The sequence below is a fragment of the Muntiacus reevesi genome, chromosome 19 (genome assembly GCF_963930625.1).
Source record: "Muntiacus reevesi chromosome 19, mMunRee1.1, whole genome shotgun sequence".
Taxonomy (NCBI): Eukaryota; Metazoa; Chordata; class Mammalia; order Artiodactyla; family Cervidae; genus Muntiacus; species Muntiacus reevesi.
In genome coordinates this window covers 39,895,895-40,040,073 of record NC_089267.1, presented here as the reverse complement: position 1 = coordinate 40,040,073, position 144,179 = coordinate 39,895,895, and the positions used below count along the sequence as shown (strand labels likewise).

At 44.1% G+C, this 144,179-nt stretch overlaps 1 protein-coding gene across 4 annotated transcripts; it reads right to left on the bottom strand.

The window, feature by feature from the left end:
- Positions 1-29,914: 29,914 nt before the first annotated feature.
- On the bottom strand, positions 29,915-137,955 carry SCML4 (Scm polycomb group protein like 4). Of its 4 annotated transcripts, XM_065911520.1 has the most exons (8): positions 137,847-137,955; positions 98,152-98,366; positions 80,912-81,041; positions 77,745-77,945; positions 72,584-72,778; positions 50,874-51,164; positions 44,107-44,252; positions 29,915-41,601 (listed from the first exon to the last, which is right to left on the bottom strand). In XM_065911520.1, exons 2-8 carry the CDS (start codon positions 98,305-98,307, stop codon positions 41,476-41,478), a joined length of 1,245 nt encoding a protein of 414 aa, XP_065767592.1. In that variant the 5' UTR covers positions 98,308-98,366; positions 137,847-137,955; the 3' UTR covers positions 29,915-41,475. The 4 variants fall into 4 exon arrangements, 2 of the variants coding, with proteins under 2 accessions (XP_065767592.1, XP_065767591.1); XR_010659933.1 differs by lacking the exons at positions 77,745-77,945; positions 80,912-81,041; positions 98,152-98,366; positions 137,847-137,955 and having other exon boundaries at positions 29,915-36,732; positions 37,343-41,601; positions 72,584-72,702; XR_010659932.1 differs by lacking the exons at positions 77,745-77,945; positions 80,912-81,041; positions 98,152-98,366; positions 137,847-137,955 and having other exon boundaries at positions 29,915-36,726; positions 37,343-41,601; positions 72,584-72,702.
- Positions 137,956-144,179: the final 6,224 nt, after the last annotated feature.

Here is a 144,179-nt window from a genome sequence, read left to right as displayed (position 1 = left end):
CCTCCACACCCTCTATGTCTGTGAACCCCCTACCCCATTTCCTGCTCCCCTCCAGGACATCTGAGCAGCAGTGAGGGGCCACTACCTGCCCAGTGGCAGGGACAAGGCTGGCTCAGGGAGCCTCAGCTGTTTGGGGAGAGAAAGGAAAAACTGCTCCTCATTTCTCCTCTCCTACTTCTCTTGCCAACACTTCACTCATGTTTCATTTAAATGTCCCATGTAAGATAATTTCTGGTATTGGAAGTAGTTGAAAAAATTTTTTTGTTTAGGAAAGGCTGGTGTTGGAGTGAATGAGCTCTGGAAGGCGTGCCTTTTGACCTTGACCAAGAAAGGGAAGGTCAGTGCAGAAGCATATTTAGCCACAAGCTTTGGACCATGGGGTATTCTTTTCCCTTTCTTTCTAGGTTTATTTAAGCAAAAGGGAAAGATGATCACAACATAGAAAAATGAAAACAATTATAGGCAGAGAAAGCAGAGTTTCATAAAGCAACAGCACCCAGGAGGGCTCCTCTGGATCACGTCCTCCCAGCACCAGAGCCCCCAGCCCACACCAAGACCTCCCTTCCCGGGCTCGGCCGTGCACCTCACAGTATCCCCTTCACGTTCGGTAGCTGGATTAGGGCTCAGGACCAGAGGCCAGGAATGCAATAAGATACTTTTCTACGTATTGATCCTTTAAAAAAAGAGTTTGTTTTCATGAAACTTTAATTCACTTTTTTTTTTTTTTTTTTTAGCTTTTTAGCCTAACTGCTACACATTTTATCCCTGTTCTTTGTGAAATGCTAATCCAGCCCAGGGTTTTCATTTTCCGGGTGTAACTTTTCAGAAATTGTATATCTGCATAGCAACCCAGCAAGGGCTGCCTATGTCACGGTATCATGTGTCAGAAAGATGAAAAGGACTCCAAACCCCAGCTCTCCACACACTTGGCCCTCCGATCCCAGGGCAGAGAGCTTCTTGGCCTTAATATAAATGGCAGGAGAGTCATTTCGGGGCCAGAGAGGTGCAAACTTTTATCTTGTTGATGACAGAAAACGACACATGACCTCAGCTCAGCTCAGCGGGGACGAGCAAACCCGAAACAAAGGCCGTATTTTTCTCTGCTCTGTCCCGGCTGTCAGCTTCCAAGTGCAACCTGAGCCTGGATTCCGAACCCAGTGTCCAGATTAGAGATTGTTGACTCAGATTTAGTGGTGAAACGTGAGCCCAACTCTGTTGATGGCAGGCCTTGAAGGAGCAAGTTTAGTTAAGCCAAGAGAGATTGTATGTCAGACGAGAGCCTGGCTTCTCTTTATCACAAACTTCCTGATCTGCCTCTGTTTTAATAGTTTCCACCACCACCACCAAAAGAGAGACAGCAAGAGAGAGACAGAAACAAAGGTGGAGAGAGCCAGAGACAGGGAGAGGGGAAGACAGAAGGAAGCTTTGCCCTCAGTTCATCTCAGTGTCATAAATCAGGAAATTAACAAGTGTGTAACTGGCCTTTGCCACAGTCAAAGACAATAAGCTTTTTGTGTTTCTTACCGGTGGTGAGCACTTAACATAATCAATGGAGAGCTCCACTCAGAAAGGATGAAAAATGGGGGCTTGATCTTGCCACTTAAAGGATATTTCCCGATACGCAGGCACATGGCTTTTATGAGGCTCAAACATGGCTTAGAAACTCGCCTCTCTGGTCTGAAGGCAGGTCATTAAGAGAAATCATTACATCGCTTTCCCTCTCTCTGTCTCTCCGTTTTTTATTTTGGCACCTTCCCGGCTTTTCCTTGGCTTCTGATTTCATCCCTCTTTTAGATTCTCTGTGCCTTCAGTAATTTATGTGCAAGATATTTTTCCCAACCTCCAAATGTTTTTCCATTTGGCAAACCATGTCCCGATGCTTCCACACAATGAAACTGTAGAGTTCATTTACACTAGAAAACACAAGCTTGGTTAATGGAAAAGCCGAGCAAGCCGACGTCGGTGACCCCGGGTGCGGGGCCGATCCACAGACAATCTTCCAGGCCACCCCTGGGGACATGTGGGGGTGGGTGTCGAGGAGCAGTGTCTTTCCTCGCCTGCCACAGATGCTTGGCTTCGACCCTTCTTGTCTCCGAAGAGGAAAGAATTCCTTCCAAGCCCCTTTCTCGTATAGTTTTTGGAAGCTTCGGGGCACCATATGGAGAATCATTTCGTGATTCTCCTGATGGCTTTTACGTGAGCAGCTATAAATTGGATGGTTTCCTTCAGGTCTGCTATCCCTATGGTACCTGCTAAGGACTGTAGGGAGTAATCACTGAAGATGCTAGTCCTGTGTGTTCTCCATGGGAGAGGAAACCCAGGCCTCCTCCTGGCTGGGCAGGAGTTAAGGAGCCCGGGGAGCGGGTGGGTGGGGTGGGGCAGGCCATGCAAGCCTTTCCAATTGGTCACGAGGGTGCTTGGCACCAATGACTTTTTCATTCCACAGTCAAGGGTTTAGGATAAAGGCGGAAGTTGAGGCCCCGCCCCCCACAGGGTTTATGTCCAGTCACAGGGCACATCTAGACAACATTTTGGCTTCTGAAAGATGAGTTTTATTCATTAACTGACACTATTTCTTCCTTAACAGTTGCAATGATGTAGATAGACTAGACTCCCTGCATTTTACCTTTTAAAAGTGGATTTCCCTCAACCCAATACTCTGTTAATTTAATAAGCCAATCAAAGGCAAATTGTTGTTCTAATAAGGATACAATTGAAAGTGAATCTTTTTAGGGTGTTTATTTTGCTTGGATAGCATTTCCTTAACTAATTTCTCTGGCCCTCTGGATCACTGCCAGGAGGGCAGAGGGTGGCTAATATCTTCTAGGGAAACACAAATGAATGAGGTACCAAGCCTTTAAATGATTTCCCAAGCACTTCTGCTTAAAAAAAAGAAGTTAAATATAAAAATCATAATACTGAAGATTGGTTGGCTCTAGGAACTCATTCCCCTGGATGTATTTTTAGACTTTTGTTTATCTTTCTTGATTGATAAAGTAATTATCAAAATGCGTTAGAAAATAATAGCCAACTGGTGAGAAAAGGAACAGTTGGAGGAAGCAAAGCAATGGAGGAAAAGCCTGCACAGACTCAACTCCAGGCTTTCCAGCGAAATTCCATGAAAATTCATCTTCTCTTTTGCCTTTCCTGTCCCTGGGGGTTGATCATGGCTCTGGCTGGATAAAGCCTCTCCATCACTCGGTAGCTAAAGAACTCCTCCAGAACGGCTGCTCTCATCCTCCCTCCCCTGGTCCCTTCTCTCCTCCTCACCTTTTCTCCATCCCTCTTCGCTCTGAAGTCTGCCACAGGCCAACCAGAAACCCAGCAGATGTTTGTGTTTTATGAGCCAAATGGGAGCCTGAAGGATCAACCAAATACCAGCCCCAGTGAAAGATGGAACCAAGCCATCTGACATCAGAAACACAGAATGCCCACCCAGGCTGGGCTTCCAGGGAGCAGAAGGAGGGCTCGATAATGAGCTGGCACACCCTACATACTGGCCCATTGCTCTGCCTTCTGAAGGGCACACAGCCCTTTCGTGGGGGCCTGGGGAGGTTGGGCAAGACCTTCCACGAGTTCCCCTCCCTGGATGGCAGTCCTGGCGCACAGCAGCTTCCCCTCTCGCCAGAGCACCATGTGGCGCCCTGACTGTGACTCCTGGCCCAGGCACGGACTGCACGTCAAGGACCACCACCATCAGAGGCTTGCAAGTGCCATGCGGCTCAGCAGACAGCCCTGCCTTCACACCACTGTAGGACCACAGAGTGGGCAGAGGGTGGGGGGACAGATGGAAGATCTAAGCTTCTGTTTCGGCTCCACCATTCATGCTGCTGTTGGCTGTGCTGGTTTTCTATCATCTCTGAGGCTTGGTTTCTCCATTCGTGATATGGAAATCATAATAGTCACTCTTGGGGTCACTTCCAGGATGAAATGATCCAATGTGTGCGAGCTCTGGGCCCATTCCTTCACTTTCCCTGCTCTGCCCTGCATGGGAGGGAATCAGACTCACTGAGTTCAGCCAATGGGAATGTGGGAGAAAGGTGTCCCCCCAACCCCTCACCCCAGCCCCCCTGCTTCAGGCAGCTTGTCGAGGAGCAACTTCCTCTCTGCCGAGTCTCCAGTCCCCTCTGGGAAGCCCTGAGTATGGCAGGTCCCTTAGTGGCTCCTCCCTTTGTTCCTCTGTCTTGGGGTGGTCTCACCACCCCCTGCCTAACTGCCCAGCTTGCCATCCCCTTCCTCGAGTTCCCTCGCATGGGAACGTAAGCGCTGAGGTGCTCTGTTTCCCTGGTTGGATCTTAGCTGATAGAGTGTGTGAACGTGCAAATGAATCTCACACCTAGAGGAAACACCTGAAGATCTCAGCGCACGAAGATCAAGGCGGCAGGACCACTAACCTGGCTCTTCTCCCCCTAAAGCTTCAGATCCTGGGCTTTAACCTTGAGGTCAGGGTCTTCCTGCACCAGCGGTCGATCAGAAGCAATTTCCAGAGGGGTTCTTCAACTTGGGCTTTTATAAAGACAGAAAAATGGGATAAGATCTACATATTTTTTAAAACTCATACATTAGTTTAGAAATACACCGTAATGAAAATATCCAGTGGACTTCCGGTCTGCTTTCCACGTACTCTCTGCTAAGGCAAATACAGGCGATGTTGCCTGGTGTGTCTAGACTCTTTTACGGTCGCTGACCTCCCGAGTCTCCAGCTATTCCTGTTCCACACTTGGGAGCATTTTCTGCTTTCCCAGCCTTGGTCTCAGGGCAGTGAGTGAGCGTCCCGTACCACCAAGGAGGGGGCGTGTGTGTCCATCAGCGCCCTGCTGGGTCTCTCCTGGTGCTGTTTCTCTCCATCTGCCTTCTGTCTTCTGGTTCTTCTGTGCTGCGGGGATGGGAAGGTTGTGCTCCACCCCTCTTGGCAGGAAGTGTAACTTCCTCATTGAGGTCAAATTGAAAATGGATTTCCCCACCAGGCAGAGAGAAGGAGGCCCAGCTTCCCTTTCGTGTGATTAATCAGTGGCCCTCCCCTGCCGGTGGCCGGGGGCTCAGGACAGTCTTGCTTAACCATTTCCTGCCCAGCATCGTGACGTCTCCAAAGGCACCGTGGGCGCTCTGAAGTGCTGGTTATTGGATCACTGTGGTCCGTGGGCATCTTTCCTCGGGTCCTGGGCTACTGGTGCCACATGGGGAGCAGGACCATTAGGCCAACAGTGCCTTTGCCCGAGGAGTATACTTAAGACATTTTTCTCACTCCCATCTCCATGCGCAGATTTATGCTGTTTCATCTCAAACTGACAGGCCTAGAAAGACATTCTTTATGGGTATGTCTGTCTCCTCCCCTTCGACTGGATTTCATGTCATTCCTATTGAAAGTATACTAACCAAACCACACAGGGGCATTTTAAAGACACCTGTGACCTCACAGATGACATTGTATACTCAAGCGTAAACGGGGGTCTCCCTAGTTTTGTACTGCCCAGCCTCTCCGGATGCAAGTTAGACTCACGTGGTTTCTCACACAACCATAAAGTCACAGCACTTTAGATCTGGAATGGACTTGACTGTTCATACTGTTCAATGCACCTGTTTTTGCACCTGAGGGAACTGAGATGTGGACATAGGTTGCGTGACTTGGCCAGTGGCAGGTGGCCAGTGAGGGGCAGTGTCAAGGTGAGAACATGGGTCTTCAGGGACCTCACTCTAGTGCTCCTTCCAGTGACCACTACGGTGATTAAAACCAACAAAGCTTTTTGTTGCCTCGATGCATGTGAGTTGTGTTCCACTGACGTGACACTCAGAGAAGATTAAGTGTGCCCTGGTAAGGGTTTAACCCTGGGCTCCATGGAAAATACACATGTGCATATACATAAATACACAAGCGCTTTATAAATTTTTGCTGACATGAAACAAGTGTAGCACACAATTTACACATAATATAATATAACCCTCTTTGTTATCAATTCCCTACTGCCAGTTAATTCTCACAGGATGTTTTTGTTGATCTTGGCTGAATTCTTGTACCTGTACCTGGCTGCAATTGCTGAAGAAGTGTTCAATGGTATTTTCTTGTACATTAGCCAACAAGACAAAAGTAAAGCCACAAAGACACCCAGTTGAAACTTTGCTTATTCTTCAATGACAGCAATGATATTTTCCTAAATCAGCTAGTAGTCTTCAAATATGGGGAGGATATTCTTCAAGTTTTTGTGCAATTTGCAATATCACAGCCATAGATAGGACATGCTTTTGAGTTTAATCCTCAATATAATATTAATATTTTCCAACAGCTTCCTAAGTTTAGACAATCAGCAAACAATAAATCAAGCCCTCGGATCTAGCATATGCTGATTTCTGTGGCATGAATATTTTCACTATGATCAGTTTCAAGCTACCAGTGTGATATCACTGAACTCGGAGTTGGCAAGACCTGTGCAGAGGCTCCACGCTATGCAATATTTCCACTATTCAGATACAATAGGTGTAGAGAACCCCAAGAGCAGAGAGAATAGAATAATATAAAGTGGAAAATAATTGGGAAGTGGTATGTTTTGAGCATTGATTACTTTTAAACATCTTATTGAATTGTAATATGTGTGATTTAAATTTTAACAATGTCTGTATTTAGCAACTGACTCATAAAATTCCTGAAAATTAAGAATCAGCTCCTGTGAGCCCATAGGAGCAGCCTCCAGCACAGCACTGGCAGGATATGGGTGGGAAGGAGATTTCTTCCTCCTCAGGGCTTGCAAAAGGGCACCAGGCTGAGGAGACCAGACACTGGCCGTCTGGGTAAGAAGGCCTGGACGGAACTCATGTGAGGCAGAGGGCAGACTGATCATGGTAGATCAGATCCTATGTGGCAGGTGAATAAAGATGGGGTTGAGTTTTTATACATCTTTCTACAAGTTACAGGAAGTGAAGTTTTAAATATTAGACATTGCTGTTTCATCACCAAGTCGTGTCCAGCTCTTGGCGACCCCAGGGACTGCAGCACTGTCCTTATCAAGGGAATTGAAAAGGAAATTGATAGTCAAGGAAAGTGAATGGAAAAGGCGGGCAGGAGAAAGAGAAATAAGGAGGAAAAGGACTAGGGTTTTTAAACATCCTTTATGGAGAAAGTAATGTGCTGACCCAAACCCTAGGCCAGCTTTTGCGAGGCTCCCACGGCCCTCCCACGTGTGTGCCTTGTTGGACCAGGGCCTGCCGCCCGGGGCAGTTCCTTTCCTGAGGACCTGACCTCTTACTGCTTTGGAAGGGGAGGATGAGATTACCAGAGCTTTGGATCCATTTTTGGATCAAATGAAAACGTCAGGCTAATCCTGAGCGTCTCCCTCTCGGCTTACAGATGCCGCCTCACCCTAGGGGTGGGGCATCAGAGATCTAACAGCCCCCTCCGTCCTAGGACAGGGCAGAAGGTCACATGCTGCTCACGAAGCCTTCAGCGCCCCTCCCGGCCTCCGTCAGCAGCACCTTGTCTGCCCCGGGTGACCCACTCTTTCCAGACAACCCCAGAGTCACCTCAAAGCCCTCAGGGGCGATGTCCTAGACTGTCACCACCCTCCCCTCCTCCCTCCACAGCATCTGTTATCATTTGTTGTACCTTCTGTTCACTAGTCTCTGTTCCCAACGGGACTGTGGGCTTTTTGAGGGAAAGGATCTGCTCTGGTCGGCGTTCGGTGCATATAGATCTCAATAAACCGTAGATCCCACATCAGCTTGTTTCCTGCTTCTCAAACACTGGTACATAAGAATTACCTGAAGAATGGATTAAAATGCAGACCGCACCCCCTCCCCACCCAGACCCCAGAGCAGTCATTTTGAAATCTGGGTCTTTAACAAGACCACGTGACTCTCATGCACATATGTTCACAAACCACATTTTAAGAAATACAGGTTTGCTCAATCTTTTCATTTCATAGGTGGGGAAACAGAGGGCTAGAGAGGAAATGATCTGCTTCGGACTCTAAGCTACCAAGTGTAATGGGACGTCATGGTGCTTTGAGATGGAACCGTCTTAAGTTCTTATTAAGCAAATCACAGTCCCACGGATGGTTACGGGTGGGAATATTAAAAACAAACAAGCCCTGGACTGAAATCACTGCACACCGCATCTTAAAAGAGCAAGAGCATCTCAGATTCAGATATAATGCCTCCACTAGAAGGATGTACAAACAGGTATCAAAAAGCACCCCTTCTCCAGACCTTGTCAGTGTCTCCTGAGAATATGAGTTGTGGAGCAAGGCCCCCGATGCTTTCTGCCTCTACACTTGCTCAGTGGCTCTTAGCAGGGCCGTCTGTCACAAGCTCTATTTCCAGCAGTGTCCTCTGCCCGCCTTCTGATGCTCAGGTCTGCGGCAGCAGACCCGGCGTTCAGGTGTCCGGTTCAGGCCTATTTTTACGAGCAAATCCTTGTTTCATCTGTCAGTTGTTTGGCGAGTGCCCCGCGTGCTGGTTACCGCCCTGGGCAGCAGGTGCCACCTAGAGGGCCCTGTGGCAGCCACCGTGCCCACCGTCAGGAGCTGGGCAGCCCCGGGGCCTGAGGAAGCGCTGCAGCCACCCACCGAGGGTTCCACCAGCTCCCTAGCAGAGGAGGGGCTTGCCGGGAGCCCGGGAAGGACAGAAAGAGATCCGGCCGGCCCTACCCTAGTCCAGCTTCCTTCCTTGATGGGATTCCGAGGGGAAGTGGGTGGGCGCTCTGCTTCTCGGCCACAAGGTGGCAGCAGTGGGCTGGCCAGGTGCCTGCTCTGCGCGGCTCCAGGAGGAACGCCCAGCACGCGGAGGTGTCGCCGGCTGCCCTTTAAAATTCCCCGTTTTGAGAAACGGCCTTTCTTTTTAGCACGAGCACTGTGTTGAAGTTACCAAAGCCCCTCCCTCAGTCTTGCCAATGGACCAACCACAGGCCTCTCCTGCGGGGTCTCTTGACCAAACCACAGTTTAAAGAGGCGGAGACAGTTGGGAGTTGCGGGTTGCGGGGCGGTGCGGGGAATGTCCAGAAAGCCGTGATGCACGAAGTGTGGAGACAGAAGAGTAACGACAGTTTTTAAATTTATTTTTAATCTAGCCGTGAGTTCTGGCCTGTGTGCTTGCTAGCTGTGAATCTGAAGCCTAGGTTTGCTTCCCCATCTGCAAAATGCCACATTCCTTTTTCAAATGGCAGTAGTCGCAGGGTGGTTCTGTGGATCAAAGGAGACAAAATGGTTTGCAAACTGTGATGTCCCATATACACAGGGGTGTCGTTGTTGCGGTTGGTCTTTTGAGCTGAGCCATGTCACAGCGCTTTCTTGGGAGGCACAGACACGGGCGGGGCAAGGGGCCAGCTCCTCTCCCGGAGGGTCCCTGCAGTTCCTGCATGAGCTGCAGGCTGTCAACTCCTGATCTGGCCTGATAGTCATCTTGCAGCGAGATTCTTTCTGAATGCCTTTCTGTGGCAGGTTTCCAAGCAGAGCGCTGGCAGTGGCTGCTCCCTCTTCCTCCAGTGAGCATGCTTTTCCATACTGGAAGACGATGAAATGCACATTTCAGAATGTAAGTTTTTCCTGTAGGACACTCTCCCCAATGATGGAGTGATGGAGAAAAATATTAGATGAAGTCAGGGGATAACTGAGTAACATTCTGATTTATAAACTCATGGAATGAAATGAAGGCATTTTTTCCACTGGTGGGGTTATTTATTATGTCCTACTTGGCCAGAGCCAAGGGTTGAAGAGGCTTTGGTTCCTGAGCAATAGAAATAGCAGGAACCAATTTTCTCTGTTCCTCCTCTTTCAAAAACACAGAACTCAGCCAACGTTGAAACACACCCAGTCGTAGGTTTGACTGGATACTCCTCTGTTCATCACCCTACTGGGGTGAATGGGGACTGAGACCCAGACCCCATCACCCTGGGATGGTGGCAAAGAAGAGATGAGACTATCGTCAGTGGTCATTGCTCTGTGGAGTTTTTCCTGTGACCTGTCCCTCGGTGGAAATGAACTACTCTGGAAATATCCTATGAAAAACTCTGATGCTCTATGTTAATTTGTAGGATAGTGGCATCTTTACGATATAACATTTTTCCTTCTATGAACATGGTGCGTCTTTCCATTCATTTCATTTCTTCTTTATATCTTTCAGCATAAAATTTTCTTTCTTAATAAAGATATTGTACATCGTATGGTAGATTTATTCCTAAGTAAATTATAGCTTTTATTGCTATCTTTAAGAATAACTACATCTTCTAAAAACCTGTTTATTGCTTTGCAAGAACAACTGATTGACATCAGAGAAGATGGAAATCTATAGCCAAATTTTAACAAAAGTCTTTCCATAATTGGTGAATGAAATTTAGTTAAAAAACAGCCAGTAAAGGAAATTATTACGGATTTATGTTTCTTCATGAGACATATTCCTTAGTTTCAAAAACCACTACAACAAAATACTGGAGAAAATGAATTATTTAAATGATTGTTGGACTGTAAAGAAATCTGAGCGCCAAAGAATTGATGCATTTGAACTATGGTGTTGGAGAAGACTCTTGAGAGTCCCTTGGACTGCAAGGAGGTCCAACCAGTCCATCCTAAAGGAAATCAATCCTGAATATTCATTGGAAGGACTGATGTTGAAGCTGAATTACTCCAATACTCCAATCCTTTGGTCACCTGATGTGAAGAACTGACTCATTTGAAAAGACCCTGATGCTGGGAAAGACTGAAGGCAGGAGGAGAAGCGGATGACAGAGGATGAGATGGTTGGATGGCATCACTGACTCAATGGACATGAGTTTGAGTAAACTCCGGGAGTTGGTGATAGACAGGGAGGCCTGGCGTGCTGCAGTCCATGGGGTCACAAAGAGCTGTACATGACTGAACGACTGAACTGAACGGAACTAAATTATTGTATCACACATTTTTTTGAGTTTCAGATAATAGTGAAGCATATTCAAATTTTAAAATAGTTTCAATGAGAACAAGAAGACTTTTATCCCATTAATAATAAAAATAAAAATAAAACCATGTTTATTTCATCATAAACTCAGCCTCTTCAGGTTATAATGGTATAGACTTTATGCTATGCTCAACAGATATTGACACAGTATTTTGTCTACAATTTTAAAAGAAATAAGTATACATATAGTAAAAAAAAAAAGAATACATCTTCTAATTATCTGTGTGTGTGTAACAGTTGATTAAATCCTTATTAGTTCTAACAATTTGCCTGTCGCTTTGAATTTTCTGTGTAAACAATCATATCAAATAATACCAGTTTTAGTTTTTCCTTTTTAATCCTAAATATGCTTTATTTCTTTCTGTTTTATTCCAGTGCTGATTAGCATTCTGAGGTCATTCTACCACTCTTCCTGACTTGAAAGGAATTTCTTTTTTGCATAAATATTTTATTTCAGAACAATTTTAGCTTGCAAAGAAGTTGCCAAGATAGGACCCAGAGTTCTTGTATACCCTCGCCCAGTTCCTCCACTGTTAGCATCTTACATACCCACGGTACCCATGTCAAAACTAAGAAACCAAAACTGGCACATCGATTTGAACCAAATTCCAGATTTTATTCAGATTTCAGGAGTTCTTCCATTAGTGTTCTTTCTCTGTCCCAGAATCCGAGGCAGGAAGCCACACTACGTTTGATTCCTATGTCTTTTTATTTTCCTCTGGTCTATGATAGTTTCCCACTTGTCTTTCTTTTTCATGACCCTGACAGTTTTGCATACTTGGGTGTTTTGTAGTGTATTCCTTCATTTTTTTTTTCTTTATGATATATAATTTGGCTTTAAAGTTGAGTGATTTGTCTAAGGTCAAAGAACAAGGTTTTCTGAAAACATCTTACTTTTTTCTGATGATAAAAAATTAATACTGAGAGAGAAGGTGGCAGAGGAGCAGGTGGACATGGAGTACATCTCTCTCCATGGATACATCAGGAATACACCTTCAGACACAGAAGTGCGTGCAGAACACCTACGTATCTCAGCCGAGAGCGGACAGGAGCACCTAACCAGTGGGAAAGAATATATAGTACCATGCAAAACTCGGTAGGACGAAGGATCTAGGAGGAAAAACAGGAGTGTTAGGACTGGAACTGTCCTCAGTGGCGGGGTTGGGGGGTGGGGGTGGGAACTGAAGCAGGGGTCCCATCCCCGCATCGGGGCAATTGTCTGAGTCAGAGGAGAAACATTAAGGCCAAGAGTGAAACAGCTGATCTGTGGTAGCCTAAATGGAATGAGCATGAGACAGTCCTTGCCGCAGCCATACATACCCCAGACGGGAACGCTGGTCCTCTGGAAGGCGCAGTGACTGGGAGCTGGAGTTTGGGGATTGTGGAGCAATCCCAGGGTGAGGGCTGCTGTTGACTGCGGAGAGACGATCGAGGGGATGTTAGGAAGGAGACTGTGGGGGGAAATGCCTGTGGAGGAAAGCCAGGGAGCTATGGAAGCAAGGTGATACTGCTGAGTCACGCATAAAGGGGTGGAGCCATCACCATAGCCTCTCTCCCCGCACATGCCAGCATCATCGGCAGCTCAACAGTAGAGAGGCTGGCGCATCAAGTGCCTCACACTGAACTACAGAGAGGACCCCCGCCGGGGGCCCCTCTATGTGCCTGACACATCGAACAACAGAGAAAGACCCCAGGCAAGGGAGCCCTCTAAGTGCCTGAACGGGCAGAGCTACGGAGGAAGACTGGCCAAAGAGGCCTTCTGATCGCCAGCTACAAGAGGCTTGAAAAAAGACTCTGATCGGGCCACAACTCCTGCGGCAGAGGCAGTCCGTGTCCCTGCACACTTGGCGCCGCCAGGGTCCCCGCAAGCCAAGCAGCAGCTCCACCTTCATGCTCAACCCTCACTGGGGCAGAGCTGCCAGAGGCAAAAGAAGTCTTATGCACGTCTATGCACGCAGGGTTGCTTTGGTCGTGTCCCACTCTATGCAACCTTGTAGACTGTGGCCTGCCAGGCTTCTCTGTCAGAGAGGGGGTTCTCCAGGCAGGAATACTGGAGCTTATTGGCCAACACTGGTTGCCATCCCCTTCTAGAGCACTGTATTTCCTGCTGCCCGAGCCGCCAGCTCTCCTGAGTACCTGGTGCTGCCAGAGCCCCTGCGACCCAAGCAGCTGCAACACCTCCACACCTGGCAAACCCAAGCCCTCCAGGGCAGCCTCAGGAGCAAACCTGCGGGGCGACCCACTTGTAGAGGTGGAAGTAAAACCACAATTGAAACCTGGGGCAGTGTGGCTAAGGAAGAAGACCCAAACCCCTTCCCACCAGCTGTAGAAGCTGCAGATTAAAGCCACACAATCAGCTAGGCAGACTCCATGTCTATGGGATATATAAAATGTCATTGAGAGCGCCCACAGAAGAAAACGCACTAGTTCTGATGGCTGTGGACAGGAGCAGGACCAGATTAGAATCTGAGCTGCCCAGATCTCTCACTGTGACTCCCAGTGAGGGAAAGGACTCTGACAGCAGTGACTTAAGAAAAACATTTATTATTCTTATTTTTTGACTTGCTCTGTAGAATCTTTTGGATTTTTTTCTTTTTTATCTCCCCACCCCCCGCTTTGTTGTAGTTGTCGATTTAATTGGCACTATGAAATCCAATAAGAGTTGACTCACTGGAAAAGACCCTGATGCTGGGAGGGATTGGTGGCAGGAGGAGAAGGAGACGACAGAGGATGAGATGGCTGGATGGCATCACCGACTCGATGGACATGAGTCTGAGTAAACTCTGGGAGTTGGTGATGGACAGGGAGGCCTGGTGTGCTGCGATTCATGGGGTCGCAAAGAGTCGGACACGACTGAATAACCGAACTGAACTCAGTTAAGCTTTTGAGCTCTTTTTTTCCTCAGTCACATGTTTTATTGCTGTTATAAACTTCTCCCTCTATGTTGGACTTTTGCAGTTCTGTGGAGGTACCCCCCCCCGTTTTTTTTTTTAATCTTTTCTGTTTTTTTAATTTTAATTTTTAATTTTTTAAATTATTATTTTTTTCTACATTTATTCCTTTGTTTGCTTTTCCTAGTGTTCTTTTCCCCTTGCAGTTAATCTCTAACATATATAAATCTTCATCTACCTCTATTTAACTTTGCATATCTATTCTTTCTTTTTCTCTCCCTCCTTTCCTCTCAACATATTTGTTAGTTTTATTTTCATTGCTTTACTCCCCAATTGGCACCTTGCTTTATTTTTGTTTTCCAGTTTGTGCTTTAGTTAGTTTTGTTCCGATAGATATAATTTTTGGTTTCCTTTGTTCACAGGGTCAATCTAGTGTACTTTATTTTTGTTGGGCTGTTTTGATTTTGCTTATGGTTGTATATGTGTATATTCAATCACACCTTTTATTGTTGTTATAAACCTCTGCCTCTACGTTCTTTTGCAGTTCTGTGGAGTTTTCCTCCCCCACCTTTTTTCTTCTTCCATTTTTTTTCCTTTCTCTTTTATATAATCTTAATTTTTTTAAACCTATTATGTTTTTCTACATTTATTCCTTTGTTTGCCTTTCCTACTGTTCTTTTCCCCTTGCAATTAATCTTTAATGTAAATAAATCTTCTTCATCCACCTCTATTTAACCTTGCATATCTATTCTTCCTTTCTTTCCTTTCCTTTTCTTTCAACATATTTGCTAGTTTTGTCTTCATTGCTTTATTTCCCATTTGGCACCTTGCTTTAGTTTTGTTCTCCAGTTTGTGCTTTAGTTTTGCTCTTAACTGGTAAATATAATTTTTTATTTCCTTTGTTTGCCAGGTCAATTTACTGTACTTTATTTTTGTTGGACTGTTTGACTTTGCTCATGGGTGTATATGTATACATGTATATTCCATTATTTTAATTATTATTTGCCTAATTTTGTAACTGCCATTTGTCTGGGGTTCATCTTTGGTTTCTTGGTTTTTGATATTTGTTTAAATTTCACTTAATGCCATAACAAACCACTTGTGAAATTTTCGTTCCTGACCAGAGATCAAGCCCTGAGTCTTTGGAGTGGGAGCACTGACCCCAAGACCCTAGACTACCAGAGAACTAACCCTGCTGCTGCTGCTGCTGCTAAGTCGCTTCAGTCGTGTCCGACTCTGTGCGACCCCATAGACGGCAGCCCACCAGGCTCTGCCGTCCCTGGTATTCTCCAGGCAAGAACTGGAGTGGGTGAACTAACCCTAGGGAGTATCAAATAGTGAGAACTCCCACAAACGAAACCACTTGAATATAAGACCCAGCATCACCCAACCACCAGTAGCACCCTGTGCAAGACACCTCATCTAAACAACAAACAAAACAAAAATACAAACCCAATCATCAATAGACAGGATTACCACCTCACTCAACCTACCCATCAGAGGAAAAACAAACAAACAAACAAACAAACAAAAACTCAGCACAAATCTCACCCTATATGAAGCTTTCACAAACCACTGGACCAATCTTGCTGCTGCTGCTAAGTCACTTCAGTTGTGTCTGACTCTGTGCGACCCCATAGACGGCAGCCCACCAGGCTCCCCCGTCCCTGGGATTCTCCAGGCAAGAACACTGGAGTGGGTTGCCATTGCCTTCTCCAATGCACGAAAGTGAAAAGTGAAACTGAAGTCGCTCAGTCGTGTCCGACTCTTAGTGACCCCGTGGAGTACAACCCAGCAGGCTCCTCCGTCCATGGGATTTTCCAGGCAAGAGCACTGGAGTGGGGTGCCACTGCCGTCTCCAGGACCAATCTTAAGAGGGCAGAAACCAAAAGGAAGAAAGAATTCAACCTTCTTCAAGTAAAGAATTCAACTTTCCTTGAAGCCTGGGAAAAGGAGACCTCAAACACAATAGGTCAAAAAAAAAAAAAAAAAAAAGGAGTGAAAAGGCAGAGAAATACTACACAAATGAAGGAACAAGCTAGAAACACAGAAGTCCAAATAAATGAAGAGGAAATAGGCAAACTACCTGAAAAGAATTCAAAATAATGATAGTAAAGATGATCAAACACCTTGAAAACAAAATGGAGAAAATGCAAGAATCGATTAATAAAGGCCTAGAAGAATTAAAGAATAAACATACAAAGACAAACAACACAGTTACTAAAATTGAAAATACCCTAAAAGGAATCAATAGCAGAATATCTGAAGCATAAAAATGAATCAGTGAGTTGGAAGATAAAATGGTGGAAATAACTTCTGAAGAGCAGAATAAAGTAAAAAGAAGGAGAAGAACTGAGGATAGGCTCAGAGACCTCGGCAACAATATCAAAGGCACCAACATTTGAATTATAGGGGTCCCAGAAGAAGAATAGAAAAAGAAAGAGTATGAGAAAATTTTTGAAGAGATTATAGTTGAAAATTTCTCCAACATGGAAAAGGAAATAGTCAACCAAGTCCAAGCGGCACAAGGAGGCCTATACAGGATAAACCCAAGGAGAAACAAGCCAAGACACATACTAATCAAACTAGCAAAGACTAAACACAAAGAAACAATATTGAAAGCAACGAGGGAGAAGCAACAAGTAGCATACAAGGGAAACCCCATACACTTAACAGCTGGTCTTTCAGCAGAAACTCTGCAGACCAGAAGGGAATGGTAGGATGTATTTAAAGTACTGAAAGGGAAAATCTGCAACCAAGATTACTGTACCTGGCAAGGATCTCATTCAAAATTGATGGAGAAATAAAAAGCTTTTCAGACAAGTAAAAGTTAAGAGAATTCAGTACCACCAAACCAGCTTTACAACAAATGTTAAAGGGACTCATGTATTCAAGAAATACAAAAGAAGAAAAAAGATCTATAAAATCAACCTTAAATAACGAAGAAAATGGTAATAGGAACATATATATATATATATAAATAATTATTTTAAATGTAAATGGATTAAATGCTCCAACAAAAAGACACAGACTGGCTGAATGAATACAAAAACAAGACCCATATAAATGCTGTCTACAAAAAATCCCCATGGGGTCACAAATAATCGGATATAATTGAGTGATTGATCTAAAGATGCATATAGACTGACTTCAGACCTAAAGACACATATAGACTGAAAGTGAGAGGATGGAAAAATATATTCCATGCAAATGGGAAGCAAAAGAAAGCTGGAGTAGCAATCTCAAATCAGACAAAATAGACCTTAAAATAAAGATTATAAGAGATAAGGAAGGACACTACATAATGATCAAGGGATGAATCCAAGAGGAAGATATCACAATCATAAACATCTATGCACCCAATATAGGATCACCTCAATACATAAGACAAACACTAACATACAGAAAAGGGGAAATTGACATTAACACAATAAGAGTAGGAGATTTTAACACCCCACTCACACCAATGGACAGACCATCAAAACAGAAAATTAATAAGGAAACACAAGGCTGAAATGATACATTAGATGAGATGGATCTCACTGATATCTTCAGGACATTCCATCCAAATGCAGAAGAATACACCTTCTTCTCAAGTGCACATGGAATATTCTCCAGGATAGACCACATCTTGGGTCACAAATCAAACCTCAGTAAACTTAAGAAAATTGAAATTGTATCAAGCATCTTCTTCTGACCACAATGCTATGAGACTAGATATCAATTACAAGAAAAAAAATGTGAGAAACACAAACACATGGAGATGAAACAACACATTTCTAAATAACCAACAGATTGCTGAAGAAATCAAAAGGAAAATCAAAAAACTTCTAGAAACAAATGACAATGAAAACACAACAACTCAAAACCTATGGGATGCAGCAAAAGCAGTTCTAAGAGGGAAGTTTTTAGCAATACAATCCTACATCAAATAACAAGAAAAACATCGAATAGACAACCTAACTTTACACCTAAAACAACTGGAGAAAGAAGAACAAAAACCCCCCAAAATTAGGAGAAGGAACAAAATTATAAAAACCCAAGCAGAAATAAATGAAAGAAACAATAGTAAAGATTAATAAAACTAAAAGCTGTTTCTTTGAGAAGATAAACAAAATTGACAAACCTTTAGCCAGATTCATCAAGAAAAAAAGAGAGAAGAATCAAATCAACAAAATTAGAAATGAAAAAGGAGAGGTTACAACAGACAATGCAGATTTATAAAGGATTATAAGACACTATTATGAATAACTATATGGCAATAAAATAGATAACCTGGAAGAAATGGACAGATTCTCAGAAAAGTTCAATCTTCCAAGACTGAACCAGGAAAAAATAGAAATTATGAACAACCCAATTACAAGTGCTAAAATTGAAACTGTGATCAAAACTCTCCCCCAAAACAAAAGCTCAGGACCAGATGGCTTCACAGAAGTCTATCAAACATTTAGAGAAGAGCTAATACCTATCCTTCTAAAACTCTTTCAAAAAATTGCAGAGGAAGGAACACTTCCAAACTCATTCTGTGAGGCCACCATCACCCTGATACCAAAACCAGACAAAGACAACACAAAAAAAGAAAACTACAGGCCAATATCACTGATGAACATAGATGCAAAAATCCTCAACAAAATTTTAGCAAACAGAATTCAACAACATATCAAAAAGCTCATACACCATGATTAAGTTGGGTTTATTCCAGGGATGCAAGTATTCTTCAATATACGCAAATCAATCAATGTGATACACCACACTAACAAATTGAAAGATAAAAACCATATGATAATCTCAATAGATGCAGAAAAAGCCTTTGACAAAATTCAGCACCCATTTATGATTAAAACTCTTCAAAAGTGGGCAAAGAAGGAACCTATCTCAACACAGTAAAGGCCATATATGATAAGCCTACAGCAAACATTATTCTCAATGGTGAAAAGCTGAAAGCATTCCCCCTAAGATCAGGAACAAGATAAGGGTGACCACTTTCACCACTATTATTCAGCATAGTTCTGGAAGTCCTAGCTACAGCAATCAGAGAAAAAAAAGAAATAAAAGGAATCAAGATCAGAAAAGAAAAATAAAGCTCTCACTGTTAGTAGATGACATGATACTGTACATAGAAAACCCTAAAGACAGTATCAGAAAATTGCTAGAGTTAATCAGTGAATTTAACAAAGTTTCAGAATACAAGATCAATACACAGAAATCACTTGCATTTCAATATACTAACAAAGAAAAATCAGAAAGAAAAATTAAGGAATCAATTCCATTTACCATTGCAACAAAAAGAATTAACTATCTAGAAATAAACCTACCTAAGGAGACAAAAGAACTGTACACAGAAAATTTTGAGACACTAATGAAAGAAATAAAAGATGACATTGAACAGATGGAGAGATATTCCATGTTCCTGGGTAGGAAGAATCAATATTGTAAAAATGACTGTACTACCAAATCTACAGATTCAATCTGATCCCTATCAAATTACCAATGGCATTTTTCACAGAACTAGAACAAAAAAAATTCACAATTCACATGGAAACACAAAAGACCCAAAATAGCCAAAGCAGTCTTGAGAAAGAAGAAAGGAGATGGAGGAATCAACCTTCCTGACTTCAGATTATACTACAAAGCTACAGTCATCAAAAGAGTATGGTACTGGCACAAAATCAGAAATATAGACCAATGGAACAAGATAGAAAGCCCCAAAATAAACCCATGCACCTATGGGTACCTTATTTTTGATAAAGAAGGCAAGAAAATACAATGGGGCAAAGACAGCCTCTTCAGGAAATGGTGCTGGGGAAGCTGGACGGCTACATGTAAAAGAATGAAATTAGAACACTTCCTAACACCATACACAAAGATTAACTCAAAATGGATTAAAGACCTAAATGTAAGACCACAAACTATAAAACTCTTAGAGGAAAACATAGGCAGAACACTCGATGACAGAGTAATGAAAATAAAAACAAAAGTAAACAAGGGGGACCTGATTAAACTTAAAAGCTTTTGCACAGCAAAGGAGACTATAAGCAAGGTGAAAAGACAACCCTCAGAATGGGGGGAAATAATAGCAAATGAGACAATTGACAAAGGATTAATTTCCAAAATACACAAGCAGCTCATACAACTCAATACCAGAAAAACAAACAACCCTGTCAAAAAGTGGGGAAAAGACCTAAACAGACATTTCTCCAAAGAAGACATACAGATGGCTAACAAATACATGAAAAGATGCTCAACATTGCTCATTATTAGAGAAATGCAAATGAGAACTACAATGAGATATCACCTCACACTAGTGAGAATGGCCATCATTGAAAAGTCTACAAACAATAAATGCTGGAGAGGGTGTGGAGAAAAGGGAATACTCTTTCACTGGTAGTGGGAATGTAAATTGATACAGCCACTATGGAAGACAGTATGGAGATTCCTTAAAAAGCTAAGAATAAAACCACTATATGACCCAGCAATCCCACTCCTACGCACATACCCTGAGGAAACCAAAATTTAAAAAGACACATGTACCCCAATGTTCACTGCAGCACTATTTACAATAGCTAGGACATGGAAGCAACCTAGATGTCCATCGACAGATGAATGGATAAAGAAGATGTGGTAGATAAACACAATGGAATATTACTCAGTCATAAAAAGGAACACATTTGAGTCAGTTCTAAATGAGGTGGATGAACCCAGAACCTATTATATAAAGTAAGTCAGAAAGAGAAAGATAAATATTGTATTCTAATGCATATATACAGAATCTAGAAAAATTGTACTGAAGAATTTATTTGCAGGGCAGCAGTGGAGAAACAGACATAGAGAATAGACTAATGGACATGGGGAGAGGGGAGGAGAGGGTGAGATATATGGAAAGAGTAACATGGAAACTTACATTACCATATGTAAAATAGATAGCCAATGGGAATTTGCTCTATGGCTCAGGAAATTCAAACAGGGATCTGTGTCAACCTAGAGGGGTGGGATGGGGAGGGAGACGGGAGGGAAGTTCAAAAGGGAGGGGATATATGTACACCTATGGCTGGTTCATGTTGAGGTTTGACAGAAAACAACGAAATTCTGTAAAGCAATTATCCTTCAATAAAAAAATTAATTAATTAAAAAATAAAAACAATACTAAAAGTGCAATGAAAATTAAGGAAATAAAGATAGCAGAGACATCAGCTTGCCAACAAAGGTCCATGTAGTCAGATCTATGGTTTTTTCAGTTGTCATGTATGGATGTGAGAGTTGGACCATAAAGAAGGCTGAGCACCGAAGAATTAATGCTTTTGAACTGAGGTGTTGGAGAAGACTCTTGAGAAGTCCCTTGGACAGCAAGGAGATCAAACCAGTCAATCTTAAAGGAAATCAACCTTGAATATTCATCGGAAGGACTGATGTTGAAGCTGAAGCTCCAATACTTTGGCCACCTGATGCAAAGAGCTGACTGGTTAGAAAAGACCCTGATGCTGGGAAAGATTGAAGGCAGGAGGAGAAGGGGATGACAGAGGATGAGATGGTTGGATGGCATCACTGACTCAATGAACATGAGTATGAGCAAACTCCAGAAAATAGTGAAGGTCAGGGAAGCCTGGCATGCTGTAGTCCATGGGGTCACAAAGAGTCAGACATGACTTAGCAACTGAACAATAACAACAAAAGATAATCTAAAATTTCATCACCCCAGAGGAAAGCTCACTTTATATTTTGGTGTGTATCTCCAGATTTAGTTCTAGCAAAGAGCAAGTTTAGAAGTTGAACCCAGACCAGAATTAAGGTCTCTCCGTCCCTTTGAAGAATAATTTGCTTTTATTTATTGACATATTTCAAATCACAGTAAGTATAGACAATAGTACAAAAGTCCAGGAAGCCAAGGCCCACATGTAACACAAGTTTGCATATTTACTTCAGATACCTTTTGTTTTAGTAAACACGATGTGGCTGAGATTTGATACCCATCCCCACCCCCAATCCTTTCCTCTCTCCTGGAGATAACCACTTTCCTGAGGTTGAGGCTCTTTCCCATGTGTGTTTTTCTATTTTTCTATGTGTATTTACATACTTAAACAATAAGGTATCATTTTTGTATTTTTTAAGACTGACACAAATTATATCAATACCCTTCGACTTTCTTTTTTTGCATCCACCGTTGTATTTCTTGCTTTATTCACATTGACACCTCTGTATTATTTTAGTTACTGTATAGCATCCCGTTGAATAAATAGATCAGAGTTCGTTTATCCATTCTCTTGTTGATAGGCCTTTAGGTTGGTTCTAACGTTTGGCTATTTCAAACAATGTTGCTGTGAAATATTTGGCCTCCTTGTGAACACCCATGAGAACTTCTAGAAGTGGAATTTTGTTGTTGTAGTATAGGCACGTGTTCAACTTTGTTAGATGTCACCACATTGCTGTCTAAGATGAGATTCAGGTGTGAGTCCTCCAGGTCTGCACCTTCTCCTTGGATTCGGGCTGGAGTTGCAGTGGCTCTAACCACAGCTTGTGCTGTCCCATCTTGGAGCTGGGTGGCTCCTGTGTCTCCACCACTGCCCTCGGCCCAGGGCGACTTGAAGGCATGAGGTGACCATGCTTGCCGTGCAGTCCTTGTAAAGAGGGTCGGAATTACCACTTCCCTGCCTTATCCACATCCATTGCCATGTGCCTGTCCTGTCCCTCCCGTCCAGAGGCCGGTCTCCCCTTCCCTGAAGCCCTTGTGACTTCTTTGACTAATAAAATGTGTAGGAAGGACTTGTGTGACTTCTGAGCCTCAGCCCCAAGAGACCTTGCAGCCTTGTCCCCGCTCGTTAGAGCTCGATCCTGCCAGGTTGGGAAGCCCAGGCCGCCCCCTTGAGGGTGAATGACCGTGTACAGAGAGAGGCCCTGCCATCAGCAAGCCGCTAGATGACAGAGTGTAGCGTGCTAGACCATTCAGCCCCAGGAGAGCCCCAGCTGAGCCCAGGTGAGCCACCGGATGCCTGTGGTTATGGAGCAAGCCCTGGCAAGACCGATAGAGAAAACATTCCACTGCACCGGCCCAGGATGCTTACCTGTAGTACTGTGATCACATGAAAGCGCTGTTGTTTTAACTTAGGCTGGTGTGTTCCGCGGCAGTACACAGCTGCCACAGTGCCCTCCCACGTGCCAGCCGCCCAATTCCTGCCTCTAACCTGCCGAGATGTGCAAGGCCAGGAGACCCACTGGTGCCTGTACAGACACACCCAGAAACGGCAACTGGCAGGCCAGGACCAATGGAAGATGGGAGCTGGAGGTAAGTCCATCTCCCTCCTTCCCCTCGGGGGGACTGTCTGAGGGTGGGTTGGGTCACGTGGCCTCTCCACAGACATGCTGCAGGACTGAACAGCTGCTTTCTCGTGAAGCCGCGAGCAACTTGGTGACTCGCCTCCTTGTATTTGCCTTCCCTCTTCCCGCTTCTCTTATCTTCAGTTCTGCGTCCCCCATGTCTCAGGAAAGTCTTAGCATTTAACCTTGGCTCTATTTTCTAGGGATTCTGGGCAGAGACAATTCCCAGTGTGGCCCTAGAGAGCAGATTCTCAGGATGAATTTGGGAGCTGAATCACCTCCTGGTCTGAAAGTGCTGGGCCCCCGTTGCTTGTGGGAACAACCCTGACGTGCCCTGACGTGCAGTGGCCACGCTGATACTTTCACAGCTCTGCAGGGAGGTGCGAGTCAAGGTACCAGGATATGTCAGTAGTTTCCAAACCACTGCGTGCTATAATAATGTGGGGGAGATTTCAAACCCATGCTTGGGCCCCACCACTTATTAAATTAAACTGTCTCTAGGTGGAAGCCAGGCATTGAGAATTTTTGAAATTTATCAGGTGATTCTTGTATGCACCAAAATTTGGGAACCCTTAGACTATGCATGGGCTTCCCAGGTGGCGCTAGTGGTAAAGAACCTGCCTGTCCAAGGAGGTAGACATGGTTTGATTCCTGGGTCAGGAAGATCCCCTGGGCATGGCAACCCACTCCAGTACTCTTGCCTGGAGAACCCCATGGACAGAGGAGCCTGGCAGACTGCAGTCCATAGAGTCACACAGAGTCAGACATGACTAAAGGACTCAACACATGGTCTATGCATGGAGCATGGCTCTCAGCTGTTGAAATGGGATAATTACAATGGTAAGGATTGAAGTAGGTGCTGGCTGCTTTTGATGGCATTTCAACACTTGACTTAAAAAAATGTTTGGGATGCTTTACTGCCAACTTAGAGCACGCTGGCAAAGCCAGGGGCCTCTATGGCCACCCGTAACTCTCACCTCCTGCATCCATGGTGCAAACCGTGCTGAAAATCAGCCCTGAGATCTGATCATGGTAGAGGCAGAGTTGCGAAGGACACTGAGTGGATAACCTGATGTTCCCTGCAGCTCATCCATGGCTCTAAAAGTGACAGAGTGGGACCCTGAGATTTGGGATGGAGACAGTGACTGGAAGCACCTGGGAATCTTCAGCCCCCCAGTTTTCCTTAGTTCTCCAGGTCAGCAGAAGCAGGCCCCTCTCACCGAACAGAGGGGTTCCCTTTGCCTGGAGACAACATAAAGTCTTCCCCTGAAGCCTCACAAGTTGGTCCATGGACTCTTCGAGATCTCCCCCCTCCCCCTGACCTCATTCCAGGCCCTGGCTGCCTCCGGGTGGATTGCCAGGGGCAGGTCTCGGCAGAGCTAAGTGAGGACACACAGCCCTGCTTCAGGAGGGCATGTTCACACACCGCGTCGTCTGGGACCTGGTGAACATCTGCTGGCAGAGCAGTGAGCGCGCATGTGACTGTGAGTCTGCAGAGGCGGGACTGATGAGAGCCGACTGTAGCCGGACGAGGAGGACTGCGGCTGGGCAAGGAGGACTCAGTCGACACGGATCACTCAGCAGTGCCTCGGGATCCAGGGTGCTGGCGGGGACGTGAATCCTGAGTTTGCTTGAAAGTTACACACCACGAGGGTCTACAGTAAAGGATGGAGCACATCGGCTGGGAGTGCTGTGTGAATGTGGAAGCGTTGTTGAATGTATTTTGAGTGTGTGAGTGTGAGCACATGTGCTTCTACTGAGAGGAGGCTTTATCCCTGCCTTCCTCCAGGTGGGCCAGGTGACAAAAACCAAAATTCCCCTCCATTCTTGTGCTTGGCATTTTGACAGCTTTTGAGAGGTTTATATTAATAGTCTCTGAGAGAAGGGAAAAGGTCCCCCTAGACTGAGGACTGGGGTCTGTGAGCTGGTTCTTGCCTAGGACAGAGGTATAATCACCAGACGCGGTGACCTGGCCTTGATCCTCATGGAGAATAAAGGCCTCCCAGAGGACAGAGCACCTCGGGGCGTGCTCACCTGGCCCTCTAGGTGCCCACAGAGCAGGAGCGGGGGTTGAGGAATCAGCCATGTGTTCATGTGAAGCACGCAGGGCCAAGCTCGACTCTGAGGAGGAACCGAGGGCTGCCCGTACCTGGCCTGCTGCAGTCAGAGCCCCGCAGCCGCCCTCCCAGGCCCCGAGCTTGCTAAGGCCCTGCCTGGGAGGTTGCTGCAGGCTTGGGTTGCATGCTGGAAACTGGCCTCTTGGAGGGGCCGCCGCCCAGCTGCATAATCAAACCTTAGGAGCCCAAATGAGACATCACAGCTTAGAATTACATCCAGAGCCTCCATCAGCTTCTCAAGTCATAAATCAAAGTCGGTTCTCCGAGAACCACGGGCCATGGGTCCCTCTGGGCACCTCACAACAGAGCGATTTCGGCGGCAGTCAGGATGTGAACAATGGGTGGGAAGCCAGGCGACAACCCACAGGGCTCAAATCCTCCCTGTCCGGGGAGAAAGGGGGTCTGTGTCTGCAGAAGGGGAGGGGGAGAAGCCCAGAGCACTTGGTCCTGGCCTTTCCCAAAGCCCAGCCGCCTCTCCAGCTCTGTGCAGATGGAGGCCCAGGGGGACTCTCAGAGATTTTACTGGACGCCTCTCTAGAGTGTCTAATTTTAATGAAGAAATCTTTCATCTGCCATCCTGTTTCCAGGAGACAAGTTTGGAAGGAATTTTCACAAGTCACTGAGGCCCTTGGAAGAGAGTTTGCGGGTGGAAAATGTAAAGCAGTGAGACTTGCACAGGGATGGTCTTGCTGGGGTGGGGGCAGAGGAGGCAGAGAAGGAAACAACGCAGAAAAAAATGCTCCAAGAGCCAAGAGGAGGAAGAATGCAGAGGTGCAACCAAAAGGTGAAAGTGTTGGACTGGAGATGTGTAAAGAGTCATTCAGCCAGAAAACACAAAGTCCTTCCCGGGGGAAATCATATGCAGCTCCAAGAAATGCTGGGGACCAGAGGATGCGTGGGAAGGGGTGGGTGAACAGAGAAAGGGTGGGAGGGAACGTCATCCACAATGGAAGGAGGCAGAGAGCCTCCATGTGTAAACATAACACCACAAGCACACACACACCACGCCCCAGAAAAATTCTCAAATTCATCCCCTCTAGAGCTTTTTGAGTCAAAAGGGAAAAAAACCAACCAAACAAAATAGCTGAACTGGAAAGTGGAGGGTATAGCAGGTTGGCTGGGTTGCATCTGTGAGTGTCGGGGAGGAGCTGAGACACAGCCATGCACCTCTGGAGATGAGGCTGAAAGGTCTCCACTGCCTGTTCCGGCAGCAGCTCCCCCCCTGCATTTTGCATGGAGGAAACGGCTCCCCTTGCCTCCATCTCTCCATCCCATAGTGCCTCCCACCAGCTGCAGGACACGCTCACCCACCTCCCTATCCACACGGGACATGACGCCATCTTGGTAGGAGGTCAAAGCAGACGCCAACATGTTTAGCACCACCTGGTCCTTCCCCAGGCCCATGGGGAAAGGGATGGGTGAGCCTGTGTGAATGTGCGCAGAGGAAATTTGGCAGATGAGGCTCTGGGATTTAAACACCAGCAAGAGCCAAGGGTGGGGAGGTGTGAGGAGACAGGGAGACAGAGCCCAGAGCCCTGGAAGTGAGAGCTGAGGGGGGTTAGCGGAGGTGGTTTCGTTGAGGCAAAGTGGCTCTCCTGGATCGCTAAATCACTGGTAAGTCTCCTTCAAGGCTGATGAGCACTGGGACCCGGAATTGGCATTGACTTAGCAAGGCTTTTACAAGCCTGTGAATTTACTCTCAGTGGACACGAGAGTGTTTCCTTCATCTGGTGGTGAACAAAGGAGCTGCTTCCTACCTCTTTCTGATTTACACTCCACACCAGCACCAAACAATGGGTGAGGAGGGAAGTGGCAGGCTAGCACGACTATAAAATATTTGGATGAAAGCATCAGTCTGATTTGCACACAAATAGCATTTTCAATGTGCTTCTGTTTACCTCATTTCTGCTAACGAGATACTACTTGTAGATGCAAAATTTCAAGGATGTTATCTTCAGCCTGGAGAGAAAGAAACTGTAATTTGCAGCTTTTGCTAAGTGATAACCTTATTAAGTAATGGGATTCGCTGATTAACTGCTGCTAACAAAACATCCTTGCCAAAACTGTTAGTCTGAAACCGGCAACAGAGCTGCTGTCAGATCCACTTCTTCTTCACCTCCCAATCCCGGGGGATTTTACAGAAACATTTAAATAGCCCTTGCCTCTCAATAGATTTTTTTTTATTGCTTCCACTAATAGGTTAACAATAAGTTACCAGCTACTCCTAGATGGATTTTTGAATCAACCTTGGTGAAGAGTTCAAGGAGAAAAGCAATTTTCCTTAAAAAATGATTTTTTTTAATGAAAGGGGTAATTGGAAGATGTGCAAGTTCATTGAGCACTAAAATGAATGGACGTTCTTGGCTGCCAGAAGGCAAGCTGTGTCTGCACTCAGCGTGCTGGTACTTTACCTTCCTACAGTGGAGCAGTCTCTCTCTCACTATGTGAATCACAGTGATTCACACAGTGTATAGGAAATTCTCTTTTCTGGTAACTTGTCTGAGAAAAATCAACTCCATTCTGTTCTTAAAGAATAACTTTCCCTCGTCCATCCTTAAGGAGAGACCCTGACGTAGGTGGTCATCTTGGTCCCAGCTAATTAAACTCCTCTCTTCTCTACAGGGCCCCACGGGTTTCCCACCAGCTCAGGACTCTCAAGATCTTGACAGGAGAATCCAGGCACACATGGCCTTTCTATGACCAAGCCGCAGGCTCAGAGCGGCTGGAGTGGTCAGGGTGAGGGTGGGAACGTGGGCCTTGGCTAGTCTAACACCCTTGGGGTCTAGAAAGTTGAAGTCATTTCCCCAACATCCGCAGCTGGTCAGTGGGAAAGTCAAAACTAAAACCCAGGCTGGGGTGGCTTCTGGTCCAATCTACTGATGAAATAAAATCCATCTTTTATGGCAAGACAAAGATTTAAATAAAAATTTTCTCTGCTTGCTTGGGTCTCCTCCTTCTCCTTTAGGTATGTTTGTGCATCTGCATTACCCAGACCTCCTTAGGGGATGACATTCCTCCTTCATTTCGTAAAGGGCTGTGATGACCCACTGCCTGCTTTGTATGTGCAGCTCTGGATTGTGTAATCTGTCAGAATGTCATTGGATGCATAACCTTTTGTCTCAAAAACTTACTGCTTTGACTTCTAATGGACAGACCCGGTCTTCAGAGCTTCCTGGATTATAATACTCAGGTTGGCTTGGATAAAAATTTTCCATTTCTTCCTTAGATTGACTGCTGATTAATTTTTTTCCTTGATAATGTCTTTTGGCCCTTAAAAAACAGAGAATGAGGCAGGGGGCGTGCATGCACGTAGACGCATTCAGGGGTTTACACGCTGACACGCCAGCTTCAGAACTGACCATGGACACCTGCTACACTGATCCTGCCCTACAGTGATGTCTGCACGCCATGTAGCTGCTAAAATCCCAGGCAAGACGCGTCCCTCCATTGTGAAGTTCCCTCCTTCCTTCCCAGGTCTGCACGTGTTCAGCTGGTCAAGTCTATGTTCAGATTTGACAGAAAAGCGTATAGCATTTATTTCAGGATTTCTTCTCCACATAGACAGCTTATAATTAGGATACTACAGTTGGTACAAAATAAGAAAAAAACTAGTCATGGAAGGTGGGTTTTCAGAACTTTCGTTTAACAATTGGGGAAGAGCAGGCTCAGGGAAGCGATCCTTAGGACCTGGGTGCCTGGGTTTTCTTGGGGTTGCTCAGGGGCTCATGGACATGTGAGAAAGGCCACCTAACTTGGTCCTGGACTGGAGGAGAGAGGGGAGAGATGAGTTTGAAAATGGTTGTGTTCGAGGCAGGGCAAATAGTAAGGTTAATATTTTCAGAGGCTATTAAGTTTTAAGCAAACCCATGGCAGATAGTGAGAGGCTTTGGAGGTTTGCACCCCAACCCTTCCCAAGAGCTGTCCCCAAACCTTTCTTGCTGGCTTTATCCAGCCCAGAGAACATGAGAGGATCCCCCATCCTGGATTGTTTTATTGAGAACCATGTTGCCCTTGTCAAGGATTATTGCAAAGCGCCAGGGATGGGTGGAGGCCTCTGGGTGGGGACCTGGCCACTCAGGGTGAGAGCTTGATCAAAAACCAGGAGGAACCATGATCCCCAAACAGCTACAACCAATGGGAGTAAACAGCCTGGAACAAGGATTCCAGATTCAAAGGACGCTGTTTGAGGAGCTGTCCAACCATGGCAATTTTAATCTTCCCGACTGTCACAGGCGGCAGCCCTCTTGTCCCGGATTACTGACCTGGAAGAAGATCCTGGTCTAAGATGACCCCTGGGGGACCCTCACTTTGAGGCTCTGACCAGACCGAGTTTTCCTTCCCTGTCCAGGGGCTGCCCCTTTGTAGCCATGAGCTGGAATTGGAAGGCCGGGGAGATATGACGTGTACTCAGCAGAGACCCCCAGGCTCCTATAACAAGTCCCTCTGCGAGGTTGTGGGGCTGGGCCACAGGCAGCTGGTGGGAGTGGCTTCCCAGACAGCTGTGAATCAGGCCTTTGGGGTCTTGGCTGTCAACAGCCTTCATCTGAAAGACTTCCTTGTTATCCACTTACAGGAACTAGTCCTAATGTAATAACAGTGAACATTAAAAAGTTGATCAGATAAAATATACAGAGGCTCATAGAAATTCCATTCTTTATTAAAAATACAGAAATATTTTTACAGCATGAACAGAAAATACTGCATTGTCTTGGAATCTTAGGATTTAGAAATTTTATTGAACCATCCCAGGTCAATGATACACTGTGCTAGAAAAAAAAAAATACTGCATCAAAAATGGGGGAAAAAGCACCTGAAAATATTAAAATCATTAAGGCCAGTAGTGTTCATGTAATGAAACTGTATGTATCTATCGTGTACCTACAGTGACCATTTAAGGGAATACATTAAAAACAGACCTCTAAATAATGAAAGAATTGTCAAAAGCAAAAAGTTACAGATAACCAAAAGGTTTTGAAAATTTTAAGGAACATTTTGACATGGTGTCCTACATATTTGTAGGACATATTTGTCTATTTGTTAATAGTCCATTTGCACTGTACACTGTAAGAAATAAGCACATCAACTCACTCCTGAATGTGGTTCATTGGAGCCTGCATATTACAAGTAAGAGAAAAACTATAAATATGTGCGGTAAAAAACCAGGTATGTTCATACACAGATAATGCATCTGTATGGACAATATGTGATGAAATTAAACTAGAGGATAAATAACTTTAATAAGCTCTACACTTTGAGGCACATGAGGAATAAAATTCATGTTCTTTCTAAGTTATGGACACAGCATCTTTTCTCCCCACATGTTTTTGTACCTTAGTGTAATGCTTATTGCATTTAACCCAGTTATCTTATGTTTGCATGCTTTGCAAACTGAATTGCAGAACCAAATTGCCTATTACAATTTCCCATTATGTGACACAATTACATAGGAACACTTTGAGGTGAGAGGATTGTCCCAGTGTCAGGAAACACTGATTGCATCATGCTTGCAAAGAGCAAAAATTAAGGAGCCACTCTTTCCCCAGGTGATAGAGTCTACTACTCTCTCTAATGTAAATACTGTTCCCCATTACAATGAGTTCTGTTCACTGATTTCTGGTCTGCAAATTTAGATCCATTAATATTTTAAAAATAAAAAAGCCAGATCTTAAGACAACACCATTTCCTAATCGAAGCTCTGCATTCCTTGCACACTTCTAAATAAAGCAGGGAGTTGAAGTAATGTTCCAGAATTAACTTCTGACCATAAGAAGTAAAAGCACAGTGGATTTTCAAGTAATTAGAGAGTATCTGCATCACACACACCAGGCCCTTTTTGCACACATGCCTTGGCACAAACAAATGCTGCAAAAACTTCCATCATCCAGCAAATGCTGGATGAACTTTGCCTCAAAGTTTCAAACTCAATCACAAGCACTCACGTGACTATCCATGTAAATGTACCCTTTCACAATCTAATTAGAAGGGAGGAGAGACCATCTAGATAGAGAAAAGGGATGGAGTCAATCCTGTTTCTCTCTTACTGAGACGAGGGGATGGCCTATTTGCACCTTCATTAAAAACAGAACTTCACCAGAGAAAGTGAGCAGCTGCAGTCAGTCTCCCAGGTGGAGAGAGCAGAGGGCCCCCCGTGTTGGCATATTGAGGTCCAAACATAGAATAAGGAGATGGAAATGTGAAATTAACTAAGGCTGAGTTGAAAGAAAGAATCTGAATATAAACCCCTCAACTTACCAAACAAAAGGTACAACACTGCAATCATCATCATTCAATCTCGAGAGCTTAGTGCACATAGATTTCCACTTACTCAGAATTCCTCATTATTTACCTAGAGCCTTGTCAGATAATCACAACCTAGCATAGTAGTAAAACACAAAACTTTTAGCCTCACGATGTTCTGTGATGTTACAACAGACCTTAATAAAAAGTTCTCACTGTCAATGTGGAGAAAAATTTGCAACAGAATACAATTATGATGAAATGATTTTAATTCATCTGTTTATTTAGTTTTCATGTGTATAGAATAAAAAGTCAACTAATCTATAGATGTACTTTTAGTATAAAATCTTTGTATTACGAAAAATTATTTTATGTATATACAGGAGAGAAATAATCTAATCAACTGGTAACTATAAAATGAAAATATATACTATATAAGACAACTGCTATTTTAAAAGATCTGGAGGATGAGATAAAAAGAGCTCATTTCTTTAAAATCCTCATGTGATCCAAGATATAGCTGGAAGATGACAGCAAATTAAGTACTGTGACTTAGTAAACAGTGGAGAATGAAAGAAATCAAAGTTCTCCAAACTCTTTCACATTTGAGCACAGACACTTTTGGTTCCTGTGGGAGGGAAACAAGCTTGATTTCTAGAAAGACCCTGAGCGGGTGTGACAGTGCTAGATAAAGGCCAGGGACAGAGCATCCTTGTTCCAGAATTTTGCTGCCTTTCTCCCTCCTTGAATCCACATTTTCCTTTGGGAAATATGTCGTCATCTTCCCCTACCGAGACATAAGCCCCTTAACACTGCAAACATCTCAGCAGACTTGTAAATGCCTAAAAACAACCCTTACCTTAGAAGTGCTTCTGATGTAGGTCATTGTGCCTCACCTCTGATCCTGGCTGCCCTTCTTATTTGAACGGAGACCCTGGCCTGGCTTTGGTTGCTGGGAGCTGCAGTCAGTGCTCACTGGGTCTGGACAAAGCTACATGTTCTATGAGGAAGGGTAGGATGGCCTGAATTGCTCCTGGAGGACAGAGTGACTCCATGCAGGCTACAGGAGCCAGCACAGCTGGGAGAAACAACTCATGCTTCTCAAGAGGTGTGTGTGTCCCATCGACTCCAGGTCACTTGGCTCTTGACCTTCGGGGCTGAATGAGCAGGGACACCTGATGGTGGGCACTAGGGCCAATGCTGGAAGAAGGCTGAGGAGGCCTATGAGGGAGATGTCAGGGTGAATCACAGAATGAAGCCATTAATAGGGACAGGACTCTTTTTCCCAAACTCAAGGACAGATTGAGAGGCCAGGACCTGGAGGTGGAGATTGGGCCGGAAGCACCACAGAGCCGAGGAATGTTGTAGGTGGCTGGTGATGGGGTGGTGGGAGGCAGGCAAGGGTCAGGATGGCCCAGTTAGGTGGGGAAGAGGCTACTTGTTAATTCTTTATTTCCCTCTCCATCTCCTCTTTTTCCCCCAAGGCACTGGAGCTGATGGAATGGAAACACAGAGGCAGGAAGAAAGTAAGAAATGGAAAGTAAAAATAATGAGAAAGGATAGCACAGTGATACTTCAGTGGCTTTCAGGATGAGCCATAGGACTGATGCTGAGGCTGAAACTCCAATACGCTGGCCATTTGATAGGAAGAACTGACTCATTGGAAAAGACCCTGATGCTGGGAAAGATTGAAGGCGGGAGGAGAAGGGGAGGACAGAGGATGATGGTTGGATGGCATCAATGCCTTGATGGACATGAGTTTGAGCAAGCTCTGGGAGTTGGTGATGGACAGGGAAGCCTGGCGTGCTGCAGTCCATGGGGTCACAAAGAATCAGACATGACTGAGTGACTGAACAACCAGAAGGGGCCAGTGAGAGAGAGAATGGGAAAACATCCAGACGAGGTCAGACAGGAGGAGAGGCAGAAGCTGGAAATCGTAAAACAGACCATGGAGGAGCCCACAGCCCCACTGACCTTTGTTGGAAGTAATAGCTGTAAATGCCTTTGAAGGACATCTGGATCCCACTTCTTTTCCAGATGAGGAGATGGGGTATGAGGCAGCTCGGAGGGCTGGCTTCGCACTGCACCGTAATCTGCCTCCAGAGTGGTGAGAACCACTGGAAGAAGGCTCTCCCCTAAAGGTGAGCTGTCCAGGTGTCCCCCAAGGCTTCTTCCTCCAAGTTCCCCTGCTATTTGGGGTTGTAGGACACTCACAATATCCTGAGCTTACGATGCCTAGAGATACAGGGGCGAACAACAAACGAGCTTGACAATGAACATGTTGAATGTTCATCCAGGTGATGTTGCCCGCCAAAGCAGTCTCTGCAGTACAGCTCCTTATACTGATATATTCAAGTTAACAATGAGTTGTGTCTGTTATTGTTCAGACCATCTGCATCCAGTAAGGAAACATGAGGAAAAGACAAACTGATGAGTATAGAGACACACTTTTTGACATCTCAAGTGGATCGGCTGCGCTGCTGTGCAGACATGACCCCAATGCCTTTGACTCCAAAAAGAAAAAAGAATCCACCCTCCAGTGATGACAATGGGCTTTTCACTTTGAAAAGAATGTGTTCTAGCTTCTAAAGATGACCCCAAAAGAGATGAACTAGAAATATTCTAAGCAATGACAACATCCGTGGGACAGATGCTCAGGCTTTTGAGCTGATTTCTTTGAAAGTGAAACACTTCAAAATTTGGTGTAGTTGTGGGAAAAAAAGTCAGTCACGTGGTTCTATAATCAATGCTCCTGTGTAACTATGTGGGAGAGAAAAAAGAAGCCCCTGATCTCTCCAAATCGGGTCTCAAGGGGTGAAGACCGGTGAAGAGTGAAAAGGGCAGGAGAAGATGGTCTCCTACCCACCTCCTGTAGGGTGCGCCTTCCCAACCGGGCCACCATCAAGGGACGACAGAGTGGCTTGTGGGGGGCTTGCCAGCTCTGCTGACCTGCCCTCTCCACGGTGAGCAAGGCACTGGGAGCGCAGGGCTCAGGGGACATGCCCTCGGACTCCCGGGGACCCTGACTGTCCCTGGGTGACTAACCGGCCCACGGAAACCCAACTCAGAGCTGAGAGCCATCGTGGACTGAGAAGGAAAAGATGTCATAATAGTAAAGGTGGAAAGGATCTATTGTTATTCTCTGATAGGCCAGTGAGAATGTGAGATCCTAAGGTGAAAAGAGGAGTGAGGAGTCCACAGCTGGGGGGTTGACCTCCCTGAGCGTTTGGGGAACTAGAGGAAACGAAAGGCCTCAGCTCTTCTTTTGGCCTCCTCCCTTCAGCACTTTTCCTTTCAGTAAAGACATGGTGTCCAAAAAGGAAATCAGTGACTTTTTGAATAAAATATGGAAACTAGTCAAGCACTCCTTCTTTCAGCGATGAATGTTAACGAGGTACCTTTTATACGGCAGGTGCCACGAGGCAAGGTGCTGGATGGTAGCTACTTTTTTCAAATACCAAGTTTTAAATATTTTCAGAGAATCTGTTCCATTATTCAGAATTTTATCTAAGCAAACTACATAAACTACATGTTACTTTGGGATCTGATTTCTAAAACGTTGCTAGATAGTTCTCGTGAATAAGAATGCTCTAGAAAGCAAAAGCTCCCTTTTGCAATCTCTCCTCATACCTTCCCCAATCCCCACCTCTTATCACACTAACTCACAAATACACAGTCGTCAGGGCATGCACACACAAGCACGAAATCCACTTGGGCTTCGCGTCATAAACTCCATCACTCTTGCTTAAGTTCACATCAGACCATGTTTACTTTTCTGTCATCAATTATAACTTGTTTTTGTCTAAACTAAAGCTTCCTTAGTTTATTATATCGCCAGCGAGTACAGTTAAGAGATAGGACCTCCACGTCTTTTCCAGTTGAGGAACATGGACTTACAGATTTTTTTCATGCAATCTTTTATAACTCACATGCTTATATGACCACAGCCAGATTTACAACTACACTAAAGATTCTCCCAGGACACCCTTTTCTGTGTGTGTGAGGCCACAAGAATTTCGATAGTTTTTCCTGACAGGCCTGATGAATCTGATGGCCATGACCTATCTGAGTCCCCCATTTATACACAGTGTCTACTCTTCTACGCTAATGTAGTGGGGCTGGGGCCTACTTGCCAATGTTAATTTGTATTATAGGTGTGGTTACTGCACCGACAAGCTCTGTTGAAAAGAGAAAGATTGCAGAGTTGGCTTCGTCTCAAACGTCTGTGTCTGATTCACAGACATCTGTGTCTCCCTGAGAAATAACGTTTTCACAACCAGAGCCGTCCAACAGAGAAATAAGCCACTTCCTATGGGACTCAACTCCCCCTAATGGGAAGTGGTCAGGCAGAGCCGTTTCTCAGGGGTGTAGGGAAGGCATTCCAGCACTGGAGGGGGAGGTGGGGCCCACCTGAGGTTTGAGGATGCTACATTTGTGGTGGAGGTAGCCTCCGGTCACATATGCTTACTGTAAAACGACACCCAGCAAGGGTCTGCTGTTTCATAGCAAGCAAGGCTCACTTCATGGTGGAGAAGCAAGGCTTTGGTTATGTTCCAAAATAGAATCCAATAGGAGGTGTTTGTGTTGGCCTTTACAACAAAAATCTGATATGAGGAAACAGCACAAAGGCTCAGGTCCCGCGGTGGAGCTACAGAGCGGAGAACGGTGGGCTGGCAGCCTGGGGAAAGTCTGAGTGGTGCGTCTAGACCCTTCGGAGGGAAGATGCCCACACTGTCTGCTGTCATCACTTCATCCTCTTCTGAGCAGCTCTTTGCTCTTGGACACATCTCCACCCCTCCTGGGCCTCGTCTGCTGATGGAAGCCCGGTGGGGAAGGCGCAGCCCGCACGAGGTGGCCAGAAGACCACCTTCCACTGCCTTTCTCACTCTTTACTCTGTGTTCACTCCGGGCACCGTGCACTGACATGGAGGAAGGTGTCACTCTTTAGCTCTGCTTGCTGTGTTTCCTCCAGAGGAGATCAAGCTCATGGTTGAGAGGGAGGAGAATCCCAGGCTCTCTAGGTGGGACTTGGAGAGCACCGTTCTGCAGCCCTCTTCAGGAGCAGGGAGTGAAGGAAAAGCACATCCTCCTCTAAAAAAAAATGCCTTGCCCAGAACTGCTTCTAAGTGAGGGGAATTTCCTGCAGCCTGGGAGAGCCGGAGTGAGTGTTCTTCTCAAGTTCAGCGATTCGGTGAAGTCCGTGTGTGATAATACCGCCGTAACCACCGAGGAATTCACCACAGGAAGTGTCCCAGCTGTTGCTTATTAGCATTAGAACAAATTACACAAAGCAAATTGTTAGCAGACATGTTTCCATAATATTTAACTGGTGGCAATAAATAAGAACGATTCTCTTTCAAGTAAACGCTAGATTTCCAAAAGATTCCAGCTTCCAATTGCCCGTGAAGGAATCGTCTTCGATTAGGATAAAGGCTGGAGGGAAGGGCACCCTGGAAGCGGGGGCTCCCAGCCCTCTTCCCGGGCCAGGGTGGCGGGGAGTCACGTGAGAGGAGCCACTGGGGTGATGTCACGAGCTGGGAGCGGGACTCTCTGTGCCGCTAGATGGCTGACCATCTGCGGGGCTCAGCAGCCGTTTTCTCAGCGCAGAGTCTTCTCCTGCCACTGGGGCTGTGGCCAGCGGCAAGACTACAGCAGGAGTGTGTTAATTCTTGGAGTGTGTTAGTAACTACAGATAAACCTCGCCCACAGACAGGCGTTCATCCCTCTCCTTAACCAAAAAGCATCTCCCCCTTCCCCTTCCTCTGTCTTGTTATCTGAGGTGTAAGGGGGGAAAATGAGTGTCTCCTCCTCCTCTAAGCCCATCAGAGAAGAGCTGAAAAAGCACCGGTCAGAGCAAACATCCCAACTCACCTTCTCACATGGATGGAAACCTGTCTGGTTCTTTAGAGAGAAAACAAAGTGTCTCCATCTTTCCAGACCTTCTGACAATGACTAAATTTGAGTCCCTGGGTCACTTCTGGGCATTTCCAATCATCTTCAGAGCTATAATAAAATTCTCCTTAAAACCATCTCAGAAAGTAATAAAAAAAAATAATTTTAATTAAAAAAGAGAAGTATTCCATATTCCATACAGCACATAAATACAAAAATAGGTAATTGTAGCTGAAGGAGTTGGGCCTGTTAGAGGAGGTGTTCTCCGCTTTCTAAGACAGCCACTTTTGACTTCCTCTCCTGCGGCTTCCTCCTCACATACACCAACCTCAGCTGGGTCTTCCTTCCCAGTGTATTTTACTATCCTCTTTGTTTCTCTTGAGGAGTGTCCCATTCCTTTCTCCTGCTGTAAAGGGAAACAGCAGACAGCCCTGCTGACGGGAAAGGACGGGAGTGCGTGGACCCGTGGCGGGCACCGCACCAGGCGCTCGGGATGCCCACTGCCCGCCTAGTGGGCCCCCTGGCGAGGCCTGTCCTCTCAAGTCACGGGGAGCAGAGCCTGGCTGGCTGGGCGGGCCCAGACAGTGCCTGACAGCGGGCAGGTCTAGAACCCCAGCACCGGCCCCCAGCTGCCTCCAGGCTGCACCCTGCTGCCTGGAGTGGCTCCTACCTCAGTGCTACGAAACTGGGGAGGCATTAGAAACAAAGCAAATGCAAGAGCTGATCCACTCCCAGCCACTTTCAAAGGCTCTTCCCACTGCGCTGCCAGGAAGTACGCATGTGCCTGCGTGCGCGCACACGCGTACACACAAGACACACACACACACACACACACACGCACGAAATGCACATCTTTCACCTAAAATCTTCACAAAAGGAATAATGTGCTTTGTAAAATATTTTAAATGCCTTAGGCAATAAAATTGTCTAAGATTTTTTTTTAAGTGTTTAACAGACAAGTATAATTGGAAATGTTTTGAACATGAACGCACACGCCCGCGCGCACACACATTCTAATTTGAAATTATGCAAAACTCTATCATTATTCACCACAACCTGAAGCGAAGCGACTGCCATGGAATAACAAGTACCACATCTGTACAAGTGCAAGGCCTCCCCCCAAATAAGCTCCCATTCAGATTAGAGTGATACACATGGCCTGACTCCGTAAGGTCCATGTAGAGGAGATGGCCCGGCATGTTTTACATTTGCTAAGCTATTTATCTGCCTGGTTTGACAAGATTTTTGAAAAGGGTGAAAATTAATTATAATTGCAGGATTGGCGACAATAATTTGGCCGGCTAATTGCATTTCAGTGTAAAAACAGGCAAGGAAGAATTTCCTCCCTGGGTTATTCTCTGATGTGGCAGCATTCATTTTAAGAGTAATGAGATTTTTAAAAAGTCAAACCTTAAATATCATGGCTGCAGCAATCTGTCCTGTTTAAAGTTTAAAGCAAAATAAGACAGCACCTCTGTGAGAGCAGATCCACATGAACATGGACCCAGTTTTCTCCTCAAGATGGGAAAATCTCTCTCCGCTGAAAACTCCTCCAAGTATCTCCTCGATATTGTCTGAGGATGATTTTCACTTGGCGGCACCAATGTTGGTATTTTTGTGCCACGGGAAGCACTAGCAAGAATGGTAGAAAGTTTTGAAAGTCTCTGTATGAGGTACAGGGCTTCCTAGGTGACTCAGTAGTAAAGAACCCACCTGCCAATGCAGGAGATGCGGGTTCGATACCTGGGTTGGGAAGATCCCCTGGAGAAGGAAACGATAACCTATTCCAGTATTCTTGCCTGGGAATTCCCATGAACAGAGGAGCCTGGCAGGCTACAGTCCATGGAGTCATAAAAGAGCTGGACATGACTTAGCGACTAAACAACAACAGCGTACGGGGTATACGTTGATGGAAGAGGCACCGCAAGTCTCAGAGGGCTTGGAGTGAGGAACATGGGTTGTTGTGGAATTTTTCTGGATCTCACTGCTTTCATACTGGCTGTTCTGAATATATACACTCCTCATGGTTTTCTGAGGGAGACTATTTAATTCCAGACCAGCTGTGAGCACTTCACAATGAGCAAACTTAGAGGAACAGAGTCAATTTATTGCTTCAAAATCTTGAAGACACTGTCCCAAGGCCTGATTCAGGATAGTCTAGTCAGCGGCCGGAACTGACAGACATTCAGCTCTTCCGTAGCCCGATAACTCAAGCTCAGTTTCGTGGGCGGTTTTAGGACATTCTCCTCTGTGCTTTACATTCTCCTTTGTCCCTTCTCTGTCGCACTTTAAGTCAGCCACTGTTTGTCTAAAAAGGATTCTGCTCTGATGTGCTTTCTCAAATATCACTCATTAAAATGGGTCTAAGAGCATGCATGGGAGGTTTCTTAGGGATTTTATCCATGTGATTTTTCAGACAAGAATACTGCAGTGGGTTGCCATTTCCTTCTCTAGAGGATCTTCCGACCCAGGGATCGAACCTGCATCTCCTGCATTGGCAGGTGGGTTCTCTACCACTGAGCCACCAGGGAAGTCCTAATAGAGGGGTGAGAGGCTGCACTCACCTCCTGCTCTGCTCACCAGTGAGACACCTGTCCAGGCTGCATCCTGAGGGTGGTGTGCCCTTTCTGACCTGCATTGGGCCAAGCGAGGTCTGGAGTTATCGTTGATCCTCCCCCTCCCAGGGAACACAAAGTCTAGGATTCATCTCCTCACGTCCAACAATATGGATTTTCTTTCTTTCTTTCTTTTTTTTTACAGAAGAGGATATGCCCATGGCAAAGGCGAATTCATTTTGAAGATATGTTCCCTATTCAGTGAGAAAGGAAGGAAAAAGGAGACAGGAAAAGAAAGGAAAAGATAAGAAGAATGGAGGTGCGGCTGCCCTTCTGCCTAGTAAATTGTGGATTCATTGCCCTTCCCTGGACACAGCTGCAAAGGGGTAGAAATCAATTTTTTTCTATTATTCCAGAGTGAGAAAGGAAAACCGATTTGTAAATTGAATTAAACCCAATAATAGCATGTCTGTGTACATGCTATTATTATTAAAATTAGCCACAGATACAGCTATATAATCCCACAGTGTAACTAGAAATCAACACCTTCCGATTTCAAAGCTTAGTTGAGGCATCTTTTTTTCTTTTTGAAAGAAACGCTGTGGCTAAATGTCACTAAGAGTCTCTGGCGCGCCAATACATCGACACCTCAGTAAGGACTCTGGAAGGGAAGGGACTCCAAAGCCCCATCTGGGAAGAACGTGCTTCCAAATTTTTGCCTTTGCTGCTTGTGCATCTCAGGCAGTCGACAATGACTGGTTATGAACAAGAACCTTCTAGAAGACGGTTTCTTCCCACATTGCAATCTGTGGTGCTGACGGTGGAATAAATTCTCTGTGTCTGTGTAGGCTAGATCTTGTTCCCAGAAACCCTAATTCATCCACTGGGTACTGAGTATCAGGCTGCTGCAGTGAGGGTCCTGAAATTACATTGGCAGTCTGCCCCCTAGTGGGGCAACACAGTACTTCAGATAACTAGGGATAGAAAAGATTCTTTTTCTTCTTCTCTTTCAGAGAGCAAAAGAATTCAAGTTTTCCGGATAGTGCAAGGTGAGGCATTTATCCTCAGAAGACAGCTTCCAGAGCTGAATCAAGCAAGGTTCACAATGATAGGTCTCCAGGTCAGAGTTAAAGACGGGGGGCTGCTGTGGTGGGCATCACCACAGACCCTGCAGAGACAAAGGTTCTTCCCACATGCTTGGAAATCTCCAAGGTCCTCCTTGGGTGATCGTCTTCGGTTCCCCAAACTCTCATTATAAAAACAGGACCTACCCTAAGAGGAACCAACCAACTAGGAATGTTAAAAATAATGGGCATTTTTTTTTTTTTTTGGTAATTTTTTGGCAAATCATTAAAACAGAGGAACCTTTCAAAAGGACCATGTTGAATTTTTTAAAAGGTCAAGACCTACAAGTTTTATTAAAAAAAAAAAAAAAAAGACCAAGTCTTTGTGACAGTTCTTTTTCAGAAGGGAGTCCTTGTGATGGTGGTGATATTGGTAAGGCAGATGGTCAGGAGATTCTGCTGTCTGGACTTTGCTTGTATCTTTTAAACACCTTCAGAATTTGTCTTTCTTCAGTTTATCAATATGGTAGCAGAGTTTCAGCGCAGGCCCCAGCTTCAGGCCCAAGTATTTCATGATCATGTCACTCTTCAGCAACAAGAGGGCATTGCCATCAATCTCCTGGTGGAACAGGATGAGAAAAGAGAAAACCCAGGAGGTGGTCAAAGTAATCAAATAGTGGCCACGGTTAAGAGTATGGTCAGGAAATAAGGTAAGGGAATGTGGATTTACTTAGATGTATATTCTCCTAGTCCCATGGCAGTATCTTGAAAAAATAAATGAAAGCCCACAAATGCTATGTGCTCTTCAACCCACATTCTCCCTGGGGTCATCTGATACACTGGATCTTTCATATTACTGCTCTCTCCTGATAGAAGGAATCTAACCTAATCCCAGCCATATTCCCAATATCATGCATATGTTTACCACTTCGTCCAATCTAGGGCTGTAGAAGCAAGAAAGCTTCAGTGGACTGAATGTGTCCTCCCCACCTGCTCCCCAAATCCATATGTTGAAATCCTAACCCTCAAGCGATGGTATTTTGGAGGTGTGAGTTTGAGAAGTACATAGGCCATGAGGGTGGAGCCTTCCTGAATGGGATTAGTGTCCTCGTGAAATGAGAAAACAGCAGTCCAAAACCTGAAAGGGGGCTCTCACTGAAAGCCGACCGTCATGGTGACCCGACCTCGGACTTCCAGCCTCCAGAACTGAGAAATGAATGGCCATTGTTCATAAGCCACTCAGTCTATGGTGCGTTGTTACAGCAGCCTGGACTGACTAAGACAAAGTATCATCTCATGAGACCCTGAAGCTAGTGGTTCCCTTCCCATTCCAGGTGCTGGTATAAGGGCCTGACTTCCAATCATCATCCTAATCGTTGGTTTCTTTTCTTGGTAAGCCCACCAGCTTTCAGCTGGTTATCAAATTGCTAATGACAATCTAAAAGGGATTTCAGGTGCTTTTTGACCCTGTCAATAATCCTAGGTGGCACACAACTAAAGAATGCACCTGCTTCATCCACAGGCTGAGCACAAACACATTCTAAGTGGAAGCCAATCCTTTGAGGTCCTGAAATCGCTCCCATTCATCTCTGAAAATGGTAACCCATCCAGATTGCATGCTGAATTCACAAACTTGGTACGGCTGGGCTTCCTCCTTCATCTATAGTGTTACTTTCAGAACACTAGAGAGAAAGGGTGGAGATTTTAGGTGCTCAGCTGGGAAGAAGAGGCACAGCGCAGGACTCACATAACTTCAAGTGTTATCAGCCCTTCCGTTCCTCTAACCAACCAGCCATTCAGCCAGAGAAGCTCCTACTCTGTGTCACTCACACCACATGTCCTTGGTAGCATGGCAAAGCTCATCTGTGAACCCTCCCAGGGGCCTCACTGCCTAATGTTCTCTCTTTACCCACTGCCTAGACTTCTGCTGACTCCTGTCATTGCTGGAAGGGAACCAGAGTCCTCTCTCAGAACTGTCTAAACATCATCCCTCTGTGGTCCTTGCTCTCAACGCCCCACTGTTAGCTGAGGTCAAATATATCCCTAATAAAATATGAGTGTTGGGTTAGATGACGATCCTCTCCAGGTCTGAGTGTATGATTTTTGTGATCTTCATTTCAAATAAAAGAGAAGGAGAGAAAAAAAAAATGGTAAGGCTGGTAGAATGCTCCCTCTCCTTCACATGAGAGGTCTACGTCCTAGTCCCTGGAAGCTGTGAATATGATAGGTTAACTGGCAAAGGGTAATTAAGGCTGCAGATGGAATTAAGCTACTTAGCCAGCTACATTTAAAATAGGAAGAATGTCCTGGATTATCAGGGAGGGAGGGAGACAATGCAATCACACGGTCCTCAGAAGTGGAGGAAGAAATCAGAAGAAAGACCCAAAGAGCCGGCAGCTTGAGAAGGACTTAGCTTGGTGTTGTTGGCTCCAAGGATGAGGACGGGGAGGTAGGAGCCAAGAATGAAGGTGGATCTTGATGCTGAAAAGGCAAGGAAATGAATTCTCCCTAAAGCTTCCAGAAAGATGTCAGCCCCACCAACACCATGGTCTTCTCTCAGAGAGACCCCTGTCAGACTTCTGACCCACTGAATTGTAAGATTATAAATTTCTGTGGTTTTAAGTTACTACATTTGTGGTAACTGGTTACAGCAACAATTGTAACCATGACACAGTAGGCTTGGCAGATAAAATACTAATTATTACCACTGAAAAAAATTTACCATCTTTATATATTTTAGAATCTCCGATACAAATACCTGCTAACCAAAGGCCACCTTTAAGCCAGGCATTGTGCTATACGCTTTATGTGCGTTTTTTCATTTAATCCTCAAAGCAGCTTAAGAATAGGCACTGTTAGTTTGCTGGCACGTTGTAGGTGTGTTACCAATGTTTGCTGAATGCACAGACAAATAGACGGGCGAGAAAACAGGGCTCCTGACAAAGGCCAAGTGAGGGCACAGATGGGACAAACGTGCCTTCAGAGTAAGCCTAAGTGGCTGTTCTGCTCTGAGAAACCTGTGGTCCCCTCTGGCCTCCCTCGAGTGGCACCCCCAGGGTGTAGTGCAGACGCTCCCCACCCCACAGCTCCCCGACCCCACCCCCAAGGCCCCCACGGTGCATACATGCTTCCGGAAGAGCTCCACATGGGGCCCCAGGGCCTGCGGGTCTGCGTCCTTCAGGAACCAGACCACATCCTCCACAGACCAGCTGGAAGGGTTCCTGCTCCTCGGCTGCCGGGCATCCTGCCTGTCCGGAGGAAGGTTTGAGGCTGGAGGGGAGAGCACAGAGAGAGAGGCCGTGAGACCGCGGCCTTTGGGCTCGATGCCTACCTGCTGCCGCCTGCCCCCATGCCTGGCCCTTGAGTCCAAGGTGGCCTGAGTGATCTCCTGTGACAGAGTGAGGCCCCCAGAGGCAGCCCCCACCCCCACAACTATACAGAGGAGAGCACTAGAAGAGGGATCTCCTCCAGCAGTGGAAAGGCTGACCCATGTTAGACTTCAAAGACCCCTCCTGATCACTTCTGTCTCCATGGGCCCCGAGCCTCCTGTGACCCAGGCCTTGGTGGCCAGAGAATGCTCCCTATGATAGGCTTCTGGAGTGCTGTGATGCCAAAGTGACATCAGGTCCTTTGTGACTTCACTGGCATCACCCTGAGATGACATGGTAGGATGGAGGGCGCATTTTGGTGCTTGTCCTGGGTCTCTACTGCCATGGTCTTGGAAGCCCTGTCTGTGAGAGATCCATACCCTGCGCCCACACTGAGCACCTCCCCAGCCCTCAGTTCTGCCAAAGCGCTCACTCTAACCTCTCCCCTAGGCGGGGTTCCTGGATAACAGGAGCCTGGTCCTGTGCCTGGTCCATGCTGGTCAGGGACATGAGTTGCATTGTGGCATAAATGCTTTTCCCCCAGGGCAGATTAAAAGGTGCAGGATCAGTGAAGGAGGAAGAGAATAGGGAGTCAGTATTTAGGCAATATTTGGGGGTGGTGGTTTTTTTTTTTTGGCATGTCCCAAACTAATCCATCCTCTTTCCCTAGAAGCAGCATCTCCTCTTCATGCTTCTGAAACCTCAGTGATCTCTCTTGTCCTTTATTTGCTCCTCAAATTTAATTATTCTGAAGCTCTTAAAAGGATGCCTCTCACAAGGATCTCCTCTCTTCCATCCCTGCTGATTATAGCACAAGATTCATCCAGCCTGGCATTTCACATGATGTACTCTGCATGTAAGTTAAATAAGCAGGGTGACAATAAACAGCCTTGATGTAGTCGTTTCCCAATTTTGAACCAGTTTGTTGTTACATGTCCGGTTTTAACTGCTACTTCTTGACCTGCATACAGGTTTCTCAGGAGGCAGGTAAGGTGGTCTGATATTCCCGTCTTTTTAAGAATTCTCCACAGTTTGCTGTGATCCACACAGTCAAAGGCTTTAGTTTAATCAATGAAGCAGATGTTTTTCTGAAATTCTCTTGCTTTTTCTATGATCCAATGGATGTTGGCAATTTGATCTCTGCCTTTTTGAAATCCAGCTTGTACATCAGGAAATTCTTGGTTCATGTACTGTTGAAGCCTAGCTTGAAGGATATGGAGCACAAGCTTGCTAGCATGTGAGATGAGTGCAAAATTGTGCAGTAGTTTGAACATTTTTGGCATTGCCCTTCTTTGAGATTGGAAAGAAAACTGACCTTTCCCAGTCCTGTGGCCACTGTTGAGTTTTCCAAATTTGCTGGCATATTGAGTCCAGCACTTTAACAGCATCATCTTTTAGGATTTGAAATAACTCAGCTAGAATTCCATCAACTCCACTAGCTTTGTTTGTAATAATGCTTTCTAAAGCCCACTTGACTTCGCATTCCAGGATGTCTGGCTCTAGATGAGTGATGACACCATTGTGGTTGTCTGGGTCATGAAGATCTTTTTTGTATAGTTCTTCTGTGTATTCTTGCCACCTCTTCTTAAGGTGTTTATCCTCTCTCCTTTCCAAAGAAGTTCTGCTAGCCATCAAAGCCCAGGTAGACCCCTTCACAGGCAGCGTTTCCGTGTCTTGCCATCTGGATGTCACCTTCCTCTACTTTTAACCCCCAAATCTTTGTTTGTTCTTCTCTTAAAGATGCTCTCCACATTCTGCTTAGTATTACCATTATGCATGTGCTTGCCTGTAACCTCCAGTTATCTTTTAATTCTTAAGGATGATCTTTTTCATCTTACCCCTAGTCATCCACAGACATCTAATGAGCATCTCTTCTGTACCAGGTCTTACCATTATGCATGTGCTTGCCTGTAACCTCCAGTTACCTTTTAAATTCTTGAGGATGATCTTTTCATCTTCCCCCTAGTCATCCATAGACACCTAATGAGCATCTCTTCTGTACCAGGTCCTAGGCTAAGCGTTTGGTGAAAAATGTAATCCTCTCATAGTGTGCATGCATGCTAAGTCACTTTAGTCGTGTCCAACTCTTTGCAACCCCAGGGATGGTAGCCAGCCAAACTCCTCCGTCCACAGGATTCTCCAGAATACTAGAGTGGGTTGCCATGCCCTCCTCCAGAGGATCTTCTCAACCCAGGGATCAAATCCATGTCTCTTACGTCTCCTGCATTGGCAGTCAGGTTCTTTACCACTAGCGCCACCTGGGAAGCCCAGAATCCTCTCATTACAGGGTTTATAATCGTTGACTCCTCCATGGCTCCAAGCAAATATATTTGTAATAATGGGTTCAATGAATACACTTCAATACACTTCACAAAAACAGCATTAGTAATTTACACAAAAGCTTTGTGTGTGTAATCCTTAATCTTATTTTCAGACTCTGAACAATGAAGCAGCTTCCCTACAGAGTAATTCTAAGTTCGTAGTTGAGAAGACTTCTTTTCCATTTATGTTCTTTAATCTCAGGGTGCAGCAGTTTTCTGCTGTCTCTTTTTTCCTCCTCTTTTCAATGTGCTTGAGAAGGGCACAGCTATGCATTGGTGCTGAGAAAAGTACATTATCACATTTCCGTGTCTATCCTCAATACAATGGTTTGGTTGAGAATTGGATTTTCTTTGAGATTTTCCCTGCCTTTTCCTTGTTAGACCTGAAAGGGTCCCCTTAGGTGATCTGGCATAAGGTGGGGGGTGCATTTTGCCAGGAAACTGTTAATGCACCCCAGGGCTATCTGAATGCGGATGCATGCTTATTAGAGATGATTTCATTGCATTTAAGGACATCTGCACTCAACAAGGGGAGGAGGAACCACGGAAATCGCATTTGCCTTTGGAGCCTGCCCCATCGGAGTGTCGGCAGTAATCAGGGTGATAATAGATGCTCTGATTACAAAGGCGGGAAGCCTTCAGTGCCAAGAATGATTTTTAGAGTGATCAGAGCAGAGGTCAAATCTAATTTCCCATGTTTGACAGGAAGGGAAAACACCAGACCGACTCACAACACCATCCATGGGAGCCTAAGGTCCTCTGAGCACGGCCAGGGAAAGGCTCTCTCCGTGAGCCACAGTCATGGGGTTGAGCAAGGGGTTTGGCTTGTCTTTAGGGTGAGGCTCTCCAGGCAATGAGTGTGGAGGGAAAGTGGCTCTGCTCCTGGCACCTGGTCCTAGCTGTGGGCATTTTCATGTTTCCTCTCTGAGGGGCCTTAGAGTCACGCAAGACAGAGAGTAACAGGAAACTGTCATACCTAGAGACCAGCTCGGGATCCAAAGCGAACTAGCTCTAGGAGGGAGAGGGGGAGCTTTCCAGCCTCTGCCATGCTCACACAAAGATAATAACCACACAGTCCCTCCAGCTGCTGTCAGGCTGTCAGGAAGACACATGGGTCTAGGCTGACACAGCCAGGCTAGGCAGATGTGACTGCACAGTGGTCAGACATGATGGATGCGAAAAAATTCTTGTTCCTAAAAGAACAGAGTGTGCAAAGCACTCACCGATTGCCTTTGTGAAAGGGGGGCATTCTCCAGTTGGAGAACTTGGTGCGCGGTCGGGTCTGTCCCCTGGGTGCTGCTGGAGACATGTGTGAGTGAAACCCAGCTGTGAATGGATGTAGGATGAAGATGGTGGTGGCTCTTTCTAATGCTGAATTCACACCTACCAGGAATGGAATGACTATGAATCCATCTAAAGTAATCCCGGACACCTTCACAGCCCAGTCCGCCTGTGGCTGCCTGTGTGACGCTCTGTCTCACAGGCCCACAAGCACACGCATAATTTCCTTTTGCTCACTCTTAATCCAGAGGACACTTTTTAGCTCATGACAGAGTCCAATGAAAGAAGAGAAGGATCAATGAGCCAGGAGTCAGAGGCCCCTCCACCCACCACTGTGCGAGTGTCTCTGTGCTTCTCTGCTGGGAAATGAGTTGGGAAGGATCGCCAAGGTCCCTTCAAACCACAGCCTGTCCTGGGCAACATGAAGGCCCTACCTTCTCGCACCTCTGAAGCCTTATCAGCATGTCTGTGTGCAAAGCGCAGTGAATGAGAGTCAGTGGCCAGGTTTCCAACCCTTTCCTGGACCTGATCATCTTATTCTTTGTGGGCTTCAGGTTCTCTATCCTGTTTCCCGAGAGTATGGTAAGAATCATGTGATTCTGTGGCTGGAGCCTGACGACAAGCATCCTGAAGGGAAGCCCATCGGCTTCCAAAAGGGGCCCCTCGGTTTTGTTTATTAACCGTCTGTCTCTCTGCAATTGGAGTCCATCTGAGAGCAGGGCCCATGTCTGTCTTGCTCACAGCTCCACCTTCAGAACTTAGACAAGCATATTGTGCCCCATGAGTGCGTGCTGGCCAGGATTGACCAAAATCCCTGAGTCTTAGTTGCCTCCACAGTCAAATACCTACCACACTGTGAGGATTAAATGGGATAATGTGAAGCATTAAGCAGGAAGAATTAATCAAAGGTAGCTGCTAGTCTTATTGTTATATGTCATTCCATAGTAGCCAGTAGATTCATATTCCTGAGTTCTGTGGCCACCATCTCAAGTCCCTGTTCAGAAATGTCTGATTTCCAGAGTAAAGGAAGCCCAATATGCTTGATTTGAACCCCAAATTTCCCAGCATGAATTCTGTCCGTGTCCCTGCACAAACTCTTCTCATCCCTCGGGATGAATAAGCCCTACTATACCTTCATTCACTTTACCCCCTGCCCCACATAGAGTGCTGTTCCCATTCTTCTTTTTCTGGCTGAATCATTCTCTATGCACCACCCAAGGCCATACCCTATAGATCAAACTTGAACCCATGGAAAGCAAGTAAATGGTAAGGTAAGAACAATGTTGAAGTCACTTCAATTCTGAAGCTTAGACGCACTTGCAGTTGGGAATTCTACAGCATCTCCTGTTATCCAAAACCTCTTTATATTACTAGTTCTTAGTGATTATATCTTGGATGAGAGACAGAGGTGAGCTCTCAGATTTTCACCTGAGTATCAGCAAAAAACAGGAAAATATGTCCTGTGAATACATCCCTTGAGTCCATGGGCAGAGACAATATATCAAGACAGTAGTAGTCCAGGGTAAGTATTCACGTGAGGGAAAGGACTGAGAAGTCTGTCACATCATTGATACCTACCTTCTCACACAGTCTCATACCAGTTTCTGATTTCTGCAGGTTTAAACTATTAAGGTTAGTACCATGGAGGAAAATCCATTTCTAGGTCCCTTCCAGTTTTATGACTTGGGTCAAACCCTCCTAAAGAAATATGATTTCTTAATACTGACTGCTTTCACTTGGAATGCAATTTCAGAGCAATACCAAGCACTGCTTTGGGCAGAGGGAAAACTTAATAGCCCTCCAGAGGGTCTGTGGCGGCACCCGAGCTGGCTGCTAGGTGACAAATGGGTAAGGAGGCCAGGAGTTTCTCTCCTATTTTAATCTACTGCCATTCAGTTTAGCATGGTTTACCTCTATGGTTTCCACATGTGTTTAGCTGCACAAGCGCTATCAAGCTACACAAATGAAGAACCCCACTTCGCAAATGTGAAGAGGCCCTGGTTAAAGAGGGTGGTGTTGGAGTCCTGTCTGCTCCCATCCCCTCCAGCCTTCCGCTAGAACCTCAGAGGGACCCACTGAAGCCCACTGAGCATGTGAAAATCCCAGCTTTGGAGCCAGCTGAAGTCAAATCCTGGCTCAATGCTTGTCTGACCTTCTGTTGATCTTCACATGCTTTATCTGTAAATCGAATCTAATAATGCCTACAATAATAATATACACCTGATATAATAATAGGGCTTCCCTGGTGGCTCATTTATAGCTCATAAAAGTCATAAATAATGTGTGGAGAGTGTCTGGCCCATAGTAGGTGCTCAATGCATAGCTATTTAGGCTATGCCTCAGACAGGCCGCTTTCCTGGGGCTGCAGAGGATTCGAATTGGAGTGAAAGACCTCATGAAGCTGAGAGCTTGGCTCCTGCTATGAGATGGAAGGGAGGAAGTACGAGAGAAGAGGAGGCAAAGCGCCACAGGAGGAAACAGGCAGCAGGAAGGAGCGTTTCTAATCATCAGTGGCCGAAAACTGTTAGTTACCGACTCAACCCACCTGCTAGACACACGGGGCACGGAGGCCACAGGGGACAGCAGAGCCACAGAACGGACGATCCTGGGTCCCTGAATTGTGATACACACACCAACTAGAAACACTTCCATTGTAGCTGAGCCACGGTACGTTTTGGATTCTACTTATTCCTACATTTTAGCCTACTCTCATACACCATTGTCTTTGCTTGGGGTCAAAGGTTGAAGTCAGCTGCCTTCAAGAACAACAAAAATCCACAAAGGGGTTTGCGGAAACGTCTAATTTCCCTGTGTTCCCACATTCAAACAGCCAGAGTCCTCCGTCTCTCTGTACCCGGTGGTCTCAGGGCAAGGGCAGAGGAGGTCAGGTCATGGGGAAGCCAGCCCATGCGTTACATTACCACATCTGTTTCCTTCAAGAGAGGTCCCGTTCCTCTTGGGGCTGGAGCCGGGAGGCCGCAGCCCAGGTGCCGAGGGGCCTCCGGAGGACATGGGGCTGGCGCGGGGACCGCCGACTGTGGTGGCTGAGCCGCCCCCAAGGTGGCCGTCTCCAGAGTTCTGCCGCTTGCAGTACAGCGAAGAGGAGGTGGGCAGAGAGCTCCTGTGGCTGAAGGTGGGGGAGGAGGGGTCCAGGCCGTAGCGGTTCATGCTCACAGGGTTCACCAGGCACTCCTCGGTGCTGCCTGCTTTTGCTGGGCAAGAAGGCAGAGCAGAGAAGCAGAGGTTAGAGAGCAGTCAAGAGGCCACCGGGCTCTGGGTCTTGGAGACTCTTTCCCCAGCAGCACAGGTGCCACGGTGTGTGGGGACGACAGAGGAGAAGGAATGGACCCCGAGGCATACACCCCAGTAGCTCAGCTCTCAGCAGAATGACACCTGCTCACCAACAAAGCAGACTTTAGCAGGGATTAGGACATGCGACCCTTCATGTCCCAAGGAAAATGGGATCATCTTGGTTATTGATGACGTGTAAATAAAATGCAAACAAAAGTCTCTCTCCCTCTACGGCTCTGCTCCTCCAGGAATCTCTGCCAGCTTGTTGGAATCTCCCAGCTCCCTCTTCTCTCACCCATAACCACTGCCTTCCTCACCTGGCTCAAGATTCCTGGGAGAGATCAAGCCAGAGTCACGGTGTCCCAGAGTCAGGAGAAACAACTTTGGCTTGCGTTCTGGTACAGCTGTGACGGTGCTTCCTCCCCACACCTTCAGTCCCAGTACCCATGATGGCACTAATCTCCCACCAAGGTGAACAAACTAGGGACATAAATGATAATCTGGATGGCCCCATGGTCCTCCCCAAACCCTGCAGATAAGAGAGAAAGAGCCCGTCTAAAGTACAGAGAGAGTAGAGGGCCTGAAGAGCCTGCCAACCTCCTCCTCAGCTCCCTCACCCAAGTAGATAAGGACTTTTTACACTTTTAAAGCTCATTCTTACAGCCTGTTGAACTCTATCTGTGAGCTATTTAAATGGTTTGGGTGTTTTATTTTGTGTGGAAACATAAGACCTAGAGGAATTACAGGGATAGAAAGAGGAAGAAAATATTCTAGCAATTCCTTTTCTTCTTGACCCTAGACAAGATCATATCTGTAACCCCATCAATAACCATCCAAATACTACACATGATAAAAACAGATATGGACATCCCCAAAGTGACTAGAATAAGAAAAACCAATGGATCCCCCAAGGTTGGCAATAAGTAAGCACATCTGGGGCCACAAGATTCAGATGTCTTCTTCAGTAAACCAGTATGGATTACTCCCACAATATAGGTATTAAAAGATAAATACTTGATTTAATTAGGACAACTAGCAGATCTTCTCACATATGGGGATGCATATGGAGCTTGCCTAGAAATAAAAACCACTGCATATGGAATACAGCTAAAGCAGTGCAGTGCCTAGAGCAAATTTATATCTGTTTATATTTATAAAGAAAAATCTTAAATTAATAACCTAATCTTCCTCAATAAAATACTGGGGTAGAAGAGGACAAACCAAATCTAAAGCAAGCACAAGGAAGAAAATAATAAAGACTGAAGCAGAAATTAATTAAATAGAGGACAGTAAAATAGAGACAATCAATGAAACCAAAGCCTGGCTCTTTGAAAAGATCAACAAAATTCACAAACTTTTTTAGCTAGATTGGCCGAGAAAAAAAAAAAAAGAAGACTCAAATTACTAGATTCAGAAATGAAAGAGAAGACATTAACACCAATCTCAAAGAAATAAAATGGATTATTAAAAAATATTACAAACAATTATTGCCAATAAACTAGGTAAATTAGAAGAAATGGACAAACGGACAGAAAGAGACAATCTGAATTGACCTAAAGCAAGTAAAGAGATCAAATAGTAATCAAAAAACAAAGAAATCCCAGACTTAAATGGCTTAAAAAATTAATTCTACAAAGCATTTAAAGAAAAATTAAAACCAGTTCTTCACAAAGTCTTCCAAAAAATAAAAATGGAGTGCTATGGGCTGATTTGTGTCCCCCTCAAATGTTCATATTTTGAAGCTCTAGTGCTCCTGGGCAACTATACTTGGAGAGAGGGGCCAAAGTGAGATAACTGAGGTTAATTAAGGTTTTAAGGGTAGGACGTCAACCCAATAGGACTGATTAAAAAGAAAGTACTGATAAGAGGAAGAGACATGAGTGTGTCTTCCTCTTCATATACATGCACAAAGAGGCAATGTGAGGACACAGAGAAAGTGGCTGCCCACTAGCCAGGAAGAGTGGTATCACTAGAAACTAACCCTGATGACACCTGGAACTCAGAATTCTAACATCCAGAACCATGAGAAAATAAAGTTAAAGCTACCGAGTATGAGGTTTCTATTATGGAAGCCGGGCAGACTAATACAAGGAGGGAATATTTCCCAACTCATTCTATGAGAACACCAATACCCTGATACCAAAACTAGACAAAGACATCACAGGAAAACTAGAGATCAATGCCTTATTAATATGGATACAAAAATTCTCAACAATATACTAGCAAAACAAATCCATGACATACAGAATAACTTATACATCATGATCAAGTAGGATTTGTTTCAGGGATGCAGGGTTGGTTTAACATCTGAAAATCAATTAATGTAATACAAGACATCTTCCATTACTGTAATACATGGTGATGTCCATTAATGTAATATGCAACACCGCTAGAATGAAAACCAAAGATCATACAATTATCTCAATAGATGCAGGAAAAGCATTTGATAAAATCCAACATTTTTTCATGACAAAAACACTCAACACACTAGGAATGAAAGGGAACTTCCTCCAACTGAAAAAAGGGCAGTCCACAAAAAACCCTACACTTAACATTATAGTTAATGGTGAGAGACGGGACACTTTTTCTCAAAATCAGGAACAACACAAAGATGTCTCTATTCTTGCTACTTCTATTAAACACTGAGTTAGAGGTTCCAGCCAGGGCAAATAGGTAAGGAAAAGAAAAGGCATCTAATTTGGGAAGGAAAAATTAAAACTACCTTTTATGTAGAAAATTCTAAGGAATCCAATAAAACACCATTGAAATTAAGAGACAAATTCAGCAAAGTTACAGGATACAAAATATGTAAACATCAATTGTACTTTAAACTATGGTTTTTCCAGTAGTCATGTACAGATGTGAGAGATGAACCATAAAGAAAGCTGAGTGCTGAAGAATTGGTGCTTTTGAATTGTGGTGCTGGAGAAGACTCTTGAGAGTCCCTTTTACTGCAAGGAGATCCAACTAGTCAATCCTAAAGGAAATCAACCCTAGATATTCATTGAAAGGACTGATGCTGAAATTCCACTACTTTGGCCACCAGATGCGAAGAGCTGACTCATTAGAAAAGACCCTGATGCTGAGAAAGATTGAAGGCAAAAGGAGTAGTGGGGTGGCAGAGGATGAGATGGTTAGACAGCATCACTGACACAATGGACATGAATTTGAGGAAACTCCAGAAGATAGTGGAGGGCAGAAGAGCCTGGCATGCTGCAGTCCATGGGATTGCAGAGTCAGACACAACAGCACACACACACACACACACACACACACACACACACACAGAAAACTGGGACGCTCACACACTGCTGGTGGGAATGTAAAATGGTACGACCGCTTTGGAAACATCCTGGCTCTTTCTCAAATGGTTAAAAATAAGTTCACCATATGACCCAGCACTTCTACTCCTAGGTATATATATTTCCAAGAGAAATGAAATTTCCACACAAAAACTTATCCATCAATGTTCACAGAAGCACTATTCATAAGAGCCACATGTGGAAACAACCCAAATAACTATCAGCTGATGAACAGATAAACAAAGCATGGCATATCCTTACAGCAGAATATTATTCAGGCATAAAAGGGATGAAGTACTGATCCATGCTACAGTGTGAATGAAGCTTGAAATATTATGCTAAAAAAGAAACCGAGCCACAGAAGATCACATATTAAATGACTTCATTTGTATGAAATGTCCAGGATGGGCAAATCTATAGAAACAAAAAAGTAGATTAGTGGTTGCTTAGGACCTGGGGATTGCAGGCGCGGAGGGAAGTGGGGGCGCTGGGGGTCCTAGCTAAGGGGTGTGCTGTGTTTGAGGTGTGGAAAATGTTCTGCAACTGAGGTGAGAGCTGCACAAATCTGTGACTATACTAAAGCTGTTGAATTTAAATGGGTGAATTGTATGATATATGAATGATACCTCAATAAAGCTATTTTTAAAAACGTATTGCAGAGGCCTCAGTGTTTGGCTGTGAACACATTCTTGAGAGTGCTATGCAGTCAAGTCTGACACTGCTTGAGCCACTAGCACACAGGGACGTGAGAAGCAAAGGGTAGGCATGCGTGCCCTGTGCTCATGTTTTGTGGCTAATGCAGTGCTGCAAGAGGTCTGCAGGAACCTGGAACTCCGCACCTCTGCCTGGTTGGTCTCCATTTCATCATCCCTGCTGGTCAGAAGACATCAGCAGGAAGGAGCTGGCTATGAAGCTATGTACTAGGCTGCTTCTTGAATGGAGTGCTGAAGAAGAAGATAAACATTTTTGAGAATCTACTAATATGGCCAGCACATTCCTAGCCAGTCAGCAGCAAGGCTGCCATTCCATTCCCTTTATCAGAAAATATTCCTAGTCTGGGATACTAATCCTTTCTGTGTCCCCAGTGGCAGATGCTTTGATGTATGTGAGGAAGCTACTCATAGTGTCTGGCATGGTGCTTGGCATACAGAAGGTGCTCAATAAATATTTATTAAGTAGACATTTGGGCACTAAGGCTGCTATTACAGAGAAGATGCATTAAAATTCAGATTATAAAGAACTAAATATGAATTCTTCATGCAGATGTGTGACAAACAATGAAAAACTCTAAAACATTTATTCTGTTTGTTAAATATTTCAAATCCAAATTAAATATGCCTATGGAAGTCTAACAATCTACAGTAGTGAATGCAGATAATTCACCAATCTGTACTATGGCTGAAAAATACAGATGCAGATGGAATATTGTTCTCCTATGACAACGTGTGGAGATGCAGAACAAGGGAATGTGCACTGTATTGGTTTAAAAACTGCTGACAACCACGGGTGAGATCAAAGGTAATAAAAGTCAGCTTCTGGGCTATGATCCAAATGAAGTCATCATAAAGTAAAACTGCCTTGAGAGAGCGTCAAACAATAGCCCTCTACCTGCAAAGGCTGTGCCAGTGACTCCGAAGGCGGTCGGGTGGACAGTCGTGGAGACGGATCACTAAGCCTCAGACACGGTCCTGCACAGCCTGCAGCTCCCGGGAAGCCCGGGAGAGAGCAGCACGGTCAGGCGCACACACCAGGGTGCAATGCAGAATTGAAGAGATGCATCTGCTCCAGCCCAATTAAAACAGCCTTTCCTCACCTTTACAGATAGGGGTGCTGACACTTGCATCACACCGGAGGGTAGAAATAACGGATCCAGTGAAGGCCACCTTTCAACCACAGGACTGAAAAGGACCCCACTGAACACCTTGCCCAACATTTCCTCAAGTGTTAAAACGCGTCCCACTGGCCCACCAGGGGCTGATTCTTGGCGGTACTTAGGTGTATTTGTTTCCTAAGGCTGCAGAAATTACCACAAATCTGGTCACTTCAAACAACACAAATCTATTCTCTCCTAGTTCTGGAGGCTACAAGTCTGAAATCAAGGTGTTTGCAGGGTCATGCTCTCCGAAGGCTCTAGAAAAAGATCCTTTTTTGCCTCTACCTGCTCCTGGTGACAGCCAACGATCCATGGTGTTCCCTGGCTGCAGACACAGCACTCCAACCTTTGCCTCTCTTGTCACAAGGCATTGTCCCTCTGTGTCTGAATCTGTGTCCAAATTTCTTATAAGGACACCAGTCATTGGATTGGCACCCATCATCCAGTGTGACCGCATCACAATTGGATTACTGCAAAGACCCTATTTCCAAAGAAAGTCCCTTTCACAAGTATCTGCAGTTAGGACTTGAACATGTTTCTTTTTGGAAGACGCAAAAACTGGTGAACGTTATCTTTCTATGGTCATGTATTTTACTGTACAGAAATAAAGTATAATTAACCCATCAAACTATGTTTCCACTGATAAGGTATCACTGCTTGAGATGACTAAAAGCTAAAGTTAAAAGAAATGAATCCATTTAAAGGGATATCTTGAGTAAATACCTCTACAGATTTCCTCAAACAAAGCAAAAATTACAAAGGTGGTAAATTAACGGAGGAACGCCGTGAGCTCACTCCAAATTCTCTCTTCAGGCAGGGGTGGTGTTTGAACAGGAAAACAAAGTAAATAGCTGAGCCTCTCATTTAAAAGCTTGCCAAAGAGATTTTACAGTCTCCTAACAGTTAGGTCATTATGCCACAAACTTCAGTGCCTAAAACTTTTTCCTTATATCTAACCCCAGTTCCTATTGCTTCAGTTAAAAAGATGACTGCTGGATACATACAGTTTATACTCTTAAAACCATTAAGCCATCCAACAGACAGGGAAGATGAATTACAGGTAAGCAGAACTTCTAGTAGTTTAAGAATTTAATGAAGTGTGGCTCATGAATTGTTTGTTACAAAATGACTATTTGAAAAAGAAGGACCAAACCTATCCTTGGAGACAGAACTACACTTTTCAAGCAGTTTTGCGGGTGACTGGTGAGTGAACACCAGATGGGGCCAGCAGACCTGGGATTGTCTGGCGAGAGTACCTTATGAAGATCCAGTTCCCGCACACAGACTCATGGCAAACCAGAGGGCTGACAGATTAAGACATTCCAGGTCCTTTTCTCCCAGATGAGATGAGAGAGAAAATTCCTTCTCATCTGAAATGATTTGTCTTGTCACCCTGGCAGCTCTCATTAAACAGGAGGCAACAACCCAGCCTCTAGCTAAAGCTGTTTCATCGCTGTGGACACCCGCACAGTAGGGTGAACAAGAGGCACTTAATGTACTTCTCTTCTATAAGCCCTGCCTCTATCCAGGACACCAAGGATGCCACTTGTAAATCATGAAGTCTTTCCTCCCGAAAAAGGACTGATCTGCTTTTGTACGATCACAAGAGTGTGCTTAACCAGAAAGGCACGGGCACAAATGGCTCTCACAGAAGCCTGCCACATCTTCAGGATTTGGTGTCTCGGGAACTTTCAAAAGAGACTGGTGTGCCTTTTTCGCCGTGGCTAATCTGTGGACTACGGTTTCTCCCAGCTGCTGCATAAAAAGTCTGCCTGTTAGGCTGAAGAATCCGCTGCACGCTCCATGTGTGCTCAATCGCTCAGTGGTGTCTGACTATTTGCGACTCCATAGACCCATAGACTGTAGCCCTGAGACCAAACTAGGGTGGGGGTAATGAAGATAAGAAAGATTTCTGCTTTATTGACTATGCCAAAGCCTTTGACCGTGTCAATCACAACAAACTGGAAAATTCCTAAAGAGATGGGAATACCAGACCACCTTACCTGACTCCTGAGAAAACTGTATGCAGGACAAGAACCAATAGTTAGAACCGGACATGGAATAACAGACTGGTTCCAAATCAGGGAAAGAGTACATCAGGGACCCTGGTGTACTAAATAAGCTTTTTAACTTATATGCAGAGTACATCATGCAAAACGCCAGGCTGGATGAAGCACAAACTTGAATCAAGATTGCTGGGAGAAATATCAATAACCTCAGATACGCAGATGACACCACACTTATGGCAGAAAGCAAAGAACTGAAGAGTCTCTTGATGAAAGTGAAAGAGGAGAGTAAAAAAGTTGGCTTAAAGCTCAACATTCAGAAAACTAAGATCATGGCATCCGGTCCCATCACTTCAGGGCGAATAGATGGGGAAACAGTGGAAACAGTGACAGACTTTATTTTTTTTGGACTCCAAAATCACTGCAGATGGTGACTGCAGCCATGAAAGTAAAAGACGCTTAATCCTTGGAAGGAAAGTTATGACCAACCTAGATAACATATTGAAAAGCAGAAACATTATTTTGCCAACAAAGGTCTGTCTAGTCAAAGCTAAAATTTTTCCAGTAGTCATATATGGATGTGAGAGTTGGACTATAAAGAAAGATGAGTGCCAAAGAATTGATGCTTTTGAACTGTGATGTTGGAGAAGACTCTTGAGAGTCCCTTGGGCTGCAAGGAGATCCAACCAGTCCATCCTAAAGGAAATCAGCCCTGAATATTCATTGGATGGACTGAAGCTGAAGCTGGAACTCCAATACTTTGGCCACCTGATGAGAAGTGACTCAGTGAAAAAGACTCTGATGCTGGGAAAGATTGAAGGCAGGAGGTGATGGGGATGACAGAAGATAAGATGGTTGAACAGCATCACCAACTTGATGGACACGAGTTTGAGCAAGCTCCGGGAGTTGGTAATGGACAGGGAAGCCTGGTGAGCTGCAGTCCATGGGGTCGCAAAGAGTCGGACAGGCCTGAGCGACTGAACTGAACTGAGACTGTAGCCTGCCAGGCTACTCTGTGCATGGAATTCTCCAGGGAAGAATACTGGAGTGGGTTGCCATTTCCTCCTCCAGGGGATTTTCCCGACCTAGGGATTAAACCCATGTCTGCTGCATTGGCAGGCGGATTCTTTACCACTGAGTCACCTTAGAAGCCCAAAGAATATTCCAGAAGAGTTCAAACCTACTCAGCCTCAAAGGATACCCCTTTGCTCCTGAATCTGCACCAGGTCTAAGCCTCCTCATTCAGGGAACACAGTTCTAGGGTCTGAGGAGTGTAGACTCCTCCCTCTGCCTGCACCCCTGGCAGAGGCTGGGGCTGGGTTGGGGGGCGGGGAATGCCCCTGCATCCTCAGCTTCCCAAACACCCAGCACAGCCCAGCCTGCTGAATTTCCAGGTCAACTGAGTGCCTGGAATGTGGAGAACCTCTGAGGAGAAGCAAGAAGAGGCAGAGGGACAGGAGGGAGAAAGCCAAGAGCCAGGAGAGAAAGTCCAAGAGCAGCAGTAGTGGCCAGGGAGTTCTTTTGGGGGGTGCTGGCCCATTTTCATGTAGGACACAAGACCCAACTGCTCACAGTTAAGTGAGTTTGGACTATTTAATTTATTTAAAGAATTTTAATGGCACCTTACTTGGATTCTCTAACCACACAAAGCCATGAAAAGTGGCGACACCACGATCTGCAAAATTATTTTCAAATAGTATCTCTACATGCAATAATAACCCTACGCCCCAGTCTCAGACCCTGTTTTTCCCAGCACTAAATAGTTCTCTCTCTCCCCACCCCCTCTCTAACTCTTTCTCTCTCTCTCTCTCTCAAACACACACTCACCCTCCATTCCCCATCTTATTTCCCCACATTAGTCACAACTTTCCAGCTGAAGGAACAGCTGCACAGAGGGAACCCTTTCTTCAGTCATCTCTGCTCCTGGCAGATTGATTGCCAGCGGGTCTGCCCAGCCCAGCCGGCCACACAACTCTGCCCAGGCTGGCAGGAAGGTCAGACCACGGGATCAGTGTCCAGTGAACGCCTTGGCTCTGCTGCTTAATGAGATGGCAGCACCACGGATCCCTGGCCCTGAACCCCAGATTAGAAGAGGAAGTAATACAGTCGGCCTGATTTCACCGCCTCTTGATGAACGGTGTGGTAACTATCCCCCTCTGCTTAACCAGGTGCCACCACCTAAGGAGCACAGCCAGCAAGCTCTGAAAAGCAGAGAGAGAGACCTGCAAGGAGAGAAGCAGAAAGAGGAAAGGGGGCAGGTCCGGGTAGAGCTGCCCGCCGGGCGCAGAGCCCGACACCTGGCTTCCTACCTTGGGCGCTGGTCTCTCCACCAGGGGCCTCACAGGCGCCCAGCACGTGCTCAGGCTGTGGGAGCCGGGGGGACCTCTGAGGGACTGCGTGGTGTCAGCAACCCCCAGATTTCCTCTCTGCCTTCCCGCCGCCCTTCGCTGAGGTTCTCACGGAGGTCTGCAGGTTTCCTTCTCTCCGGCTCGGTCCCGCCCCTTGTTCTTGCTCAGATAAGCTCACCGCGTTTTCCCTCAGGGCCCTCTGCGGCCTCTGGTCCCAGCCTTCCTGGTTCAAAGGGCACTGGGCCGCGCCACCTATGAGGCTTGGCCTTTCATTCGCCTCAATTAAATTTTCCATTAACTTGGTCTCTAGCCAGTATAGATTTTCCCTTCAAGCTTGTCTCTAAGTTCAGATCGCTCAGCCCTCAGAATCTACCTTATGACTCCCCTCAGGTCCATTCAAGTACGTTTATACTTTCCCTCCCTAATGAGATGTACAGAAAGCAACCGTAATTTTAATGCCTGACACCTGAAATTCCTTAGTCCTTTCTAATGTTGCTGGTTTGCCTGAGACTTTGTTCTTTATGATTTAAGATCTCCTCTCGTGGAAATTTTGCCCAAAGGCAGTTCTGCCCAACATCGGCCGCTTTAGGACAGTGAATGCCTTTTGAGTCTGCGGAGGAGAGCAGGTTCCCTCTCTTTTCTTTGCAGCTTTGCCAAAGCCTCCACCCGGAGGCTTATAGGAATTTCCAGGAGGAAGGGAGGGCGAGAATGGGGGGCCTTCTGCCGTCAGACTCTTTTTCTTCAACAACTTCTGGGTCTTTCATGGGAAACTGGGGAAACTTAGAGTGACCCTTAATCAGGAAAGTGCTGGAGTCTCTGGAATAGAGGACACCATGCAAATTCCGGTTCCAAATGGACATCCTGACTTTTAGGAAAGCGTTCCAGTATTTCTCAAGTGGGCGAAGCAGGCTGCCATGTTGTGAGCATCTCTGTGGACGGGCCCACGCGGCAAGGAATCAATGGCTCGTGGGAAGCAGAAGCCTGCCCACAACCACATGAATGAGCTAGGGAGTGGGTCCTTCCTTAGCCAAGTTCTGAGGTGCTTGCCACCTTGCGAGAGACCCACAGCTGGGGAACACGGTCAAGCTGCGCCTGAATTCCCAATCACAGAAACTGCAAGATGATACATGTTATTTTAAGCCACTAAATTTTAGGGTAATTAGTCACACAGCAATTTGTAAATAATACAAGTGGGAAAGGAATAATACATTTCTCTTGATTCTGCATATCTAGGTTGGAAGTTACAATTATTAATTCAGTAGCAGTTAGGATGTATATGTTATAGAATATCTAATTCTTTGTCAGGAAGTTTATGGGATCCTTTTTTTTTCCCCCCCATAATCAAAGGGCTTGCTACTTATGGCTGAGACCCAGAAATGACCCACTAACAGGAGCAGGTCTGTGAGGTTTATCTTAGAAGCCTACTGGTTTCCAAAGCTGCTTCAACTCCTCTTCACAAGGTTTACCATTTTATTCCTAGTTCTGATACGTGGTTAGTAGATACTGGTGTGGATAACCTGCAGCTATTACCTTAGAGCCCACCACAGAGGCTCAGGGTACAGGTCCAGAGGAGCAGCCCAAAAGATAGTCTTCAGTTACAGCTCCTGTGGGCCCTGGAGATTTGGGGATGGCCACATCTCACATACTCTTACATCACAGGCAGGAGCCTCTTTAGACAGGCCTGCCAGAGACACAGAAGGCCTTCTGCAGCTGACCCAGATGTCCCCAGCATGATCTCCAGTTTAAGACTGGCTCATGGGGGACTAATGGGTACGGGTGTCACCTGAAGGATGGTTAGCTTCATGGAACAAAGGAAAAGATTTCCAGTAGATTTTATTATTTAAAGAGAGGCATGGGGCTGGGGTAGGGGTATCTTTTGGATAATTCCTGAGGCTAGCCTTGTGGGAAGAAAGAGTCTACACCACCTCTTTTTTGACAGCCTCTTTTTCTCCTCCTTACTCCCTCTTAGGAAGAGCTCTCCCAAACAGGAGAAAGCCTACTAGGGATTTACAACCATCATCATTCTGCTCCTCAAGTCTTGGGTGTCTTTAATTCACAACATGACTTTATTTGTGACCTTGAAAGAGGAGCATTATCTTCATTTCTTTTTGTTTCACTTTAACATTAAAATATTACCAAATTGGTCAACATGATTCAATACTGGGTTATTTATCTCATATTGGAAGTACCTTGAGTGACTTCCTTGGTGGTCCAGTGATTAAGACACTGTGCTACCAATGCAGAGGGCTGGGGTCCATCCCTGGTCAGGGAACTAGATTCTACATGGTGTAACTAAGAGTTCGCCCGCTGCAACTAAAGATCCCACAGGCCAAAACTAAAAGAGACTGCATGCCTCAACAAAGATCGAAGATCCCGTGTGTCACAACTAAGACCTGGTGCAGCCAAGTAAAGTAAAATACCTTGGGAGGTTCCAACAACTTAATTAGAACATTCATTCATTCATTTAACCAATAATTATTGAATCTTTGTGCTTCCTCAGTATCTGTAGGATTTGAAAGAGAACCTAAGCCTTATAATGCAAAAGAATTCAATAAATTGTTGAACATTGTAAAAATTTATTTCAGATTCTACAAAACCCAGTGTTTTACTTAGAGGTTACATTTTCCCCTTTTAGTTCAGTGTTTTAAAAAGTATAGACACCCAGCAACCCCACTCCTGGGCATACACACCGAGAAAACCAGATCTGAAAGAGACACGTGTACCCCAATGTTCATCACAGCACTATTTATAATAGCCAGGACATGGAAGCAACCTAGATGCCCATCAGCAGACAAATGGACAAGGAAGCTGTGGTACATATATACCATGGAACATTACTCAGCCATTAAAAAGAATTCATTTGAATCAGTTCTAATGAGATGGATGAAACTGGAGCCCATTATACAGAGTGAATTAAGCCAGAAAGATAAAGACCAATACAGTATACTAATGCATATATATGGAATTTAAAAAGATGGTAACGATAACCCTATATGCAAAACAGAAAAAGAGACACAGATATACAGAACAGACTTTTAGACCCTGTGGGAGAAGGCGAGGGTGGGATGTTCTGAGAGAACAGCATTGAAACGAGTATACTATCAAGGGTGAAACAGATCACCAGCCCAGGTTGGATGCATGAGACAAGAACTCGGGGCTGGTGCACCGGGAAGACCCAGAGGGATGGGACGGAGAGGGAGGCGGGAGGGGGGATCGGGATGGGGAGCACATGTAAATCCATGGCTGATTCATGTAAATGTATGGCAAAAACCACTACAATATTGTAAAGTAATTAGCCTCCAACTAATAAAAATAAATGGAAAAAAAATAAAAATAAAAAGTACAGACAATGTACTTTCATGAATGATATCATTGAAAATACAATAAATAGCTTTTCCTAAATGAACTCATATAGGCATACAAGCAGAATTAAGATCAGGAATTCTACTCTGGCAATCGCTCCCTCTCCCATACTGTAAGAGCTCTGACTGGGCTTCTCCTGGACATATCTGTCTAAAAATACAGGAAGGCCTTTGTATTTACTGCAGAACTTGTGGACATTCTTTTTTTTTCCTGTGGCATATGGCACTTCCTTGACCAGAGATTGAATCTATGCCCCTTGCATTGGAAGTACAGAGTCTTAACCACAGGCCTGCCAAAGAAGTCCTGGACATTCTCCTTTTCACTTGTCCATCAAAACTCTCTCAAAGATTCTTCAAAACTGAGCTTGGCACTGATACTCTTCTCTCCTTCCAAATGACCCCAATTTCAACACATGGCTTGAAAAATCAAACCACTCATTGTGCTCACATGGCTCGTGGTCTATAACAGGATGAACATAGCTCTGAAATATTCTGATCATTGGTCTGAACATGCCTTCCTTCATTTCTCTTTTTTTAACCCTATCACTTCTTATATTATTTAAAATACTGAGTCAAACCATGCCTGGGGCTTCCCAGGTGGCTCAGTGGTAAAGAATCCACCTGCCAAGGCAGGAGACGCAAGAGACACTGGTTTGATCCCTGGGTCTGGAAGATCCTCTGTAGTAGGAAATGGCAACCCACTCCAGTATTCCTGCCTGGGAAATCCCATGGACAGAGGAGCCTGGTGGGTTACAGTCCAAGGGGTCACAAAGAGTTGGACACGACTGAGTGACTGAGCACGCAAACCATGCCTAGTATTGGGGGAGCAGGCCACTCTATGTGGATTTTGTAGGGATGAGGAAGTTCTCCTGGTGTCTGGGATGACAGGTTCTGCCTGTCCTGTGGATGTCATCCAGCAACGATGCAACTAGGGCACGAGAATAAGGATAAGACACTCCTTGCAGCCAAGATATTAACCCAGAAAGAGAAAGGATAACTGATCAACCGAGAGTTCAGTTTCTGCCTAGATTTTGCTAAGTGGGCATTGGTGTTTGTTTTGTTCATTTACATCTTTGCTAGAAGAAGAGACACAAGGGTACCACAAGCTACTTGTGAACATCCACATTGTGTGGTCACACTTCTGAGCCAGGAAACAGGACATATACCCCACTCAGGGAGTGTTGGGTAAATGGGGCCCTATCAATAGGCTTGGGAGGAAAAGCAAAGTGCCAGGGAGGAGACCCGGGTTCAGTTTCTACCTTGCTGCTCCCTTTCTGGTTGGCTTTGAACAAATGGCCTCAGCTCTGCAGGCATCACAAGTAGAGGGAACTCAGAAAACATTTGCTGTCTGACCATATGGATGTTTCTATATTATGGAACTCATGCCACTTGGTACCGCTCTATTGCCTTTTAGAAATAAACAACCTTTTGGAAAGAGATATTCTCCAGATAGTCATTCTTTTGAAGAGCTATTACATTAGACAAATTTGTAGTTCAACAAGGAAGCAGATTTGATTTCTAGATGCTGGGTATGCAGAAGGTACTGTGCATGTCTGTTACTCCAAGAGTTTTCTGGTGCCTGTCTCCAAGACCACCAGCCAAGGAAGAAAACAAAAAGAGTCAAGAATCAAGGCCTTTCTCATTTCCCACCCTCACCATTTGTGTATCAAAAAGGCTCCTCAACAAAAAGTAAACAATTTGTTCCCATCAAGTCAAATCTTCAGAAGGCAGGAAACCAATCACTAAATTAGATCTCGCAAAAGACTTCAGCAATCACATTTGTGGTTTCCAAAGAAGATCTCCCCAACGCTTGGTGAGCACAGCTTGTTCTGTTATGTCACACTGAATTGGAGACAGTAAAATGTTTGCTGTGGACTTGTGTTTCAGGCTGTCCTCAAGTCCCCGCCCTCAAGTCTACCTGCAGAGATGAGGTCTGGACCTGGACTCTGGCGGTATAAGGCAGAATTAAGAGCCAGGAATGCTGTGCAGACAAGGGTCTGAGAGGATGGATCCCTAGGATTTTCTAGGGATTCTGGGAAGCCAGGAAGGCAACAGAGACCCTCCTGCCAGTGCAGGTAGGGCCACACTGAGAAATGTGCCAGTCATCATTCTTTTCTTTCTTTCACCTTCTTCCCCAGCACTGCAAACCTTCTCACCGGCATTTTCACCTCTGCCACTTTGCCCTATCACTCTGCCCCCTCACACCCCTGGACATCTCACCCAACTCATCCTCAGCGTCAATGCTTCTACAGGGCGGCAGCACCCTAGAGTGGATAGGTGTATTTTACTGAAAACCTGACATAAGTTTCCCTCTGTGAGTAGGACTCCATCAGCACACACCTTCTCATTCCTTGTGTTCCTAGGCAGCAATGGCACAGGACATCCCCTGGGAGCCTGTCAGAAACACAGGCTCTCAGCCCACTCCAGCCATCCTGAGCCAGAGTCCATATTTCATCAAGATGCCCAGGTGGGTCCAGGGCACAGTCAAAGAGGAGAAGCACTGGCTAAACTTACTTATAACTGAGACCTTTTTCCCCCAACATTCAAAGTGAAGTTGCTCAGTCGTTTACGACTCTCTGTGATCCCACTGACTGACTGTAGCCTACCAGGCTCCTCCGTCCACGGCATTTTCCAGGCAAGTGTACTAGAGTGGGTTGCCATTTCCTTCTCCAGGGGATCTTTCCGACCCGGGGATCGAACCCAGGTCTTCCGCATTGCAGGCAGACGCTTTACCCTCTGAGCCACCAGGGAAGCCACCATTCAAAGGTAAAGTAAAATTGTTATCAAATCCAAATCCAGAACCAAAAATGTTATCAAATCCATCTTTTTGCTTCCAGTTTCCTAAAGCACCCAGAGAACTGCTCTCCACCTGATAACATGAACATTTGGCTGTCAGTTAACAGACATAGAGGAAAATGACTGAACTTCCCAATCTCAAGCCAAGAACTCCACGGTCCAGACTGAATTCAGGCAGCTGAGTGGGTCTGAAGCTGGTTTTCCCTGAACACAAGAGAAAGGTCATTTGCTGAGAGAGTTTATATTTGAAAGCTCTGAGGAAGAGATTTGGAAGAAGCACACTCTCTTGCTCTGCTATGAGCCCTTCTACCTCGGTATCCTCATCTTCGCTTCTGGGGGATCCAACCACAGGGCTCCTGGGGGCCCTCACCTCTTACTGTCTGCGGCTGTTTTCTGCCACTCCCAGCTGTGACTCTCAGCTTGGAAGGGACCAGGGAGGACATCGTGCTCTTACATCCTCTAGATGTCCAAGTTCAGCCTGATGGCCCTGACAAGTGGACATCTGCTTTTGTCACCAGTAAAGAGGAGATCACATCATCCAAGAAGCTCCATCTACTTCTAAATAGTTTTGACTTTTCAAAGTTCTTTACAAAGTCAATGCCACCTGACTCCCGAGGGAGCCGTCTTCTGAGAGTTCCACTTTGTTATTCAGCTGCCAAGTCCTCTACCTGGGAGAGTATTCCTTACACACATACTTCTCAAACTTTAATGTATCTTTAAATGGCTAGGATCTGTTGCGAAGGAGTAAGGGAGGGCTGTTGAGCTTTTTGTTTCTCAGCTGATGGTGATGCTCCCTGACCAGAATTTGAATGACAAGACTTGAAGGTTAATTAAGTTTATCTTCAGGACCATAGAGAACAAATCCATGTGACCTGCTGTCACATCCTAGAACAGAAAATCAGTTCTTCCCCAAATCATCCTTTTCTTTTTAAAACCACAAACATCTCAGTTTCTTTGACAGTTCCCTGTGTGTCCTGGCTTTGTATTTTCTTAACTGTCTGATGTGCTGTCTTCTGGAAATGCTCTAATGAATGCTACCAAACCCTCTACCTGTGTGGCACCAACCCTGGAACACTCCAGCTTTGAATGAACAACCTTGAGGCAGAGCAGGATCTGGTTCAAATGAGTTCAAGACTATATGATCTTGTTTAGGAATGACATGGATACGAAGCCTTAAGTCAACAAAGACCTCCAGCCCTTCCTTCACAAATACACCTGCCTTTCTTGCCACAATGGTGGTAAAGTGGGTAATAAACTAATTCCTCATCCAAGGTAATAATAACTTGATATGTTGTCCTTTAAGGGAACTTTGGGGCTTCCCAGGGGACACTAGTGGTAAAGAACTCACCTGCCAATGCAGGAAACATAAGAGACACAGGTTTGATCCCTGGGCCAGGAAGGTCCCCTGGAGAAGGGCATGGCAACCCACTTCAGTATTCTTGCCTTAAGAATCCCACTGACAGAGGAGCCTGGTAGGCTACAGTCCATAGGGTGGCAAAGAGTCGGACATGACTGAAGTGACTTAGCACACACACAAGGGAACTTTGACAAGGCAGTCCTAAAGAGGCAATGTCTTATTCTCAAGGCAAACTCTTTAATGGTATCATCCTAGGCCCCACGCAGACAGGTAGGAGAGACATATGCCAGGGGGCTGCTCAGAGCCTACCATGCCATCGCTGCTTCTTCCACCCTCCCTGAAGCCCCTAGACACAGCACTTGGTCCTGTAACACCTAGGGCATGAGGAGCAATTTCCACAACGTTGGTTGATCTGGAGCAATTCATTTTTTCAAAGCATCCATGGACTGGGGAAAGGTTCTTGATGACAACTGAAGTCATTGCTTCCAAAGCCAAGACAACTAGGAAGGAAATCAGCTTTAGGTAGAAATACTTGCCCCAGTCAAGGGAAGAAACAAGGTGGCTACTTCCAGGAAAAAGACAGGACCTTCACTCCGCATGGTGAGTTTGGAAGGGGAGAGAATATGGTGGAAACCAAGGCAAGGGGTTCCTCAATGATCATGAAAGGAAAGCTGGAGGGGGGTTCCTGGGACAGGATGTTAAAATGAAACTATTTTGGTTTTAGTTTTAGCTGAAGTTGCAAGACAGTAGGCTCCCCATACAAGAGTCAAGTGTGGAAATCTTGCAAAAAGAGATGGGGGTGGTGGGAAGCCAGTTTTACAGTTGTAGATGACCACCCACGTGCAGCCTGCACAACTGCAGAGGTTGAAAAGCAGGTTGAATAGAAGATGAATTGTGGAGAAAAAACTGTCCCATGTGTTCCCATGGGCTTCAGTATGGCCCTGTGGATAGCTTGATCTCTGACCCTGGAGCTCAAGAGACAGAAAGTATTATTGTTTCATTTCCATGAGAAAAAATGTCTGATGGAAGAACAAAGGAGAGGTGGCTGCAGAGATCAGCCTGCATGCCCTAAATTTGTTTGGGCAAAGGATGTGTGAGTGTTTCTAAGAGACCAGATCTGAAGTGAGATTAGCTTAGATCCTTTCTATGGGACCATCTGGAGTCACAGGGTGCCTCAGGAGAGAGAAGCCAGAGATTTACCTGCAGATGCCTTGAGGCTGTGGGAAGAACTGTAAATGACCAGCCAGAGACGAGTTATCTTTGTCTTTGACAAGGAACATGCAGATGAGAGATGGGGGAATCTCCAAAGGACCCATGGAAACAGTGTCAGATTTCATTTTCTTGGGCTCCAAAATCAATGCGGATAGTGACTACAGCTATGAAATTAGAAGATGCTTCCTCCTTGGAAGAAGAGCAATGACAAATCTAGACAGTATATTAAAAAGCAGAGACATTACTTTGCCAACAAAGGTCCATATAGTTAAAGCTATGGTTTTTCCAGAAGTCATGTATGTGTGTGAGAGTTGGGCCATAAAGAAGGCTGAGCACCAAAGAATTGATGCTTTCAAACTGTGGTGCCGGAGAAGACCCTTCAAAGTCCCTTGGACAGTAAGGAGATCAAACCAGTTAGTCCTAAAGGAAATCAACCCTGAATATTCATTGGAAGGACTTATGCTGAAGCTGAAACTCCAATACTTGGGGCACCTGATGTGAACAACTGACTCATTGGAAAAGTCTCTGATGCTGGGACAGATAGAGGTGAAGAGGAGAAGGGGACGATACAGGATGAGATGGTTGGTTAGCATCACTGACTCAGTGGCCATGAGTTTGAGCAAACTCAGGGAGACAGTGAAGGACAGGCAAGCCTGGAGTGCTGCAGTTCATGGGGTCGCAAAGAGTTGGACACGACTTAAGTGACTGAACAATAACAACAAGAGCCCACAGGATGAAGAATCAACTTGAAACACCCACTAGAACCAAGGAGCCCCATGCCAGCTCCCAGTGGGATTAGTCAAGCAAAAACTCTCCTCCCTCTTGTCTCTTCTCCTTCCCTCACTCTGATTTGGAATCACTGTTAGCTTCATACAGAAGGGGCAAAAACAGAGGACTAGGCAGGAGGTGGGAGAAGGTAATAGCAACCCACTCCAGTTCTCTTGCTTGGAAAATCCCATGGACGGAGGAGCCTGCTAGGCTGCAGTCCATGGGGTCGCTAAGAATTGGACACGACTGAGCGGCTTCACTTTCCCTTTTCACTGTCATGCATTGGAGAAGGAAATGGCAACCCACTCCAGTGTTCTTGCCTGGAGAATCCCAGGGACGGGGGAGCCTGGTGGGCTGCCATCTGTGGGGTCGCACAGAGTCGGACACGACTGAAGCGACTTAGCAGCAGCAGCAGCAACAGGTAGGAGGAGGAGGTGAAGAGAAGCCAACCATCCCTTCCTTTGCTGCTACAGGCAACTGACCCAAAGCAGGACTGCGCTGGGAACGGGGAATCGTTACATCTTTGAGTGAAATTTAAAGTTTGATGATCACACTGACCTGAATATTAACTAGTCACTAAAGAATATTTTGTTTTCTGAAAGTAGCCAGGAAAGGCAGGAGATCTGCCCTAAATTTCATCCATGGACAGGGAATAAGGGGTCTCACAGGTGACATTTATTTCAAGGAGAATGGGAGACATGAGCTCTATGACTTTATGATTATGTCCCATAGGTCATTGCTTATTCAATGTAACAATGACTTAAGAGTTTGTCAAATGAAATCAGTCATCTGCTGTTCTCATTGCAAGATTCACTGGAAGATACATTAGCTTTACAATATGTTTTTTGAGTCAACCAAGATTTATAGGAGAGGCCAGAATCATAGACTGTCAGAACCAGAAGGTTATTCATGAGCAACTCAACCCCTCATTTCACACAGGAAACTGAGGCCCAGAGACATGAGAAGACTTTCCTAAGTTCAGATATATAGAGACATCAAGAAAACACAGAAGTGTATAGCATCTGCTCACACAGGCTATATTTAATTAGGTACCTTTCTTTGTAAAGGCCAGATTTTTTCCTGTTTCCCAGGTCTCAGAGTTTAAAGTAAAATTATAGACAAGGTTCTTGACATTATATGAGAAAAATCTATGCTAAGAATCTTTCCTGATGCCCCACCTAGGCTTAAAATATAGCCACTCTGATTATAAGTATCCTTCTGCTGAACTCTCTAAACCTGTCTGTGAGCACATAACTGCAAATGTATTGGTTTTTTCATTATTCACACTGGTCACTCAATACCTCAGAAACTTCCTAAACTCACATATTTGTCTTATTCTAAGACACAGTCTCTCTCACAAGGTACTTGGAGCATGAAAAAGGTCAGCAAATGTTTGCAGAATGACATAACGGCTAGATTTCAGTTTCACTATCTATGTGTTCTTTATGTATCAACAACACTGCTTCCAGAGAAAGGAAAAAGGCAACATGCCTGCTCATCCTTGAAACCTGAAATCTAGAATCTGGACTCATGTTCAACTCTTTGCAAATCCATAACTCAGGGCCACCATGTGGGGGATGAGCAGCTCCCACTGGCACCTAGCCCATTGGGCAGACAGTGGTGTGGCAAGTTTGTCCATGTGGCCTTGCCCTTCCCACCAACCACTTTCCTACACTGAGCTATTCTGGGGCTGGTGGTACAAAAGGCATTCAGCCCCTGGCATACCTTCTGTCCTGTGATGAGGGAGAAACACTAAGTCTCACCGGAGGACATATATGATTTATGGCCAGGTCAAATTCCTGCCATGATAGACACTCTATTACACTTTTTATTGACCTGGATAGGAACCTGAGGCCCCCAGACAGGACCAACATAATCAGTTCGTTAGCCCTTGTTTCTTTAGGATTTCTTTGTTACTTAGCTTAGTAGTCCTTCCATTATTCGACAATGATGAATAAATGCCCAAGAGTCTTAATTAGAGGAGAAGAAAAAAGATCACTCATTACGAGTGATGCGGTCTCACTGTCAAAATTCTAAAAACATAGACCTAAAAGTTACAATGTCAGCTCTCGCTAGCTGCAGCCATCTCTTCCACTGCAGCCTGGGTGGGGACCATCGAGGTGTCCTTGGTCCTAGCTGGCTCTCACTGTGCCTCAGATGCCCAGAGGGGCAGCTCATGAACCTCTAGCAGAGGGAGGGAACCTCTAGCTCATAGCGTTCCCAGGAGCCCCCTCAGTGGCAGCCTCATCTGCCCTGGGAGGGCAGGGACCCCTGGAACCACCTGCAGGCCCCAGAGGACAGACCGCAAAAGCCTACCTGACTCCATCCTGCCTTCCTGGCTCTCCGGGGCATTGTCAGAGGCGCTGGCGCCCCTGGGGAAGGGTTGGTGGCTGAAGAGGTCGTCACACAGGAGGCTTCGGCACAGCTTGGTGAGGAAGCGGAGGACGTACCCGACGCTATTCACCACGGGCAGGCTCCGCAAGTGCTGCTTCCCATCAAAGGAGGCAGAGACTGGAAAAGCAGACACAGCTACTTAGAGCAGGACCCTGGAGAAAGCCAGACGCCCGTCAGCCCTGGGGGACAGGGCTTGGTGCAGTCAGTTCTGCTGTGCTTTAATCCAAGTTTTCTTTGGATTGCACCTGTTTTTTCACTAACATCCTGTTTCAGTTCCAGGATCTCATTCAGGAGATCACACTGGCTGTACGTGTTGCATGAACTCAGTATCCTCGGGTCTGTGACTGTTTCTCAGGCTTTCTTTGTTTTTCATGATCTTGACAGTCTTGAAGAGTACTGGTCACGTAGTTTGTCAAATGTTCCTCAATTTGGTTTGTTTGACATCTTTCTCAAGATTTGACTGGGGTTATGGTTTTTTGGGGGCTTTCCTGATGGCTCAGACAGTAAAGAATCCACCTGCAACGCAGGTGACTGTGGTTCGATCCCTGGGTTGGGAAGATCCCCTAGAGAAGAGAATGGCAGCCCACTCCAGTATTCTTGCCTGGAGAATTCCATGGACAGAGGAGGCTGGTGGGCTACACTCCAGGGGGTCGTAAAGAGTTCGACACAAGTGAGCAACTAACACTCACTTGCACATGAGTTTTTGAGAAGGAAGACTGCAGAGGCAAAGTGCCCTTCCCCTTGCATCAGATAGACACATGACATCCCTGGGATGTTAACCTTCATCTCCTGGCCAAGAAAGTATTTGCTATGTTTCTCCACTGTATTCTTCATATTCTGTTCCTGGGAAATAAGTCACACAGTCCTACCCACATTCAAGGGCAATGGAGGGATTAAGCTCTACCTCCTGAAGGGGGAACAGTCCCTATATAATCTGAAATTCTTCCATAAGGAAGACTTGTCCCTTCTCCTCCACTTGTTCATTTGCTTATTCATTAATATCAGTGTAGACTCAATATATTTATTTTGTACTGCGGGTTGTCCAATACTATGTTATTTATTTTACTGCTAAATTACTCCAGTTTTTATCTTTTGGGAGCTTGCAGATTAACTCCTGCACCCCTATGACACACCCTCACTCTTTAAGCAACTCTAGATAAACAGACATGGATCAAAGGTGGGTCTTGATAGATGTCTGTATCTAGATGTGTGTGTGTGTGTGTGTGTGTGTGTGTGTGCACGCATGCGCGCATGCATGTGTGTTTTCCATCCCTTCAGTAGTGTCTGACTCTTTGCAACCCTATGGACTGTAGCCTGCCAGGCTCCTCTGTCCACTGGATTTTCCCAGCAAGAATACTGGAATGGGTTGCTATGCCTTCATCCAGGGTATCTTCTTGACCCAGGGATTGAACCCACATCTCCTGCACTGCAAGCAGATTCGTCATGCCATCAGGGAAGCCCAGATCTAGATATATATGTATATTCAAATAAAAATGAGTTCATACTGAGATGTCCAACTCTAACCCAGTGTTCAGTGTTCATTCAGCCTTCTGGGGAGGAGCCTTTATAAAAGAACTCCAACGGTGTCCTCTCCACAGTGATGCTAGATCACACTCAATTTCTCTAGGGCTACCAGAATTTTAAAGAAACACCCAGTTCCTCCAGCTGAGAACTTGTTTCTTTGTGTAATCCTCCTCACGGAATTCTGTTGCCACAGGAAGCTCACACACCAGCTCCAGTGTGGGGAACACGTGAGAAGATCCCCAGCGGGACATTCTGCTCCCCTCCTCCCGCAGGCTCTGCCTTCCGTGCCCACATGTGGAAGCTAGCCTGGACTTTTATAGTCTTGCTCCCAAAGGCTAGCACACTGCAAGGGCTGGGACAGGACGACCAGAGCTAACTGTGATTTCAAAACTGAAAAACAAACTGTCACACACACACACACACACACACACACACACACACACACACACCCATTTAAATTAGAAATAAAAAGAATCATTTCTTTTGTGTAACTTTTTATAATTTAACAAGAGCTTTCATTTATGCCGTCTGACTGTCCTGTGAGGACAGTGGGAAGAAGGTTATGATCCCATAATGTAGATGAGGAAACTGAGGAAGCCTGGAGTGTTTTTTTCCAGCTCCCGTGGCCTCTAAGTGGCACTTGCCTGTCACTTTAATACTCCATAATAATGACTCTGATGGGGAGAGTGAGCAGAGAGCTGCCAAGGTCCTCAGTAAGGAGGACCTCTGGGACATGCTGAAAATTCCCTCTTGCGGGGGAGGGGTGGGGGGTGGGAGGGGGCGGGCACTGCTGCTCACCTCCCATTCCTTAAAAGACTGGGGGAGATGGAGACTGACCACACAGCGGGAGGGTCTGGGGCATCAGGCCTGTGCCTGAGATCAGCGGGTACACATTTCCGGAGATTCCTGGAAGCTCACAGTGGGAAAAATCCCACCTCCTGGAAGCAGACATGTAATATGTGAGGTCACAATAGCCAGCCCTCTGGGAGAACATGGCTAAGGCAGAGCACCCCAACAGGTGTGCTAGGAATGGGCCGTGGTACTGTGACATGGATCCCCTCAGCCTCTGGGGTGGCCCGAGGCCCAACCATGGCAGTTAGAGTTCTTCGGGTCCACGATGTCCGCACTAGTGTCAGCATTTTCTACACGTTGTGCCCTCAAGGATGTTTAAAAGGCAGTGTCTAAAGGGTCAGGTTCTAGGTGGAGAGTGGGGGAGTCTGGGTGTTTCTCCTTAAGCCCCTCCCTAAACCACCTTGGAGCAATCGTCACCTTGCTGGGCTTCCACATCACCACCAGAAATGTGGAAGGCCACTGTGCTGCTTCGCAACCTCAAGGAGGAGGCTCCCCAGTGCCACTGCATTCTCCAAGACCAGGCACGCCACTCTGGCCTCCCTGGGAATCCCTCGGCCAAGGGAAACTTGGCAGGGTTCTGCCTGCTCGGGCGTTGGTGCCAGGCTCTACAGAACCTCCTCACCAGTGCTGAGGCCCCTGAGGCCACAGAAGGGCTGAGCAGCAGACCAGGGAGTTAGGGGTCTGCTCTCCCAGCACAGAGGGCAGGGCCACAAAGAACATGGGTGGGATTCACTCAAGAGGGAGGGTCACAGAGTGCAGGAAGAGCTTTCTCTGAGCACTGGTCTGTGCCTTGAGCTCTGCTGTTTAGCCAGAAAAAGGACAAGGCTTTCAACCTCAGAGGGCAGTCCAGGTTCAAGAACTTGGCTCTCAGATCAGGAAAGAGCAGCCAAGGAACCCTCAGAGGTCTAACAGTGGGACTCTCCTCTTGGATCCCTCTTGGTGCAGTTCTTCTTCCTCTTCTTTTCTGCCCACATTGGCTGGAGTCTCTTAGAAGTCAACCCAGGTCAGACACATGCACTCAGACCTCGCCAAGTTCTGTTTTAATCAGTTACCAGCAAGACAGACCCAGCTTCCTGCTCAGAGGGAGCTCCAGAAGGAGGTCTGAGTCAGGATGAGCTGGTGAAGCTGCGCTGCAAGCCCTGGGGATTGTCCAGTAAAACACTCATGCTTTGGTTTTACAGGACACAGCCACGTTAGAGGCCCCCCTCTCGAACCCACTCTTAACCAGCCAGCAGGGTCACCTGTACTGCCCTGTGGCTGGAAAGCTGTCTCCCTTTTGCCTGGTGATATGAAGGCTGTGTCCATGATGCTGGGCCAGAGAAGACACCAGGCTCTCCTCTTGGATTCAAAGCATCTTGCAAAGGTCTGGAGCTCCCAGGGCTTAAGGGCAGGTGGTGACAACCACTGTAGACGTGGAGAAGACAGACAGAGTCTCTGTCGGGGGAACATCTGGAGGGGGCAGAGCTCCAAAGTCTGCCTCTGCCTTGTGGTGACAATTTCCCCACCCTCTGGATGCTGTTCAGTCAGGGTGGAAACTGGAGGAGTGTGCTGACATTGGGAGGTGGGATTGAGCTCTTGTTAAATAAAAGCAAAAACATATCCTGTGAGATAGGGTGAGACCATGAACTTTCCCCACGTCCCTGCACAGTGACAAGTGCTATGAAAAAGGAATGAAATGGGGGAAGGGAGAATAAATAGTGACAAGGGCTGATACATCAGACAAGGTAGTCAGGAAAGGGATTTTTGAGAAGGTGGCATTTGAGTATAAATCTGAAGGAAGTCTAGGAGCAAGTCACATGGACAGTTGGAGAAACAACATTCCAGAAAGAGAGAACAGCAGGTGTAAAGGTCCTGAGGGAGGAGGAGCATGGTTGGAGGACATAAGAAGGAAGCCACTGTGGCCAGAGTCAAGTGGGGGACTTAAGAGAAGTGACCAAAAAAAAAAAAGAGAGAGAGAGAGAAAAGTGACCAGAGCCAGGTCACATGGGGCCTGGGAGCCCTTGTAAGGATGTGAGGTTTTTCTGGGAGTGACATGAGAACTGTTGAGGATTTGGAGCAGAGGAGAGGCATGATCTGGCTTAGATGTGGAAAGAACCAAAGTGGTTACTGTGGGTCATGATAAATGGCTGGATTCTGAATGTATTTTGAAGTTAGAACAATAGGATTATTGATGAGCTGGAAGTGGAGATGAGAGTAAGGGGCAAGTCAAGGGAGAGGATTCAGATGTCCAGTCTTCTTACCCAGGTCCGGGAGCCTCTTCTCCTCAAGCCCCTTTGGCACACAGGCTCATTTAAGGCCGCTGGAGCCCTGCAGATGGGGACAGACCCTGGCCGCAGTCCCCCAAGCCTGATTCAGCTGCTGTCCTCTTTGGAGACATGCCTGGATGCCATGCTTAGTCATCCAGGCGTGTCTGACTCTCTGCGATCCCATGGACTGTAGCCCGCCAGGCTCCTCTGTCCGTGGGGATTCTCCAAGCAAGAATACTAGAGTAGGTTGCCATGCCCTCCTTCAGGGGATCTTCCCAACCCAGGGATTAAACCCAGGTCTCCTGCATTGCAGGTGGATTCTTTACTGTCTGAGATACCAGGGAAGCCCAAGAATACTGGAGCAGGTAGCCTATCCCTTTTCCAGGGGATCTTCCCAACCCAGGAATTGAACCGGGGTCTCCTGCATTGCCCTCCTCATAGAGCCCACTCCAGGGCCTTACCTGACACCATCTCGCCACCGTAGCCCTGCTTGACCAGGGAGAAGACCAGCTTCGGCTGGTGGGCACAGTCAATGCACGCTTGCACAGCCTGCTGCAGGACGGCTGATGGCCGCTCAGGCCCGAAGTGCTCGGGGAGCTGCTGCACCTTCCTCCTCTCCAGGTACGGCCCCGCATTGGCTTGCTTGTTGATGTAGAGGCAGACTGTGGAAACAGACCCACAGAGCCCTCAGCATGGAAGCACATCAGGCCTGGAGCGGCTCCTGTATGCGGGGCTGGGGGGCTGAGGGGCTGGGGTGGGGAGTGGGATGCCACAGCCATGTCCCCTTGGCCCTGGCCTTGGGAAAGCTGAAGAGGCCAAAGTGGCACCAATTCTTTCCAACTTGACAAGTAAAAGAGACAAGAGAGTCAATCACCTCCAACTGCCAGGGCTTGCTCTCAAGACAGCCTCCTGGTTAGGGAGAGACAGACAGGTGTGTCCCTTCCGATGTATTCAAATCTGAATCGTAGACAGTTATGGACTGTGTGTGTAAATGTATTTCTATGCTAGGAATATACACACATAAAATCTTCCCTCTGGGCAAACAGAGAGTAGCACTGAAACATACGCATTACCATATGTAAAATAAATAGCTGGTGGGAAGTTGCTACATAACACGGGGAGCTCAGCCTGATGCTCAGTGATGACCTAAAGAGTTGGGATGGAGTGGGAAGTGGGAGAGAGGCTCAAGAAGGAGGAGACGGATGTATACTTATGGCTGCTTCATGTTGTGTGGCAGAAACCAACACAGCATTGTAAAGCAATTATCTTTCAGTTAAAAAAAAACAAAACAACCTTCTCTCCTCCTCCCAAAGAAGCTCTCAAGCTATACATAATGTTTGACGTTTGCCATCGTTGTTGTTGTTAACCTTCAGTCAAAAAAAAAGAAAAATCAACATGATGCTAATTACTCCAAAGACCATATATTCGATGAAGTTCTAAAGAGAATTCTATCAACAACTTCAGGCATAATGAACACTCAGTAGTCCATTTAGGTAAGCCCAACCAAAAGTCCCTGTAGTTTTAGGGTTTTTTTAAATTTTTTTCTTTTAAAATTTAATTTATTTTTGGTTGTGCTGGGTCTTTGTTGCTGAATGCAGGCTATCCTCCAGTTCCAGTACACTGGCTTCCCATTGCGGTGGCTTCTCTTGTTGTGGAGCATGGGCTTTAGAGCGTGGGTTCAGTAGTTGTGGCACACAGACTTAGTTGCCCCGACTCATGTGGGATCTTCCTGGACCAAGGATTGAACATGTGTCCCTTGCATTGCCAGGGATCCTAACCACTGGATCACCAGGGGAGTCCTTCCTGCAGTTTTAAATACATCATACTGGTAAAAAAAAAAAAACCCCTGAGCATGTGTCCCCAAATGTGTTTATTTATTTATAGGTTATAGACATTCTCAACCACATTAATGTATTGCATACATTTAAAATGCAACCAAAAAATAGAAAAATTTACAGGGTGATATAAAAAGAAATATTAATAGTAGGCATCATATTTTCTTCCACAGGTTAATGACTCCTCTCATGTCTCCCCATGTCCCCAGCCCAGGTACGAGCATCTTACCTTGGGGGCCACTAGTGCAGAGGAGTGTTGAAGAGGGACTTTAAGAGGAAACCAAAAGAACTTTGGAAGGATTAAACAGTAATAAAGTTGAAGAAGATTAGTTTTTACTGAGCAGCTACTAATCAGTCCAGGCATTGTATATACTTTATCTTGTTTGATTCTCAAAATAAACCTGAGAACTAAATATTATTACTTTGTTGGTAATGAAGAAACTGAGGTAAACAGTGGTGAAGTGGCTGCTCAGAAAGTATAATTAGTGGGATTTGAACTCACGTCTTTCTGACGTCATGACCTGTGCTCTTTTCACTCTACCAGGTTGCCTTCTCTCCTGCTAAGCCCAGATGATTCAGTAAAACCGAATTGATAAAGGACTTTCATTCCAGACAGTAGTGTGCTAGGCCCTACAGAGAAAATGGTGAACCAAATCTACAGGATCCCAGGCTTCAGAGAGCTTAGGGCCCAGCAGGGGAGATAGATCTACTCAGAGAACTACAGGAAGTGATGCGGGACCTTGGCTGCCAAAACACTAGGCAGGGGCTAAAGAGCTCTTCCTGGGAACCCTGGCAGGAAAGTCAGTGAAGGCTTTTTTGAGGGAAGTACCTGAGCTGAGATGGGGCTTCTCTGGTGGCCCAGAGGGTAAAGCGTCTGCCTGCAATGTGGGAGACCTGGGTTCCGTCGCTGAGTTGGGAAGATCCCCTGGAGTACGAAATGGCTACCGACTCCAGTATCCTTGCTTGGAAAATTCCATGGACAGAGGAGGCTGATGGGCTGCAGTCCATGGGGTCTCAAGAGTCAGACGTGACTGACTGAGCAATTAAATCACCACCACTGAGTTGAGATACAAGGGAGAGTGACCAGAGGAAAGATCACTCCAGAAAGTGAAGAGGCAATATGAAATGATCCTACGGTGGGCCCTAAAGATGAGAGCAGGGCCTTGTAGGCCATACTGCAAGGTTTGTTTTTTACCTTACAATAAGGGGAGGGCACCAAGGAATTTAAGTGGGATGGGGCTGGAGGTGGTTTATGATGAGCGGGATCTCTGTGTGTGTATGTAAGGGAGAGAGAAAGAGACCATTCTATTGCCGTTACTCTTGGGATGGAACTGTCGGTCCCCTGGTGGAGATTCCATCAGAGAGACTGGGCAGAGCTCTACCCTGACTGGACTGGATGGTACTAGGTGGGACTGGGGGACATAAGATCCTTAAGAGACCTGGAGGCACAAACACAGGGACACACACTCTTCAAGGTGAGCAGGCTCACTATTGGTACAAAGTTAACCTGTCTCTGATGAGAAGAAGCCAGGCCACCAACCGCTCTTTCTAGTCCCCATCCACCCACAGCAACCAGCTGAACTCAAGAAGCATCGAAAACCAACTGCAAATAATTCAGGCTGTGAGACATTTAAATAGATGTTCTCAGAGAATTTGGTCATCCTATGTGTTGTCCAGCTAACACACATTAAATCCTTCATCTGAGCCATCTCGGTGGTGGCTCGCTAGTTCACAAAAGAACTTTAGCTGGTGGGCAAGTCATCACAGCCTTGGAGTTCATTCACCTGACCTACCTGTGAGAGCCTGTGAGGCTGCCAAGCTGGGCACGGTGGCCGCATCCTGAGGGATGGAGCTGAGGTCGGGCTCTGGTGTGCTCCGTGGAGGGGACAGGGCTAAAGGAGTCATGAGAACCCGGGACTTCAGCTGCAAGAGAGAACCCATGGAATCAATGAAAAATCTGGAGATGCTCCCTACACCTTCCCAGGCTCATTCCTGGGCTCAGTTAACCACTGGTACTCCATCATGCTTCCACATCTTTCTACTGTGCTGCTTTGGAAGCTGAACTTCAGATTCGGTTTCATGATCAAGACTCAAGTTTGGATCACACCCAGAGCTGAGCTCTGCACCCCGTCCTTACAGTGGAGCCGCCCAGGAAATGACTGTGTCAGGCAGCGGGTGTGGGTCACACAGAGGTGTGAAGAGTTGAAGCCCGTAAGCCTCCTGAGGGCAGGATGCAGGGTGGGGTCAGCTCCCCGCCTGAGCCCCTGTGCTCCTGAGGTTTCTGTGACAGGGCTTTCCAGCTAGCCCGCCAGTAAGCAGCTCTGAAGCTCTGGCTACTCTGCTGAGCTTTCTGCTCGCAGAGCACGCTGGATCCTGCTGGCAAAGAGAGCAGGAGCTGGTCTTCCAGATGCTTCTCAGGGTTTGTTTCCTGCAGTGGAGCCTATGAGTGCAGATGAGTGCATTCTTTGGTAGTGACAAGCAGCCACCTTGAACGTCGCTCACTTGAAATCACAAATGAGGAGCTGAAATTTGCTGTTATGGATTAAGTGAGAGATGACTGGGTGATGGATCCATACCAACAAATCACTCTGTACCACGGTTCAACAGACAAGTTTCTAATTTCAGTTCTCCACCCTAAAAATATGAGTAAGTCAGTTACCTCACCTCTTCACTGCTGACCTGTGTTTCAACCCTGCTCCAGACTGCTTTTCACTGCTGCTTTCCTTTTTAATGGCTTGTTTTGTTTTTTAATGGATAAAATAAAATGCTGCTATCTTGATTTCTAATACCATTCTTCAATCAAAGGAACCAGGTATCCTTGGAGAAATGGCTGATTCTAGGGCTAAGGCAGGAAACATACAAGATAAGCCTGGATCACCTTACTGTGCCAAAAAGTAGGAAAGTACTAAATTTAAAAACCACCTACATACACAAATAATGAAAGGGGTAGGTCACAGGGACACAGGAGTCATCTGAAAGAGTTTCAGTGGTCAAACCAGGAGCCACACAAGCAACAGATAAAGTAGTAAAAAAAAAAAAAATTCTGAACTGAATATCCATGACTCCATACTCACATAAATGAACGACTGACTAAGTAAATACATGGGGAGAATAGACAAATCTCTGTATAACAATTCTAAGTATTTTATTGTGGAGCATAGCTCCTCACTCCCAAGTGTAGGCCACGCATAATGACTTCCTTCCAAAGAGGAAAGCATGGAAATGGGGGAAAAAGTGTCTTTACAGAAGATAACCCAGTCAAACACCGCTTCAGTTAGGGGAGCCAGATCACCATCCACAGTGATAAGCCATGTCAATAGGATGCACCCTCGATAAGACATGATGGTAATGCCACTTTACTTGTGAGATCTCTTTTCTAGACGAGATCGGGCGCGTTCAGGGTGGTATGGCTGTAGACGAGATCTCTTTTCTAAAAACCCATAATCCCAATCTAATCATGAGATAAACTTCAAACCAGCCCAAATTGCAGAATATTTCATAGAATGAAAGTAAAAGTGTTAGTCACTCAGTTGTGTCCTACTCTTTGCAACCCCATGGACTGTAGCCTGTCAGGTTCCTCTGTCCATGGGATTCTCCAGGCAAGAATACTGGAATGGGTTGCCATTCTCTTCTCCAAGGGATCTTCCCGACCCAGGGATGGAACCCAGGTCTCACTCATTGCAGGCAGATTCTTTACCATCTGAGCCACCAGGAAAGCCCTTACAGAATACATGACCAATACTCCTCAAAACTGCCAATGTCATCAGAAACAACAAAAGTCTAAGAAACTTTCACAGCCCAGAGGAGACATCATGACTAAATGTGTGATGAGGTATCTTGGATGAATTCCGTAACAGAACAGGGAAAAAGTAATGAATCTCATTAAAATAGTGATATTATTTAACAATAAAGAGATGGGAATACCAGACCCTTGAGAACCCCGTATGCAGGTCAGGAAGCAACAGTGAGAACTGGACATGGAAAAACAGACTGGTTCCAAATAGGAAAAGGAGTATGTCAAGGCTGTATATTGTCACCCTGCTTATTTAACTTATATGCAGAGTACATCATGAGAAACGCTGGGCTGGAAGAAGCACAAGTTGGAATCAAGATTGCCGGGAGAAAATATCAATAACCTCAGATATGCAGATGACACCACCCTTATGGCAGAGAGTGAAGAGGAACTAAAAAGCCTCTTGATGAAAGTGAAAGAGGAGAGTGAAAAAGTTGACTTAAAGCTCAACATTCAGAAAACTAAGATCATGGCATCTGGTCCCATCACTTCATGGGAAATAGATGGGGAGACATTGGAAACAGTGTCAGACTTTATTTTTGGGGCTCCAAAATCACTGCAGATGGTGACTGCAGCCATGAAATTAAAAGACGCTTACTCCTTGGAAGGAAAGTTATGACCAACCTAGATAGCATATTAAAAAGCAGAGACATTACTTTGCCAACATAGGTTCGTCTGGTCAAGGCTATGTATGGTTTTTCCAGTGGTCATGTTTGGATGTAAGAGTTGGACTGTGAAGAAAGCTGAGCACCAAAGAATTGATGCTTTTGAACTGTGGTGTTGGAGAAGACTCTTGAGAGTCCCTTGGACTGCAAGGAGATCCAACCAGTCCATCCTGAAGGGGATCAGTCCTGGGTGTTCATTGGAAGGACTGACACTGAAGCTGAAACTCCAATACTTTGGCCACCTCATGCGAAGAGTTGACTCGTTGGAAAAGACCCTGACCCTGAGAGGGATTGGGGGCAGGAAGAGAAGGGGATGACAGAGGATGAGATGGCTGGATGGCATCACCGACTCAATGGGCATGAGTTTGAGTAAACTCCGGGAGTTTGTGATGGACAGGGAGGCCTGGCATGCTGCGATTCATGGGGTCACAAAGAATCAGACACAACTGAGTGACTGAACTGAACTGAACTGAACTGATTGTTAATAATTCACTAGCTGCGACATACGTAACACAAAATGTAAGATGTTAACAATAGGTGGAATTAGGTGTCTGGTATATGAGAATCCTCTCTATCTTTGCAACTCTTCTCTAAATCTAAAACTATTCTAAAATATAGTTTATTTTAAAAATCTTAAAAACAGAATCTGGCAGGATAAACTGGGTAAAACAAAGGGGAAGGAAGAAGAAGAGGCCTCTTTCTTGGCAGCATAAGGCTGGAAGAAGATTTGCTGCCCAAGACGCCTTGCTCTGACATATAAGAGCCAACACTTGGCCTTCAAAGCCAACAGCCCCATACAGATGCTGTCAGCGCTGGCACCTTTACCTGAAATTCAAAACCATAATCAAATGGGTGTGGCAATTCCTCAGCCAGGGCTTGGTTGCCAGTGGCTGTGCTTTGCTGGGTTAAAGTATAGTGAAGGGATGAAGCAGAAGGATAGAGGCGGCCCCTGCCAGCTGGAGCCTCCACCAAAGGGGCTGGGGAATCTGGGAGTGGCTCATCTTTTTTTTCCATTCACAGATCCAAAGTAAGGGCCTGGAGAGTTTCTTGTTCCCGCTGTCTTCAGTGGAAGACCTTCTCTAAGACATTTGCTATAGAAAACCACTGACAACAGCTGGGAAGGGATTCACTTACAAACTGAGATGTGTGGCCAGGGCACGCTAAAGGAGAAGGGGTCAGAATGTAAAATTCAAGTATTTTTCTAGAAATACACAAGTGTGGCAGAAACAGATGCACTAACTAAACAGTATTTGTTAGATTGACAGTAAGAGGTGGGTAAATGAAGGCTATGCAATGTGATTTGGGAAGTACATACATGTGTAGAGGCTTCCTTGGTGACTCAGATGGTGAAGAATCTGCCTGCAATGCAGGAAACCCGGCTTTGATCCCTGGGTCGGGAAGATCCCCTGGAGAAGAGAATGGCAACCCACTCCATATTCTCACCTGGAGAATTACATGGACAGAGGAGTCTGACGAGCTACAGTCCATGGGGTCGCAAACAGGTGGACATGACCGAGCGACTAACATTGCCCGCATATCAGCAGAGGATGAAACAACAGAGACAAACTTAAAAACAAGTTCATGGACTTCCTTGGTGGTCCAGTGGTTAAGAATTCGCCCAGTGCTGGGTACATGGGTTGGATCCCTGGTCTGGGAATGTCCCACAGGCTGTGGGGCAACTAACTGACATAACTACTGAAGGCCGTGCACTCTGGAGCTTGTGCTCTGCCAACAAGAGAAGCCGCCACAATGAGAAGCCCACGCACTGCAACTAGAGAGGAGCCACCCTCCGCTTGCCACAACTAGAGAAAGCCCAGCACAGCCAAAAATAATTAAGTTCAGGACAGCAGTGGGCACATGCAGTGGGGCACGAGTTGGATCTGGGTTCAAAACCCGACTCAGTCGCTCACTAACTCTGTGCTAAGTGTTACTACTCAGCCTTCAGAGTCTGCCTTTTCTCATCTGTAAGGTAAGGATGATACCTTCTCACAAGGATGTGGTAAGAATGAAGTATAAACATTTAGTACAGGGCTAGTGCAAAGTGTGCAAAGCGAAAACTCAGTAAACATTTATTACCATTATTGCTGCTGGTATTATACTTTTATTATTAGAAATTCCAGAAATACAAATGAGTCCCAAGTTTCCTGTTCCTATAGTCACAGCAGGAAAGGGAATTGTCCATCTTCCTCCCAGAACCCATCTACATTTTCTACACCTACCCACTTGGTACCATATCTCCCCAATCTTTGAAGACCCACCCTTTTACCTTACCACTTGCACATGATCCCCTTGAAGAAACATGTTCCCAATACATTTTGTAATGGTCCCTAAGTATTGCTTAGGCAGGAGCTGCTCTTTCCAAGTTGCATCATTTAAGCTAAGTCTGAAAAGGGAAAAAAATTCATTCCATGAGGTAGTCATTCACTCAACAAATATTCACTGAGCATCTACTGTGTGCAGGGAACACAGTAGGTGTTCTAGGTGCTGAGGATACAGCTATGAATGGGGGAGATAAGGTCATTGTTCTTGATGAGCTAGTATCATAGTAGGAGGAAACAAGAAACACACAACAAAAATGTCACATTGTGATACGTACTACTTTGAGAGGTAAAATATGGTGATGTGATAAAAGGGAACTGGGTGACTGGGGTAGGCTGATAAGGAAAGTGATACCTACTTCAAGATCTGAATAACAAGAGGGAACCTGGGGAAAAACCTTTCCAAGCAGACAGAGTGATCAGTGTAAACCTCCTAAAGCTTGGCTTCTTCAAAGTACAAGGAAACCAGGGTGGCTGGAATTGTAAGCAGGGCAGAAGGATGTAAGATGAGGTTAGCCTGGTAGTCAGGGCCCAATCATGAGGACTTTCTAGATCAGTGCTGTAGACTGAATCCTGTCCCCCTCAAGAAGACATATTCAAGTCCTAAGCCCCAGTACCTGTGAATGGGACTTGACTGGGAAATAGGGTCTTTGCAGATGTAATCAAGTTAAGATGAGGCCACACTGGGTTAGAGTGGGCCTTAATACCAATGACTTGTGTCCTTATAAGAAGAGGGAAATCTAAACACAGACACACAGGGAGAATGCCATATGGCAATGGAGGCAGAGACTAGAGTGATAGGTCTACAATCAAGGAACACCAAGGATTGCAGACAACCCCTAGAAGCTCAGAAGAGTCAAGAACCTTCAGAACCACTAGAACCTGCAGAGAGAGCATGTCCCTGCCAATATCTTGATTTTGGACTTCTAGCCTCCAGAACTCCTGTTTTAAGCCACACTGTGGTACTTTGTTATAGCAGCCTGAGTAAATAAATACAGGCAGATTAAAGAGTTTGGATTTTATTCTAAGAGGCATGGAAACAATTAGAGCATTTTAAGCAGAGAAACACACATCCTAGCTTTTATTTTATAAAGTTAAGTATGGATGCTATACAGAGAATAGATGGGCGGGGGGGGGTGGTGGTGGTACAAAAATAGAGAAAAGAACACTACTGAGGAGGTTATCATATGGTGCAGGCAAGAGGCATGGGTGGCTGAACTAGGGTAAAAATAGTGAAGACAAAATATTGGTTGGATTCAGGTGTATTTTGGAATTGAAATTAAGGTGATGGGAGAGAGAAAATGCAAACGCAAAGATAACTTCTAGATTTATTCACATAAACTTTGTTTTGATACTATATTTCTATTACATTAGTTTAAAACATTAGCATTTTACTTGTTGCTCACTTAGTTAACTTTGAGGAAGACTCGCTTGTCTCTAAGATTCTAAATATTCCTCCTCTACTACTCAAGCAGTAAACCTGCAAAATACAAGATAGGCTCTATGCAGAACTTCTGGGAGAAGACATGAAAAGAAGATGAGCATCCACATTTCCTCATCTGGGAAATGGACAGTGAGAATTGACGTGATTTCATGCTGCCCAACAAACTGCAGGGGAGTGAAGAGAACACAGGACTCAGAGAGGCTGGAATTCTAATCCTGGTCCTGCCCCCAATTCACATGGGACTCTGAGGAAACCACTTAATACCTCTGGGCTTCATCTTCCCAAGCCATTAAATGAGAGTGTGTGCGTGCTGAGTTGCTTTAGTTGTGTCCAACTCGTTGCAGCCCTATGGACTGTAACCTGTCAGACTCCTCTGTCCATGGGATTCTCCAGGCAAGAATTCTGGAGTAGATTGCCATGCCCTTCTCCAGGGGATCTTCCCAACCCAGGAACAGAACTTGCATCTCTTACGTCTCCTGCATTGGCAGGCAGGTTCTTTACCACTAGCACCACCTGGGAAGCCCTAAATGAGGATGGGGTTGTTGGGATTTATTTATTATTTTTGGCTACACCACACAGCATGAGGGATCTTAGTCCCCCTGATCAGAGATTGAACCCATGCCCCCTGCAGCGGAAGCATGGAGTCTTAACCACTGGACTTCCAGGGAAGTCCGGGTTGTTGGTTTCTAAGTTCTCTTTCAACTCATAATGTTGTTTATGTACCTTGCATTAGACGAGTTTTGAAAACAAAGAGTTTGAGATAAAACCAGTGTCAGTGCCATGTTTTGAATGTCGACTAGAAGAAATGTGGCATCCTAAATATCTTTGGAACTTTGTTTCTGGGACTATAGAAAGCTATGCTGTTTGGATCAACTGAAAACAACTGCTAACAATGGATAAAATGTAAGATTAGCAAAAGTAGGAGGGGCTAACAATATATAATATAAAGAATAATTGGGCCCAAATACAGGTGAAATCTAGGCCTTGGAATTGCCAAAGATCCCAGGGTTCACCCAAAGGGTTAAAACCTCTGGGTAAGGGTGAGCCAGCCGTAAACTTGTCCTGTTTCACCCCGCCCACACTGGACTCGCAGGAAAGTTGCCTTGACACAGGGGGAGGGGGTGTGCAGAATCCCTGGGAAGATATTGCCACAGGCCAGAGCTCACATAGGTTTGCAGCCCAAATTCACAAAACTTGGGTCACCAAGGAAACTCTAGGCTGTGAAGTTAGTTTAAAAATTACCCAATCTGGCAGTGCTCCCAGATTACCTGAAAAAACAAACTCAAATCATTACTGGAGAAAGGTCTCAAAGAAATCTCCAAAATAATTTTTCAAAGTCAATGAATAACACAGCTCAAACACACAAGAAAAAGCAAGGAACCAAGCAAGAATGGGCAATAAAAACACACAGCAATCAAACTCTAGAAAAACTTAAGATATTTCAATTATCAGACTGAGATTATAAAAGCAACTCTGATATTCTATATAAAGATATAAAAGACAAGTTTGAAAATATCTCTGGAGAACAGAAAACTATAAAAATAACAGCAAAACTACAAAAGAACCAACTTGAACTTCTATACAATAACTAAAACTAAAAACTAAATAAACAGATCTAACAGCATACTAAAGATAGCTTCCAGGTGACTCAAGGGTAAAAATCCACCTGCCAGGCAGGAGACATGTTTCAATCTGTGGATAGGGAAGATTTCCTGGAGAAGAAAATGACAACCTGCTGCAGTATTCTTGCCTGGGAAACCCCATGGACAGAGGAGCCTGGTGGGTTATAGTCCATGGGGTCACAAAGAGTTGGACATGACTTAGCAACTAAACAACAACAAATATAGCTAAAGAATGAATTAGTGAGCCAGAAGATATGTCAGAAGAAATTCATTAAAAAGTAGATAAATACACAAAAACTATGGAAGGAAGGTTAACAGACAAGGCAAATATAGACATTTTAACGTTAGAGTTTCAGAAAGAATGGAACAGAAGTTACATTTGAAAAGATAATGGCTTAGAATTTTCCAGAGCTGATGAAAATTCTAATACACAGATTCATGAAGTCCAACAAATTCTAAACAAGATAAATAAAAAAGAAATCCATAGGTAGACACAACAGAATGAAATTGTAGAATATTGAAGAAAAAGAAAAAAAATCTTAAAATTAGCTTAAAAATACAAAACCTTATTTGAGGGAACACTCCAATATGTCAGATGGATAGCTAAGTTCTTTACAACAATGTACCCCAGGAGATAAACAGGATAATATCTTCAGTGTGCTGCAAGGAAACAAAAACCTAGAATTCTACAACCAGACCCAGAAAAAACATTTTTTTCCAAAAGTGAAGATGAACTAACGGTACTTTTAGACAACAAAAGCTAAGAGAATTCCTCACTAGAGGATCTATAAAAGAGACTTCTAAAAGATGTACTGCAGGCAAATGGAAAGTGATTTTGGGTAGGATGTATGATATGTGAAAAGGAATGAAGAATTTTTAAGTGGTAAGTAAGCAAGTGAATCTAAATGAAAATGACTCTACAAAACAAAAATAATTGTTTTAAGGTGATTAACAAACAAAAAATAGTTAAGATGTATGTTGACAATAATATTCAAATACGGTGATAAATCGAGTTGAAAGTGTTTTAAGGTCCTTGTATTATCTGGGAAGAAGCAAATGTAAGATTAACTTTAGAAAACTCTACTATGTAAGCATGCTGTAATTTCTACAGCAATCAGTAATACACTAGAAAACGTAGTGCTTAAACTTCAAGGAGTAGAAAAGAAAGAATTATATACTTAAAAATCCAAAAGAAGGCAGGAAGACAGGTAAAAGGAACACAGAATGAGTGGGATGAATAGAATACACAAAATATGGATTTAAATCCAAATTTATCAAGAATTATTTTAAATATAAATGGACTAAATGTCTAGTTAAAAGATAAAGATTATTACACTGAACACTATGGATTAAAATGTGTCTCCCCACGAAAGATGTTAGCGTTCTAACCCCTAGCACCAGTGAATATGATCTTATTGGGAAATAGGGTCTTTGCAGATGATCAAGTTAAGATGAGCTCATTAGATTGGGGCCTAATTTACTATGACTGTGTCTTTATAAAAGGGGACAAACATGCACACAGGGAAGACAATTCACAAGCCAAAGAACAGTTGAGGCCCCCAGAAGCTAGGAGAGAGACCTACAAAAGGTCCTCCCTACCAGCCCTCAGAAAGAACCATCCTAGCTGACCTTGATCTGATTTCCAGCCTGCAGAACGGTGAGTCAATAAGTTTCTACTGTTCCATCAACAAATGAATAGATAAAGAAGATGTGGTATGTATACCCAATGAAATATTATTCAGATTAAAAGATTAAAATAATGCCTTTTGCAGCAACATAGATGGACCTAGAGATTATCATACTAAGTGAAGTAAGTCAGACAGAAAAAAACAATAAACACGTATATTCTACCCAGGGATTGAACCCGTGTTTCCTTTGTCTCCGGCATGCAGGCATATTCTTTACCTGTTGATCCTTCTGGAGGAGGAAATGGCAACCTACTCCAGTATTGCTGCCTGAAAAATCCCATGGACAGAGGAGACTGGTGGCTTACAGTCCAAAAGGGTCACAAAGAGCTGGGTACGACTGAGTGACTAAACACAACAGCAATATTAATGTTGTTATATATAATAATATATACAATTACAATAGAGATAAAATTATATACTACTATATAATATTATAGCTATATTATATAATATAGAATAAATATTTTCTTATATATGAAAGAATATATATACATATCACTGATTCAGTTTGCTCTATACCTGAAACTAACACAGCATTGTAAATCAACTATATTTCAATTAAAAATAAATAAAATTTTCTTAAAATTTTGTATTTTTTAAGTCATCCAGTTTGTTGTATTTTGTTGCAGGAGACCTAGGAAACTAATATACTGGGTTCTATTTTTTTAAACCATGTTTTCCCTCCCTTCACTTTTTAATGATGTTTTCCTCTCTCACTCCTTTGGAGGATAGCTTTGTTCACGTCCCTGCCCATAGCTTTCCCTGGGGACACATTGGTCTTTTAGGATCGCTCTATTTCTTCACACAAAACTCCCTCAGGGTTCTGCATCGATGCAGGAAGCGGGGTTGGGGAAAACTGAATACCTCACCGTGTTTAACCTTAGACTTCAGTCGAGAAAAACTTGCCTGTTGGAAATGCAAATCAGCTCCAACAACAAGAAGTTTGAGGCCAATGACCTAATTCCATTCCGAGGAGTCAGCCTGTCTGAGTCTACCCACACCTTTTCCTCCTTTCTCTTAGGAGAGATTAAACATGCAAGGGATGGAGGGGCCAGTATCTTTCGGCCTTGGGACCTGCTTTGGCAATATGCCCCTCAGTTAAATCTGAGGTCCCAGTTAACCAGTCTTTGCACAAACTTCTCAAGGAAAATAAAATTACCCCATGCGATATGCTGCCTGCATAATAATGAAGATAGAAGAGGATGCTCAGAGATGGGAGGGTAATGGTCTAGTAGTCTCTTGTGTTTTTCAGGGGAGCAAATGGGATGGGAATAACACGAGGATGCTGGAACTTTCTCCCACTAACTCTGTGTTGGGTTTAGATTCTCCTCTGGGCCCAGAGAGGTAGTGAAACTGGTGAAGAGCAACAGAGTGGGCAGGGGTGGGGGGAGGAGGTGGTGGCAGTGCTACTGTTCTGTCTGGGTGGGACTGAAAAGAATGACTTAAATTCCTCCTGATGGAGGGGATCTGGAGAGGAAACGATGAAGCCAGTACTCTATGAGTTATCAGGAGACAGAAGGAAGAAAAAGGAAAACAAAAATAACCATCACTGGCTAAAGTGGAATTCAGAAAAACAGATCCATCCATGTGAAATATTTAATGGAATGTCCACTCTGTCCTGTGACCCTGACAACCTTTAGTAGAGACCACACACTTAAAGGTATGTGAATTGCTATGATTGAGTTTCTTACGGAAATGGGGGAGGCTGCTAAGTTCTATGCATCAGCAGGCATGGGGTCAGCCTTGCAGATAAGAGGGGGGATGTGGAACACGTAGTTACAGGCATTCTGTCCACAGCAGAGCTCAGAGCAGTGGCGAGATGGAGCAGCTTATGTCAGTTCACAAGATATGATTGTTAAATATTCAGGAATATTGCACGTTGTTTGCAATATCTGTGTTTAAACACAGCAATTATTAAAAATTGAAGTGCATATACTTACAGAGTATTAATTAACTAAAATGTATTAAAAACAAAGGCAACAAGAGACTCAAAACTCACCACTTTGTAATTATTTTACTGCTGCATCTGTGTGAAAATACAGTTACAGGAGCGACACTGCAGCGCATCTTTTACCAACTCCACCTTCTGGAACATTACATTTGTGCCTTGAAATTGGCCATGTTGGGAATATTTACACCTTGGAAACTGGCAAATGCTACAAATAGGGCTGGATTTACTGTTGTGTTGACTCACAGGTTTAAGAGAGTAATGGAGAAAATACTTAAAATGCAAATTAAAGTGTGCCTTGTCTGTAGCCATTACACAGTGAACAGCATGAAAACAAACACTTTTTGTTTTCACCAACTGATATCCAATTCAGCAAAGTCAATCACATCCTTGACAAATGCGTGAAACTTCAACGTACAACTTCATTGTTTACATTTCTATTACTCCTCAAAATGAGTGAAAATACCAACTAACATTCATTTCTGAGTTACACTCAAAATGCTGATCAGAAAACATTCACCGGATACCACTGCCCCTGACCCACTGCTGAGCCTCACCTCTGATCACTGCTCAGCCCTAGGGTGGGGGTGGGGGTGTCACAGAAAAGCCACAGGAGAGACGCTCCCTGCGCCAGGCCCTGCACACTGTTCAGTCCCAGGGAAGGGCCCCGGCCTCCTGCCCGTGTAGTCATTTCCCTCATGGCCACAGGTGGTGCATCACACGCACCATCAGCAGGTGAGGGGCGGGAAGGAGGCACAGGAAGACTTAGATGCTGATTCTTCCCTTCCATACTATTAGACTACATTTAGTGTTCATAACTGTGACTCTCAAGGCAATACAAGATCTGGATAATCAAAGAAGGACTGAAACCCATTCAGTGGTTATAACGAAAACACATTTTAGAAAGAGGCTTTAAATAAGTGTTGAAATAAACAAAATCCTTTCTACTTTCAGCCACAGCATTCGTATAATTGAGATTTCTGGGAATTTGACATCCTTGTTACAGTGTCAAGAACACACACTTTTTCAGTGGGGAAAGGATGACAATAAAAAAGGAGGAACAAAACCAAAATGTTGTATTTACCCATGTTTTTTAGAAAATCACTTTCTTTGTAAAGTTAATTTTCCAGTTAATGGAAGACTGTCCTTTAAATTCTTAGCAGGGATTGCTAGTTCCTCCCAAATATCCATACCCCTTTCTTCATTAATTAATGCGATCCCTGAGTTTTAGCTCATCACCTTGTCACTCAGCACTACATTTTCTCACCTCCTGTGGAGCTAAGTGTGGCCAAGTGACTCAGTGAGTTCTGGCCAGTGAGTTCAAGCGTGAGGGTTGTGTGCAATTTTGAAGCTTTCATCCTTAAAGAGGAACAATGTGTCCTCCACTACCTCCGTCCCCATTCTGCTGGCTGGACTAGTCGGCTTGTGGGACCTGGAGGCGCCATCTCGGAGCATGAGGTGGAGACTGTATCTTAGGGTCGCACGGCGGTAGTCACCTCAACCGTGCGACCCAGGGACTGTACCCGCCTGGCGCCCCTGTCCATGGGGTTTTCCAGGCAAGAACACTGGAGTGGGTTGCTGTGCACTCCTTCAGAGGATCTTCCTGAAACAGGAATCAAACCCGCGTCTATTACGTCTCCTGCACTGTCAGGTGGGTTCTTCACCTCTAGCGCCCCTTGGGAAGCCCATTAGAATAGCGAAGCAACGATACAACAGAAGCCTGGGTCCTCAACACCGTGGAAGCATCAGAGCAGCCCCGGATGGCCTTCCCAGACGGTAACGTGAGAGAGAAATTAGTTTCTGTCATCCTTAAGCCTCTGTTCTTCAATCTTTGTTACAGCCGTTGAATTTGTTTTTAATATTTCGGGGATGATGTTCTTTCTACATGTTACGCTTTTCTCAGCTTGTTAAACAGAACAAAGTAATCCACTCTTTTTTGAATCATGAAACATAAATATTACTCTGAACAATAATGCAAAGAGACTACTGAAAGTCTAGAGTGCTCCTGACCTGACAGTTATGTGGCCTCAGACTGCAAGGCGTGATTAATTCCTGCCTAATTCCTGCCACTTTTCTGACTCCTCTCACTATGGAACTACCAAGGATATATAAGAAATACATGTATATATATATATAGTGCTTAGGCTCAGAGACTCAAACGTAGAAGTGTTCAGTGTTACTTATGACTATTATTGCTATTAGTCTTGATTACTGTTTTTGTGTATTGGGGACAAACGGCTATCCTAAAAACCCATCACTTTTTTCTCCTGCATAAATTATAAACGCACAGAAGCTGAAAATTCTGCTATTTGGAACCATTATATTCAGCTATGTCTACCGAATGGAAGCTGGTGTTTGTCCCTGGAGCAGATCCTCTCTCTTTATCTTTTTAAAAAGACCTCGATGATCTCCTTAGTCATGAAGTGTAAGGAAAGTCTACCTGTTGGGCTTGGGGAGTCTCTGAACTGACAACCTAAATCAACAGCAGATTCTTCAAGCTGAGATGTAAATGTTCTATTTGATAACGAGGAAGGTTGTTTTCATGGCCTTAAGGAGAAATTATGTTAAGAGGTTTTTCCTTCCTTTGACTGGGATGAGAAGGGGGCAATAAGGCCATAAAATGATGCTCTCACAGTAGTGAGCATGCCCCAGCAACGTGGCTGCAGACCTAGGCCAAGAGACATAGCCAGATGGGCCCTGGGAGGAGGGCTGACCCATGAACTCCGGAGCACTGACATCTGACCGCTAGTTAGACTCTTCCTTTTCTGCCTGTAATTTGCTCATGGTATTCTCAAGACACAGAGAGAGGGTTAAATCTCACAGCCCGTGTTCAGCTGTGCTTGGGTCTCAAAGGGAGAGGCTTGTCCTCATACTTGGACCTGAGAGATTTTCCACGTGTGCTGGGATAGAGGTGATTGACCAAGCCGCTTGGGACAGCACTAGGCAGGAAGTGGCAAATGTCAGTGAGCACAAACTGGGGATACAGTCGCTACAACAGGGCCTCCTCAGAATCTCCTGGGGAAAAGCCTGTCAAAGGCTCAGCACTTGTCATTTTATGATGATAACATTGCTAACATAAATATATCATGATAATGTACTGATATAATAAGTTATATTATTTATTATTTTATAACATTGATATTATTGTTCTAAATTATTAATATGAAATCATATAATTATACTTTCAGTATCCAGCTGTGTATGCTATTTTCCCCAAATATCTTCCCCTTTAAATCGAAGGCTATTAAACTTCGATAATCAAGCTTGTAAGAAATATGTCTACAACAGAGGTAAATAGACTCTGAGGAGGGTTTGGAAGCATTTTCTTAGTAATAAAGTACAAGATCTTTAAGGATAGACCAAGTAATCTTATTTCACTTGTTCAGGAGTTTATTTTTAACAACTCTGGCTCCTCAACTGTATCCCAGATAGTTAGAATTGCCCAAATGAGTGGCCATTTGGTAAATGAAATCAAACCATACAGTTTCCTTGTTGACTTCTCCACAATTAAAACCACTTTGTTAATGGTAAAATGGGGCTTCAGGGTCTAAGAAACTGCCAAAATAAAATCGGAGAGACTTAACAGGTTGTTAACTTTATTTTGCCAAGTAAGGACATTATTTTTTTAAGATTACCAAACCTTTGCAACATACAGCACTTTATAAACTTTTAACAACAAAATAGCAAGAAGCAGATATTTCAGAATAAAAGATGTTCGTTTAGTCTGTGAAGACTTAGATATTTTTCTCCTGTCACCATCAACAGGTCAGGACTTCATGCAGACTGGCATCTGGTTTGGAGCTGTTTTCCTGGAACATGAAGCCCATGGCTTGGGGAGATATCTGGGAGCTGCTGGCCTGAAGTAATTCCCACAATTCCCTCAAATATATGGGAGATGGACTAAAGGAAGAGTGGTGGCCTGTTATCCCCAAAAAAGAGACCTTATGAGCCATGGGAGTAAGACCCACCTGCTGTGTGTCAGCTAAGTGTTCCCAAAACTTTCTTCCTGCCCTGAGTTGTCTCTGAGCATTGGGAGCACTGAAAACTGCCCTTTTCAAGAGACGGGGAAACTGCAATTTGGGCTCATTCCATGGAGTGAATTTCCATTTTTCCTGGCCGCAGAAATGCTGTGTCTGTCAGTAATTTTCATTCTTGGGTCACAGCTCCCAGGGGAGCGGGAGAAAAGGCAAACAGGAGAGAAAAGTTTTCTGTGTGTTTCTTCAGTTCCTAGATTCACTCCCTGGCTTTAGCATGCAGAAGGGCTGCCCTGTTCCAGCCTTCCAGAAGCCATTTCCAGACCCCAGCAACTGTAGAGGTAGCTGAGCAGAGAGACCTGCCCTGGGCCAGCTTCAGAGAGACAGTTCTGGAACTGGTGTGTCCATGAGAAAAAGGAAGCTCTCTTTGTTAGGAAAAGAACCAGTGATGGAAGACTTTGCTGCAAGAGCTGGCCAGGTAAAAGCTTCTTTTACTAAAACCAGTGACCCCCAAAAAACTTTGAGTCACCTTCCCCTTACCCCACTGCATCTATTTCCCAGCAGTTGGAAGAACTATGGAGAGCCAAGGGGACAGAGGTTGAATTCATGACCGATCCTTCCGGAAGCTTTGTCTTTCTGCTGACCGGAAATAATTGCCATACATTTTCCTAAATATATGAGAGTTAATTGCCAATTTGCATCTTGGTTTGAGTATTCAGATCTCAAGGTGAAAACATAAGCCCTTTATTTCAGGAAAAATAGACAAAGGAAAATGTCTGAAGCTCATTTTCTAATGCCCAAAAGGCTCATGGAAAACAACTCAGTGATCTTTCTTCTCTAGCAGACTCTTCAAAAACATCTTGGAGGAGAAGCACTCCCTCGGGTTCGAGTCATTTTATGTGATTTCAGTTACATCAGAGAATTTATTCTCCACCCCCTCAAGCCTCGCCAAATCATTAATTCTTGAAAGAGTAACAGGACTTTCATTTCGCTTGATGTGCCTCCTTGTAGCCAAACTTGACGTCAGCACCTTTTGTAAGCAGGAAACTATGAATTAACACCCTGAATTTTCATGATGAGTCCCCTTATTGAGGCTCTGTTAGGGAAAATTCTTCACATCCTTTGACACTAGCTTGCTCGCATTATTAATTTAAATGTCTCAGGAACATCATCTGCTTCTACTAAAATTAATGACAAATGAGTTCTGGAAAGTGGCTTCCAGAGCCGCCCTCATAAGAACAGTCAGGGGAAAGCTCAGTGTCTGAAACGCCAATTGAGATGCGAAGCTTAATAACGTGTGTTTAGCTATGACCCTAAAATCTGCTCGCCTTACAACTTTCCCCATCTGGTGTAATTTGCTTTCTCTACTTGTAAAAATGCACAGGACAGCAACAGCATGTATTGTGTGCCATGTTGCAACAATGAAGCCTTGTCTGTCACGTTCTTCATCAAGAGAAACTTATTTCTCACCCTGTCTTTACCCAACTTCCAACCTTTCATTACACTTTGTGTTGGAGGTCTGCCCAAGCATCATGCCCCGGCCCAATCCCACTTTGGAGAAAGGAGATGATGGAGCCATACCTTGTACCCGGGTTTCCGCCCTCTTTTCTTTGGGATCTTCACTGCTGGTAAAGAACCAGCTGAAGCAGAATAAATGTTATGAACTGCCATCTTCATAGGTGTCGAGTGAAGTGGGGGTCGGCCTCGCTTTCTCCCCGGGATCCTCTGAGACTGCATTTCTGCTGGTGCCAGTCTTACAGAAGGAAGTGACAAATCGCTCACAGGCAGAAGAGGTGCTAAGAATTAGTCCAGACACAAAGCAAAACAAAAACAGAAGTGTTTGTTTGGTTTGCAAGGCAAACATGGATCCGGTTTGGTGATTTTGGCCATACCTACCCCTTATGGGAGGGGAAGACCAAATAGGAGAGAGCCAGGCATTAGTTGGAGCTTTTAAAGTGCTTTTGGGCTCCTGGTATAATTTCAAGGATAGTGAATTTCCATGGGACTATAGTGAAGTAGGGAGGATACTGGCTAGGTGAAGAGGACAACAGATTCCCAGCAACCACTACAACCAATAGTGTCATCAGCAAGGAGACACTTTTATCAATATGCCTCAACTTCCCAGTTAGTTCAACTTTGAACTGAAATAATAATAGCATTAAATAAACACAACCAGTTTTTCTCACATTCACTCCTATCCCTTTGACTGGGTAACAAACAGTTATACATTTTTTCCCCCATGAAATAAATTTAATAATAGAAATAAATTGTATTAAAGTTGATTATGTTCCTCAATCAAAATGTGGACAGAGATTTGCATACAGAGGTGTTCATTTTTACATGATCCAGCTTCCAAACTCTCAAAAATAAAATGAATAGAGCCCAATAACAAGCAATGGGGGAATGGTTAATACATCTACAGAATAACACAATCAGCTAGATACAAGCCTTTAACAATACTCTTTTTAACAACATGAGGTTGAGTGAAAAAGCATCACACAAACTTCAGGTGAAAGTTATCTCAACTCTGCAAAATTTTATGTGGTGATAAAGTGGAAGGAAATGTGCTAAAATGCGGCCAATAGCAAAGATGGTGGGACTATGCGTAACTGTTCACCATGTACAAATCCTTTCCCCCTTGGACTACTCTGCTCAGCATTAAAAATACTTAAAATAAGTGCTCCACCTAGGGATTGAACCCACACCCCCTGCTTTGGAAGGCAAAGTCTTAACCATTGGACCACCAGAGAAGTCCTACAAAACTCCTCTTGTTGAATAGGTTTTGAAGATTAAAGAAAGGGTAATAAATTAATTAGTACTTTACCCTAAGAATTCATATTACTCAAAACTACACTTAACTATCCCCAAATTTCTCAATAGGCCAGAAATAACTTCCTAAGGAAAAACAGTCATCTTTTAAACTGGATTCTCTTTTTCTACCTCCCTCTCCCTAGAGGGAGGAAAAACCAGGACTTGTGCTGCTTTCCAAGTCCTTCTATAGAAAACACATCCATCTCAGGAGCATGAAGGACCTTTCCAGGTAACTAAATTGATCAACAGACTTCATGCCAATGGAACAACAGTGAAGTATTTTCAGTGGAATACTAAGTACCTCTGTAGCTGGGGAGATACTTGGAGAGAGTCTTCTCACAGTCCTCTCAATTCACAAAACACCTGAATGATTACATGCTGTATTTCATTCATCAATCAGGAAGATGCTGTTCCCCAATTCCTTGTTACAAATATATACCATTTTAACACAGAGACAAATCCAATTTTAAGTAATGGGACAGAAAGTTTTAAAAAACTAAATAGGTTATTTTAACCACTGGGGAGTCTCAAAATAACTTCTTGGAATAAATTTCAGAGAACTGGAGGAAAGCATCTACAAAGTGGTCCTTTCAGTAACAAATCCAGACATTCTGGAAAAGATGGTGTCAAAAGTCCAGGGTCCCTCAAATCTCTCTTTCCAAAACCAAGATATGAACAAAGAAAAGTAAGAATAGCAAATATGAATACTTTTATTTTTAAGCACCAATATTAGAATACAGTGGAAACAAGATGCAAATTTTTTAGGGAAAATGTAACTATGGATGATAGACAACCATAATTTATCAAATGTTTAAGGATAAGGTCAAAATTAATAGTAAACTAAAATACTCAAAGATATATTAAGAGGCTGTCATCGAGCATAAAGAGTTTCTATGTGTCTTAAAAAAAAATTTCTTTAAGAATGAACAATAAAAATTCCTAAAAACAAACAAAGAACACCCAAAAGCAAATGGAAAAAAATCTATAAACATTTGGGCAGAACAAACAGATCATTTACAGTGAGAAAAATAAAAAGGCTAGCTGTCTTCAGTACCATTAGCCAGAAGATACTGGAATCAGTATGATGGTCATTTTTCCAGTTATTTAGAGTCTCCAAACTTCCTCCCATCACAGGGACTTTGCACATATAGTTTCCTTTGCCTACATTGCTCCTTCCTCTTGCTCTGGCTTAGTCCTCTCATTCTTCATCGGTTAACTCAACAAAACTCACCTTGAATTCTCATTAGAGTTTCCTAAGCTTAGAATTCCTCAGCTGTGACAATTGCATGTAAAGCATCCACAATGGAACTTGGACAAGAGAAGCCGATTGGGATGTGAAGATATGCCACTTGCAATACCTCTAATCTAGCAGTCATCTTTTTTTCTGCCAACATTTATGACACCAGGGTGAGCGAACTTGTTTGCTTGCCAAGGATAAAAGTTCAGACCCTTCACTATTTTTCATACAGAGTTAATAAGCAGTAGAAGGATTCATTTGATAAAAATAATAGTTTTTGAAATTATAATTATGCCCCAAAATAAGACTTGAATAAAGAAAAAGTTTATCATTGGACAAATAAGTATTTTAAAAATATAATTTTTACCTAAATTATTCTATAAATTAAGTGCAATCACATTAAAAATCCAAACTGATTTTAGGGGGGAAAAAAAGACAAAACAAGTCTCAGGACAGACTTTCCCTTCTGTTGCTTAAAATGTGTTTTTTGCTGTTGTTTAGTCACTAAGTCATGTCTGACTCTTTTGCAACTCCAGGGACTGTAGCCTGCCAGGCTCCCCTGTCCATGGGAGAAAACTGTAAAAATGGCAGTAGTTTTGGTACAGAAATAAGCAATCATATCAATAGAAAAGTTAGTCCAGAAATTAAACTTATATTAAGTTTTCATTTGTTTGAAATTTAGGATCATTTCATATCAATGGAGACAGCTCAATAAATGGCTTGTGGACAAAGGGCACTTAGAAACCAATAAAATTTTACTATATTTATAAATCCTAGAGATATCTAAGACTAATACATACAAAAATAAAAGAAATATTAAGAAGTGCTGGAGACAATATAAGTCAATATTTTTATACTCTTGGGATTGGAAAGGAGTTTCTAAATATGATGGAAAACTTGGGAAGTGGACATGGAAAGACTGATAGACATGGCCACAAATGCCTTCATACAGGAAAAGTAAAATCATGGAGAAGGTTGAAAATAAATGAAAATCTGAGGAAACTATTTGCTACGTATGGAACCAACAGAAGGTTAATATAAAGAACCCTTTTAAATTATTAAAATAAAAATGACACTCCAATAGAAAAAATGGGCAAAGGACATGGAAAACTCACAAAAAGCACAGGCTATGTTAGAGAAGGCAAGAAAGAAAAGAACAGGAGAAGGAAGAGGGGGTGGAAAGAAGGAAGAAAGAGAAATAAATGATCAGTTATTACAAAAAAAAAAGATTCTGAACTTTACTGGTTATTTCCCAAAAAGTAAATTGAGGTATCATTTGTCATTTATCAGGCTGACAAATGTGAATAACTCCGACAATACTATATGTTGGTGAGGGTATAGAGGACATTTCCATTTATTGTTGGCAGAGTTAGAAATTGGCTAACTTTTCTGGAGGGCAGTTTGAAAATCAGTTACAAACCTTATTGCTGGGCTGTAGCTCAGTTGGTAAAGAATCTGCCTGCAGTGCAGGAGACCCGGGTTTGATCCCTGGGTCGGGAAGATCCCCTGGAGGAGGAAATGGCAACCCACTCCAGTATTCTTGCCTGGAAAACCCTATGGACAGAGGAGCCTGGCGGACTACGGTCCATGGGGTCACAAAGAGTCAGACATAGCTTAGTGACCAAACCACCAGCATTTACAAACTTTATACATGCACGCTTCCTATTCTAGCTATATCACTCTTAAGGATTTGTCCTAAGAAGATAATCTGGGAGGAAAACAAAAATATAAGGCTAAGGACATTCTTCAAACATTGCTTATGTTAATAATAGTAAAATACTGAAAGCAATCAAAATACCTCTCACAGCAGCCTCAGTTTAGTAAATTATTTCACATTCATAAAATGGAATACATGCATCTATAAAGACTGTAAAGCAGCATTTACAGTATGATTCTATTCATAACCTTTATATATATACAGATTGAAATAAATCTGCATGTGCTTAGGCATAGAAAGAGGTCTAGGAAAGATAATCATCAAAAAGACTGATAGTAGTGGTCTCTGGGCAAAAGAATACTGAAAGATGCTTTTGCTTTCTTTTTTGTACCATTCTGCATTATTTGAAAACTTTAAACCATAGGTAGGAAAGCAGTTTAAAGGGAAAAATAAACAATGAGTGACTAATTCTCATTCTCTGAAAGTTTCTATTGGAAACTTTTGTTTCTTTCGATGGCCTTTGTTTTCTTGTTTTCTAAAGGTTTGGGCTCCAAAGCCACAGAACTTCACTGACCACTGCTTTAACATCTCAAGTAAATTGCAACAAAAGGCAAAAAGACGTTATAACCAGTATTACAGAGAAAGTTGTTTCAGAGCTAAGAAGACTATTCATAAACAGATGGTGGATGGGGAGCTCTGCTGAGCCCCTAAGAGAACAAGCTCACCACCCTTACCCACATTGATACCACGTCCTGCAGGCTCTTCTATCTAGCTGGCTACTGGGTTACTGCTCTCCGCCCAGAGATTTCCATTTATCTCCAAAGACCTTCGAAGACCTCAAATGCTGTCCAAGGACATTTGAGCCATGAACACATAATCTGATATCACCAATCATATAAATCATTTGAGAACTGTCAAAATCTCAAGGTGTATATGACACCTCTGAATTTCTCTGCTTTCTCTTGAGGACTTCAGTGAATACAGATGGCCTCTGTTCACCTCAGAATCGGAGTCATCTTGGAGCAAAGAGTTTTAGTAAACATTAAAAGATTCTGTCCCTAGAACAACATAACATTCAAGTCTCTAAATTTCCATGTTATAACCTCTTAAGTAGTTGTCAAATCCTGGCAACATATTAAATCAAGAGATTTGCTGCTGGTTTCCTAAGTCTCCTACTTCTCACAGCCCCCTGCCCTCAGAAAAAAAGGCTTGGCTAGAAATATTATAGCTGAAGCCAAGAGAAACTAAGATCTGGTCTATGAATTTGGGGATGACAGTTTCCCTGTTCCCTTGCAAATATAATACATGTAAATATAGATCCTGGCTAATGGTGCTTCACCAAGGTAAAGAATAAGGAATTATCAAATTCAAAGCACACACCAATCCCATGGGGCCACTGAGTCACCTAATTCAATCCTGAGGCATGTGTGACATATCCACTCATTCATTCACTCTTTCATTTATTAATTTATCCAACAAACATCTGCTGAATATGCAGTGAGTGTCGAGTATTGTGCATAGGCACTTGGATTACAGATGAGAATAAATAATTCACATCTCAGATATTCACTGTGGAGAAGCAGACAAGTAAGGAGGCAACAATAATACATGGAGTAGAGGGTATAACAAAGATTTCCTATTAAACAACATGTGAACATCAGGGATGAAAGAAGTCATTCTTTTAACTGGGTTGGAAATCGTGGAGGCAGGAGAAGCACAGAAAAGTTGACATCAGAGCCTGGCTTTTCCAAGCAGAAGAAGCAAAGTGCGCAGAACCAGCAACAGAGTAGGTATGTGCAGGGATGCTTGGTGGTCCCTGGAGAAGGGGTGGGCCACCCAGACTGGAGGCAGGGGCAATGGCTGCCTGTTGCCTCTGAAAGTATGGGAGGAGGTAGTTACAAGGTTCCCTAACCTCCTAATGGACTTGAGATTATTTCCTTCTGCATGGGATGGGTTCCTGACCTTAGTGTCACGCTGTTTCTCATTGTCACTTTATAAGTACAACCAGAATCCTATTTTCTCTTGTTCTGGGGCAACAGTTGAACTCACCATAAGCCAGAATTTCTAGTGTCTTTTTTTTTTTTTTTTACCAGCATCCGCATATGCACCTTAATAGTCACAGCTCCCCACGCTGTTTAGGTCTGTATGTGAGGTGTTTTCAAGCAACTAAGATGTGCCTTGCCATCTATCTAAAATTCGGCTGCTCTCCATGGTGGCCCAAGTCCTTCTGCTTCAGAGACTTTCCCTTCTGCATACTGGTCTCTCTCTTCTCTCAACTTTCTTATGGCCTCTTGCCTGCGCCACTAGTTTCAGCAGGCACTGACTAAATGATGGTTGATATCACTCTCTCATTGTTTCATGCACATAAATGATTTCTGCCCACCCCTGGAGGCCAGGGGCTGTGTTTCTTTCATCTGTCATTCTGCACTTCAAAGCACCTGGTACAACGTTGCCCCCACAGAGCACACCTGGCACCTGTGCAACACTCTTCACCGTGGAGGCTGCCATCTCACTGAGGCTCATGGCCCACAGTCAGGGTCAAAGCTCTGCATTCAAATGTTTTCATTTTGGGTAGAAACATATCAGTATAATAGAACACTTTACTGGCCGACGAAAGCTTCATGCCATAAGAAGCGGGACAATATAATCCGTTGAATGGAAAAGTATATTCCCTTAAGATACATTTCCCCCCCCAGTTCTGTCACAAGTATTGGGCCAACAGAAGCCAAAACCAACATTCATGTGGACTCACTCCCAGCACTCACTTTTTGCTCTCTGATACTATTTTTCACTTAAAATAAAACCAACACTCCTTAGAGAGCTGATTCCATATCTGGGGGACAGAGAAAGGTCAGAATTAGCTTGGAACATATTATTATTATCAGACAAGGATGACTGCTAAGAGGACAAAGAAGCAAGTTGTAACGATTTATGAATCAACAATAATAAATGGTGATATAGTAAATTGGAAAGATTGTGAAAGGCTATGAGTTCTTTATGATATTCAGAAGACTAAGCTAAGGTGCACCAAACTCTATTTATAATTTTTTTAATGCAATAGAAGTAAGAATAGAATAAAACATAATTTATATTTCTTTTGTTGATTTTAATAAGTTAGGGGAGTTTTGTTGTTGCCATCATCATTTAATCACAAAGTTGTGTCTGACTCTTTTGCAACGCCATGGACTGTAGCCTGCCAGGCTCCTCTGTCCGTGGGATTTCCCAGGCAAGATTACTGGAATGGGTTGCCATTTCCTTCTCCAGGGGATCTTCCCCACCCAGGGACTGAATTCACATGTCCTGTGTTGGCAGGCAGGTTCTTTACCACTGAGCCACCAGGGAAGACTGTGGGAGAGTTTATCTACAGGTATTTTTGTTCCATTGATTGCATATTGATACGCCCTTGTCTTTCCATGTCTAAATACACATGGAAATGATAAATGTCTTTCCATATCTAATACAAAAAATGATAAATAAGTCAATTTGTTCTGGAAAAATAGGAACCAACTTAGCAACAAAAAGGACTGGGTAGCCTTGTCACACATAATAACCAGGTAAAAAGTGGGTTCAACAGAACATTCTTAGGTGATGAGTCTGTTAAATGTCTTTAGAGGGGTTACAATGTGCAGACTTATTCCCTCAATCCCCAGACATGTAGCTTCTAGATGCAGATAGCAAGTATATAGAGACTTCAAGGCATGAGTGTCTCCTTGCCCACAGCCAGAACTTCCAGCTCTGCTGCTGGGTAGGTGAAAGGCCTTCCCACTCCCTTGTAACTGGTCATTGGCTGTCACATCCATTCTACCCTTGGCCAAACTTATAAAAGCTCTTCCCTTGCTAATACTGGAACCTTCCTTATATCCAGTAAGGGTGCAGCAACCAGAGTGATAGAGAGCCAAAATTTACGTATTTAAGGAGGAAAGATACATGAAGCAAGATCAGAGAATATGCACCTCAAAGTGGGGAAAACACGCATCCCGATCTTCAGGGTTTGGGAAAACATTGGAACATTTGAAAGCATGAGAGATAGGTACACTACAGAGTGACAAATTATTTACTGACTAGGCAGTAACTCAATCAACTATTTTCTGGGTCTCACCAGTCCCCTCAGCTGGCACAGGAAGAAGAGACATTTGCTTCTAACTCCGGCACTGCCGTCTGGCCTAGAGCTGCTCCTAAGAGGTACTTGAGAGAACAGGGGAACTCGGAGGCCAAGCCCAGAAGGTGCTGACTGCTACCTTGTTAGGGAAATGAACATGAAGGAAGTCTTGTTTGGGTTTCAGAAGCAGGAGACCAGGTCTCTGACCTGCTTCTGATCTGCCTGGACACAGACCAGATTCTGTGCATTCCTGCAAGCATAGCAAGTCAGGTGGCATTTTAAAAAGAAAGGAAGGGAGTGGGTCTTGGAAGTCTTAGGCCCCTGGAGGTCTGGCCAACTCCACCTCCCCACCCTGCCTGGGGTCTAAGGAAATCCTATGACTCACAAGGTGAAACAAACAGCACTATAAAAAGTAAATCAGAGCTACATTTTTGCATGCAAACTAATGGTAATATCAGTATGCAGCCTAGGATTAGAACCAGGAGACCCCAAACTGCAATTTCAAGTCTCACCCATGGGGTGTCTGCACCGCCCAGAACCTTTTCCCAATTATGATTCCCAATTGATGTTAACAAGGGACTTTCCCAGTGCTGTTTAAGTCTGGATGTTGGTCAACCAATTTGGTGATGTATGTGCTATAACTCTTTTCTACTGTTTCTATTTCTCTTCTTTTAATGACTGTATTTCAAAATTAAGCCAAATAATACTCTATTAAATATTGAAATTGTTCATTTTGTGTGGAGTGATTTCTTTTGTTAATGAATCTTTTGAACCCAAAAGATAAGTAAAATTTTTGGCAAAACACACCTCCTTGTTTCAAGTGTTCATCTTTTTTTAAAAAAAATCAAGTTCCCCGCACTGATAGGCCTTCCTTCCCTTTCAGGTGACATCCTTATAGAAGACAGCTCTCTGGAAATTCTGTGGGCCAGCCCTGGGCCTATCTCCTTCAAGCTCCATCCCTCACACTGCCCAGTAATTCTCTATATGAGAGGCCTGGTACCCAAAGCGGTTTTCCAAGGTTGCCTTGACAGCTGACCACTGGCTGGGTTTGCCCAATGGGAGGTGCCAATCTGAGTTTGGAGGGTGGCTGTTGGCATGGGTGAAGCCAAGGGCTCTATCATCCACCATCTTTGCTTTGCTAGGCTCTGCCAGAAACCGCCTCTGCTCTGAGGCTCCAGCTCCCACTAGACAGGCCCGCACAGTCCCACACTCTGCAAGGTGGCCTGGCCCTGCCTCCAGCATCACCACCTCCTCTCTAGCCTACAGTAGTACCACTGCAGGGACTGTGCTAATGGTCCAGCCTCCTGGGTTATGGACCCTCCTGGGTCCATCCTTATGCCTCCATTTCCCTGCATGACATGCCCAGCCCTTAAATACTTATGAGATTTCCTAGTTATACCCCTACAGGCAGACATGGAACGGCAGGTCAGTTAGTGACCAGGCAAAACTTTGTAAGAAAGACTCCCTTTGGGGATTTTCCATCTTTCCTGCTATCTCAGAGAATGGAATCTGTCTTTCTGTTGCCATACTTGGAGCACTGCGTAGCTGCAGACCCCTGGGCTGTGTGGAGGAGGGAGGTGATAGAATGCTTTCTGCCATTGCTGCGGTCAGCAGAATTGTGGTTAAGAAAAATAAGAGCACATAATCTTCAAGATAAATGTTTAAGTTTACATAGTAGCACAGATAGCCTGTTATCATATGGTAGGTGAGGAAGATATACATACATACATACATGCTACTGCTAAGTCACTTCAGTCATGTCCTACTCTGCGCGACCCCATCCCTGGGATTCTCCAGGCAAGAACACTGGAGTGGGTTGCCATTTCCTTCTCCAATGCATAAAAGTGAAAAGTGAAAGTGAAGTCACTCATTCATGTCTGACTCTTCGCGACCCCATGGACTGCAGCCTACCAGGCTCCTCCGTCCATGGGATTTTCCAGGCAAGAGTACTGGAGTGGGGTGCCATTGCCTTCTCCGACATACATATATACATATATATGTATACATATATAGATATATATACACTTTTATATGCATCAAATATCTCAGAAAGTATTAAAAAATGGCAGCAATCATCTCTTGGAAGTTGGTAGCAGGGGGACTGAACTTTTCTCTGCACACTGTTTCCTACCTTTTATATTTCGTTTCTATTCAAAAATAAAAATAAATTAGCGCATCTACAAATTCTTACTCCAGAGAAGAGTAAGTGAGTGGCCCTGCCATGCACAACCATTGAGCAGCCGGGCCACCTGCACTGACATGTGGGGGGTAGGACAGGCCAGGTGCTCTGGACTCTTCAAGGACCACAAATCAGAAGTCATTCTGTGGGTGCCACCCTCATCAGGTGCCATAGCTGTGTGCATTCACACTGACCAGACACCTAATATCCCAGTGATGTGACTGATTAGACCAGCAGCCATTTCAGTGGGCATTCATAAATTCACAGATTCCTTCAGCTGTCTCCCAGGGTCAGCCCTGAGTGGCATGCCTGGAGCTGGCGATGGAGTTTGCTAGAAGGGCAAGGGGGGAACCTGACCCTTCCAGACACATTTCCACATCTCTGTAGGGTATAAAGAGACAGGCACTGATGCAAAGGGAAAGCTGAAGTGGTACCAGGCAACACAATCAACTCGCTGAGCACGTGAGGGCCGGAGAGATACAGGAACACACCTATTTGGCCAGTGCCTGTGAGCTACGGGCTGATCTAAATACTTTTAAAGGATTATTACAGTCTCAGTGAGCTTCCCTGGCGGCTCAGACGGTAAAGCGTCTGCCTACAATGCGGGAGACCTGGGTTCAATCCCTGGGTTGGGAAGATCCCCTGGAGAAGGAAATGGTAGCCCACTCCAGTACTCTTGCCTGGAAAATCCCATGGATGGAGGAACCTGGTAGGCTACATTCCATGGGGTCGCAAAGAGTCGGACACGACTGAGCGACTTCACTTTGTCACTTTTTACAGTTTCAGTAGCAGTAGGGCAGCTTGTATTGGAAGACATTGTCTCTGCTGGGAGGTGGAACCAGTGAATTTCTGTCACCTGGGCTCTGAACTCAGTATACAGTGTAAGGAAAGTCACTTTTTAGGGCAGCTACAACTATTTCTTTTTTTTTGCAAACCACGATTTCCTGTTTTGTTCTCTATTTATACTTTACATTTAATTTTAAGAAAGTACTAGTGGTTTGGTGTTTTGGTTGTTTCTAGTTCAATCTTTATCAACAAAGCAAACTTTCAAGACTATGTTTTGTAATATAAGTGAACTGTAGGCCTAGATTCCTTTAAAATACTTTGCTCAGAAAGATTCTTAAGGCTTTAGTAATAAGACAAATCACAACTCTCTAAATCAATGTCACATGAAGTGGGAATCCACTCAGCAGTCTTGAGGGTTGTGAATTCCTCAAGGATTTCACACGGGGCTGTTTTAGACAGCATCCTTCCAACACAAATGTTTTCACACAAAATTTCAGGCACACAGTTGTTCAGGTTCAAGTGCAGAAACGTATAACTAAGATATCTGCATTATGATACTCTTCGCAAAACACTAAAGTATCTAAGAAACTTTGTTGGTTGTCTCAAGACTTAGCAACTCAATGTTTGCCCTTGAAGAATTCGTTGTCTAAGAAAGATACACACCTTGGCTCCACCTAGGCATAATGCAGCACTCAACAGAATACAAATATGAGAACAACTCAGGAACCAAAGCCGTCACCTCTTTGCAAGTCAAGGAAAGATGTCCTTTAGAGATGAATGGCAACAGCCCTTAAAACTGATTTTGGTCCTCTGTGTTTGCTGGCAGAAAGCTTTGCTTTCCCAGTGTACAAGGACCGTGTGTGTTTCTTTGCGGGGCTTGTAGGAGGAGCCGGCGCAGCCAGCAAGCAAGGATCAGGTCTACACACACACCACCTTCCAGGGGGCCCCTCTGGCATGTTGCAGTGTTCAGAGAACAGCCAAATTCTCAGTCTCAGTCTTCCAGGATGGCTCAGAGCCTGATGACACTCGCGGGTCACTGAAGAAGGAGAAGCGGTCATGGCACACACTTGGGGTCCAGATAAGGAGCGGTGGCTGGCCATCAGAAATACAAAGCCTCTGCAGAACAGGCCTGCCAGCCCATGGTACAACAGCCAAGTTTATGTTCAGGTTTTCCCTGAGCAACTCCTGCTTCCCTTGGGACATTCCACCCATAGAGCATGGGATCCCAGGTCCCACCAGTCCCTGTCGGCCGCTTCCCTCACATCTGTGCCTGCGACGCTGCAGGCGCTGGCCCTGGTAGACACCGTAACACACAGGACCAACAAGGTAACAAACAGTGGATGACTCAGTAAATGGATGAAAGAAGCATCTGAATGTGCACACATTATTTTGTTAAATTCTCACTAGGAGCCTTTAAGGCAAGTATTATTATGTAACCCCATTACACAGATGAAGAGTCTGTCAAACCTACACAGATGACGGCTCAGATAGACTCTGTGTCTTGTGCCAGACACAACCTCTCCCAACCAGCACCTGGTTAACAAGATGTTAGCCATTGAGACCCAAGAGGGTGTCACCTCTCAGGGCTTTTTGCTTCTGGCTGGAGGTGGAGTGAGAGACGTTACATTTTGAAATGTCTGACCAAAAAGTCTGGAAGCCTCGCATACAATCTGAGAGAAATCAAGGATGTTATTAATGTTGTACCTGGGCTGGGTAAAGTTAGTGTGACCTCCTGGGGCCCTGCAGGCACTGAATCCTCAGCAAATATGATTTGATTGACTCATAAAAAGAAAGGGAGGGAGAAGAGCACACAGTGACACAATCGTGGCCTTCTACTGCTGGGTTGTGAAAGAAAGGGTCAAAAAAAGAAAAAAAATAACGACTTTCATCCTGGCCCCTCTCCAGTGGGTTAGCAGTAAGCAAACAGGGGCCTCCCAGATAATTTTCCAGATCTTCTCCCCTTCTCAGAGGTCTCCTGAGGCTGTGCAACAGTAGTTAAATCAATTCTTAATTAGCTTTCAGCATTTATCTTTTGAAAATCCAGACCTATATGAATATTTATTGAACACTTACAACTTACTAGGTGCGGAGCACGTGTGCTAGGTCCTGGAGATACAAAGGGAGATCGGGACAAGCCTACAAATGGAAAAGTATCTGCAGTGGCAGGTGCATCTGTTCTGGGACAAACCTTGCATACTTGCTGCGGGAAGCAGGCAGACAAGTCTCAGCAGGAGTCAAAACACAGAAGGAGCTGAAGAGAGACAGAAAGTGCCGAAGAGTATAGGGTGGGTGCCACTGGGCTAACTTCTATTTTTCAGAACAAGAAGAATAAGGATGGGATTAGCCTACTGCTTAAAGTAGACTGGAGAGGTCACAAGTGACAGTGAACTGGTACAACAGCTCAGGGACTATTTGCTTCTGTTTAGGATGGGAAGGGGAGGGATTTCAAACTGGAGATGGCAGAACACAGAGTTAAGAGAGAGGATGGCCGCCTAGGGCCAGGGCAGAAGAATTGAAAACTGTTCATCACTTTCATGAGCTCAATCTCTCCAGGCTCAGACAAACCCTTCCTCTGGGGCAGTAAGAATTTACACATAGGGTCTCAGAGCTACTATTAGAAATCTCTGAGGACTCATGGAAAGAGAAGTACTAGAAGAGCAAAGGGGCATATTTTATCCCAATTTTCAAAACTGTTCGAATTCTGGATGTGAATAATCCATTACCAAACTGATTATTAAACAAATTGGTAAGCTCTTATAAAAGAATGAAATCATCGCTAACATTGGAACATTGGTTCGCTAGGGCAAATTCCCTTAAAGTTTAAGGGTTAACCTAACTAGATTTATTGGTGGGGTAAGGGGGTGAGATGGGGAAGTAGACATTAGGTGGAAATAAGGAATGCTATAACCATGGGCTGTCTTGATATCGCAAAGTATGTGACAAAAGTTCCCAAGATAATTTCATGGATCAAGATAGTAAATGTGAGCAGAGGATAATACTTTTGGGTAGAATTGTAACTAATCAGGTTCCAACTTGCATAATTAATGAAAACCCAAATCTACCAGTTGCCTCCATTGGCATGCTACATGTCTCTAGTTTTATTAATAGTTAATACATTCTCCCTGATGACATGGATGAGGATCCAGAAAGCAGGCCTATCAAATAAAAGCAGATGACACAAGTCTGGGAGGGACAGCTAATGCTACACATTACAGAATTAAGATTCAAAATTTTTCTAGCCAGGTAGACCGAATCAATGAAACAGAAACGTTAAAAGATGAAATATTTAAAATCTTCATTCACAGATGTAAAGGAGAGATTTGACAGGAAAGCTTTCCTATGTGGAAAAGATCTAGGAATTTTAGTTAACGACAATAACATCACATTCTGAAGTTCTACATTGACATGAACTTTGGGGGAACACTATCCAGACCAGTACAAGTACTATATATTGATCTTGGATTTGGGGAAATCAATTTGGGCTTCCCTGATGGTTCACTGTAAAGAATCTGCCTGCAATGCAGGAGACACAGGAGACTTGGATTCAATTCCTGGGTCGGGAAGATCCCCTGGAGAAGGAAATGGCACCCACTCCAGTATTCTTGCCTTAAAAAATCCCATGGACAGAGGAGCCTGGCAGGCTACAGTCCAAAGGGTCAAAAGAGTTGGACATGACTAAATAACTAAGCACAAGCACTGTCTTTATCTTACCATCGGTGGTAGCATGTTAACTAGAATATGAATTTCTGTAGAAGTCTTCTGCTATACTTTAAGGCATTTTTATTCCTATATTGCCTGGGAAGAAGAAAACCTGATAGCCCTTTTTGTAATTTAATCATAATTTATTTACATTCAAGCTAACTTGTGCAAGTAAAGTTTTCCATTTTAAATTTAAATTTCCCAAGTACGAATATCTGTTTTAATTGATACAAATATATAGAGTGAAATGCACAGGTCTTAAAGGTACAGCTTAATGAGTTTTGCCAAATGTATATACCAATGTAATTCATATATCCTCAGCAAAATACAGAACATTTTCTTCAACTCAGAAAGTTCCTTTATGCCTCTTTCCAGTCAATTGCACTCCTCCAAAGCCAACCATTGCTCTGATTTCTATCACCATAGGTCAGTTTTGTCTGTTCTTGAGTTTCATATAAATGGAATTATACAATAGGTATTCTTTTGCATCTGGCTTCATGAGTTCATTAAGTGTATTTTTGCATGTATCAATAATTCATTTCTTTTTATTGCGGAATAGTATCCTGTTGTATGAATATTCCACAATCTGTTAATCCATTCACCTGTTGATAGACATTTGGGTTATTTCTGTTTTTAAGCTATTTTGAACAACTTTGATGGAAAGATTCATGTACAAGTCTTTTGTGGGCATATGTTTTCATTATCTAAGGTAAATACTTAGGAGAGGAATATCTGGTCCATGGGATAGGCTTATGCTGAGCTTTGTAAGGAACTGCCAAACAATTGTGAGTGGCTATGCCCCCTTCACTCCGCCAGCAGTGTGAGTTTCCATGTCCTCACTTTCAGTGCCTCGGTCTTTCATTTCAGTCATTGCAGTGGGTCGCATTTAATCTTCATCTCTCAGATGAGTAGAGATGTTGAACACCTTTTTAATGTGTATACTGGCTGTTCACGCATCTTCTGTTTAAAGTACATGTTCAAGTCTTTTGCCTGAATTTTATTGAGTTATTTGCCTTTTTTATTATTGAGCTGTATGCGTTCTTTATATATTTTAGATACAAGTCCTTTGTCAAATACCTGTACTACAAAACCTCTCTCAGCCTTTCCTATTTACTCTCTAACTAGTGTCTTTTAATGAGCAGAAGTTTTGGTTGTCTTTTTTTTTTTCATTGAAGTCCAATATAGCAACTTCTAGTTGATTAGTGAGTTTTGTGCCCTCTCCCAGGGATGGTTTTTCACCCCAAGATCGTGAAGTTATTCTTCTGTTTTCTTCTAATTTAGAAGCTCTGTGATTTTACTTATTACAGTTTAGGTCTATCAGTTCAGTTCAGTCACTCAGTCGTGTCTGACTCTGCGATCCCAAGGACTGCAGCACACCAGGCTTCCCTGTCCATCACCAACTCCCAGAGCTTACTCAGACCCATGTCCATCAAGTCAGTGATGACATCCAACCATCTCATCCTCTGTCATCCCCTTCTCCTCCTTGCCTTCAATCTTTCCCAGCATCAGGGTCTTTTCTAGTGAGTCACTTCTTCACATCAGGTGGCCAAAGTATTGGAGTTTCAGCTTCAACATCAGTCCTTCCATGAATATTCAGGATTGATTTCATTTAGGATGGACTGATTGGATCTCCTTGCAGTCCAAGGGACTCTCAAGAGTCTTCTCCAACACCACAATTCAAAAGCATCAATTCTTCGGTGCTCAGCTTTCTTTATAGTTCAACTCTCACATCCATACATGCCTACTGGAAAAGCCATAGCTTTGACTAGATGGACCTTGGTTGACAAAGTAATGTCTTTGCTTTTAAATACACTGTCTAGGTTGGTCATAGCTTTTAGGTCTGTGATTCATAAAATTAACAATTGCATTTGGTGTGAGATAAGATTCAGAATTCATTCTTCCCCCATACAGATATTCAGTTATCCCCAGAACAATTAGTTCAAAAGGTTTTCTCTCTTCGTTGAATTGCTTTGGTGCCTTTGTCAAAAATCAATTTACCGTATAAATTTGAGTCTATTTCTGGACTATGTATCTTATGTTATTGACAGAATTGTTTATCCTGGTGCCAATGCCAAATTCTTTTGGTTACTATAACTTTATAGTAAATTTTAAAATCAGGTAATGTGAGTGCTCCAACTTCATTTTCCTTTTTCAAGTTTATTTCATAATTTACATTTGAGTTTCCACATAAGTACAAAAAAATTTGCTAGTTTTTTTTTTTGTTTTTGTCTGTGCTGCATGGCTTGCACATTCTCAGTTCCCGGAGCGGGATTTGAATCCAGGCCACAACAGTGAAAGCCCGGAATCCTAACCATTAGGCCACAAGGAAATGTCTGCTGGCATTTTGATTGGGGTTGCACTAAATCTACATATCAATTTTGGAAAAATTGAAATTTTACCAATATGGAGTCTTATAACATGTACACAGAGTATATCTCTCCATTTGTTTATAATTTCTTTGGTTTTTCTTGGAAATGTTTTTGTAGTTTTTTGGTGTCGATATCTGCTCATTTTGGAGTAGCTTACTTCTAGTAGAACATATAGTCAGTGTACAAAAGTCAATTGTATTTCTATGTAAAAGCAATAATTGGAAAATTAACCATTCCAGTAGCATCAAACACCAAAATATACATAAAGATATCATGCATATGTTTTATTAAATGTATCATTAAATATGCTTTGGTTTTTTATGCTATTGGAATGATTCTTTTTCCAATTGTTATTTTTGTATGGAAGTACAATTGACTTTTGCACACTGACTCTGTATTCTACTAATAAACTACTTCTAATGACCAGATATAGGAAGGTTTTTGTACATTCCTTTAGGTTTTCTTTATATACAATGCTGTCTGTGAATTTAAAATTATATTTCTAATTTTTTTAAAATTTCGTTTTCTTGCCTTGTTGTAACAGCTGGCATCTCCAGGATAACACTGTCCATAAACAGTGAAAGAGGATAGACTGGTTTGTTCCTGATTGTCGGGGAAAAGTTTTTCAATATTTTATCCTTAATTGTAGTGTTATTTCATTTTCCATCAGTTCAAAACATTTTACAACTTCATTTATAATCTCTTATTTAACATAATGGTTATTTGATAGCATATTTTTTATTTTCACATATTTTGGATTTTCCTAACATTTCCATTATTGACTTTCAAAACATTCTGTATGACTTCAATTCTTTGAAATTTGTTATTATTTTATGGATCAACTTTTGGTCTATCTTGGTGAATGTTCTATGTACATCTGAAAAGAAAGACTATTCTGCAGTTGTAGGATATAGTGTTCTATAAACATTAATTAGGTTAATTTGGCTGATATGCTATTCAAATACTTTTATAACTTTTGTCTATACTTGTTGTTCTACCAAGTATACCTGAATGTGCAGTATTAAAATCTGCGACTCTAATTATGAATTTGTTAATTTGACCCTTTAGTTCTGACAGATCTTTGAGGTACTTTGAGGCTGTTGGTGAGGTACAGATACGGTTAAGATTTTAATGTCTTCTTGATGATTTGACTGTTTTATCATCATGAATATCTCTATTTCTGATAAAACTGATTGTTTTTAAGTCTACTTTGTCTGATATTAACATAGTCACTCCATCTTTCTTATGATTAATGTTTGTGCAATTTATATTTTATTGATCTTTTACTTGTAACCTATCTTCAGCTTTATATTTAAAATGTGTCTCTGGGGGCCATCTTGCTAGGTTTGTTTTTATTATACAATCTGACAAAGTTTACTGCCTATATGTATGAAGTATTTGGTCCATTTGTATTTAATGTAATTATTGAAAGAGTTGACTTTGGGTCTACCATTGTGCTATTTGTTTACTACTGGTCCTTTATTTCTCTTTTCCTACTATATTTTGTATTAATTTTCAAATTTTATTTTACCTTTGCCTTTCAATTTTGAGCTGCTTGCTTTCTTAGTTGTGTTCAAGTTCACTTATCATTTGTTCTTCAATGGCTAATCTGTTGTTAAGCCCATCCAAGCATGTCTTGTATTTTTTTTTGTCTTGTATTTTATGTCTTATATTTTATTTTTGTATTTTATCTTGTAATTTATCTTGTATTTTATTTTACTTTTTAGCTCTAGAATTTCAATTTCCACTTATTTTTATTTCAGAGTCTTTATTTTATTATATTTTATTTTATTATTCAGAGTCTTTATTTTTATTTCATGTCTTTCCTGAAATATTCATTTCTTTTCCTTACATTATTTAACATATTTATAACAGTTATATAATTATCCATACTTATGTGATAACTCTAATACTGAGTTCATCCAAGAATATGTTCCTATTGTCTATATTTTTTAATCAATAATGAGTGACATTTTTTCTGCTTCTTTACATGTCTCTCTCCCTCTCTTTAGAAGTTATGCTTCAGAGGATTGTGTATAGAAAAACAGTGGAGAATGGAACATAACTTTTAGCCTGCTTTTGTTTATTTTCCAGGTTGCAAGCCCTTTCCTCTGCCAGGTAGCTATTCAGGTTTACCTAGAATTGAGTTGAAATGCTGCTGGTGCAGCTTTATTTAGATTGAGCTTACCTAAAGTTATTTAGATTAATCTGCCCAGCTCCCAACCAGTTTCCTTGATTTTTTGTTTACCTTTGAATTGAACTCTTGTACAGCCCCCCAGAACTTAAACACCAGGAGAATATTTGAAACTATGTGGTTTCTCTCTGCCTACAAGCCACTCTTCCACTGGTGCTGTCCCAAATTTTAGAAAGGGGGAGATAATGATATTAGGGTTTTTGTAGGTTTTATGAATATATTTTTGTGCCACTTATTAATTTATTGCTTCCCAGCAACAAATGTGTCTTTCTTTGCTCTATTCCATGATACCAGAGCTGGATTCTACAGACTGTGTTTTGCCTTTGCCAGTTGGCTTGATGCTAGCCCCTGTCAACAAACGGTATTGGAAAGACATTGCAAATCTGGAAGAGAAAGACTTTTTCTTCTTCCAGTGTTTTATTTTTCTACATGGTGGCAAGTGGGTCAGTGTGCAGGGGCCCTGGCAGTGTTCCTAGCACGAAAGATGGTTCTTGGGTTCAGAAGCAGGCTCTCTCCAACACATGTCAACACACTCTCCCCACAGGCAGAGGTCTGAATCCTAGCCTTACAGGGGCCTCTTCCTCTGAGTTTCTAAGTTTCTTCATTAATCACTTATCCTTCAGCTTCAGGGATAGTTACCGTTCTCTGCAGTTACTACTTTAGAGTTCTCCTTACCTCTCTCAGTAATTAACCATCTTTTACTTAGCAATTCTTTATATTAAATCTTTCCTACTAAAGTCGCTGGTGTGGTTTATACCTTGGACTGATCCCAGGGGTCTTTTAGTGCTTCCTACCAGCACACACTGTTGTATAAAATCCCCAAACTGTTTTTTTCTTATAAATTCCCCGTCTTTTACAGGCCTACTCCATTATAGACTCAAACTTTCTCTGGTCCCCACACAGTGCTGTCTATGCACACACTATTCTCAACTCCTGATATCCCTTCCCCCACCTCCCTTCCTGGCCTGGTGCACTCAAAGTTATCCCTCCAGATGGCTCAAAGGCATCTCCTTGAGGAAACTTTCTACTTCTACATCTACCTATACCTGCCCACCACTTAGGTATGGAAGATAAAGCTCTCTGCTACACCTAGGAAGGGTTCATATCTCTCTGGAATATAGTTCATCAAGGTATCTTTGCATCCTTCAACTTTTTGCTAGTCTCATTGAAAAATTTGGATTTTATTTGTCTAGCTTTTTCTTGTTGCTTCCCATGACCAAAAACATTTCACATTGTTTTTACATCCTAACTGGAAGTAGAAGCCTTTAGGTATTCTTGCACATGTAAAGACAGTTTCCAGAAGTATATGCTAATACAATGCCAAGTGTGGAATGGGTTTGAGCACATAAGTGGGTAAAGAGAGACATCTTTTACTTTCTACTACGATCTTTGTTAATTCATTCATTTATTCAGCAACTATTTATTGAGCACCTACTATATGCCTACTGTACAAGCACCTACTTCTGAGCCCTAAGAATATAGTATGAATAACAACAAAAGGCCACTGTTGCCATGGAATTTATATTCTAGTGGGAAGAGACAGGCAATAAAAAAAAAAACAAATATGTGATAAGCTAGGTAATGATAAATGCTATAAGAATAAGTTAGGTTAAAGGGGATAAAGTCTGATGGCAATTAGGGTGCTGTTTTATACTGATGGCCTGGGAAAGACTCTCATCAAGGTATATTTGAGCAGAGACCTCGAACTTGGAGAGTGAGCCCTGAGGATACGTGAATGAAGAATGTACCAAGCAGAGAAAACAGCAAGAAGCCCACAGTGATTATGTACTTGGTGTACTAGGACAGTGAGAAGGCCAGGATACTCGCTGTAGTGTCTGAGGGGAGGGGTGGGCGAAGAAGTGAAAGAGATTATAAGGGGCCAGAGAGTGTAGTACGCTGTGGGTCCCTTATGAGTGCTGGTTCTTCCTCTGAGATGCAGAATCGCCAGACATTTCCGAGCCAGAGGAGTAATGTGACTCACTCTGGCTGCTGTGCGGAGAACACAGCTATGTGAATTCCGTACCAATTTACTCGTTTTCATTTTAAACATCAACATGTGTGTGTACAACTTGTATAACTCAAAAAAAATAATTTAAAATAAATAAATAACCCTCAACAGCCTGCTACAAAGTTAAGCCCTGGCAGAGTGCCCACCACTGCCTGGGGCCAGGCCCCTTGGGAAGGCAAGGTGGGGTCCAGGGCTCTGCTTCTCAAGTTTCCTTTCAGCCTTACAGATGCAGGATACCCAGAAGGGTGTACAAATGAGACAGAGAAAATGGAGCCAGATTGAGATTGCAATATGTTGGTGAAGCATCCAAGGACCTAATATTGGAATCCAAACACAATATTTTATACCTATGTATATGTGTATACACACAGAGACACATAAAGCCTTTTAATTTTAAAAGCTGGCCAGCCCTCCATATTTCTCCTGCTAGCAGAGGATATTATCCAGCTGTCCCACTTTTTCTCGTCTCTTAAAAGGAAAAAGTGTGACAAAACTGAGGTTCTTGAGGCAATCCAGAGCTGAGCTGGACACACAGCCCTTACCTAGGAGGAGGCCCTGCTCTCATCCTAACCTGAAGCGTGAGACCAGCACTGGTCATCTGAGCAGGTTTGGGTGAGGGTGGAGGTCAAGTTCATCTCTCTCTCTCATCCCGTTTATGAATTCCTCCTATGTTTGGCAGAGAAGCCAATCCCCACACTTGGGCCCTCATATGCCACGGGTCTACACATGGTCTACAGAAATCTGCTCCATTGTTAGATATGACTGATTGCAAATTCTTCTTGATCTTGAAATTCTTCTTGCCCTCCGGAAATTTCTCTCCCCTGGTCCTAGCTCAATCTCTGGATTTACATGGGGAAGTCCACTTTCCCCTCCATAGGGAAGCTAATCCTTCGTTTCTAGAGGAAAATCATGGTGAGACTCACACCTTCAGCCTGCCTTTCTCACCTTGTCTCTCTCCAGTCCAGACCCAAAGCATGTTCCCCCTGATCTACAGACAGACTGTCTTATACACACTGTTTCGCCTGGACAATCCCTTCCCACCTACCTTCTCTGCCCTGCCACACTGAAAGTCATCCTTCCAGAAGCTTCTTAGGTCATTTTTGTGTCAAGACTCCCTACCTGTCCAGCAGTGAGGACCACCCTCTTCTTACACTCCCATGGCACTTTGTAGAAACTCCTCCTACAGCAGACCTCTCAGTGCCGGGTAATGATGTGTGTGTGTGACTTGTCTGGCTCACTTCTCTGCACCTCCAACCAGACTGGGAGCTTCTCTCAGGCAAGCGCTAACTTTTCATCCCCAGGCCTTTCATAGGGATGAACATATAGTTGGATGCTGAATAAGTATATATTGAGTAGATTTTTTATTTAATGAAATCAACCTGGGCACCTATGAATTTTCACATGACCTGAATCCTATATTGCTTTCTTCCAAGTCTTAACAAAGATGGGGGGGGGGGGGAAGATTAATAAAAGAAAATCATCTAGGCCTATGTCCCCAAGTCAGAAGACTGTTTTATGTATTGTTGAGAACAGTAAACAGCACCCTCTTCCCTAACCCCCCAAGGACAGAGGCCTCTGCCCTTCCTCAAGCAGCTAGTAGAGGAGAAAGAGATCTATTGAGTGGCACCTGACACATGCCAAGTGCTGACTCCGTGCCTTTCATTGAGCTCCTGGCTGACTTCTCATAAACCCCTTCATGAGGGAGTTGTTCCCATTGTTGTTCCCATTCTGTAGATGAGGTTCTTGGTGCTATGTAAGTTGCCCAGGCTCTGTAACATTACAAATGGTGATGTGGAAAGTGTGCTTGACTCTAAAGCCGTCCTTTTCTAACAGCTCAATCTGTCTTTAAGAGGGGGAAATATAAGAAAGAAACAGAAATTAACAAAGAGATGATGGGAAAGTTAAGGTAGCTGGAGACCAGTTGGATTGACGAGAAAAGGAATGGTGGCTGGGGGCGGTTCCTCCTCAACTCTCCTTTAAATCTCTCTTTAAATAGAGGAGACCTAAGTGTGTTTCTAGGCAAAGTGTAACAGGACAGAGGGACGGTAGAACGTTCAAGAGAAAGAGCTGCATGGATAGCAGTCTTGGAGAAGATGTTTGGGTTGCAGTGGGCATGGGTAAATGATTTAACCTGGGAGAGGGGAGGGATGTTACTTTCTCAGATTCCTCTGGAAGGAAGGGAGGCAGCTAGGGTCTGAGTGAGAGCTTTACACTATCAACTTGGTTCATCCTCACACTCAACCTGTGCTGGAGATCCTGCCAGCTGTCCTTCGGGTGAGGAGACACTAGGTATGCAAAAGGTGAGGAGTGAGGGTCAGTAGGTTGAAGGGAGGGAGGCAGGACTGGAAAGCTGAGGGGCTTGGAGAAGGCAATATTGAGGGGCTGCAAACAAAATGGCCCCACATCCTAAAACATCTGGCAGTTTGGCCCTTTACAGAAAATGTTTGCTGACCCCTCCAGTATCATCAGCTCCATGAAGGCTGGGACCATGACTTAACTTTCTCTTGTATTCCAGAATAGTGCCTAAAATGTAGAGCTGCTATTAGATGTTAAAATATGAATGGACGGGAAAACATCAGATACCATCTATTTTAACAGCATGCTTTTTCTCCCTCATTGTGAGAACAATTGAGACTGTGGCCTTTAAAGCAACACATCATGCCATTAGCATGCCCTCATTTTCTAAAATGTGAGGGATGGCAGCCACTGCAGGAATATTTAATACGGTACCTAGAAACTCTGACATTGGACTGGTTTTATGAGCTCTGATGTTTCTGTTAGATGAAAGCTGCCAAGCTACACCTGAAAACCCCAATTACGCCCAGACCCAGCCAAAGCCATATTTTCAACTTGACTTTGTGTTCTCCTAAACTGTAAAATTTCCAACTTAGCTAAGCGAAGAGTGACGTAAAGTTTCACATACATGGGCCCTCAGATCCAAGAGCACATGGTAGCTATAATATTGGAGACCTGATGAGAAGTCAGCCTGGTTCTAAAATATAATATTCCTAATTATAATAGGAACAATGGCATTGAAATGGACAGATGTTATCTCTGAGGAGAACCAGGATTGGTTGGGGATCAGAGAGCATGAGAGCCCGGGGATTCATGTGGAGAAGGCCACAGTTATGAGTTCTTGATCTACAGATTTCTGTCAGCTTCAGAAGAACATCTAAGGAAAAATTCATTTTCTTTTCCTTACTCATTGAATAAAATATGATATATCATAGGGCCAGGAGACACACAGGGAGTTCTAGGCCTACTACCTTCTCTACTTGTTCCAAGCAGCTATCAACTTAAAGGGCCCCCTATCAACTCAGAAGGACAATCAAAAAGAGACTTTGTCCTCACAGACAATGAACAGGGGCTCAGTTGAAAATCCATGTGCTAAAAGACAAACTCACGTTAGCTTCAACTTATTGCACAGCCCTGTGGCCAGGCAATTATGCTGGTGTTATATCCATCTTACCTTGTTTGTTTCCAGAGCTACCTGTGATATAGGTGTTCATGTCTGCAGAGCAGTGGGCCCATCAGAGGTCAACATAAGGAGCAGAACCACCCAGCCGTGCCCTGGATGGTGGTTACTAAGTCTCACTGCTGGTAGTGAAGTAGAAACCAACTGGTGCTGTTACTTATGTTTGTTAGTAATAGTTAATTAGTGAACTTGACAAAAAATTACTGAACCCTTCTTGACGGGTGAGACACACAGAATAAACTTACTCTGGCCATTCAGATAGACAAAGTCAGATCCACTAGCACCAGAAGGGAGTCTCCTGCCCTTCAAGGATGACCTCCTTCAGGAGGCCTCCCTGCCTTCATCCAATTCTTGTACTTTCTCTTAGAGAGCCATTCAGGTCGGTACCTCAGTCCCCTGCTCCCTTAGGTTGGAGGTTATCTATTTCGTGTGTGTGCCTGTGACTTGTCACTGAGGGAGATCTTGAGGACAGCCGCTGCCTCGCACTTCAGGCCGTGATGCGAGATTGGTGTCTGAGCAATCCAGGATTTGAATCCCAGTCCTGCCACTGCCGAGGAGATTAGATCGCCTCTTTTCATCTCTCTGACTCATCCATCTCCAAGGCCGAATCACTGACCTGAGGGCAGCTGCCAAATCTTTCTCTTGGTTCCCTGGCTTTTTGCCCATGTGGTGCTGGCAGCTGGGCAGAGCTTTGACCTCACCCTACAAGAATCGCCCAGCTTGTCTGATGGCAAAGAACTGGTTTCCCCCACCTTAGGGCTCAGGTGCTCCTCTGCGATAAATCGCTGGCAGCCAGAGCACGTGCATCAGCAGCAGGGGAGGGAGAGGAGGGAAATTGAAATGAGCCTTAGGGGATTGGAAAATTATTTGGTGAAATGTTCCTAAGCTTTTTCTACTTAATACCCATAAATTTCAGGGGCCATGTGCGCTAACAGCTTTTGATTTACAATGTCTTTATTCTTGCATTGTATTTATGCCAAATTATGAAAAGGTAGCAAGAGTCAAAAGAACCTTTTAAAAATGCTTGGGGACCCATCATGGGGTTGAGCCATTTCTGTCAATCTTTGCCACCACTTGGTTAAATCGAGGGCTCTGGGTGCTGACAGCTGAGTAGCTAATTGGTGTTGGACGCCAGCCCACCAGGAGTCCTTCTCTTCATAGAAACTTTTTCCTCCCTTCCCCCAGGCCCCTGCCTTGGGTAAGACCTTTTAATGGCTGCTGAGGGCAAGGAGGAAAGCCCGCCTTGGGTAAACTTTGTGGGGCCAGGTCTCACTCAGCTGCAACAGCACAGAAATATTCCCAAGACCTCCAATTAAAATGCCTACAGTCAACAAGTATGCTCCTGTTTCATTGCCCAGGGGTTGCAAAGCTCCCTGCTAATGCCGAACACAAATTAACTAAATGCTGTGTCAGCCTTTCTTGTCCCATTACAATGTTATTGTCATATTTATTAGCACAATTCCCTGCTGGACACTGGCTGGAATATCTGAAAAGCAAGTTAAGCACTCTCCTTGGCTACATGGGGAAAATGCTTGGCCGTTTCCCCGCACACACATCAACTCTGTGATTTGAGTTCACAGCAACACCCTGCCAAAGACAAGCCGCCCTGCCCTGCTGATGTTGTCTGCATTGGATGGAGACAGTTCTCCAAACTTGATGGAGACAGTTCCCACAAACTGTAATTGTCTTTCATTCACATGACTGTAAAATGACTAGGTTGTTGCCACTGAATTTACTTCAAAGAACAGTTGTATTACCAGCTTGCTAAAATTTAACAATCTATAACACGTCCTGGAATTAATTACAGTGTCAGGGGAAAACAAACATCACGCATCACATTGCTCCAAATCACATCAGCCCAGTTGCGTGATATTCAGAATTCAGTTTACTTTTGCACATCTCCCTCAGTGACTCCCTCCTGCTTTATTGGTCCAGCTGCAAGCCTCCACACTCTGTGGGAGACATATTTTACCCAGAGTAATAGAGAAGTTGGATGGAAAAAAAAGAAAACAAAAGCACCTCTTTGGGATGTTTGACCCTGCTACTGTCACAGACACTGCAGCAAGAGCACGTCAGTCTCCTTGCAGCAAAGCCTGTTAACCGCATGCATCCAAACACCCATGTCAAATTCAGGCCACAATACTTATCTTTCATTTTCAACAGGCTGATCTCTCAAGAATAAGAAGGAACTACAAGATTGAAGAGTTCAAGAAAATCTACTTAAAGGGATGAAATGTAGATTAGTAGTTTTCACTCAAGTAGAATCTGTATCTTCAAGACCACCTACCCCGCCCCCACCAACTGGTACACAAAGCATCTTAGGATGTCTCCCAGGACATTATATTAGGATGTGGAAAGTTTCATCTGTCTCTCAGACACTGAAGACAGGGTGAGGACAATTACAGGCTCTGCTGATTTACAGCACCCTGTGTGAGTAAGGGCTGTCCAGAGTACCTCCAGTTGCCTCCTCCATCATGCAGCACCTCCTTTTTCTCCGCCTGGAGAAAAAGATGTGTCTTCTTCAACCCCACTGAGGTACCCATCTCTGATTTTCTGGTCTGCTATAAAACTAAGTCAAAGAGGTCAAAGAGAGAGAAATGTTGTACTAAGGACTTTTCATCCCACCTCCAAGGGCAGTTTGAACACAAATTCACAGAGAGAGGACAGAGGGTAAGTGAAATTGATGGTGTCACACAGCATAATCCAAACAAGCCCAGGCCAGAGAGGCATATGAAAATGTCCAACTCCCATCATGGTCATGAGACATGGACTTACTATAGCGCCTATGATGTCACGTTGTATACATCACATCTGAGCTCCTTGTCACCCCTGAGCCAGACTTCACATGACATACTGAGACAGGATACCCAGTGACCCTGACTGCCAGGGTAGACACTCTCTTACCAGAGGACCAAGCTGCCTGTGACATGCAATTCTGTGCAGGAGCTGGCAGGGGTGGCCCGAGGCACCCACAGAAAACAGGGCAGCCAGCTGGGGGGTGCAGGGAACGGCCACTCCCAGGAAGACAGCTGGGAGTCTGAAGGGTGGCTCACATCTCCCCAGAAGAACAGTCATCAACAGGGACGTTCTCTGATCTAAAATCTCCTCTGAAAGCCAAAGAATAACTTCTCCAAGACACATTACGGGGAGGATTCAGAGGATCACAGCCTCTATAAGTGAACTAAGCGATATCACCAAGGATTTCAGCTCCAAACTCTCAGACCCTCAATAGGGGTGGCGCAGGGCACAGTGCTGTGCTTAGCCAGCTTTAGATCCTTAGCTACAACTTTTGCAATATCTGTCATGTCTGAACATCTCCTGTGATGGTGAAGTTTGTGTGTCAGCTTGACTGGACTGTAGGACAACCAGATAATTTGGTCAAACGTTATTCTGATGCTCTTGGATAAGATTAACATTTGACTCTAGACTCAGTAAGCAGATTTGTTCCCTCTAATGTGGGTAGTAAAGGCCTGAACACAACACGAAGGCTAAGTAAGAGGGAACTCTTCCTGCATGATGGCCTTTGAGCTGGGGCATTAGGTTTTTTCCTGCCTTCAGACTTGAACTGAAACCTCAGCTCCTCTTGGGTCTCAAGTTGGCCAGCTTTCAGACTGGAACTACTATTGTCTCTTTGGGGTCTATAGCTTACTGACCAGAGATCATGGAACTTCTCAGCCTCCATAATCACTTGAACCAAGGTGGGAGTGGGAGGAAGGGGCAGGGAGCCACACTGTGTGGCTTGCAGAATCTTAGTTCCACAACTGGGCGTTGAACCCAGGCCATAGCAGTTAAAGAGCCAAGTCCTAACTACTGGACCACCAGGGAATGTCCTGCCAATTCCTTATAATAAATCTCTATCTCTAATCAGTCTATCTATCTATCTATCTATCCTCTGGGTTCTGTTTCTTTGGAGAACCCTAATAATATACCTCCTGTACCATATTTACCTAATAACTACTAAATCTTTAAACAGCCTATTTAAATAAATGAATTTTAAAATGCAACTCTGTCATATTGATGTTTAAATCAAACATTTTTACTAAAAATATAAACATATAAGCTAACTGTAAAATTAAGTACACACATTAAAATAATAGCTCCCCTGGAAACACACACTTGTGATGGTAACTGTATATGGACCAAACTTCTCTCATTTCAATTCCTACCAAATGGAAATCAACTATATTTTATAGTGAATGTTACCCTCCTTTTTAAGTGGAAAATCCTTCTCTCTTAGGCACCAAAAATAATATACAACACACAGTACAACTCACAGAATGACATCACTATGTGTTTTAAAGTGGCTACACTTAAAAACTACTCCAAACTACTTGTGGCTTATTATGTAGGTCTCATCATTTTGTGGGTCAGGAATTTAGGAAAGGCTCAACTGAGCAGTCTGTCTCTGATCCTTGAGGCATCAGATGGGGAGGCTGGGACAGGAAGATCCACTTCCAGGATGGCATCTTCACTCGCATGCCTAGTGGCTCCATGTATTCTACCTCTTTCTCTCTCCCCTTGGGTGTCTTATTCTCCAGGGCCTCCAGAGTTTCTCATGGCCTGGCAGCCCTGGGGCAGTCATGCTTCTTGCGTGGTGTCTCAGCACTCCAAGTGTGAGCATTTCAAGAGTCCCAGAGGCTCTTCACCTCTGTCCTGCAAGTCACATCCTATGAGCCTAGCAAGTCATTTAGGACAGCCCAGAGTCAAAGAGAGGGAATGAACCCCTACAGCTCCAGGGGAGGAATGTCAAAGAATCTGTGCCATCTTTATTCCTTCACCCCATTCCTGTGTACCAAAGAAGGAGAAAGTACTCAGACATGAGGTTTCCACATCATGTATCCAGAACAAAGGCAGGAGCTAGGTCACACTGGAGCAAAGGCATCAGTTTGAAGTCAGGCACAGTCAGCTTTGAGACAATATATACCACTGACTGGGTGACCTTGAGCTTAAACTACTGAATCTCAGGGGGCGTGGGGGGTGCATGGGGGAGTCTTGTCTGTAAAGTGGAATAATGGTATGTTCCAGGGCTATTGTGTGGATACCTAGTAAAAAAAACAAAACAAAACACTTTAATCAATAAGAATTAATTAGCTTAAGCAAACCCAGGAAAACAGTGATGATTCTACAAAGGTATTTATAAAATACTGTATTTACCATAAAACCTACTCACACTCTGAAGGAAAATGAAACATAATAGAAAGAGCCTTCTCACTTATCTTAAAAGCTGCAGTTTTTGGAGGAAATTCACCAGAAAGCATCTTCTCAGGATGTCAGTTACCCCCCAGATTCCTACTATGATATCTGAGATGGCTCTGCTTAGTAATCATGTAGGGAGCTGGCAAACCAGCACCATCTTTTTTCTAAGCCATAATTAATCAGGTGTTTGGGGAGGCAGGAGAGAGTGAAATGCGCGGCAACTTGGCAGGCTCTGATCCTCCAGGTGCTTGGTGGTGGTGATAACACCCCTTGTGGAGCGGCATTTTAGAAATGTGTGGGAGATGCTTCTACCTGGCCCACAGCTGGGGGCAGGGTGAACTTTACTGGAGGGTGGCCGCCAGGGATGCTGAGGCTGCGGAGCTGTCCCACATAAGGCAGCACTGTCACACCAGAGAGCCAGACAAGGGAAGACCTTGTTTCTCTGAACCTAGAACTAACTTCATTGAATGTAAACATAATGTGTTTCTCCTCGGCTATGATATTTCCCAGGCATTCAATCAGTATGTAAATCAAGGAAAGACTCGTCTCTGTTTTGTTCAGAATTCCAAGAGTTGTTTACCACTTCGGAAAATCCTGTCCCTGGCATTAGCGTGAGCTCATGCTGTCCAAGGGCCCGGTCCCACTCACTGTTCCAGCTGCGCTGGGGGTGGCAGGTGTCACGCACCTGATCTCGTCACTGTGGCAGCATCCAGATCCGGGCACCTGCGCTGGAAGTGATCACAAGTCATGCTGCCTTCATTTCTCTTCTCACCTTCTCACAGGTGACATCATGCTGATTTTTCTTAAATCATGAATGTGGGTGGGTTGTATTATCTGGGAAATTTACTTCAGGATTGTAAGTGAAAGTCACTCAGTCATGTCTGGCTCTTCGCGACCCCATGGACTATACTGTCCATGGAATTCTCCAGGCCAGAATACTGGAGTGGGTAGCCTTTCCCTTCTCCAGGGGATCTTCCCAACCCAGGGATCAAACCCAGGTCTCCTGCATTGAAGGCAGATTCTTTACCAGCTGAGCCACAAGGGAAGCCCAGGATTGTAAACAGGGTGTTTAAAAGTATTTGTAATAAAAAAGAGAGTTGACTTTGACAAGCCTGAGAGCCCACCGCTTTAAAAAAAAAAAAAAAAAAAAAGTTTGCTCTGGATCAAAAATGGCTTTCCAAGTGGAAACACCAGGGAATCATTTCCTTTTTGGAACCTGCTGGACCTAGGAGCAGCCCAGCCAGGCTCAGCAGGAGCAGCTGGCACTGAGGCACGGAAGAACTCTTTCTCTTCACCCTCACAGGTGGAGAGACACGGATGCTTCATCAGCTTTTCAAAACTGAAGGCAAGGCTCACAGGGCCATGTGACCCACGACAAGTTAAGCCTCGGTTTCCTTACCTGTGTAATGGAGGTAAAAACAGCCCCTCCCATACTGACTTACTGTGTGGATTAAATCAAACAGATGAGATAAAGCATGCTTCGTGCTTTTCTCAACACCCCTGAGCATATGGTGCTCAATAAATGGAAACAGGCATTTATTACTGGGATAGGCTGGGACCTGGCACCCTTTGCTTCATGCTTGCACCTGGACAAATGTCTCCTGGAGCAACAAAAGACAAAGAAATTACATGGGACTAAAAATAGCTATGTGCACGTGCAGTTGAGGCAAATTATGGACAATGAGATAGAAAAACCAAAAATCCAACTGCCACTTCTTGAAAGTGGGAAGCAAAAGAAAGCTGCTGGAAGCAAAAGCAGGGTGCTATGCATGGCCCCTGCACACAACATCACCAAAGGGATGGGCAAACCCCACTGTGCCCAACCCCTGGACACACCCCCTACAGCTCACCCCATATAAGCAACCAGCTCACCCCTCCTCAGGGAGTAAGCAAGGGAGCAAGGGAACCTGTTACTTGTCCTCGCTCCCTCCTGCTGCAGGAGGGGCCCCAATAAAGCCTTGCCTGAATTTCTTTCCTGGCCTCTGATCAATTTCCATTGATTAAGGAGGCTAAGAACATTACCATTTATACTGCACTTTACAGTTTATAACGCCCATTTCCATATACTGTCTCCTTTGAACTTTATGTACCTTAACCCAAGTAACCTTCCCAACAACTTCTGAAATACTGGGGAGAGACTGAGGCTTGCCCTGGGAGGGAGACCTTCAAACCCATTCAATCAAAGAATCTGGTGATCACTTAGACACCACTTCTCAGAGTATATGTTTTCACTTTTAACTCTTCCCTTCAAATGTCAGATGTTTTTCCCTTAAGATCATTATTTAGGCTATTATTTTAACCTTTTGGCTTCCACTGAGGGGTGAGCTGGCTGGAAAATGGTCCAAGACTTAAGTGGATCCACAGTCTCAGTGTAAATTCTTCTTATCCTGTCCCAAATCTAGCAAGTGCACAAGCAGAATATATGAAATCTCAACAAAAGGACAGCTGGGCACTGCTTAACTTTGTCCAGGAAGCCACCTAAACCACCCTGTCCACTGCTGGAAATCTACAAAGACCAGCTAAGTTTTGGTCCCATGAAAATGTTTTTTCCTTGGGCTTGAAAATGTCAAGTATAGTCATAAAAGCAGTGGCCTAAGAGAAACAGATTTTTTTGGTAAATGACTGTGCTGTATTTATGCTAAATACTTAGTCGCTTAGTTGTGTCTGACTCTTTGTGACCCCATGGACTGTAGCCTGCCAGGCTCTTCTGTCCATGGGGATTCTCCAGGTAAGAATACTGGAGTGGGTTGCCATGCCCTCCTCCAGGGGATCTTCCCAGCCCAGGGACTGAACCCAGGTCTCGAGCATTTCAGGCGGATTCTTTACTGTCTGAGCCACCAGGGAAGCCCAAGAAGTGGAGTAGGTAGCCTATCCCTTCTCCAGTGGAACTTCCCAACCCAGGAATCCAACTGGGGTCTCCTACATTGCAGGCAGACTCTTTACCAGCTGAGCTACCCAGGAAGCTCCTTAATGACTGTACTTCCAGTTTATCCTATACTACTCTGGTCTCAAGCCAACTAGTAGGAACTCAATTTCTCCACACTTGATCCTAGCAGATTTGGGCTGCTTCCAGGGAAATGTGTGTAAAAGACAAACTTTTCTGAATGTACTTTTTCTTTACTCTGCTATCAGAGAATTTTAGGTACTTTATTCTTTACTGGCTTCATGCCAAATGACTTCATAACTAAAAGGAGGGCAATAGAAACAAAGGACCAGTCCATTTAAAGCATCACGTACCTTTGGCCCCCACACACCACCACACACATTGCACCCCAACTTCAGTTTCTAACTTCGATTCGCTGGAGAGAGTTTATATTCACTTGGTCTCATTAACACAAAACAGTTGTACAGCCTCTCACTGTGGGACCAATTAACTATTTCCACATTAGGCACCAACACACTCTCACCTTACAGTCTGCTCTTATTATTTATGCTAAATACTTAGTATTAATTACACTACAAACACTCAATACAAGGGCTATATTTTCACACTGTAGGTGATGATTTCAGGCATTAGAGCCAGATGGATTTTTTTCCCACTGTTCCTATGCTTTATAATTATGAGCACCAAAATTTAAAGCTTTCTACAGCTTTCCACTTGAAGCACCTTTGCAAATGAGATTGTAAAGTGGTGAAATCAAATGTGCTTGAGTATCTTTTGGCATCTGTAAGGGGAAATGCTCAATAGAAGTAGGAACGCATAGATGGCTGTTGACCCCCAAATCTCACAGCAAAGCCCCCCAGCACAGACAATAATGGCAACAGTATGAATCACACCAGTGACCACAGGTTTCTCTGGACTGAAAAATGATAGAATTGCATTCCGACAGTGGAGTTCTTTCCTGATCAAGAAATCCAATGCCTCATCCAACATTTTATTATTCACTTTAGGATAAAGTGAATTTAGGAGTTATTCACTTTAGGATAAAGAGCATAACTTAAAAGCTAATGGTTTGATTAAATCGTGACATCACCATAATTTCCCAACAGTGAGGGCACTAAATTTTAATGGCTGTGAAGAGGAGAGGTCAGTCTCTTTTCTGGAAGGCCACAAAGAATGAGAATGATTCCTACTGGCTTGTAATAGTTCAGAAATGGTTAGACCCAAAGGAGTTAAGTAACACAACCTCCAACTACCAGCTCCAAAACAAAAAGCATGAATGTCCCAAAGTTGTTTTGTACCTTGGGTTTTTCTCAATTCTTCCTTTTTTCTTTTACCAAAACTCTTGTCAAAACAGGATTCAAATCCTGATGCCAGCCCCAGGTCTGCTCAAAGGCTGCATTCAAGGCAGACCCCGACACATGCCCACTGAGTGTTAACGTCAGTCCAGCAAGAGGGCTCAAGGCCTGGCTCGGGACACCAGAGAAAAACACACTCCTTGGCGTTCCACCCTGGTTTTCTCATCAGAACAACCATGTCTCAGGATGACTTGTGGACAAATGTGAAAGGGAACATAGAAAATCTTTCCTTCCCAAAGAAAACGAACGACCCATAAGCTCTGTGAGCTGACAGCCATGAGCTACTGTCGGCTCTTACTGAATCCTTTCTGAACTGTTCCAAGGGAGACAGGAAGAGAGGGTAATGATCAGATCCTCGTTAGAAGAGGGATGAAACAGGCTCTCTCCCCTGGTTTCTACCTTGGTTCAGTGCTGTTTTCCCTGGGATGGACTAGGACCCAACCCGTATGGTCCTTTGCTTTGCCCAGATCAGCATTTGCTCCCAAGTTCAGTGCCCATCTTGATGAAAGGCTGTCTATTTCATTAGAATGAATTTCAGCCATATGTTTCTGCTTTGAAAGAATTGGGGCTTTTGCTCTAGAATGGTCAGCACAGAGTGACAAAAAGGGCAAAGGCTTTTGTTACCAAAGATTCAGCTCCCAAAAGTTGAGTCACAGTCATGGAGCTAACCAGACAACATCACCACCTTTCAAACTATAGCGATGACATTATTTTTCCCTGGCACATTAATTTTCTCACACCAGCCAACTTCACTCCTCTGCTTCTGTGCTGAATGCCCTATGGAGACAGGAAGGCCACCACTCCTCAGCCCAACCCCTTCCCCAGAGGGCTCAAAGGAGGGTGCAATCTTTCCTAAAAAGTACTAATATGAAGGGGAAAAAAAAAAGCAGCAACACTGGAACCAACTTTCACTTACGTGATCAATAAATGCAGCTGACTGCAAAGAAATGCACACCTGCCTCCCCACAAATAAAAATTCAGGGAGAACGTGTCTGAGCTGGTGGGATGGTAAAGAAGCGTTTCTACAATTCTCTATAAATCACAACTGGTCAAACAGTAACGACAGCAATCCCAGGGAAGCCCCCGTTGTGGATCTCAGAATATACTCCCGTTTCCCAGGGTGTCACACAGACTTTTCAGCTTAATGCAAAGTGAGAACTGCCACTGGGTAATAAATTCCTTTCTGGGCTAAAATAGTAGTCCACGAAGTAATCACTGCAAGAAGCAAGAGGTGTTTTATCTCAGTGGTGGCAAAGTGCCTCTTCAGATTGAAAAATGCTGATTTATTCCAGAATGCACAAATTCTGCTGGTTGTTCCTCTCCATTCCCCACCCTGCCAACGGAGGAATGTTCTTGACTGCGTCAGAACTGCCAGCTTAACCCAGCAGGAAGCTTTGTCTCCAGCATCCCGTCCTATCCATCCAGCCCTCTTGACTGAGAGAAGTAACAGCCCACCGATGCTAATGTTTAAAGAACCCAGAGGGTGAAGAGAGAGGTCTGACTCCTGGAAGGAGCAATCTACACCCATCACCACTTGCCTTCCAGCCTCTGTGGCCGGAAAGCAGCGTCCCTCCTCGGGCTGCCCTTGAATGCCACCTGCAAGTGACCAGCAGCCCCGGGAGTGTGTGGTGGGGGAGGGTTCGTCGTAGAGCAGGCTGCTCAGGACTCCTCTGCGTCCTCAGACGTTAATCCACATAGCTCAGAATAAGCCAGATTGCAAACGGCCCTGAGCGCGTCTAAAACGGCCTGCAGCTCCTCTCATCAGTCTCAGTCAATCTCGGCATCGGACAAACCGCGGGTGAGAGTTTGCAGACATACTGAGGGACGAACCCTTGCCAGAACTGAAACCGAGATGAACACAACAACAATGAAAAACACTTAGAACCACGTGGGCTCATAGCCAAACACTTGAACTTGGTCTGTACGTACCAACAAACGCAGGCTTCACCACATAGATTTACAGCAGAGATTCTAGCAGAGATTTGCAGCAGAGACTAGCTTGTGGCGTTCTTGCAAATGCAGAGGTTTTCTTTCGGGGTTGTGGGGGTGGTGGGGGTGGTGGGCCACCGGGGAAAGGTAGAAAAGGAAAATGAAGAAAGACAAAGTGACAGATGCAAAGGCAATCCAAACACTCTGAGCCACTGTTTCAAACTTCAGAAATTTTACCACAATTTGGGTGATCCTAATGGTCTCTGAATTGCGTTAGAAAATGTCACAATAGACATTTGAATTAAAATCCAGTAGGTTTGCCAAAAGACCAATTGTTAAAAATTGGCAAGTTTCCAGAGAATTTACTAGGCTGCATACTGCCCGGGGCTGAGAGAATTGCTAATTCCAGAGAAAGTTAATTATCACCTTATTGATAAAGGGGTAATTTTTAAAGCTTATGGTGTGGCTTTTGTGACTCATTAATTAAAATTTAGAGTAATTTACTAGACACAGTGGTGGCTTCTGTTACATTATATAGGTACCAAACCATTTGATTTTTCTCCCAGTGGCTGTTTTTAATCCCCCTTGCCTCTCCTCACCTGTCTGCCTTTGAAAGCAGCAAAAGCATTAAAATCGCGTAAATCTTAAAAAAGCCTTTTGAGAGATTGCAGGATTAAGAAGTAAGATGTCCAGGGGGCACTCACACAAAGTTCTCTCCTAGAAATGTCAGATTTGCCCACAGAAATGAAGAAGCACATGTGCTCACACCAAAAGAGACTGCTTTTACAAACTTCATCTCCAAAATATTAGACCAAATTGTATGCCCTTCCATAATTTGATGGAAAAGAGTCTTTGCTCATCTCTTTTCTTTTCTCTCCCACACCATCCCCAGATAAAAGCAGAGGCTCAGTGAAGGAGAAGCCTCAGGGAATGAAACTGGAGGTGTCTCGGCTCTTAAGTTCCCAGGGGGCGTCGTCTCCTGCTCTCTGCGGGACGGGTGGATCGGGGTAAGCCACTTGGCGTCGGGGAGACGCTGCGGCTTCCAGGGGTAAAGCCTCGGGAGGAACCTCAACCCGCGGAGCTCTGCCCGGGCCCCAGGGTGCCAGTACTGAGCCCCGCCTCACCTCTGCCCGACCCGCATTCGCTCTAAAGCGTCTTCAGGAACCAGTGAACATGTGTGATGTGTCCGCCCACCACGCCAGACTGTAAACAAACCTACCAAACCCTGTAAAATCTAACTCCCCACGTGTGCATAAAGATGATTTCTCTCTGGACATCCCTTGTTTAAAGGGCACTTCAGCAATGTTTCCTTAAACTTGTTGAAATGTTTAAGGTCCAAAATTGAGATTTAAAAATGCATAAAAGCCGCCACAATATAAGAGGTTTCTGCTTCTGATTTTTCACATCAATTAAAGTTTAAAATTAAAAAACAGAAATCCTATCTTTGTACTTTGGGGCATCGCTTGAATTTTTATAAGGAAACATTATGTCACATTTAAAAAGTCATTATTTTTTGAATTTTCAGTACAAAAGTTTTAGAGCAGAGACAGTACCTGGGGCTGGCTTGTGTTCTAGGAGCTTGACTGTTTACATTACCTGCAGCTGGAAGAGCCCCTGCGACCCCAAACCCCAGAAACCGAGAACTATAGAAAGTGAAACTGCTTCTGCTGGTTTCACTTGCCTCAAAAACACACCACCAAAAGCAAATAAATGACCGAAAGCAATTTATTCTTGTTTTCTTTCTATTATTGTTCATTTACTTGTTAGGTTTTGCTTATTGTTGATGTTTTGGGCGGTGGGCGCTGGCAGCAAAATAAAAGTAATTTAAGTGGCACAGGGAAGAAATTTAAACATGTTAAACACGAAAGAACTGGGTGTTTGTGGAATTTTCACTTTTCTTATAATTCCACAAATCAAGCAGACATAAATTTACCAAAACGATACATAGCCTCTCCACATACACAACTTACAGAGATAAAGAAAGTACATTCATATTTTTTAAAATATCTGTCACAACTATGTTTGAAAGATAAAGACTGTGAAGTCACCAAACAACTTCCCTAAAACCGAAGGTTCTACCTTCACATTTTATTTAAGTTTAGATGATTCACTACTGCTTTGCTAGGTAATCTTCACCCAGTGCTGTTGCTCAAATACCCGCTTCATTTTTTCAGGCTAGTTTTACCAAACAACACACACAAAAAATTGCTGCACAGGAATATTACACCCTAGGTAGTTTACTTTTCCACACTGTAAATTCCTTCAAAGTTATTTTATGCTTTCACTCCAAATAGCCTATTTAAAAAAAAAAAAAAGTCGTGAGGAAGAAAAAGAACTATGTTTCTCAGTTTTAAAAAATGGTTCCTCTGAAAAAGAAGAAAAACAAAGTATACAACAAATGTGTGGATTCTGAAGTGACTGGGTTACTTTCTTAAATACCACAATTTCTGAAACTAACACCAAAGCCACTTTCTCAGGAACCTGCTGATTGTCTCGACCCTCTTGAGTATCACCGTAGAAGCCAGAGCCTCTTCTCCTAAACTGTTACAGGTAGTGGAAAGAACTTTTGACTTTGCACCTGAACCATCAATCAAATGATTCCCTTGCAGCTGGCACCTCACCCTCATTCACTGTCCTGTCCTGTTCGGCAAGCAACCTGGATAGGGAGCTTCATGCTGCTGGATTCGAGTCACAAAAAGCCCCACCTGGGAAGGAGGTGACTCTGTATTTGAACTTGGGTAAACTGTTCCTGACACTCCACAATCACCTGGGTTTTTTTTTTTTTTTTTTTTTTTTGCCAAAACTAACCAACACCAGCAACTAGCAATAAATAGTATTCTCATCTAGCCTGGTAGATTAGGAAAAACCAACACAAAGGCGTATGAAATATTCCATCTGAGATACAAAAAACAAAATTCAATGTTAAAAACCACTCTTGCGTGTTCACAACATATTGATTATAAACATTAAATTTTAGGCTAATATATTTTATCCCGAGATATACTGTAATTTTTTATAATTAAAAAACAAAAAAAGTGAAATCACCATGCCAAAAAAAAAAGCGAACCAATTATTTGAGTTCACATTTGGGAAAAACAGTAACTCTCTACATATTCAAATGCAGAGTAAAAGTAGTGTATGCACACCAAATGGATAAACTATATAATTCTATACCACATTTCCCCCTCTGAGATCTGGTCAAGAAATCACTGTATTTTGAGTAGGAGGAACTAAAGTTTACCTGCCAGCCTCAGCAGTTTCAGTGCAGGATGCTTGTGCTTGTCATAAAGGTAGACATGCAACCCAGGAGATCTGAAACAGGTAACCTGTCATGCTGACAGTGAAAAGAGAAGGATCCCATGTCAGCGGCACACCCACCGATTGTGCATCTCCCTTACCTACAGTTCGAGCACCAGAGCCCTGATCAGGTTCTTTACCAGGCCGGGAATGTTGACTCAGAAGACAGATGACTTTCAGTACATGCAAACCGAGTGTTGCAAAAGCTAATCTTCCACCCGTGTGTTAGTAGCTCATAGTTAGTCTCCAGCAGCCCTGCTCTCCGGCTGCAAACATCTCATTAGACTAATGCATTCAGCACAGGCAGAAAACTCGATTTACCATAGCTACAGCAATGAATTTCCATTACGATGACAGCTTCAACCACATCATGTCCGGAAAACCAGCCAACCACTGGCTTTTAAAGAACACACACATTTTACATGCAGAAAACGAGGCGCGCGAGTGTGTGTGTGTGCGCGTGTGGTTTCCTTCCTCTTAGCAGCCCAACTAGAGAAATGTGCAGTGTAGCTTTTTTGCCAACACAAGCTGCAAGGTAATGACACTTCTGCTTCTTTAGTAGTTACATCCTTGTAATAACCTGAATTATGTTACAATTGTCAGAATGGGTGTTTCCAACATTTCGGTTTTCATTACCCCTCCTCTGTTGCCATGGAAACCAGACTGTAACATCATCTCTTTGTCCCAGTCCTGCAGCAGTGTGAGCCAGCACCGGGCTTATAAGATACCGGTGATCTGAAAGAGTGAATGTTTGACCTTGGACAAATAAAACAAAAAGAATTATTCTAATGACATCGTTGTTTAGGAGACTGCACTTGCCAGAAGAGTGTGCCTACACAGGTGAGCCCACCATGGTCATATGTATACAGCTGCACACAACACATATGGTTAGTTCTTTTAAACAGGTCACTGACCTGGGCGCTGGACCTGTGTGTAAATGCAGAAGTATAAATATGATTTGCACTCATAAACATGATAGGGACCTCATGGGGTGGAATGGTCCTCACATAGGAGAAGGGTTGCTGTTCACCCTCCATGCCCTATTGTATTCTCTGTGGCAAATCAATTTATACTGGTAAAGAGACTTTTTCTTCTTTTCTTTGTTAAGTGGAGGAAGGCTCCCCATTGCCTGCCTCTTTCACCCCACCTTGATGTTTTATTCCCAAGTATTTCCTACAAAATGAAACATCCATTTAATATGTCACCACCCATAGGCTCACTACTGGGGGTGAGTGACAAGCAAATTCAGCCAGGGCCAAACATCAACCAGGGCTAATTAAGATTTAGGCCACAACTTGGACAGTTACTGAGAGTGAAAAATTGAAATTACAACTTGAGGTTTTTCTGACTATATATCCAGAGTCCCATAAGAAAGAAATAAGAAATCTCCCTCCTTAGATTATAAACATAGAAAAAAGTTAAATTTTTCTGAAATCAAAGCATTGTACTTATTGAGCAAGAAGTAGATTCACCACTTTAGTTTACTTAATCATGTAATTTTGTTGTTTTGCTTTGTGTGGGAAAATGCAAGTTTGGTAGTCTTTCATTTTGCTCATTTAATACAAGTTTATTTCATTGAAGGGGGAGAAGGAAGAGTAGGGGGAGAGGAAGAGGAGGAGGAAAGAAAACAGAACCCAATGGATGATCTCCGTTTGGCCAGCAGTGGTAGTATTTTATGCTCATGGCCTTGAACATAATCCTACACTACACTCAGCAAAGTATATTGGCCTGAGATGACCAGTCTTCACTTTAAAATGATTCTTCAGAGAAGTCAAATAAAATTTTCCTAAATAATCGAGACTATTTCCCAAATCCAGTAAAAGAAGAAAAAGGCTTGGCAGGATCTGCCTGAAATAAAGGAATTTTCAGTTGTCCTACCCACCTCTGTGAGGGTTTGTGATTCTGGTCCTTGGGGCCCACAAGAACTGTCCTTAAGTCAAGGCTGTCTGGGATACAAGCATTGGCATCAAAGGTAAATTGCATCAGTTCAGTTCAGTTCAGTCATTCAGTCATGTCCAACTCTTTGCCACCGCATGAATTGCAGCATGCCAGGCCTCCCTGTCCACCACCAACTCCCAGAGTTCACCCAAACTCATGTCCATCGAGTCGATGATGCCATCCAGCCATCTCATCCTCTGTCGTCCCCTTCTCCTCCTGCCCCCAATCCCTCCCAGCATCAGGGTCTTTTCCAATGAGTCAACTCTTCGCATGAGGTGGCCAAAGTATTGCAGCTTCAGCTTCAGCATCAGTCCTTCCAATGAACACCCAGGACTGATCTCCTTTAGGATGGACTGGTTGGATCTCCTTGCAGTTCAAAGGACTCTCAAGGGTCTTCTCCAACACCACAAATTCAAAAGCATCAATTTTTCGGCACTCAGCTTTCTTCACAGTCCAACTCTCACATCCATGCATGACCACTGGAAAAACCATAGCCTTGACCAGACAGACCTTTGTTGGCAAAGTAATGTCTCTGCTTTTTAATATGCTATCTAGGTTAGTCATAACTTTCCTTCCAAGGAGTAAGCATCTTTTAATTTCATGGCTGCAATCACCGTCTGCAGTGATTTTGGAGCCCAAAAAAATAAAGTCTGTCACTGTTTCCACTGTTTCCCCATCTATTTCCCATGAAGTGATGGGACCGGATGCCATGATCTTAGTTTTCTGAATGTTGAGCTTTAAGTCAACTTTTTCACTCTCCTCTTTCACTTTCATCAAGAGGCTCTTTAGTTCTTTTTCACTTTCTGCCATTAGGGTGGTGTCATCTGCATATCTGAGGATATTGATATTTCTCCCAGTCATCTTGATTCCAGCTGGTGCTTCATCCAGCCCAGCACTTCTCATGATGTACTCTGCATATAAGTTAAATAAGCAGGGGGACAATATACAGCCTTGGCATACTCCTTTCCCAATTTGGAACCAGTCTGTTATTCCATGTCCAGTTCTAACTGTTGCATCCTGACCTGCATACAGGTTTCTCAAAAGACAGGTCAGGTGGTCTGGTATTCCCATCTATTTCAGAATTTTCCAGTTTATTGTGATCCACACAGTCAAAGGCTTTGGCATAGTCAATAAAGCAGAAATAAATGTTTTTATGGAACTCTCTTGCTTTTTTGATGATCCAGCGGATGTTGGCAATTTGATCTCTGATTCCTCTGCCTTTTCTAAAACAAGCTTGAACATCTGGAAGTTCACGGTTCATGTATTGCTGAATCCTGGCTTGGAGAATTTTGAGCATTACTTTACTAGCGTGTGAGATGAGTGCAATTGTGTGGTAGTTTGAGCATTCTTTGGTATTGCCTTTCTTTGAGATTGGAATGAAAACTGACCTTTTCCAGTCCTGAGGCCACTGCTGAGTTTTCCAAATTAGCTGGTATATTGAGTGCAGCACTTTCAAAGCATCATCTTTCAGGATTTGAAATAGCTAAAAACTGAAATTCCATCACCTTCTCTAGCTTTGTTCGTAGTGATGCTTTCTAAGGCCTACTTGACTTCAAATTCCAGGATGTTTGGCTCTAGGTGAGTGATCACACCATTGTGGTAAATCGCATAATGAGGCTTAAAATAGAAATTAACTAAACTTGACTTGCTTTAAAAAACTAGATAAATAGCAGCTAGATTTTAAAAAATCAGTAATTTTACTGGGATTTCTTTCTTGATGCCACCATGACTATAGGTCTTAAGTAATTAAGTTCATGTATTTAATTCCAAGAAAAATTTAAGTCAAACACATAAGAGAAAAGAAATTTGGTAGGATGGTTGCAGACAAGCTCAGGGGTCAGTGGGAAGAAAAGGGGCCCCTCTGAGCTAATGTATCTCCAGGTCTTGGGCTGCATCCCTGGGCTACATCCCTGGGCTGCATCCCTGGGCTGCATCCCTGGGCTGCATCCCTGGGCTCCAATCAGGATGCTTAGGCTGTGCCATGTTATCAATTTTCTTTAGTGCTGTGGTTACATTTCTGTCTCAGACCACAGGCAGCATGCTCCATTGTTTCCATACAAATGCTACTGGATTTGTGGTAAGCAAGAAGTATCCAGAGGGAGCAGGCTAATTTTAGGGCCTCCGAAGCACAAACCTACTTAGAGTAGCCTCTATCTGAAGAGTAATCCTCCTCTGTCAGCTGCTGGTGAAGAGCTGTGGTAAAGAGCTAGGACTGTGTCCTGGACGAGGGCATCAGTGCTATAGAAAACACAACCCTTGTTATCATAATAATAACCAACCTTTACTGGGGAAATATTATGTACCAATCCTTTTCATATGTTATCTCATTTACAGCAACCCTATGAGGTAAGTATTATGCAAATCACCCCCATTTTACAGATAAGAAAACTGAGACTTGAGGATTTTAAATAAGTTCCTCAAGTACCTAGCTCAGAAGTGTTAGATACAAGACTGACCCAGGCTGTTTGTCCCAAAGACACAGTACTGAGTCATCTGGTCACACAGCCTCCTGGCACTGCTCCTCGTTTCAGCTCTGCCATTAACCAAATAACATTGGGCAAATCACCCTCTATAATGTAGGGATGGGAGTAGGAGACTAGAACACCTTTGTGGTCTCTTATGGTCCTGACGTTCTACAGCCCGATGAATTGCTTTACCTGCTGGGCTGGGACAGACTAATACTTTAGATTGGACGTGAATTCAGTTGTGGTTGCGGCTATGGCCATGACTACTAAGGGGGAAAGCACCCTCTCTTTCATGAGAATAAGATCTGATAAACTGGTGCTTTGAACTGTCAATTTGGGATGGTGACAGTGGGGGAGAGCGCATGGAGAAAGATCAGAGAAGTTTTAAAGGGCAAGATTCCATCCCTGAAGTAACAAAAGGAGTCCCGATTTCCATACTCAAGAGACCCCATGACTTCCACATTATTCGCATTATTCAAAGCAGACTTTTCCCTAAATGTTCCTGAGAATTTGAGAAATTAAGCATTATGGAAGGCATGAGGTTCATGATCACATTTTGCCAGAGGGGAAGTTGAGGCAAATGGTTAACTTGGTTAGTCAGACAAGAGAAACAATTTGTAGACTCAGATTTCTTGGTTTTCTCAAACTGCCACTTCTTCAATTCAAAGCTCTGCCTTCCACAGGGCCAGAAATTTGTTTAAACTATACAAGCAGGAATCTTTGGAAATGAAAAGCAAAACTGCTCTTTGTAGTGAGGTTAAACAGGAAACAACCTCAATGACCAATAAAAAGAGATTAAGTTAATGTATCATGAAGAGGCTTGCTCCTTGGAAGGAAAACTATAACAAATCTAGACAGAGTATTAAAAAACAGAGACATCATTTGTTGACTAAGGTCCCTATAGTCAAAGCTATGGTTTTTCCAGTAGTCATGTACGGATGTAAGAGTTAGACCATAAAGAAGGCTGAGTGCTGAAGAACTGATGCTTTCGAACTGTGATGTAGGAGAAGACTCTTGAGAGCCCCTTGAACAGCAAGGAGATCCAACCAGTCCATCCTAAAGGAAATCAACCCTGAATATCCATTGGAATGCTGAATATTCATTGACACGGAAGCTGAAGCTTCAATACTCTGGCCACCTGGTGTGAAGAGCTGACTCATTGGAAAAGACCCTGATGCTAGAAAAGATTGACAGCAAAAGGAGAAGGAGGCAATAGAGGATAAGATGGTTGGATAGCATCACCTACCCAATGGACATGAATCTGAGCAAACTCTGGGAGATAGTGAAGGACAGAGAAGCCTGCATGCTATAGTCCATGGGGTCACAAAACACAGGACATGATTTAGTGACTGAACAACAGTCACAAGTCCACACTATAGAATATACAACATAACCACCAAAAAGGATGCCATTGAAGGCCAGGACATGAAAACACACAAGTTACAAAAGAATATGCAGGATAGAGTCTTATTTTGGAAAAAAAAAAAAAAAGATTTGCAAATATTGAATACATCACTATGGTAATAGTGATGATCACTTGGTGATAGGATTAAGAGTAATTTCTATCTTCTTAATCTTTCTTTTTAATATTTTCTATAAAGAAAGATCTACTTTTGTGGTAATAAAAAGTTAATGTGAATTAGTTGATCAGTGATAATTTTTTCTTATCACATCTGCAAGCATATTTGCTTATCATTCTCATAAATCTTAGATCTCAACTCTTTTTCATCAATGAAATAATAATTAATCCTTTGCCTGGTAGTTGTAGGCTTCCTTCAGTCACGGCCTCAGCTAGTGCTTTAAGCTTGTAGACTGTTCCCCAACTCATTCAGGTTATCCTCCTGTCCCCCACTCAGCTTCATCATTACCTCATATCTTTGATCCCATGCATCGTGCTCAGCACAACTAACATAAAATCAGGGGCAGACTCCCTATCCTTCCATACCTAAGAGCTTCCACAATCTATGGGGTCCTTTTAGACCTGATAATATGTAGTCTTGTTTTAGTAGAGTCAAATTTTAAAGATAAAAG

Coding starts and splice junctions, on each gene's coding strand:
- SCML4 (XM_065911520.1), bottom strand. CDS start 98,307: ATGCAGTCTCAGAGGATCCCGGGGAGAAAGCGAGGCCGACCCCCACTT. Junction 72,779..77,744: donor CGGTGGCGAGATGGTGTCAG/GTAAGGCCCTGG, acceptor CTGCTTTTCCAG/TCTCTGCCTCCTTTGATGGG. Junction 41,602..44,106: donor TGGAGCTCTTCCGGAAGCAT/GTATGCACCGTG, acceptor CTGTTCCACCAG/GAGATTGATGGCAATGCCCT.